This window comes from Neomonachus schauinslandi, chromosome 3, assembly GCF_002201575.2.
Source record: "Neomonachus schauinslandi chromosome 3, ASM220157v2, whole genome shotgun sequence".
Lineage (NCBI taxonomy): Eukaryota > Metazoa > Chordata > Mammalia > Carnivora > Phocidae > Neomonachus > Neomonachus schauinslandi.
Window position 1 is genome coordinate 12,369,303 of NC_058405.1, and position 144,179 is coordinate 12,513,481.

Sequence of the window (144,179 nt, forward strand, 5' to 3'; positions counted from 1 at the left end):
CTGTAACAAACACCAGAGACTGGACAGCTTATAAACAACAGAAATTTCTCATAGTTGTAGCAATTGGGAAGTCCGGGATAAAGCGCCGGCAGATTCTGTGCCTGGTGAGTTCTTCCTGGTTCACAGACGACCGTCTCCTTGCTGTGTCCTCACATGTGGATGGGGTGAGGGAGCTCTGTGGGGCCCCTATTATAAGGGCATGAATCCCATTCATGGAGGCTTCACCCTCATGACCTAATCACCTCCTGCCTGTCAATACCATCACATTGGAGGTTAAGATTTCACCCTGAGAATTTGGGGGGGACAGATGTTTAGTCCGTAGCAGCAGGCTTCTGAGAAGTGCTCTGACTCACTGGTTACTCCTCTCTGTGGGAACTTAAGACTAGAACTTCTGTTGTTACTGGGTGCTGTTTTCCTCAGAACTCTTCCTTGTCCTACCTGCATGGGAAAACAGTGTCTCTGCCAAGTTGGGTAGCACACCTCCATTCAAGCGCCTTCCAGAAATTCAGTAAACGCTCTCACCCACTGCTGTCTTCTCTCCTCTTTCCTTGGTCCTCACAGGTTAATTCTGTACTGCATTTTAACAGAGTTGCACAAAGGAAAAGGGATAAACACACACTGTTGGTCTGTTTTTAACCAGAAACCTCAACACGACCTTATGAAGACCTCCTTTTTTCTTAGACCAGACTACTCACATCTGATTGGCTGCTTTTCTCTGAAACCGAAACCTTTGTCCAGGTCAAGTTGTGGCTTTAACATTATAACCTCTTCTCGAGGCTCTCGTGCGATCTTCTGCCCCCAAACACCTATCCTCTGCTCCTCCTACTGATATGTACATACAACTTTGGAAATGAAGACTAGGGAAATACCCCTGAAGAAATAGGCAAGCACATGCATTTCCACTGCTTTTAAATTGTTTCTGCTAAGGAGAGTTACATTTCATAGGTTTGAGGACAGTTACAGTGATTGGCCAGATGGCTGTTTCTAAAACAGAAGTAATAACTCATGATATTTTGTATTTTCTTAAATTCCAAAGTTTTAGGCACATTCCATCTATTTTTCATTTTTCTTCACATACATCCCTGTTGAGAGGACAGTGGTGCCTGATAACTTGAGACCAGCTAAACCTTCTTGGCCTCATTTGCTGGCCCCAGTTCCAGAATTTTCTCCAAATTCTCTGCAGTCATTTCTGTCAGACCTCCTTTTATTGCTCTACAAGCTTAAATACAATTCATTTGTGCAAAATTGACTTGTCTCCCTAATAAATTAGCTATTGTGCTTGTGTGGGAAATGCCTGTGTTTCATGTTCTGGTACATCACAGATGTTAGCAATGCAGTTCTAAAAGCATTTATGTGCTGAGTCAATCAGGAGCTAAATTTCCGGTTAGATGAGTCTTAGTCTGTATCTGTATTAAATTAATTCATCCAGGTCTGTTTACATCTAATCTTTCTACAGATTAATTATAATTTGAGGTTCTAGGTGTTAAACATTATTACTAAAATAAACACTTTTCCCTCTAAGCCAAATATATAAAAACACAGTTCAGGAACCAGCAGAAAAATCCACACAGGACGTTATTCAGCAAGAAAACTAGTGTGATGTCTTAAAAAAAAAAATTCAATGTCATGAAAAAAAGGTGGAGAATTCTAGATTACATTTGATCATTGATTAGATTCTGGTTCAAACACAAATAGCCACATTTGAGAAACTTTAATGGACTGTGTACTGAGTGATAATTACGGAATTAAGTTAATTTTATTAAGTATAATATATTATCACGAAGGAGAATGTCCTCATGTTTAGGAGATGCTGGCTGAAGTGGCATGATGGATACCACTTTGAAATGGTTCAGCTTAAAAAAAATGTCTGTATGTATATGTCTAAGTATCCATCCACATATGTGTATATGCACGTGTGTATTTGAAACAAAGCATTAGCAATTGTTCTAAGTTGTGAGTATGTGACTGTTGTACTATTTCAACTTTTCTAAATTTTTCCAAATCTTTTATTTCTTTTTTTAAAAGATTTTATTTATGTATTTATTTGAGAGAGAGAGAGTGCGTCCGCACGTGTGAGTACAGGGAGGGGCAGAGGGAGAGGGACAAACAGACTCCCGGCTGAGTAGTGTGGAGTGGAGCTGACTGAGGGATGGGGTGGGGGGAGGGTGACGGGAGGGCTCGATCCCACAACCCTGAGATCATGACCTGAGCCAAAATCAAGAGTCGGACGCTTCACTGACTGAGCCACCCAGGCGCCCCTCCAAATCCTTTATTGATAAAAAGTGGAAAGACAAGCTTAGGGATGCTTGGAAAGAGTCCTTCAAATAGCACCAATCTCCCATTTTGTTAATTCATTTAAAGGTCAACCCTAAGGATCTGGATTCCAAGTATGCATACATCCAGGTGACTCATGTGGTTCCGTTCTTTGATGAGAAAGAATTGCAAGAAAGGAAGACGGAGTTTGAGAGGTCCCATAACATTCGCCGCTTCATGTTTGAGATGCCCTTCACTCAGACTGGGAAGAGGCAGGGCGGCGTTGAGGAGCAGTGCAAACGGCGCACCATACTGACAGGTACAGTTTCCCCGGCTTCTTCCTTGAAGAATCACGTCCAGACAGACGTTAGCCTGGACACCAAGATAAAGAGCTCTCCACAAGGGATCCAGAAACTTCTAGAATGAAAGGCCCTTCAAGCTTCATTAACTTTCCTCACATGTCCATTTCAGTTTAACGTTTATGTGATGCTTACTTTGGAATACTCCTGGCATTTTTGTACTTATCTGTTAGCACTTTCTTCTTCTACTAGACCATAAGTTCATATCCAAAATCAAGTCACTGACCCTTTTTAGAATCTGATGAAAATAGTGGGTCCTTATCTCCTCAGAGTGCATTTGCACACAATTTCAGGTGATTTACAGGCTCCTTCTGAAACCCATGTGGACCCCTCTCTAGGCCTCTCTAGGCCCAGGGCCCCAAGAGCCCCTGCACACAGTTCCATGTCTCCTTCACAGGAAGGGACCCCTTATGTATCTTTATCACATAGGTCCCAGCATGAACCTGCTCGGGGATTGTAGGCTGAGTGAATAAATGGGATATGAGGCTGGAGTCCTTCCACCTCATCTCTGAGAGTGGCTGGCCAACCTCAGTTTGAATACCTCCACTGCAAGGAAGCTCACTACATTCAGAGGCTATCCATTAGGCTGTGACTGAGTTTTAATAGATTCTTTGACACTGTAACCATCGATAACCCATTCTCAGAAATGTGTTTTGCATCATTTCCCGGTTCCTGACAGTGTAGAGTCATCTGGGAGTCATTTTTACCTTCTCTGGGGGAGCTGGATCATCCGCTCTTAGGTTAGAGTCAGTAGCATGACTGGGATAACCCAAAAGAGAACACTTTCTTGACTTAAAAAAAAAAAAAAAATCAGTGAGGAGGCCTGCTCAGAAAGCCAGGTGTGTCTACGTCCACTGTTTCAAAGAGTGATCATTAAGCTGAACCAGGAAGGTGCCCATTGCTTGTCCTGAAGTCGATGTTGCTGGGTGTTCTGCCTGGTCACTAATATGGAACCCTGTAATGACGAGTGGAAGGAACACCGTTAAGATGCCGCATTTCACATGCGGCTCTGCTCTCACCACTGAATTGGACACTTTAAATGGGTGAATTTGTATCTCAGTAAAGCTATTACCCAAGACTATGACTCATTGTAAAATAGCTCGGAACAGCGTATCACAGAATTTTTTACCCTTCCTAGGAAGGAACTGAGATAAAAGTTAAAATAAAAAATAAAAAGCCTGCATTCTTAAAGGGTCCCTACTCCTGCTTTTAGAGTAAAGATAACATGTAAAACACAAAGAGTATTGTCCTCGACAGTGGTGTCCCCTCCCCAGATGTGAGTGAGTTGTTTTTCTAATGGACACGTAGCAGATTCTTCTTACTAGACAAGACAACTCCATTTTTAGGTGGAGTCACTTTGCTAGCTTAGGATATGTATCTCTCTAGCTGTTATGACTTTAAATCAGTGCTTATCACACTGATCCTGGACCTGCAGCATCAGCATCACCTGGGAACTTAGCAGAAACAGATTCTTGGGCCCCACCCAGTCTCTTGAATCAGAAACTCTGGGTTTGGGGCTTGTGTTGAACAAGCCCCTGGGTGATTCTGGTGCCTCTTCTGTTTGAGCATTGCTGCTTCAGAATAAACCAAGTTCACTGATAAGTCAGGGTTAGGATTTTTTATTAGGATGAGTCTGCTCAGGTAGCATTACTGATCCATAAACAGTTATTACCATAGGGTGTTTTCTGGCCAGATTCTCTTCAGGGTTACAGTTTACCATTTGGTCACAGAAGTATTTTTGATTAGCTAAACAAGAGCCAAGCTCCCTGCCTGCCAGGAAAGAATAGAGAGTATCACCACTGCGAATAGCCCCCCGGGTCATTGGCTCGGCTGTGAGGATGAGAACCTGTGGGCGGAATAGAGCCTGGGCCTGGGTCCTGCAGAGCTGGGTCCGTACTCAACTGTGTGATCTTGGGCAAGTCACTTACCGTCTCCCTATGCCTTACTTTCCTCATCTATAAAATGAGGGTTACACTATCCATCTTGTGTTAAAGAACTTTGTAAATTATACCCAGGAGGGGAAAGAATGTACTTTATTTTGCTGGATTATGCTGGATCTTATCCACCATTGAGCCCCTTGCCTTTTAAGGCTGCTGATGAGCCAGAGGATATTACAGTACAACAAAACACCAAAAAAAAAAAAAAAAAAAAAAAAAATTTTTAAAAAAAAAAAAACCAAAAAAAAAAAAAAAAAAAAAGTACAGTTTTTACCCTGAACGATCTCAAAATATCAAAAGCATAGTTTTTGGGTAGCAAAAAGATTTAGAGAACGGTTGAAAAATGCTACTAAAAACACATAAGCTAGGGGCGCCTGGGTGGCTCAGTCAGGTGTTCAGCTCTTGATTTCGGCTCAGGTCATGATCGCAGGGTCATGAGATAGCGTTCACTGGGATCCACGCTTAGTTGGGGGGTCTGTTTGGGATTCTCCCGCTCTCTCTCCCCGCACTTGTGTGAGCTCTAAATACATAAATAAATTTAAAAAATAAATAAATAAGTAAATAAATAAATAAAATCTTTAAAAGCACATAAGTTCTATATCAACCTTCAGTTAAAGATACACAGACCAGGATATTCTGAAGACTTTGAACTTGAGAGTTTTCCCTTAGTTATTAATCCTTTAGGTTCTTCATTGCTTTGCTTCAAACCAGACCTTTGACCGTCCAAGTTGTGGGGGAGCCCTGGCTCTCCCTGCCCTCGGAACCCAGCAAGGGCTCACTTCCCTGGATGGGTCAGTCAGTGCACTGCAGTTGTGGGATCATTTGGAAAACCTAGTGATCACCCTGCAGGCCCCTTGCTGACCTCCTCCTCTCCTCCTGTTGTAGAACTCCTGCTGTAGAGGTTCTTTCCAGTCACTATTCCAGAGTCTTCCAAATCCTGCCAAGACTCCCACTAGGGGCAGAAATATTCTCCTGCTCTTCGCGTTCTGTTCAGGCTCACCAGACTGTACAGGCAGCCACACCTCTCAGCCACCTCTCCTCATCCTCCTTCTGGAAGGGCTGCCCAGCACAAGGGCCGGTCATTTTTTTAGTAACATGATGACTCGCTCAGTCAGTCATCTAATTCTCTACCTTCCAGGCCACTTTGCTCTTTCATTTAGCCACTTGGGCAGTAACACATTCATGAATTCAACAAAATGTGTGGAGCATTGGCCGTGTTCCAACCTGGCATAGTAACAAAACAGAGGTCTTCGCAGTTGACCTTCCAGCAGAAGGAGACAGATGGTAAGCAGTACACATAATGGTGAACATACCTGTGTTGGAAGTGAATGTGTGTTCTAGACAAAAGCAAAGGGAGAGCAAACATGTGAGGTTGACTGGGGAGGGTTGCAATTTAAATGGGCCAGCCCGGGGAGGCCTCACTGAGGAGGTGACACTTCAGTCCAGACTTGAAGGAGGTGAGGGGGTAGACCATGCAAACATCTGGAGGGAGAAGGGCTGTCAGGGCCAAGGTCAGTGGCGGGGCTGCTTGTACTCAGCACATTCAGGGGACGACCAGCAGGCTGGCGTGGCTGGAGCTGAGTAACTCTGAGGGAGAGGAGGAAAGATGGGGCCCGAAAGGAAGGCAGAGGGCATCCCAGCTCACATGGGCCTGGTGGGCTCAGGTACAGGCTCTGCATTTTCTGTATCATCGGACTCTCCTTTGCTCCTCCACGTCTCCAGTTACCATCACAAGACTCAGGACTTTCACACTGAGTGAAATCCGTATAGTCCATGGACACCTCACAAACATCCTTGGAATTAGTTTTTCTCTCTTAAACAATGCTGCTGTTGCAACACAGCACTCAAAAATACTGTGATTACACTAACCACATGTTTTTTGATATGGCTATTAGCCTCATGAAACACTTCCACAGTACTTCGTACAAATCCACTGCAAGGACACTCATCTCTGAAGTGCTTTCTGTCCACATCCAGCCACACCCAGTTCTTGTCTCACTATCAAAGAAGTGTTAGGTTCAAAGAGGACTTATCAATCCCGGTGCTGCTACTCAAAAGCTGTATCTACAAGGACTGCAGAAGAAATAGGAGACCTAGACCTTTGGCCTTAGATTGGTTTAAAAAAAAAAAAAAATTTAGGGACTAGAACAGGCCTATAAGGGTGTGACCGTTGAGGCTGCAGCAGGCTGAACACCTCCCGCTTTTCTAGACTCTGGATGGTCCATCTGAACTGTGTGCTAAATGGCACTGGCCCTGTTTTCTCATTTTATCCTAATTAAACTCTCCCCAGCCACTTACTAAATAGTGATCCAAAAACAACACGCCCACCTTACCTTTGCTAGTTAAAAAATAAAATAAGCTATTAAGCATATATATTCATGTCCATCCATAAATATATATATTAAACAAAGATATTATAGATATTTATACATCATGTAAAGCAACAAGTTAAAAAATGTGAAACAGACCCAAATTAGAACCATCTGTTTTTCTTCATTTTTAAACTAACTCTTTGGTGTTGATAGGTTCAGGTATCTTGTTATGATAAATGAAAAAAATACTGATTGGCTTTTTGTAGGAAAAAAAGCATAAGAAAAGTAAATATTTTTATTTCTTTTTTTTTTTTTTTAAGATTTTATTTATTTATTTGACAGAGAGAGACACAGCGAGAGAGGGAACACAAGCAGGGGGAGTGGGAGAGGGAGAAGCAGGCTTCCTTATTTCTGTTTTTTATTCATTTATGTTTCAAAATACCTTATTATTAGTGTGTGAATTTCTGGTTCATAAAATACTTTGCTGGGAAATATATTCTCACTTGTTATTTTTCATGGATTTCTCTGGTTTGTGCAGACTCAAGCATGTGATTCAAAGTTCTATAGAGAAATGAATTTTCTCAAGGATATGTTTATGGAACAATTTTCTGGACTTAAAATCTGTGATATCTCAGAACTGGGTACTGTTCTTTATATCTTCCAAGCCATCTTTTACCTACTAGCTCTTTCAGATCTCACAACTTCCAAGGAAGGTAAAGCATTCATGGTTAAGAAAATTGAGCAGGGAATGATAAAGTGATTTCTTCAAACACATGCTTATCACATTAAAGGTTAACAAGGACCCAGCTCTCTTGACTTCACATGATACAGCCTGTCATTAAACATACACAGTGATAAAGGAAGACAATAGTCTGGTTCCACAAAATACTGGCCTGTGCCTTTGGCAAGCTTTGGGTTCCTTATCTCTAAAATGAGAATATTAAGTACTTCTGCCTCAGTAACAGTAAAGATTGTGCAAGCTGCAGAATGATTCTGGGACTCCTTCCTCCACAGCAATACACTGCTTCCCTTATGTGAAGAAGCGGATCCCCGTCATGTACCAGCACCACACCGACCTCAACCCCATCGAAGTGGCCATTGACGAGATGAGCAAGAAGGTGGCCGAGCTCCGGCAGCTGTGCTCATCAGCTGAAGTGGACATGATCAAACTGCAGCTCAAACTGCAAGGCAGCGTGAGTGTTCAGGTGAGCGAGCACTGGACAGAGCAAACCAAGGTTAACAGGTGCAAAGGCTCATCTGGACCTTGGTAAATTTCAAGTCCAGCCTGGTCGAGTGTCGCTTACCTGGTGATCCCATTTACCTTCCAGTATCTGTGTGGTTTCTCCTGATACCGGGGTGGGGGTGGGGGGCAGTAGACTGAGGGCCCCCACCCAACCCCCCTTGTAAGAGTATCCACTGAGCTTTCTGCTAGGGGCTGGAGCCAGCTCTCCATATTAACCTGTTCTTTCAATTTGGGGAATTCCAGCGGCCTAACCAGAAGCATTAAGACTCTTTTAAATATAAGGAAGCTGTAGGTTTCCTTGTAAGATGTATGTTTCCTGGTTTCTATGAAAATTATTTCTGAAAAAGTACCTTAAGTTTCACTCTCTTAATGGTGTGTTTTGATTAGCAGAAATTCTTCATTTTAATATAACTCAATTAATTCATTTTTCCTTACTTGGTAGCATTTTTGTGTCCTCAGTAAGAACTTGGTTCTAAAATCTGTCTCAGAAATGTTCTATGTTTCCTTCCTTTGTTTGGCATTCCTGTATAGATCTGCAATCCACCTAGATTTGATTTTTGTATGTGGTAACAGATAAGAGCCAAGGTATATTTTTTTCTGAGTAGCTATCCAAGCAATGTGCACCATTTATGGAAAAGATCATTTTTGATCTAAGTACTGATTATATATATATGTTCAGTTGTGAAAATTCAATAAGCTATACACTCATATGTACCTTATGGTTTGTATATCATATTTCAAAATAACTGGTATTTTACTTATGTGATTTCCTAGGAAATTAGTAAATGTTAAATCACCTCCTTGCAGTGATTAGTATGCTTCTTGCTTTATTGATTTTTAAGTATATACAAATAACTCTAGCATATATTTTACATACACACATACACATATCCTTATATCTAATTCTTTTCTCTTTCAAAAGGGTGCATTTATGAAAGTTGCATTTGGATTGTAATATCTAAGTTTTAGGGGTTTTTTGGTTCATTTTTTGAAATCAGTTCTTGTCACCTTTTTATCAAATCCACACTGGGTTGTTGCCTAACGCTTTTGAAATGTCCTTCACCACAAAAGTACTTACAGATGTTTCAACCTCTTACCTCATGCCCTGAAAGACTTAAGTACCAAAATAAGTTATCAAGTGAATATGATAAATATTCCGGCAACATGATTACATAATGGGGTCAGAGGCCACAATTTTCTACAGCTAAAAAACAAAACCACTCAGTAACATAGCCTGGGAACATCCTCTATCAGAACGCGAGCAGAGGGGTGTGGGCGCCAGTAAAGGGTGTGGCTGGACAGGTTGAGCTTTCTAAAGGGCAAAATGTGCCCTTCCATTTGACAGTGGCCTTAGAGTTATAAATAGCCAATCATCAGGGCACCTGGGTGGCGCAGTCAATTGAGTGTCTGACTCTTGGTTTTGGCTCAGGTCTGATCTCAGGGTCTTGAGATCGAGCCCCGCATCAGGCTTTGCGCTCTATGGGGAGTCTGCTTGAGTTTCTCTCTCCCTCTTCCTCTGCCCCTCCCCCTGCATTCTCTTTCTCTCTCTCTCTCAAATAAATAAGTAAATCTTTAAAACATAAGTAAATACCCAATCATCTTAAAAAGCAAAGATCATCATTCCATGATGAGATTTTTATACATGTGTGCCCACTAAGGTAACACCAAAGTTGCGGCCAGAGGAAATTAACTTTACCATTTTATTTCTGTAATTCTTTCACCAAGGGCCTCGCTGGGACAGAGCCATCAGGGTGGCTGTGTGACTCTGTGCTCCAAGATCTGGCTTTGTTAGACCTTACGAAGTCTTATCAACTTTCCTCTTTGTATATCCTTAAAATTGAGTGGATTGTGTCATTTTGGATAATTAGTCATTTGGGTCATGTCCAGGTCATTAACATAGTTCCCCACACAACACCAGTGTGATGACACCTGCAGTCACCACCGAAGGTTAGCTAGCTGTTCGTCTCAAGAGGGCCCACTTCCCACCACTGTGGCCCTCTGTCTCCCCGCCTCTGGTTCTCCTGCCATTACCGCACAAGTCCTGCCCACCGTGGATCAGAACCACAGCCCAGTTCCGTCATCAACACTGACAGAGCAGACAGCCCTCCCTACTTACTTGCCTTCTGAGCCCACCAGACCTCGCAGGAAAAGTGATGCAGTAATCACGTGGTCTAGTTGTTTCTCACTGGGACTTTCTCCTTCCCACCCAGTGGGTCTTACCTTCCTGCTCTCCACATTCCCCTGTATCCTGACCTACCCAGCTTCAGAGAACTCTTCTTGGCGAATCTAGAGGTGCAGGGCTCTGGTTCACTCCCCCTGTTGCCAAATGCCCCTAATCTTTGGCGTTCCAGCACACTTCACGTGGTTACTTCATTTGAAGGTAGCAAGTCAGTTTGCTCATGGCTGTCTACGGAGTTCAAGGAGGCGAATGATTGATTTTTAAAAACTGGCCAATATACTATATTCTTCAGTTTTTCACTGAACCTCACTAGTGTAGAGTAGCACAAATACCAGTTGGAAGACTTGGGCTCTGATCTTAGGTGTTTTACTTATTGGAGGTTCAGCCTTGAACACATGGTTCCGTTTTCCAAACTTGGCTTCTTCCTTCATAAAATGAGCCATCACTCAAGTGCCCTGATGATGTCTAAGTGGATAAAAATCAAATGACATATAATAACATAAGCTTTGTTCGTGGTTTCCTCTTTTGGGCTGTCAGTTCCTTGAGGACGGGTTCATGACTAACTCATATGGCATTTTTAGAACCTGCCAACTGAAACCAAATCAGTGATAATGGTCATTTTTATTATAACGTAATTTAAAATCTTTGTTCTTTATCTAGGTCAACGCAGGCCCACTAGCATATGCCCGAGCTTTCTTAGATGACACAAACACAAAAAGATACCCTGACAACAAAGTGAAGTTGCTTAAAGAAGTTTTCAGGTAAAGCACACTGGAAATGTCTTTCTCTCTTCAAATATCAGTCATTTCTGTGCTCATGCAAGAAAGAGATACTACCAGTTGGACTCACTCTGTCCTCAACATGCCTTTATTTCCCTCTCTCACACCATTTTAGGCAATTTGTGGAGGCTTGTGGTCAAGCCTTAGCGGTAAATGAGCGGCTGATCAAAGAGGACCAGTTAGAGTACCAGGAAGAAATGAAGGCCAACTACAGGGAGATGGCGAAAGAGCTGTCTGAAATCATGCATGAGCAGGTAGGTGCCGTGCTGGGGTTCTCATTTTGAGCAAGCACACATTAGTTGGGGTCTCAAATATACCCTGCAGTGGCCTAAACCTTCTAGAATTTTGGTATCTGAAGAAGAATGTAGCATGCTACATGCTGCTCCTTTCTGAACACAGTTTACTTGGGGAATGGCTAACAACTCGCCCACCTGATACCAGCCAGTATGACCAGAGGAGAGCAGCGCCCACCTCCCTTTTGTCACTCTCAGAGGTGGCCGTGGTCCAAAGCTCTGTCCCTCCCCACCCTAATCTAGTTCAAAACAAAACAAAACTCACATAAGAAAGAAATACCCATGTTGTTTCTGGAAATTTTTTTCATTCACCCAATCCTTTGAAAGACCAGGATTTCCCAGCCTAGTTTAAGGAATTTTCTGTGGCATTAAATGTCTTTCGCCACTTAAAAAAATAGAGTTGTTCAGTTTTTGGCTATTTACCACTGACCTGGGTGCCCCGGTGGATTCTTCATGGCTACTCCCCGTCGTGATGGGCATCTTTCCCGGTTACACTGCCCTATCACCTTCCTGTAGGAGTTCCTTTCAGTGGGATTATGAATGTGGGCTCAGCAGTCAGAGGGGACAGTTGGCTGGGCAGCCAAGTGAATGTCAGAGAGCGGCTGATAAGAGTATTGCTTTCTCAGGGGTCCGTTCTCCATCAACCACAGTGACTTCTTCCGAGTCATGGTGCCAGTCTTCATAATTAATGTTAGCACCTCCATCGTATGTAACAATTTTTGTCTGTTCCCTACATAATGGTCTTTCAGTGTTGCAAATGGAAGCCAGGCCCACTTGTGTCAGTTAACGTGTCATGTGATGGTCTAATTTGGAAATTTCTGTCACAGGAAAGTAACTTAAATGTCTAAGCGCTCACGTGTTTGCTTTTTTCCCTCCTCCATGCTGACACAATCAGATGGGATGGTAATGTCATTTTTCAGTTTTATTTTTCTGAACCTCAATAGACTGCCTCACATAAAGTTAGGATTGTGTTTGAACAACTGCAGACGTTGGCATAAGGACAGTGTGTGTGCAAAGGGAGGCACCCTCTTCTGGACCTTTAGGAAAGTAGAAAAAAATGGAAATGATGAAAGAAATAAATGTGTGAATAATTAAGCAGAAAGGGATGGTCTTGTGGAAACAAGTTTCTGGAGAAAGCTCGAGGTCTTTTCCACACAGCTTGCAGATTCCTGTATAACAGTTTGAGCAGTGGGTGTCAGCGTTTGGCACGAGAAGAGATGAAAGTAGGAAAAACGTATGGACTGATAATGTTGAAGTAAACTCCCATGTTACTTGGACATTTAACACAGGGCTGTGCTCTACGAAACTGCACCTTGAACTTTCCATTATCTCAACAACTGGGAAGATTAAACTCTTTTTAACCCTCAAGCAAAAAAGGGTTGTGACCTGGAGTAGACTCGCTTTGGGCTTTTTCAGGGGAGCCTCCGAATGTGTATGTTCTTCTCAGTTGCCACCTGGCAGCAGGTCAAGTCTTGCCCTTAGAATTCTCCCCTGCATTCGTGAGTGTGAGGGGTCAGAGAGGCAGCTGCCATATCTCCTTCCCAGGATGGAAATCCGTAAGGCCCTGAGAAAAGGAGCCAATAGAGAAACAGATGCTCAGGATTCATTTTCTAAAAGACTTTTCCAAGGGGCGGGACTAGGTTGTGTCCCTGCCAAGTATGTGTAAGATAGACTTCACCGCCTTATAATCTGGTGAGTCTAGAAGGCTTTGTAAAGGAAACAAAACCTGTTGTGCTTGACTTTCTCCTTGCAGTCCTGATCTGAAAAAGGCCACTTGCTAGTTGAGCTGACACAGTCCCTCTGCAAACCGCCAAAGCCAAGCTCCCTGAGCATACCATCATTCAGGGGAACAGTGACCATTGGGGAATAGACGTTGTCATTGAGAAACATCATCAGGGGCATGACACTTGGGTAATGTTGTGTTTCTGTGCCTCAAGATTTGCCCGCTGGAGGAGAAGACGAGCGTTTTACCGAATTCCATTCACATCTTCAATGCCATCAGTGGGACTCCAACAAGCACCATGGTTCACGGGATGACCAGCTCGTCCTCAGTTGTGTGATTTTGCCTCATGGGCCGCCTGTGGGGACTTGTCATTTGCAAACTCAGGATGATTTCCAAAGCTAATCACTGGGCTCGTGCAAGACATGGGGAAGACCGAGCACAAGGAGAAGTGAAGGAGAATGGGAGAGAAAGGAAATAAAGAACTGTGCTATTTCGTAGCAGATTTTCTAGAGGAGTCATAAGAGGGTACACATATTTTTTTAAATCTTGCTGGCAATATTCAAAGTTTTCATTCTGTCTTAACAGAGGTGTGTAGTGGACTCTCTTAAGCCGGAGTGAAATTTTATTCTTCCTTACAGAGTAGTAGTAAAGTAAATGGCCTAGAGAAAACAAGTGTTCTGGAATGTACATAGCAGGGACAGTAGCACTGAAATTGAGGCTGGAGTAATCTCGGCCTCTAGGCTAAGCTGGAAAATCTTGAAAATATTTTTTTCCTGTGGCACATTCAGGTTGAATACAAGAACTATTTTTGTGACTAGTTTTTGATGACCTAAGGGAACTGACCATTGTAACTTTTGTACCAGTGAGCCAGGAGGTTTAGTGCTTTTATACTCATGTACTTGCATTTAAAAAAATATGAAAGCTTAAGAAACTATGTGAGCTTAAAACTAGTCAGGCAGTTTAGAACCAAAGGCCTCTATTAACAAACAAAACTATGCTAAAAATTTAAAAGTAGTACAGTATATTGTTATGTACATAGATTTTGTTAATACAGTCTCCGCATTCTGTACATACGTGTATTACATTTCTACATTTTTTAATACTCCTCACATCAGCTTCTGCATTAAGTTCAGTTGTGACAAACTTGTGCCGCTCTTAGTAATACAATACACTTGACCTTCCTGTTTTATCCTTGTACATAAAAAAGTGCAATATGGAGATGTACACAGTCTTTGCTATGTTAGGTTTGTAAACTGTTTTAAAAATTTCATCCTTTTGCCAAAGTGGTGGAGTGTGTAATTGGTAAATCATAAATCCTGTGGTGAATAGTGGTGTAATTTAAAGCTTTCACCATGTTATATTTTCTTTTGAGACATTAATTTAGTAATTTTATATTTGGAAAAAATAAAGGTTTTTAATTTTATTTAACTAGAATCTCTGCCCTGCTGTAATTAAACATTCTGTACCCCATCTGTATTAAAAATAACATTGCTCGTTTTCTGGTAGTGAATATTGGGTATTCATTATTTAATAGCCCTAGGAGGGACAGGATATTGGATTCCTTGGGGGTGAAATAACATGGTATATGAAATTTGCTTTAAAATACTGGAGGAAGGAGAAAGAAAGAGGGTAGGTAGACGAAACAAGATTGACAAGTGTTGGTAATTGTTGAAGTTGAGGTTGGGTACATGGGGAATCATTATAGCATTTTGTCTGCCCCTGTGTATGTTTCCATGATACAGATTTCAAGAGGCAGGTCTGTGCATCAGATCTGCCAGAGGATTTGCCTAAATGCACTATTGCACCATGGTCTGGCTCTGAATTCTACTAGTTGTTGCTAAATATGCATAGACACCCTGTTTTGCCTCTGGCTTTTCCTCTTCAACTCTATCAAGAGTTCCATCTTTATCAGCTTCCTTGCTTGCTTTTGAGATGAATACTGGAGACAAGGTGGTCATTGATCCCAGCAATGCATTGGCACCCATGTGTGCACACACTCTCCACGACCTGCGTCGTCACAAAGAGCTCTCGTGGCAGGTGCTGGTCCTGCCTCTGGGGTGCCCTGCGACTGGCAGGTGAGTTCATTGTCACCCAGCCCCATATAGTTGCAGTAATGAAAGGAAGAGGAGTCTTTCCACAAAAAAATAAAATAGCTGCTCTTCCTACTTGAAGAGTTTTAAAGGCTGCTTTTTACATAACCAGTTGAGGAAAGAAAATGTGATGCACATCTTGAACACCCAGATGCCAAGGATCTTTTGGCATCTTTGAAACATTCTCAGTCAGTGGTAAGGCTGTATTTTACGGGTGGAAACAAGGTCATGAAGAAGAGAGGGTGAAGCGTGATGGCAACGCACCAGAGTCTACAGCCCATCAATTAGTGGATCCAGATTTAGGGCTTAAGAAAATTCTCTACGTAAGTTTGCCTCGAGTCTCTGACCTCCCCAGTGCAGTGTAATAAACCTTGACTCTCACATCAGCAGGAATGGATATAACAGTTTGTCTCCTTGTCACTGAGCTGGATTTCCTGGTCATAAATGCCTTATTTAGAAACCATAAAATTCAAGTCACCGTGTAGTAAGATAAACATAAGTCTGGAAAGTGCTAACTTGCTATCTCTTCATTAAACTTGGAGAGTTATTTGTACAGATGCCATGTCAGATATGACTCAGCTTGGAAGGTGACCAGCCCTCATTTATTACAACAGTGGAGAGAGGAGCCATCTCCTTACTGTGGACATCTACTGTTGACCCTGCAGCCAAGCACATTCGTACCCAATTAAAAATCTCATTTAGTTTATGTATAAAAGTTTTATTTTGGTATAAAGGTACACAGTAAAGTAGCATTTTATTGAGGTGAAATATATGTACAAAATTTACCATTTTAATAATTTTTTAAGTCTGCGGTTGAGTGGCATTACGTGCAGTGTTGTGCAGCCATCATCACCATCCATACGCAGAACTTGACTTCATCATCCCAGACAGAAACTCTGTACCTGGTAAACAGGAACTCCTTACTCTCCCTCAGGAAAATTTTTTGAAGTAACTTTGGAATTAAAACTGTAGTTGGGGACGCCTGGGTGGCTCAGTCGGTTAAGCGTCTGACTTTGGCTCAGGTCATGATCCCAGGGTCCTGGGGTCAAGGCCTGCCGTCATCAGGCTCCCTGCTCAGTGGGAAGCCTGCTTCTCCCTCTCCCTCTGCTCCATCCCCGGCTTGTGCACACTTTGTCTCTCTCTCTCCCCACCACCAAATGAATAAATCTTAAAAAAAAAAAACCAAAAAACACCTCTAGTTAGTATCTCATCAGGAATATTTGCTACCTGGGAACTAACCAGCTCTAGGTACTGTACATACATAGAGCCAGCCCCTTGCCTGGAGAAGGCTGCTGAGAATAGGGATGTAACTTGAAAGGCCCCTCCATAGGGACTTGTTTAATCATGTGATGGAGTTACGCAGTATAGAAACTCCATTGATAAAAGCATTTAATTTCCATCAGTGGGACCATTTGCATAAAGTACAGTACATCCACACAATAGAGTACTATGTAGCTATAAAAAAGAACTAAGACTGTCTCTGTATGCTGCTATGGAATGATTTTCAAAATAAGTAAAAACAAGACAGGGAAAAGTGAATTGTATGTTACCCGTTTAAGAAGGGAATGATATATATACATAAGTAGATTTTGTTTCTGTTTTTTTAGATGGAAAGGAAAACCAAAAACTTGCAATTATTACCTGTAAGGTAAGAGACAGAATGATATATAGGGGATAGGGTTAGAACATTGACCTGTCCAAGTATAATTTGCTTTATAGATTTGGCTTTGAAGCCATGTGAGTATTTACATAATTATCAAAATAATTTTTTAATTCTTAAAAATTAAAAGCAAAATGGAATGAACATAACTATATCAAATTGGTGGCATAAACACAAAGGAATTAATTATTTCAAATGACTTTAAGATATAGGAATTTCACTATGCATTCCTAGTAGGATATACCCAAAGGACAAAAATAGTGGCAACTACATCAAAAACTAATGATATATATGTTGGCTAATAGAACATAATAAAGAAGAATAATAAAAAATCAGTCAAAAAAATAGAGGCAATAAGTAAATGAATGACTAGCTAATAAAAATCATTTTCAGTAATTGTTCTGTTTGTGGAAGTAGTGTATTGTTTTTGTGAGATTGTATTGTTATTCTGAGACTCTTGTATGTTTATTACTGGAGAAGGTAAGTGAGCAATTATGCTGATATCATTGGGAACCAAGTTTTTGGCATAAGAGGAAAAAAGTTGCATCTTTAAGACCAAAGAGGTTAAATTAAAACTCTTTCATTCTGCATTTGATGTGAAAATACAACTTGAATTCATGATATATTTATCTGAAATGCACACTTATTATACACTTATTTCCTAGCTTGGTTTACAGAAAAGGCCTAAAAACAATGACCAAGCCAGTAACAGGTGAGCACCCCTAAGTGCCCAAATTGTGGTCTCTAAATTCCTACCAGAAGGATCCAGAGCTCTCCGAAGAATGGCTGGCTCTAGATTTAGGGCAAAAATTGTCCCAGATAAGTCTGGAGCATCTTTTCATACCGGACATCCAAGGGACTGAAAAAAATACCTGGGTCTCTGTCAAAAGAATGTAAAGAAGCTCCTTCAAGCTAGTAGCTAGACATGGGGTGGACATCAACAAGAATAGTAATAGCAATGGATTGGAAATACATAAATTCATGAGCTCATGATGATACTAGAAAAATTTTAAAAAGGAAAACTAGTAACTGATGAAGGAGTAGTATCACCAAAGAAAGACAAAAAGGTATCATATGCCTGGTGATAGAAGTACACACCCCACCTATGATGGGGTCTTGCCAAAAACTAACCTGAATCTGATGAAGTCTGTAAGTCTAACCACCAACTCCCCCGGATACACCGGGCACAGAAGAACATGTTAAAAAAAGGAGATGGAGAGAAGACCTGTGTATTTAAAGAGATTCAGGGTTCCCTCGATATGGTATATCTACTATATAAAGTACATAGACTTTTCCTATTCCTTCCTCTAAATACAACTAAAAATCTTAGGTGTTAAATACATTTTAAAAAAGACCGTAAGACTCTGAAAGGTACAGTGAAGAAAGCAGCAGACCAACTAGGGACCTTGGAACCCAAAGAAGGATAGAGTGTTAAGTTCCCCAGTTTTGTTTTGCCTCCTACATCTCATACTTGGAGCCAAAGAAAACAGCAACATGGAAACACCTACAGGCAGAGACAAAAGAAAAAAAAGAAGACCAACACCGCTTCGCACCCATTATGATGGCTATTATTAAAAAAAAGAAAAATTGGTGAAGATGTGAAGAAATTGGAACCGTTTGCATTGCTGGTGGGAATGTGAAATTGTGCAGCTGTTGCAGAAAACAGTATGGTGGTTCCTCAAAAATTAAACCTAGAATTACCATATAATCCCACAATTCCACTTTTTGAGATATGCCCAAAAGAATTGAAAGTAGGGACTTGAACAGATGTTTGTACATCCATGGCCAGAGCAGCATTGTTCACAACAGGTGGAAGCAACTCAAGTATCCATTGATGGATGAATGAGTAAACAAAATGTGATATACATATACAACAGAATATTATTCAGCCTTAAAAAGGAAGGAAATTCTGACACATGCTACAGCATGGACGAACCTTGAGGACATTATGGTTGATGAAATAAGCCGACACAAAAGGACAAATACTGTATGATCCCACTTATATGAGCTATCTAGAGCAGTCAAATTCATAGAGACGGAAAGTAGACAGGGGGTTGCCAGGGGCTAGGGAGGGAGGAGAAAGGGGAGTAGTGTTTAACTGGTACTGAGTTTCAGTTGGGTAAGGTGAAGATGTGGAGATGGATGGTGGTGATGGCTACACAACAATGTGGATGTACTTAGTACCACAGAACTGTAGGATTTAAAATGGTAACTTCCATATTATGCATAATTAACCACAATTTCAGAAGAAAAAAAGAACAATAGAAGCCTGCCCTGTCTAGCCAAAGGAAGAAGGAAAGGGCAGCCTACCAAGACAAATGTTTTTTTTTTTTAAGATTTTATTTATTTACAGAGAGCATGTGTGTGCATGAGTGGGGGTAGGGGCAGAGGGAGAGAATCTCAAGCCAACTCTGCACTAAGCGTGGAGCTTGACGTGGGGCTCCATCTCAAGACCCTGAGATCATGACCTGAGCCGAAATCAAGAGTCAGATGCTTAACCGACTGAGCCACCCAGGCACCCCTACCAAGACATTTTTTAAGCAACGGTGGCTCTACACCAGCCAACACCATAGAAAACTGCAGCCCCACCCACACTCGACCAGCAATGGCTGAACGGGGAGTGAGGCTCAACAGCCCTGCTGGGGTGGTGGCAGCGAGCCCGAACTTTCTTCCGGGCTGGCCTAGCGACAGTCCCATCCCTGGAGTGCCTGGAGTCACCAATATGGGGAGCCTAGACTTGATGGCAAAACCATGATCCATAAAAGGACAAACAGAAAAATTGAAGCTCATCAAAAGTAAAAACTTTCACTCCGAGAGAATTCCGTTAAGAGGATGAAAATACAGACTGGGAGAAAATACTTGCAAACCAATATACCTGACAAAGGACTACATCCAGAACATATAAAGAACACTCAAAACTCAAAAGTAAAAAAAAAAAAAAAATCCAATGAGAACATGGGCAAGAGACTTTAAACATTTCCCTGGAAAGGATATGCAGGGGGCAAATAAGCCCATGAAAAAATGACCAACAGAATTAGCTGTTAGGGTAACTCAAATCAGAGCCACAATGAGAAATTACTGTGCACCTGTCAGAAAGACTAAACTCAAGCATAGTGACAACACCAGGTGCTGGTGAGCATGTGGAAAAACTGGATCACTCATAAATTGCTGGTGGGAAAGTAAAGCGGTGCAGCCACCCTGCAAAAACAGCTTGGCAGTTTCTTAAAAAGCCAAGTAGGTAGGTAACTACCGTTTGACCCACAAAGTGCACTCTTGGGCATTTGTCCCCGAGAAATGAAACCTCAAGATCCTTACACAAAAACCTGTGCACAGATGTTTATAGCAGCTTCATAGAATAGCCAAAACCTGGAAACAACCTGGATGCTCTTCAGGAGGTAGGCGGTAACTGGGTGGTGGTGCATCCGGGCAGGGAGTGCTACCCAGCAGGAACATGGAATGAGATCCTGACACACATGACTGACGACCTGTGAATCTCGGGAATTACGCTGAGTGAAAAGAGCCAGTTCTAAAGGTTGCATGTGATAGGATTCCATTTATGTAATATTCTGGAAATGACAAAATTACAGAAACAGAGAACAAGCAGGTTAGTAGTTGCCAGGGATTAAAGGGCAGTGTGGGGAGTACCCGAAGCGGCTTGCTGCCTGCCCTGTCCTGTCTCCAGCCAGCCAAGCACTCCCTCTGCCGGGATGGCCCCTGTTGCCTGTAGTGGGATCGTCTGAGCCAAGACCACAGCTGGCTATCAGCAGAGTGTGTATGGCACTCAAGCTCCGTGACCAGGCTCTGCTCAGAGTCGTGGACACAAATGCCCATCACATGTTGCAGTGAAGCTTAATCTCCCACTAAGCAAGCTGGTCTCACAGTGGTAGGAAAATAATGAAGTTAGCTTCTCCTGACTCAGTCTTTGGTGGTCTTCCTATATGCACGGGGACTGCATGCATGTCCCCGTTCGCGTGTCTGACTTAACCCCATGGAACAAGTCTGGAGGCACGGAGTTTGGAGAACACGTTTGTCATTCCCTTGGCACTGGTGTAGTTTGCAACTGTGTTGGTGCAACCTGACCTAGCAAGTTTCTGGGTATTGCCGGCCTTGAGACAGAGCCTGAGAACCTGCCCTGTGGTCAGCCACACAATCCCCCCCAGCCAGAGTGCCCGTCACTTCCCACTCCCAACTGATGGGATCAAAGGCTAGACTGTTGGTACGTTAATACTGTGCTTTGCTCAGTGTTCATGGGAAACCACAGCCTCTCTGTTACTTGGTGTGGGAGGCTGAAATGACAGCCCCCGAGGGGATACTGTCCTGGATTGTCCGGTGGGCCAATGTAGTCAGTTCACCCAATAAAAGCAGCCTTCTCTCCAGGTCTTTCTCTACACGTGCCCATGTAGATCGCCATATGTAATTCTGTGTTAATGAGACCTGCTCATTCATGTTAATTGCTCACCTGTTTTCATCTCCCATGTCTTGAAAAGCCTCCAAAGCAATCAATCTAAATCTAAATCTTTAGAAAAAAACATAAAAAACCTGTACCACCTAAATAATGTTCCAGTGAGCAGGTCCAACAACAATTTGTTTGATCGGTCCACTCCTGTGAAACTTCTGGGTTTATAAGCAATATTGAAAAAACAAATCCTTCATTTACTCAGCAAGTATGTGTGGAGCACCTACTTCGCCAGGTGCTGTTTTAAGCTCTAAGGATTCAGCCATGATCGAAACAAAAGTTCCACCTCACAGAGCTTGTGTTCTAGAGAAGGGAGACAAATGACAACCAGACAAACACTCACTGGGCTTGTTGGGGCCGTAGGTGTGAAATAAAGCAGGGGACAGGGAGAAGGGGGGTGCGGGGGCTGGGGGTGACTGTGCAGCCTATGGCGGCCAGCAGAGGCCTCTCTGACGAAGGGATAGTTGAGAGATCTGAGGGAGAGGCAAGCCTTGAGGGGACGGAGGGGCACCAGGCGTTTGGGACAGGAGGAACAGGAGTGTGTGCGCCTATTCATGGAGCAGCACAGAGACCCTGGGGCTGTGGTGGGGTGAGCCAAGGGGAAGGAGATGAGGCAGGAGGCAAGAGCTGGGTCCTGCAGGGCCCTGTTGGCCTCGGGAAGACTGCATTTTATGCTAAAATGGGAAGGCGTTGGGAGGCTTTGGACAGAGACTCGATATGACCAGACTTAGGTTTTCTGCAGCTCAGCACTGTGGAGAAGAGGCGGTTGAGAACAGGCAGACCCTTAGAAGGCCAGGGCTTCGACCTAGGGAGGCCTCACGGGGGCATGGCTGGGTGGGAGCAGGGCAGGAGATGAGAAGCAAGTGGATTCTGAGGGTACAGGGGAGAGGGTGCTGACGGCGCTTGCTGACAGAATTAGGGTCAAGAAAGAAGGAGAGGTGCCAAGGGGGACTCCAGAATGTTAGGCCTCAACTGTTGGGTGACTGGAGGGGCCGAGTCGGTAGACTGTGCAGACGCAGCAGGAGGGGTTCTGCTATGGGCATGTTACGTGTGAGAGGTCTTTATAAGTGATGTTCCCAGGGACGCAGTGGGCCACAGCATTAGAATTTAAGGGGAGAGTCCTGGCGGAGGAGATTCACTGTCTACACAATAGTTGACACCATCAAATTGGGTGGGTATAGACAGAGAAGCCCAAGGACTGAGCCTTTGGGCCCTCCATTGTTAAGAGGTAACAGGAATGAGGATGAGCTGACAACACAGACCGTGAAGGAACCGCCAGGGTCCTAGGAGGACCAAGAGAGTGGAATCCCAACAGCCAAGTGAACAAAGTGTTCCAGGAAGGAGGGTGCGATTGGCAGGGTCCAGTGAGAATCAAGTGAGGCCCGAGAATTGGCCATGGGATTTGGCAAAGTGGAGGTGATTGCCCCTTGGTGGAGGGGTACAGACGAACTGATTGGAGTAGAGTCAAGAAAGGGTGGAGGAGAGAAATGGGAGAGAGTATGTATGAGCACTTATCGCATGTTTTGCATGAAGGGAGGTGGAGAAATTGGATGATAGCTAGAAACACCCGATGTGGGGCCCAGGGAGGGCTTGGCGGGGGGGGGGGGGGGCTTTAATGGCACAAGAACAATTCGTTTATATGCTGTGAAAATAGTCCAGTATAGAGGAAAGTCGATAAAGATGGACATCTCGGAGAGACAAGAGAGAGGAGGTCCAGGCGTGGGGAGCAGGGCTGATGGCAGACACGGGATGGGACGGGAGGCCCAGGCTGGTAGGGGTGGAGGTGAGCCTCTGTGTCCTTTTGTGGTTTCTCCTGTTTCCTCAGGGCTGTCACCTGAGAGAGAGGAGGGAAAGGTGTTAAGGTTTTAGAGAAGACATGTCCATGATTTCATTTTTGCACGGGTGTCTCTATCTCTGAAGGATAAAATCTGAGGAAGGAATCGCTGGGTCAAAGGGAACACACATCTTAAATTCAGGCAGCATCACCAAAGTTCTCTCCAAAAAACACCACCAGGGCAAGGGCCGTCTCATTACTTTGTGTCCTTGAAACCCTAGCCTCTTATTCAAATTGGTGGTGGCATTTCAAAGTTTTCTGACAAATGCTCCAATTACAGTTCACTTTGGACTTACAGCCTGGTATAGCTGGATGGTATTTTTGGGGGAGGCGGGACTTGAGCAAATAGGAAAAGACAAGGAAATGAAGCTGCTAGAGGTGAATTGTGTCTAAATTCAGCTCTTGGGGCTCGAGCAAGTGACTTAACTTTCCTTTGCCTCAATTTTCCTCATCTGTAAAATGGGGGTGGTAATAGTTCCCAACACGTTGGGTGGTCCTGAGGATTCATGAATTCAGTACTTACTACCAACTGGCTCCTGGAAAGCCCTCAGTAAATGTCCCTTTTAGAGTTAAGCAGATTCTTATTACAGTGCTTCTCAGAGACTTTTCCTATGGATTTTGCTTCCAAGATAGGTCTTGACTGAGGAGCATTTCCCCAAATTAATTGAGGCACTCCCAGGACCAGTGTCCCACGGAGCACACTCTGGGGACTGATCCTTTAGACCACACGAGATCTGTCCTCTGGCCTGCTTTCTGTCTGCTCTATACGGAGGAGCGGCTCTGAGAGGCTTGTGGTCACCTCCTTCACCAGGGCAGCCATCCACTGCTGCTCTTGGCCAGGTGTGTAGGGCAGGATACACAGTGACTGAAGAGGGGGAGGCCCTCCCAGATCAGCCAATCGCATGGACTCTTGATGTATGAGGCAACTGGACACAGACAGGTCTGATGTCCCACAATGGTCTGAGACTTGTCATGTGGCACAGACATTGAGCAAGAGGCTTGGCACTGAAGTCTGGAGCTTGCTTTTCCTTGTCCGCGTGTGACTTGAGCAAATTCATTTTTCACTCTCTCTACCTCCCTCTGCAGGGGCACGGTCCAGAGGTGAAGCCACATCACCGCTGCCCCAGGTGGAAGTGGTATGCACATTAGAGGGGGGCCCAGTATCCAGGCTGAGAAGAAACACCTTCCTCATGTTTGGAGGCAGTAAGAACAATGGTTCCAATAGTTCCCTGAAGTCAGTGTCAATTAGAATTTGCTGGAATGTGAACCCACTGGTTAGGATGGGGTGGCGGTGCCTACAGGTACGCCGGTGGTAATCACTGGGAATTTACCTAGCGTGTTAGCCAGGGTTCTCTGGAGAAACAGAACTAATAGGATGTGTGTGTGTGATGGATGTATGTATATGTTTGTACATATATATACATAAACATATACGTATAGGTACAGTATAGGCATATAAAGATAAATATATATAAAGATTTATTTTAAGGAACTGGCTTGCACAATTATGGCAGCTGGGAAGTCCCAAGATCAGCAAAGTAAGCTGGCAAGCAAGAGGTCCAGGAGAGCTGATGGTGTAGTCCTACTCTAAAGGTCAGTAGGCTTGAGACCCAGAAAGAAGCAATGTTTCACTTTGAGTCCAAAGGCAGGAAAAAGCTGATGTCCCAGTTCAAAATCCTGTCAGGAAGGAAGAATTCTCTCTTATTCAGGGGAGGGTCAGTGTTTTGTACTGTTCAGACCTTCAACTGATTAGATGAGGCCCACCCAGATTAGGGAAAGCAAACTGCTTTACTAAGTCTATTGATTTCAATGTTTTTGTAAGGGGAGGTGTTGGGGGGATGGGGTAACTGGGTGATGGGCATTAAGAAGGGCACATGATGTGATGAGCACTGGGTGTTATATGCTACTGATGAAGTATTGAACACTACATCTGAAACTAATGATGTACTATATGTTGGCTAATTGAATTTCAATAAAATAATGTGGTCTGAATACATGAAAAAAGTTACATATCATTGTAGAAATGAACAAATATGGAATACTTTTTTCTTATATTTTGAGAACTCACTTTTATGAATTTGGGAGGATATTAATTAAAATTGTAAAAAGAAAATGTAGATGAAACAAAAAATAAATTTTTTTTAGGATTTTATTTATTTATTTATTTTAGAGAGAGAGAGAGAGCACAAGCGGGGATAGGGCAGAGGGAGAGGGAGAGAGAATCCCAGGCAGACTCCCCACTGAGCAGGTAGCCTGACACAGGGCTTGATCTTACCACCCTGAATCATGACCAGAACTGAAACCAAGAGTCAGACGCTTAACCAACTGAGCCACCCAGGTGCCCCGATTTAAATGTTAATCTTATTCAGAAACACCCTCACAGACACACCCAGGATAATGTTTAGCCAAATATCTGGGCACCCCATGGCCCAGTCAAGTTAACACATAAAATCATCCATCACACCTATGATTTGTAAAGGGAACCATGACAAAAAATAAAAAAATTAAAATAAAAAAAGAGGCTTAATTGTTAAACCTTAAAAAAGTTTAGAGCAACATCACCCTGAATCAAGACCTGAACCCACCATCAGGACATCAAAATTACCAGGTGCAAGAGAGGTTGAGGAAGAACTTCTTTCTTTCTTTGACATAAGACATGGAGCTGAGCTCTGAAAGACGCCCAGTGGAGGGGGATGTGTTACTCAGTGGGGAGGCCCAGAGATTGTCGCGGGCAGACTTTGTTCTCGGTGAGACTGACCCATCAGCTCAGGGGTGGAACAGGCCTTGTGTCTTGCATAAGCTGGCAATTCACTCAGTCATCAGCCTCTTTTCATTGAGCTCCTCCCACGGGGCAACACTGTCCAGACATTGTTATTCTTCATAATAACCCAATTAGGTAGGAGGTGGTTTCATAGGACGAAACTAAGCCTCAGAGAAATGGAGGAAATTTGCCAAAGGTCACAGGGTAAGTGGTGGCGCTGGGATTCTAATTGAGATGAGTGTGTTCCGGGAGCAGGGTCAGCTGCTGGCTTATGAAGGGTGGGGATGCCCGGGGCCACCCTCTGCAGAGGCCATTGCCCAAACCAGGAGATGGAGGGTAAGCATAGGAGCTAAATGGTACCCACCCCCCAAATTCATACGTTAAAGTCCTCACCTCCAGTACTTCAGAATGTGACCTTATTTGGAGATAGGGTCTTTACAGAGGAGATAAAGCCAAAATTAGGTCATTAGGGTGGGCCCTGATCCAATATTACGGGCATCCTTCAAAGAAGAGGTTAGGACACAGACATGCACAAAGAGAAGACAATGCACAGACAGGTGAAGAGGACGGCCATCTACAAGCCACGGAGGGAGGCCTCAGAAGAAACCACCCCTGCTGACATCTTGATCTCAGGCTTCCCACCTCCAGGAAATAAGTTTCTGTTGCTTAAGCCTCTGTGGTGCCTTGTTACGGAAATCCTAGGGGACTAACCCAGCAAGCTTCCCAGCAATGAGGTAAGAGAATAGAGGCCCCCTGCCCCCAGCCATGTGGAGAGACTCGGGACCCTCAGTAAAACAACAGTTTGAACAAAAATGTGACCAAACCAGGACAAACGAGGACAGCACGTCTTTGGAGGAACTAGCCCTTGCTTTGAAACCAAGATTGAGAAATATTAATTGTCATCATTGGCTTTGGCAGTCTTGTGTGACTGGTTCTTAACAACATGCTTCCTAGGAGCGGATGAACAGTGATGTGGGCATGTGGCCTGGCCACCAACTTCGCACCCTCCCAGATGGGGAGTGAGCAGGAATGGGAAGCAATATGCTTTTCCTGTCACCACCCCTGACAAGTGGTCACAAAGAGCCATCCTCAAGCCCCACTACTAAACTTGGCAGTGAAGGAAGCACTGAATACAGAGTCTGAAAATTTAGGTTCTAGTTCAAGTGGATCAAGCATGGAATCACATCACTATCTCTGAGAATCAGCCCCATCGTCTGTAAATGAGAAGAACTGCTGTTCTTGATGTCACAGAGGCTTTCTCTCAAATAAGATCATTCATTGTTATTTTACGCCTATCCACTCCCCAAAAGGATTGGAGTGGGCTTGTTATAAAGACAGATAAAATAGAATCATCTAAGCAGGCGTAAAGTAATTGAAGTTAAGAAATGGAGGGAGATGGGGTGCCTGGGTCGCTTAGTCGGTTGAGTGTCTGCCTTCAGCTTGGGTCATGGTCTCAGGGTCCTGAGATCAAGCCCCATGTTGGGCTCCCTGCTCAGTGGGGAGTCTGCTTCTCCCTCTCCCTCTGCAGCTACCCCAGCTTGTGGTCTCTCTCTCTCTCTCAAATAAATAATAAATAAAAATCTTTAAAAAATAAAATAAAAAAAAAGAAATGGAGGTAGGAAATGGTTATATATTATACTATGCGATCTGGAGTAAGCCCAAAATTTAGTTCTGAGCATCTTGGCAGCCAAGGCAAAAAGTGGCACCCTTTTCTTTTTTTTAACAGAAAACGGTAAAGTATAAGATGCTACTGTTTCACTTATACTCTTTTAAAGTAAACATTATATAATATTTAAAATGATTGTTTTATTTCAATGTGCAGATCCCAAACATGAACAGAATCCACCCAGGCTCTAAACTCGAATTCCCTGCATTTCTAAACATTTTAGGCTTTCTAGATTCATTGAGCTTAGAGCAGATTAATTTACCCTGTGGCCTCTTCCTCATCACAATCTCATATTCTAGACAAATCCAGTAATTTTTTTCCTCTCCTTCTCTCTTTATAAAAATAGCATCAATACTTTTTTCTACCTGTGAAAGCAAACGCTGCTCCTAGTAGAAATATATAAAATATTAAATGAGAATTAAAATATCTATTGTCCTCCCTGTCCCATCCCTTCCAGATAACTGCCACCAACATCTCAACGGACTTCATTCCAGTATTTTCTCTGTGTCTTTTGACTCTCTTAGTACTTCTTGACCCACGAATTTTGGCTTGCCTTTATTTTAGAAGTTTTTGCCCCAGATAAACACTGTGTAGGAGCCTCTAGAATTACCAGCTTGTCAACCTCTCCCGGACCTGGCGCTCATTTCCTTTAAAGGAAAAGGGAGCAGACTGTTCCTGGTACTGGCTTCGCTTCTTCCCACTGGGGAGCCTCAAGGCAGCACGGGGCTGAGGTGTGGACATCTCATCGTGGGCACCTGCTGTGACCAATTCCCACTCCGAAACACCTCTGTCCTGCAAATTGTCAGCAACCCCGGTCTCGTGGGAAACCTAGTTCAAAGCCACTATACAGTTCCTGGCCCAACATTCCTGTCTCCTTGGTGAAATTTCCCCGAAGGCAGAGTGGGCTTTGAGAAAGGGTTTCTCATCACCATCCCACTCTATTAAAAAAAAAAAGAAAAAAAATCCAGCTCACCATTCAGAATTTTCTTGCCCCTTCTTTTTTATATTACTTTATATTACAGTACTTCTATATTATATTATCTATAATATAATATTTTATATTATATTTTTTATAACTGACATAGAACATTGTATTTGTGTCAGGCACACAATACAAAGATCTGATAATCTGTATATATCGTGAAAGGATCACCACAGTAAGTCCAGTTACCATCTGTCCCCATTTGCCCCTTATTTTACTGGTTGAAATTCGGAATGCATACGAATTAATACACATCACTTGAAAATCCCACGCCAAGACGGTCTGATCAGCCAGTGTCTGTGAGAATTATGATGACCTGTGATTTTGCTCCTCACATGTGATTCTTTTTTTTTTTTAAAGATTTTATTTATTTTTATTTGAGAGAGAGAGAATGAGAGAGAGGGAGTATATGAGAGGGGGGAGGGTCAGAGGGAGAAGCAGACTCCCTGCCGAGCAGGGAGCCCGATGCGGGACTCGATCCAGGGACTCCAGGATCATGACCTGAGCCGAAGGCAGTCGCTTAACCAACTGAGCCACCCAGGCGCCCTCCTCACATGTGATTCTAACTCACCAAGGGGAGGAGGACTGATTGCAAGGAGCGAGAGAAGTCATTTGAGAACTGAGTCCAGGAGAGACTTGGTCTGTGGCTCTGCAGGGAGGCCTGTGTAGCCCGCTGTGGGAGCTCGGTCCCTGGGACATGGTGTGGGGAGCAGTGCCAGTGGTCCTGCCGGCTTTCGCCCTGGTGTCATGGAAGCTAGGGGTCCATCTCCCTCCCCTAGTCTCTGTTTAGAGCCACCTTCCTTTAGTTTCTGCTGGAAAGAGAGGGCCTGGGTGCCCATTCTTCCCGAGCTGTTCTCATGCAGTTGCCTGTCCTGGGTCACCATGCACTCCCCTGGGGTCCCTGCCTGGGCCTCTCAGAGACCATGGCACTGACAGGAAACCTCTCCCTCCGCCTGGTGGAGGGTGGGGGCGGCCATGGTGCAGGTCACTGGGCACCACCACGGCTGTACCTATTTAGGAAAGGAATGATGGTGTGGCAGGAAAAGGCCCTTAGACCTAACGAAAGCACCCAAGAATCTAGACCTGCCTTGTCCCGAGGGCCCTCTCGGGAAAGTACCCCACTTCTGACCATGCTCCTGGGAGCTTGGGTCTACTCTCCTCGAGCAGAAATAAGCCATTTTGCAAAGCTCCTCAGAGATGCTCCTAACCACTATGCCCATCTGCCAAGTCAGAGCTGCCATTTAGGGTTGCTTTGGGCTCGAGGCACAGGTTACCATAGCTCCACCAAACCTGCTCTAGTCAAGTCCTCCCGTACCTTTCATGTTGCCAAATCCCATGGCCGATCCTCAGTCCTCACCTTGCCTGACCACCAGCAGCTTTGGATGCAATGGCCACTCCTTGACTCACCATCTTCACTGGGCTTCCAGGATACAACCCTCTGTTGCCTCATACTCAGGTGCTTCTGCCGTTCCCCAGCTTCTTCTCAGGGTGCCCTAGGGCTCAGCACATCACTTCTTCTGTTTGCCTTCGCTTGCCCCCTTGGTGATCCTGACCGATCTCCTCTGTGCTCACTATGTGAAGATTTACCTCATTTACATGATGACTTCCACATTTATGTCTCCAATCTCCAGACCCTCTGTTCACCGGTCTGCTTGACAGCTCCACTTGGAAATGGATTCAAATCTGAAACTCAACATGTGTCAAGTCAGAGTGCTCCTCACCAGAAGTCTTTCTCAGCCCAGTGGATGGCACCGCCATATAAAATTGAGGTATGCATCAGGAAATGGGGCTTTCTACACATTACTATATTTTCACTTTCCCAAGGCTGGGGAGAGTCTCTTAAAAGCTAATCAACTTTCCAGAGGGCTTTGGAGCCATGCAGGTCTGTGGGTTCAAATACTCGCCCTGACACTACTAATGATGTGACTTTGGGCAGGAGACCCACGCTCTCTGGCCCTGCCAACCTCAAGGGCTGTTGCAAGGATCCAGTGACACATGCGCGCATAGTAGGCCCTTAGCAAAGGTCCCTTTCCGTCCTGTCCCTGCACTGCCCTGATATATCCTGGAAACCTATGGAGTTCCTCTTTGTTCCCACTGTGGCCCGGTGAGCTTTTCACCCGTGCTCAGCCCGCCCTGACCTCGCAGGGCTCTGCACCTTTGCTCATGGAGTAACATTGGCCTTGAATGCCCTGGCTCTGTCACAGCCCTCTGTGTGGGCCAGCCTTCCATAAGGAGGGTGCTGGTTAGCTGATGCCTCCTCTGGGGCACGGCCCACACCCTGCTAAGCAGAGGTAGCACCCACGTAGCGCTCTGGGCTTCTTGGTTGGCACTCACTGGTTCAACTCACCTAGCACCGAGCTGGAACAGATGAAATAGTCAGAGGACGAATGAAGCGGGGAAGCTGATGGGTATTTAGTGCTTCCTCGGCAGCAGGGGCTGCTCTCGTTCTTTCCTTGGCCTCACTTCGCAGACAAGGGAGCCGAGAGCAGGAGGGATGTCTGATGGGGGCAGGGTCACATGGCTAGGAAATGGCAGAGCCGGTATCTGAAGCTGTGCACTTGGCCCCGGAGTCCACGCTCGTCCCCATCATGCTGTGCGGCCAAAGCAGAGCCTCCCCTAGTGATCCTTTAGGCTCTAGGCCCACACTGCAGGTTAGGCAGCTGGAACAGGGAGGGAGCCTGAGAGAAATTCAGCATAAAGGCAAAGACGTCTATTTATTTGTTACTTTTTTATTATGGAGAATTTCAAACATAGACAAAGGAGACGAACTAGTACAATGCCCCCCCCTCCCCCGCCATGAACCCGGCCCCCGGCGTCAGCAATGGTCAACTCATGGCCAGTCTTCCCTTCTTATCCACTCCCCCACCTGTGTCATTTATTTGTACATTAAGTAGGCTCTACAACCCAACGTGGGGCTTGAACTCAGGACCCCGAGATCAACAGTTGTGTGCCCCACCCCTCCTGTGTCGTTTAGAAGCACATCCCAGACACTGTCTCATTGCATCCCAGACACTGCTGGATGTAGCTCCAAAAGATAAAGTTACCCTTATTATGCCTGAGCACTAACAAGTATCCCTTAATATTATCAAATATGATATTAAGTCATATCCGTCAGTGTTATTTCCAGTTGCCCCATTCATGTCATACTTAGAAAAAACGGTTTCTTTTGTCATTACACACATTTTGAGAATCAGATGCTTCTTTTGGGCCTTTTTCATCGATAGGTTTCTGCTCCACCTTTTAGTTCCCTGAATCTAGTTGCTGGTGAAGGTGGGCCATTTGTCCTGTGGAGTTTCCTGCTGGATCTTGCAGCATGTAGCCCATAGTCTCCCATAACATGTTCTTCTGTCCTCCGTACTGCCTGTCTTTGAGTCATCACATCTAGAGGCTTGATCAGACTCACATTTGGATTTTTTTTTTTTGGCAAGACTGTTTCATAGGTGGTTGTGTAGTGCTCTATCCAGAGGCAGGTAATGTCTGGTGGGGCTGTTATGATAGTCAATTCCATTCATTGGTTAGAGATTGCAAACAGTGATGTTCTGTCTTCATTGACTAACTGGGGTTCTTCTAAGAAAAACTTCCCCTCATCTGCCCTTTGGGTGGCACTCAGTACATTTGTGTAGGAAAAGAGGGATGAATACTGAACTCTCTTCCTTTGATTACCAGCTTTCAAAATCATGACTTCGTTCACTTGCATCCTCCTACAATGGCCAGTGTGTTTTTCTTTTCAGGGCTATTATGAATGCATGGAGTTAAACATATTTGATGTCTCATATTGCAATAATTTTTCTTATTGCTATTCATATGGGCTCATCTTGGCCAGTGGGGGTTTCTGCAGGCTGCTTCCTGAGCCCTGTTGTCATGACTCCCAAGTCTTTAATAACTTCCTCACTATTTGACATCATCAGATGTCTCAGAATCATCTGGGACATCCCAGAATCAGCCCATTCTCCAGGAACTCCTGGAGGTTTTTTTAGTTAGAAATTTACCAACCAAGAAAAAGAAAAGAAAAGAAATTTACAAACCATGGTCTGGACACTAGAGATGATTCTTGCTCTGGGTTCGTCATTGGTTTTAGTCCTTTACAGTGGGAGAGCTAGGATTACGCATCTATGAAATACCTCCTACCCTGGAACTCATAATGCTTCTCTCAACTCATATCGGGAACTTTAGATACTCACTTAACCTCTTCTGTTCCATTTCTATCCCCTTTCTTCCACACTGACAGTCCTGGTTTTCACATCAAGAATGGTAGAATCAGGGACGCCTGGCTGGCTCAGTCGGTAGAGCTTGGGACTCTTGATCTCGGGGTCATTAGTTCAAGCCCCGCATTGGGGGTAGAGTTTACGTTTAAAAAAATGGTAGAATTAGAATATCACTAATTATTTGCTTTATTCCACATTATTATATATCTGGCAACCTCAGAATAACAATACCAACACTATCGCAAAAAAAAAAAAAAAAAGACTGAATAATTCCAAGTGTTGAAAACCATGTAAAACCATTTCTGCAGTTATTTTGTCCTTAGGGTTTAACCAGCCTGGGATGTCCAGTCAAATTAGTGTGTGTTAAAGTCACTTAGAATAGTTAAGGTCATCTGTATCATTTTGTTTTCAGTTTGTAGAGATTGTTCCTTTCAAATTCAATTTTGTTTACGACTTGGCAAAAAATTCACATAACACAAAAAGGCATGGGAGGAACTCAAATGCATATTGAGAAGTGAAGAAGCCAGCCTGAAAAGTCAACGTATGGTGTCATTCCAACTCCATGGACATTCTGGAAAAGGCAAATCTATGCAGATAATAAAAAAAAAGATCAGTGGTTGCCATGGGGCTAAGAGGTGGAGGGATGAATAGATGGAGCACAGGATTTTTAGGGCGGGGAAACTTCTGGATGATATTATCATGGTGGATATAAATCATTATACATTTGTCAGAGCCCGTAGAACGTACATCACCAAGACTGAACCCTAATGTCACCTCTGGACTTTGGATGATAAGGACATGTCAGTGTTGATTCATGCAGTGTGACCAGTGGGCAGGATGCCCACAGCGGGGAAGGCTGTGCCTGTGGGGGGTGGGGAGGAGGTCTGGGCGAACTCTCTGTACTTTCCCCTCAATTTTGCTGTGAGCCTGAAACTACTCTATTTTTAGTTCTTCAGTTCAGATGTTTCCAGGATCAAATATATAAGGAAAAAAGGTACATATAAAGTAGTTCAGCCTCTATGCTTCTACCTTCTGTTTTTTCCTATTCCTTAAAGAAAATCAATTTTAAGTGTTTTGGATTATCCTTCTGTTTTTTTCCATATCTCACACACACACACACACACACACACACACACACACGCCCCTCTCCTCTACCTCCTTAGGTAATGGCAGCACTCTCTCTGGAGATTTCCTGAGAGTGGTTGTCTATGTAACTTTCTGTCCCAAGAGTTGTTTCTGTTGCTTGTGAAGCATAGTCATTTATCCGACTGCTGAAATACCCTCTTGTTTTTCTTTCAGAGCAATAAAAGCTAATAGTGCATTTTCAAATCCATGGGCATCCCATTATGCAGTGGCCTTTCACAGATGGACCTTTCTGCTTGCTCTGTCCTTGGCTTCCCCATCTCACTGGCTCCTCATCCCAGGGCAGGGGCTGAAATGCTGTTCTTGAGTTAGCGTTGGACTTCTGCCATTGTCCCGATGTGCACTGAGTCATTGGCTGCTCATCCAATCCCGTTTAAAGCCCTCACACACTCCTAGGACCTGCCGATAATGGGAGCAAAGTCCCCTTGTAAAGAAAGTGATGCATTCTGCTGATTTAGATGAATTTTCACCCCCTTACCTCTCGGGGAAGGCTCTGGTGCTTGTCTCATCAGGCTGGCTCACGCTCATCCGTGCCGTGGAACACCTGGGGTCCCCTCCCTGTCAACCCCACGGCAGTCATGCCACACACCAGCGTCCCTTTCAGGGTGCAGATGCCACTGCACCCCACCTTTTGGGGGAACAGGTGCTGTAGCATGTGCCTGTTGTGGATCTGTGAATTTATATCTTCAAAAGGACAGAGAGAGGCCAGCTTTGGGGCCATCTTTGCTGGGCTTGGTGGCATGCATGTGTTCAGACTGAGAGGTTTTGATATGGGCTTTTGAGCCAAGATACCTGGACTCGAGAGGGCCTTTGAAAATCATCTAATCCAGTAGTTCTCAACTGGGAATGATTTTGCCCCTCGGGACGTTTGGCAATGTTTGGAGATATTTTTTGGGGTGGTCACAACAGTGGAGAGGGAACTACTGGAATCTAGTGGGTAGAGGCCAGGGATGTTGCTAAGGGCCTACGATACACAGGACAACCCCACAACAAAGAGTTACCTGGCCCAGAATATCGGTCATGCCACGGTCAGAGGCCTTGATCTAAGTTCCTGTTGGTGACGATGTGGTCTGCAGACCAGCTTGGAGCAGAGGAGTCCATGGAGCTTGCTAGAGGGTCTTGGCCCCCATCCCAGACCTACTGAGCCAGAATCTGCATTTCAACAAGACCCCAGGGGATTCTTCACCCATTAAGGTTGAAGAATCACTTCTTCAAGTGATTCCCAATCTCTAACTCAGTGTCAAGAGGGCCTGATAGCAAAAGTCATATTTCCCACCAAAATGTAGTACTCAACAGAAGCTCTGTCTAAATTAGCTAGCTCTTTTAATATCTTTAAGATGCTTATTTTAAGGAATGGTTTAGCCTAATCGTTTTTATTTTTAATCTGAAGATAAGAAGACCCCTCATACCCTTCAGTGGCATGTTCCAGTGTTTTAAAGCGCCCTTAAAGCTCTTGATCGGAGCATTTGCCGCTCACTTACAGGGGGTGCAGCTTTGAAACCTTCCACCCACCCCCAGCCTTAGTTATTTCCTGAGTATCAGAATAACCTGCCCAGAAATCAAGCTTCACAAGAGCAGACACGAGGGCTCCTTCTCATTCAGTTTCTCCTCATGCTGAGCACAGTGCCTGGCAACTCAGAAATGCTCCATGTATTGGATTAATGGAATTGAGAGAAGTGGGGAATGAGGGGGAGTAAAGAGAGGAAGGGAGGGAGGGAGGGAGGAAGGAGGAAAGATGGAAGGAAGGAAGGAGGGAGGGAGGAAGGAAGGGAGGGAGGGATGGAGGGAGGGAGGAAGGGGGGGATGGGGGAGGAAGCCGGCCAGCCAGCCCCTCCACAAGGCATTCAGGACACAGAATTTGGAGTCCAGGAGAAGGAAGGCAGGACGGCTCTCACGCCATCTCCAGCTGTCTGAGGCCAGAGAGGGAAGCGCAGAGATGGGACGAGCTGACAGCTCCCCCCAGCCCCCTCTCAGGCCTCAGCATTGCTTCTGAATGTTCTTCTATCTGCAAGTCATCAGCCTGGAGCCTTTGCCTTCTCCCTGTGCACCCACAACACCACACCACTTCCAGAATGATCATCTCCGTGAGTGGCCAAGAAGCCAAGGGCCGGCCATAGTTCGGCCCCGACCCTGAGCTGCCTGCCCAGTCTCGGTTGCCCCTCGGTGGCAGAACGCATGGGGCTGGCGGCGCATTGCAGCAAGTGAACAGTCGCCGTGATTGGGCCACTGTGCTGATGAAGCATCTGCCCCCAGTGTCTCGTGCTTATCTTGTTATTCTTCCCCACTTCACTGTGAGCTGCATAACAGGAAGGGAGGCTCAAAGGGTACAGTGATTTGCTGGCAGAGTCAGGACCAAACTCCAAGTCCCCTGTGCCAATGTTCCCCGAGCCAGTCCGGGCAACTAACAGTGGCTCGTGGGCGACCTGAGAGTTAGGGCAAGAAGAGATGGGCCTTTTCGTCTTCAGATTAAGCCTCCAGTGTGTTTAACCAATTGCTTTATGTTTCACATTGTCCCGTAAATAATTTCAGGAAGATTGTGAGGTCGAAAGTGGAAGAGTGGGGAGAACATAAACCAGGGGCAAGAGAGGGGCTAAGACAAAAGCATCTATAATCAAAGATCTGGATGATCGCCCACCTTTGCTTGTTAGTTGCCCGTGGAAAAGAAACTCAGTTTTCAATCGCTGAGTCAAACAATTGCTGAAGGAAAACACGAGTGATCCTGAAACCACGGAAGGACATGAGCTTCTCCTTTGGGCCCCTGGACAAAGGCTGTCTCGGCCACAAGCTTCCAGGGGACCATGTGCATCAGAAGGCCAAGGGCAGCAGGTGAAAGGGCAATTGGGTAGAGCAGGTGTACGAGGGACATCGGCCTGTGGTCTGGCCCCAGTCCCTGCAGGGCTGCTTCATTCCGGGGGTACACCTCAACCACCAAATCCACCTCCAGACGTGGCCGCCACCTGCCTCCCAGCACCCGACTCCTGAGCCTAATGGCCAAGAGTCTGAATCTCCCAACTACCGAGAACAGCTCTTCCATAACTGCCCATCTTCCCAGGGGCAGTACCCTCCTTACTGGGAGCCCGGTAAAAACTTCGGCAGGACTACGGGCATCAGACATTGACTTTGTGACTCCGGTTATGAGCTCCTTTTACTTTAAGTCATTCTATTCGGGTGACACGGTGGCCAGGGAAGCTATGGGACACACCTTAGCACTAGTGCGTGGTAACTAATGGGACAAGTTTGCGCCATTTTGGGTAATTTGGGGAAGCATGATGCTCTGATCGAGGCCAGAGGAAGCACTTCTGGAGCCAATCCATTCCCTTCTGGCATGTCTTCCTTCTTATCAGCCTCTCACAAAGCAATCAAGGAAACTAGGAGAAGCAAACAACCCGGGTCATCGTGAGACAGAGCGACCCACCCTGGAGCAGTCACAGGTTGACCGCACAATTACATCAGAAATTAACCCAAGTCCTCTTACTCGTTACACTGACGCATCCCGGCCACCTGCCACGTGCCACACCCTGTGCTGTGTTTTGGGGACCCTCTTGTGGCAATACTGTGTTGTCAGTGCCTGAACCAGAACTGTGTCCACAGCACCAGGGACAGTCGGGCCAACTTAACAAAGACAGACATTGCAAAGTAGGGGAGCGTATTTCAGGCAGAGGGAGCAGCCCATGCAGTTATAAGGATCTAGAAAACATGGTTGTGTGTGGGAAACTTCTCACGTGGAATCTGAGGTGACAAGAACCAGTGTTGGACACAAAGCTGGCCCTGGAGAGGGAGAACTCTTATGTGCCACACTGGAGTTTGGAATTTGTCCTGTGGCTAGTGAGAAGCCCAAGAAGGTTTTGTTAGGGTGGTGGGTGGCGAAGAGAGAGATGTGACCAGCTCTGAGGTCTGAAAAATAACTTGAGTAGCCCGGCAGAGGCAGGACCTTAGAGAAGCTGGATCTATCGTGATATTTAAATCATCTTTTCTGAGTCATTTTGTGGAATGGCTTAGTTGTTTTAATAAATAGCCAAAAAGATACTGTGGTCATTCAAAAAGTAAAACACTTTCTATTCCAGAGTGTTTAGTTATTTTCAGACTAACTAATCCCTCCATGTGCCTTTTAGGTTTCTAGAGATCACTCACCCTGTAAACTCAGTATCAGGTGAAGAAATACTCCTGCTTTGTGCTTGAAATTGAAATCTAGGGGTGCCTGGCTGGTTCAGATGGTGGAAGGTGTGACTCTTGATCTCAGGCTTGTGGGCTCGAGCCCCACATTGGGTGTAGAGATTGCTTAAAGTCTTAAAAAAAAAAAAAAGAAATTGAAATCTAAAGCCTAAGTTTTCCATTTGAAATACTTTATGTCACTCAAACATTAGAAGGTCTTGAACCGAGCCACCAAAATGCCACAGCAAGTGGAGCAAATCTGTAAGTATCAGGACAGAAGTTTCGAAGGTCAGCAAAATGGAATGGAAGGCCACCCTGGACCAGGTGATTCTGTCTTAAAAGCAAGAGAACTCTAGTTCAACAATCTTAAGAGCACCTCAAGAAAACTTCATGCTTCAAGCATTGCATCTAAAGAGTCTCTACTCTCCCAAGATCAGTTGTTCATTCAAGATGTAAGTGCTAAACTCCTCTGTGCTAAGAAATGACTAAAACAGACATCCATGCAGTGCACGTTTCTTTGGTATGGTTATTCGGGAAGCCTAGGCCAGAATTTCCTAAAAACTATTCACCATATTATGTGTAAATTTTGCCTCAATAAGGGTGGATGGGGGAGGGCAGTGTGATCTTTAGAGGAGTCTTGACTGACCGTTCTAACAGTTGTTTCCCCTGTGTGCACCTTGGGGCAGAGATGCTGGCTCCTGCCCCACAGGCAGCTGGTGTGGGCGTGTCTGTGAAACCACCTGCCACGGCACCCGGCCCACGGTGGCCTCTCAGAAACTGGCGACTGTGCACAAAGACATTGGAAAGACACATTTCCTCCCTAAGAAATTTTCAAAGACTGTTTAGACCAGTGCACATTTATAAACGTTGCTTCTCTAAGGATGAATCTGCCTTTATTCACATCTGTTTGGGGTATGACATATTCTATCCTGGTCTCCATCTGATAGGCCAAGAACAGGGCAGAGACATGGCACCCATGGGACTTCTTCATTGTACAATATCACCACTGCATAATTCCAGAATATTTCTGTGACTCCAAAAAGGAACCCTGTAGCCCTTAACAGTAACTCCCCATGCCTCCATTCCCTGCTCCTGGCAGCTATTCATCTGTTTTCTATCTCTGTGGATTTGACTCTTCTGGACGTTTCTATGAATGGATTCATACAATACATAGTCTTCTGTGTTGTCTTCATTCGCTTAGCATAATGCTTTCAAGTCTCATCCATATAGCATGGATCAGTACTTCATTCCTTTTTGTGGCTGAATAATAGACCACATTTTGTTTATCCATTTATCAGGCAATGGACATTGGAGTTGTTTCACTTGTTGGCTATTATCAATAATGCTGTTATAAATATCCCTGTTCAAGTTTTTGTGTTTTCAGTTCTCTTGTGATATGTCTAGTAGTGGAATTGCTGGATACAATGTTGAATAGAAGTGGCAAGAGCAGACATTGTTTCTGATCTTAGGGGGAAGTGGCCTTGATCAAGTTGAAGAAGTTCCCTTCTGTCCCTAGTTTGTTTCGTGTTTTTACCATGAGAAGGTATTGGATTTTGTTGAATGCTTTTTCTGTGTCTCTTGAAATGATAATGTGATTTTGTCCTTTATGAATCTGAGGTGTTCCATTGATTTTTGGTATGTTAAATCTTGCATTCTTGGGGTAAATCCCACTTAGTCATGATGTATAATCTTTTTCATATGTTGTTAGATTCAGTTTGTTAGTACTTTGTGGAAAAAATTGCTTCCATTTCTGTAAGGGATATTGGCCTTTTTCTGTGATGTCTATCCAGTTTTGGTGTTTGGGAAATGCTGGCCTCCTAGAATGAGCTGGGAAGTGCATCCTCCTCTTCTGTATTTTTCCAAGAGTTGGTAAAGGTTTGGGATCTTTTTCCTCTTTAAATGTTTGGCAGAATTCACCCATGAGATCCCCTGGGCCTAGGCTTTCCATCAGGGGAAGTTTTCGTTTACTAGTTCAATCTCTGTATCTGTTATAGGTCTATTCAGACTTTCTACTTCTTCCTGAATCAGTTTCAGTAGTTTGTGTCTTTCTAGGAATTTGTCCTTTTCATTTAAGTTATCGATTATTAATTTAGATTCTCAAATAATTGATGTATACCTGCTCATATTATTTCCTTGTAATCCTGTTAATTTCTGCAAGGTCAGCAGTGGTGCTCTCTCTTTTATTCTTGATGTTAGTGCTTTGAATTTCTCTTTCTCCCTTTCTTCCTCTCTCCCTCCATCAGCTAAATATTTGTCCATTTTGTTGCTCTTTTCAAAGAACCAACTTTTGGTTTCATTGATTTTCTCTATTGTTTTTCTATTCTCTTTCATTTTCCCCCCACTCTAGTCTTTTTTTTTTTTTTTTTTTGAGAGAGAGAGGGAGAAAGAGAGAGAACATGAGAGGGGTGAGGGTCAGAGGGAGAAGCAGACTCCCTGATGAGCAGGGAGCCCGATGTGGGCCTCGATCCTGGGACTCCAGGATCATGACCTGAGCCGAAGGCAGTTGCTTAACTGACTGAGCCACCCAGCCACCCTCCCTCACTCTAGTCTTTATTAATTCCTTCTTTCTCCTTGCTTTGGATTCAGGTTGCTCTTCTATTTCTAGTTTCTTAAGGTAGAAGTTTAAGTTATTGATTTGAGATATTTTCACTTTTTTAATACAGAAATTCACAGCTTTAGGTGCATCCCATGGAGTTTAGCTGCATCCCATGAAGTTTAGTACACTGTGTTTCCATGTGCTCTTGAGTATTCTGCTTTTGTTAGATGGAGTGTTATTTAGATATCAACTAGGTCCAGTTGGTTGATAGTGTTGTTCCAGTCTTCTATATCTTATATATATATAGCCACTCCAGCTTATATATTTTTTTCATTTTCCATGGCATATACTTTTCCATTCTTTTCCTTTGAACCTATTTGTGTCTGACTCTTGATTTCGGCTCAGATCATGATCGCAGGGTTGTGGGATCAAGCCCCGTGTCAGGCTCCATGCTCAGCATGGAGTCTGCTTGGGATTCTCTCTTTCTCCCTCTCCCTTTGCCCCTCTCCCTGCTCACACTGTCTCTCTCTCAAAAAAATTAAATAAATAAATAAATAAATAAATAGGCAGAATATACTGATAAAGAAAAAATAGCAAAAGCAGCAAGACAAAAGAAGATAGTAACATACAAGGGAAAACCCATAGGGGTAGCAGGGTTATTTTTCAGTAGAAACTTTCCAAGCCAGAAGAGAGTGGCATGATATTTTCAAAGTGCTGAATGGAAAAAATCTGCAGCCAAGAATACTCTTTCCAGCAAGGTTATCATTCATAATAGAAAGGGAGATAAGGAGTTTCTCAGAAAACAAAAACTAAAGGAGTTCATTACCACTAAACCAGCCCTGCAAGAAATAATGAGAACTCTTTGAATGGAAAAAAGAGACCAGAAGTGACAGTATAAAGGTAGAAAACACAAAAGCAGTAAAAATGAATATTTCTGTAAAAAGTAAGTCAAGAAACTCACAATATAAAAGGATTTAAAATATGACATTTACCTAAAATGTGGGGAATAGAGGAGTAAAGAATAAGTTCAAATTTAAAAGACCATCAAATTAATATAGACTGCTGTATGCAGGAGAGGTTATATACAAAGCTAATGGTAACCATATATCAAGAACCACTCATAAATTTGCAAAGAATAAAGAGAAAGAAATCAAAAGATATCACTAAAGAAAATTAGCAAACCATGAAAGAGAGAAAGACAAGAAAGGATCAGAGAGAATCTTTGGAAACAACCACAAAACAAGTAATAAAATGACAATAAATACATATGTATTAATAATTATTTTGAATGTAAATGGTCTAAATGGTCCAATCAAGAGCCAGAGGATAACAGAATGGATAAAAACAAGACCCACCTATATGCTGCCTACAAGAAACTCATTTCAGACCTAAAGACACCTGCAGATTGAAAGTGAGGGGATGGAGAAATATCTGTCATAGAAATGGATGTCAAAAGAAAGCCAGAGTAGCAATACTTATATTGGACAAAATAAACTTTAAAACAAAGACTGTAATAAGACACAAAGACGGACACTATGTAATAATAAAGAGGACAATCCAACAAGAAGATAGAACAATTGTAAATATTTATGCACCCAACATGGGAGTACCCAAATACATAAAATGGTTAATAACAAACATAAAAGAACTAATCAATATTAATACAGTAATAGTAGGGGACTTTAACACGCCACTTACATCAATGTACAGGTCATCCAAACAGAAACTCAAAAAGGAAATAATGGCTTTTAATGACACACTGGACCAGGTGGATTTAACAGATATATTCAGGACATTCCATCCTAAGACACAGAATACACATTCTTTTGAAGTGCACAAGGAACATTCTCCAGAATAGATCACATATTAGGCCACAAAAAAAGTCTCAACAAATTCAAAACGATTGAAGTCATACCATGCATCTTTTCTGACCGCAACACTATGAAACTAGAAGTCAACCACAAGAAAAATTCTGGAAAGACCACAAATACACAGAGATTAAATAACATGCTACTAAACAATGGATGGGTCACCCAGGAAATTAAAAAAAAAAATTAAAAAGTACATAGAAACAAATGAAAATGAAAACATATGATTCAAAACCTTTGGGATGCAGCAGAAGGTTCTAAGAGGGAAATTTATAGCAATATAGGCCTACCTCAAGAAGCAAGAAAAATTTCAAATAACCTAATTTTATACCTAAAGGAGCTAGAAAAAGAACAACAAACAAAACCTAAAACCAGCAGAAGGAAGGAAATAATAAAGATTAGAATAGAAATAAATGATATAGAAACCAAAAAAACACTATAGAACAGATCAGTGAAACCAGGAGCTTGTTTTTTTGAAAAAAATCAATAAAATTGATAAACCATTAGCCATATTTATCAAGAAAAAAAGAGAAAGGACCTGAATAAAATCACAAATGACAGAAGAGAAATGACAACAAATACCACAGTAATACAAACAATTATAAGAGAATATTAGAAAAAACAAACAGGGACAACCTAGAAGAAATGGATAAATTCCTAGAAACATATTACCTACTAAAACTGAAACAGGAAAAAATAGAAAATTTGAACAGATGGATTACCAGCAAAGAAATTGAATCAGTAATCAAAAACTCCCAACAAAAAAAAGTCCAATATAGATGGCTTCACAGGTGAATTCTACCAAACATTTGAAGAAGAGTTAATACCTATTCTCAAACTATTCCAAAAATTAGAATTAGAATGAAACTGGACCACTTTCTTACACCATACACAAAAATAAATTCAAGATGGATTAAAGATCTAAATGTGAGACCTGAAACCATAAAAATCCTAGAAGAGAACACAAGCACTAATTTCTTTGATATCAGTTGTAGCAAGTTTTTTCTACGTATGTCTCCCAAGGCAAGGGAAACAAAGGCAAAATTAAACTGTTGGGACTACATCAAATGGGAGACGATATTTGCAAGTGACATATCCCATAGAGGGTTAGTATCCAAAATATATAAAGAACTTATACAGCTCAACACCAAAAAAAAAAAGCAAATAATCCAATTAAAAACTGGGCAGAAGATATGAACAGACATTTCTCCAAAGAAGACATCCAGATGGCCAACAGATAGATGAAAAGATGCTCATCATCACTTACCATCAGGGAAATGCAAATCAAAACTGTCAGAATGGCTAAAATAAAAAACACAAGAAACAACAGGTGTTGGGAAGGATGTGGAGAGAAAGGAACCTTTGTGCACTGTTGGTGGGAATGCACACTTGTGCATCCACTGTGGAAAACAGTATGGAGTTTCCACAAAAAGTTAAAAATAGAACTACCTTATGATCCAGCAATCATACTACTGGGTATTTACCCAAAGAATACAAAAACATGAATTCAAAGGGATACCTGCAACCCTATGTTCATAGCAGCATTATCTACAATAGCCAAGAAGTGGAAGCAGCCCAAGTGCCCATCGACAGATGAATGGATAAAGAAGATGTGGTATATATACAATGGAATATTATTCAGCCATAAAAAAGAATGAAATTTTGACCATTTTTGACAATATGGATTGACCTTGAGGGTATTATGTGAAGAAAAGTATGTCAGACAGAGAAAGACAACTATTGTATGATCTCACTCATATGTGGAATCTTAAAAAAAATCCAAAACACGTGAACAAACAAAAGAAAACAAGGTCATAAATACAGAGAACAGACCGGTGGTTACCAGAGGGGAAGGGGGTGAGGGGTGGGCACAATGAAGGAAGGGGGTCAACGGTATGGTGATGGATGGTCACTAGACTTGTGGTGGTGATCCCTTTGTAGTGTTTGCAGAGGTCCAGTTATAAAGCTGTACACCTGAAACTTATATAGATATAGTTATGAATATAGATCAGAGAGAAAAGTAGCTATACAGCCCTTGTTGTATGCCACACACTGAACAGAGACTACCTCTCCTCTGTACAATAAGCAGGAAAGATAATTTTCTGTGTGTATCGACAGAAAACACAGGGTTAGAGACACCAAGTAACCAGGCCTGGCTTCCTTGCTCCCCTTTGCAGCGCAGTGTGGTCCGTCTGCCCTTTCCTTATGCAAAAACATGCTCCTGAGCCTGAAGGGTCCGCATGGATTCCTGCTGAAGCCCTCCCGTCCATGGACTCCCTTCCTCAACTGGACTCACATATTACTTTTACATTCAGAAAAATAAAGCTATCTAAAAAACAATTGCCCACTTGATTTTGATGATAATGTGGGAGTGACTTTCTTATCTTCAGGAAGGATGTCAGCTTTTCTCGGTTACTAGGTTTAGAGAAACATCGATGTGATTCAAAAGAGAGTTTCCCAGTGCACTTACTGTGGAGAGCAAACATGCCTCACTAATACGCTGGCGTAGAGAGAGTTAATGCATATCTAATCTCTGCAGACCCACTCCATTCTCACTGATGGTAACACGCTAGGATCTTAGGACACGGTCTCCCAGATGATGAGAAATTATTTGGTCTGTTTTACAGATAAGAAAACTTCCGTACAGAGAACTGTTTTTTTTTTTCTCTGGACATACCAGTTCAATAAAGTCAAGAGTAAAATGTATTCTTTGAGTTTCTGGCCTACTATGTTGGCCTTGTTGCTTGTGTGTAGGATATTCAGAGAGTAGAATCCCTAAAGTAATATAATACTCTGATGTTTGTTCCAGAAAACCTTGTTTTCAGAGATCGGGAACACATTAAGTTAATGGAAGCTGTTTTTCTTGTCTAGTCACAGACTCCTGAATTGAAGGGAAAGTATGCTGTGTGGTTTTATATTTTCCCACTGAAGCGACACAGTTATCTTTCCAGAAGAGTATTTGGGGGGGAACATTGTTCCCATGAACCTTTCGGGAACTATACGTGAATGGCATGGAATACATGCCAAAAGATAACTGGGCCATGATGGCAGAAGAACCAGTGGTGAGCACTGAATATATTGGAAAATAAAATCAAGTCTAAAACCAATGTGAGAAAGAAAAGCGACAGATCAGAATGTAAACGTTTTGAGCCTTGAGAAGCTAGACAGGACACAACTGATAAAACTCATCAGGGACCGAGGGCAAGGTTGTGGAGAGTAAGGAAACTTCTCTTTAATGATCCCCACCTATGGCAACTCAGCAAATGGGGCAGTCTGCTGAGTAGTGACTGACATTCGATGGCATTTTACAGAGTGCTTCCATATGTAATATCTCAAGAAACTTCTCTGTGACTTGATGAGGTAGGTAATATCACAGTCATACAGATAAGGAATCATACGTGAAGAGTGACATGACTTACCAAGTTCATGAGGCTGTTGCTTGGGGAAGCTGGAACCAGACCTAGGTTTGTGGGTCTGCTTGTTCCATCTCTTAAACACTGAGGGAGCAGATCATAGGCATGTTTATGCAAACCATTCTCTCTCTTTGTAACAGAAGCTTCTCCCATTTTTTAACCCTCCCTTGTTCTCTGGGACTCCTAGGACTAGACCCTTTATGTATTATGCCTTTCATCCCCACAACATCACCCTGACTTAAGTGTCACTATCTGCATCTTCTCACTTGTGGCTGCCCACCTACACACAAAATAAGCACCAAAATTGAGATGCTGGGGCACCTGGGTGGCTCAGGGGGTTAAGTGTCCGACTCTTGATTTCGGCTCAGGTCATGATCTCAGGGTCCTGGGATCGAGCCTTGGTTGAGCTCCACACTCAGTGGGGAGGGAATCTGCTTCAGGATTCTCTCTCTCCCTCTGCTGGCTCCCCCACCCCACCCCCCGTGCTCTCTCTCGTTCTCTCTCAAATAATAAATCTTAAAAAAAAAAAAAACTGAGATGCCAAATCAGGTGTGTCTGACTCCAGAGCTTGAAGGATTTTCAGTGTGTCACTCACAGTGAGGTTAGTAGAGGTAGGGACCAGGAGAGTATGAAAGAACTTCAACTGAACCATCGGCCTTAAACATTAGTTAATACTTCATGAGAGCAAATAAAACCAGAGCTGGCTTGACGGACGCACGACCTGGGCGGTCACCGAGGGCCCTGAGCAGTCACTGAGGGCCCTGAGCTCAGAAGGACCCCTGTACTTCATTTAATGCTCTGCTGTCACCATCTTGAAATTCTGAATAATTTTGTCTTTGCACTTGTGTTTTCTGAGTGAAGTTCGTTGGGATGCAGGAGCACGTGCACGCGCAGTGGAGATACACCCATACGCACCATCTGCCGCCATCCCTTGCTGCCTCTTGGCCTAGAGAATTCCTGATGCCCCAAGAGCCCAGAATTGCGGCCGACCCTCGATGTGTGGGAGTCCAGTGAGACCCACAGTGAGCACAGGTAAGGAGTTACGTCCATGAACTAAGTAAGCAGGGCTGCTGAGAGCCCCAAGAGGCCACACTTCCCACTCCAAGCAGAAGGAAGGCGATGGTGTTCTAAGAAACACAACCAAGGAACCCTACCACATCCTTTCTCAGACATGTGCTAATTCCCTGAGTTAGCCAGTGACTTACACTGAAGATAGAGCTACCCACAGTTCCTCATCCTTCCAGACCTCCTTCCTCATCAGGAAGCAAAAGCTGAGAGTGTTGGCAGAACGTGCATGTCAAGAGGTAAAGCGAAAAGAGTCGAGTTAGTGTCACGCAGTGTTTCCACTGCTCTGGTGAGAACATAACAGATACACATTTATGAGCTATGAAATACAAGTTTTGTGATTTTGATGACTAGGCGTATGAGTTAAATGTGCTTATATTTGCTGACCTCACATAATATAAAGATGAACAGTAAAATTCAGAAAAAAATAATTACCTTTTTCTTTACTTAAAATCACATTAAATAGCAAACGAACAGTATGATGAGTCAAGAGAGACCCTGTGGAAAAAGGAAAAGGCTGTATGGCTCAGTACCTTCAATAGCACTTTAGTCCTGCTTTTTGAACAAGGGACACTGTCTTTTTATTTTGCACCAAGCCCTGCAAATTATGGAGTCGGCCTGAGTATCATAGGCACACACCTATGCACACACACAAATGTGCAAATACATTTTCTGAGGAACAACTCTCTGATGTACTTACAGTATAAATATTTTGAGGTCTGGAAATTTCAGTCACTTCTCCAACTTCAGAGAACCACCAGGCCCCAGTCCTCACCAGTTCAGCTCAAGTCCACACAATCTTGTACCTAGAGTGACGTTTCCTTGCCACTGACAGAGTCTGAGACCATATCCATCATACCAAATGTGGCAACCCCTGTCACCTTCACTGAGGTGACATCTAAGCTGCTGTGTGTTCTACCAATGACTTTGCCCCAAGGAAGTGGGGAAATGAGAGGCTGACCAGCAATAGTAAAAAAAAAAAAAAATGGATATGTAGGTGTGATAGGTAGAGTAATGGCTTCCCCAAAGGTAGGTCCTAATCCCTGGAGTTTGTAAATGCTAACTGTATGGAAACAAGGTCTTGGCAGATGTGATTAAGTTAATGTGGACCTGGTTTACCAGGAGAAGTCCTCAGAGCAATCACATGTATCCTTATAAAAGGGAGGCAAAGGGAGATTGAGAACCTACAGAAAAAGAGGAGGCTCTGTGAAGACAGAGACAGGGATTGGAGTGCTGTGCTCCCGAGCCAAGGAATGCTGGCAGCCACCAGAGCTAGAAGAGAAAAGGGAGGATCCTCCCTGTGAGCCTCCAGGAGGGAGGAATCCGCTGACACTGTGACTTCGGACTTCTGGTCTCCAGACCTGCGGGAGATTACATTTCTATTCTTTTAAGTCACCAAGTTTGCAATCATTAACTTACTCCTTCAAAACAGAAACAGAGAAAAACAAAGAAAACAAAACCTTGCTCTTAAAGGTAGAAAATTCCGACTTTCCCAGCAGTTTCTCACATATAGAAGAGTTAAAGGAAGTTATTTAAAGGCCTGAAGGATACTGAAGAATCCAGTTCACGAAGGCCTTGTCTCCTCCCTTCCAAAGCCCACAGACCACATGTACCAGAACGTGAGAACCGAAACTGTTTCATGTTGTCATATTGAGCTGTCCTGGATAGCTTGTCATCACAAAGAAAAGCTTCAGTCATTCACTGAAATACACTGGTCTTTTGGAAAGACATCGTTTTTATAAAGAACCCGTTTTTGTAAATGTGTTTCATATATAATTTTGTTGAATATGTAATCACACATATAATTTTGTGACTTCTGTAATCAGCAGAAAGAAACGTGTATCATGAACCTTGTAACAAAATAACACTTCCTATCACATTACTCATTTATAACCTTACTTCTGCTAAACTTGCTTACTTCTGTGCATATACCATTTTCTCCCTGCCTGGTACAGAGATCTGCACCTTAGGGGAGCTGATTCATCCCGCAATTGTGACAGCTTTGTATGGTTGTTAGGCTCATACCATTCACCCTCTGTTTTCCTTTTTCAAAAAATAAATTTATACAGTATAGTCTGAGCAAATATTAGAGAAACATGTTGAGTATAGTAGGTTTTGATAGATATTTGCAGAATTTAATATGCCCTCAGTTCTCCTTCAGGAAGAATCGCTCTATAAATAGAGGTAGATTTGGTATGTCAGTAGAGGAGATGAGTTCAGGGTCTTCCTATGTTACCATCTTGGGCCAGAAACCAGCTGTAGAATTTAATATGAATAATCAATATTATATCATTTGAAACACAAAACAGAAAAGGATACAGAAAACATACAGTCTGGGGCGCCTGGGTGGCTCAGTCGTTAAGCGTCTGCCTTCGGCTCAGGTCATGGTCCCAGCGTCCTGGGATCGAGCCCCGCATCGGGCTCCCTGCTCGGCGGGAAGCCTGCTCCTCCCTCTCCCACTCCCCCTGCTTGTGTTCCCTCTCTCGCTGTGTCTTTCTCTGTCAAATAAATAAAATCTTTAAAAAAAAAAAAGAAAAGAAAAGAAAACATACGGTCTGAAGATAATCTGATAATGTAAAAAATACGTTATTAGTATTACTAATTAGTATTACTAATGATATGCTTGCCAATTAGTTCCCTTCCTCACCCCTCTCCCCTCTCTGTTTTAGCTGACCCTAAAATTTATATGTAAATACAGAAGGCCTAGGATAGTCAAAATAATCTTAGAAATGAAGGACAAAGTTGGAGGACTTGCACTACCAGATTTTGAAACTTATTGTAAGGCTACAATAATCAAGGGAGTGTGGCATTAGTATTAAGAATAGAAATATAAATCAATGGGACCGAAGAGAAAGTCCAGAAATAACCCCTTATACTGATGAGCAACCACTTTTGGACAAAGGTTGCAAGGCAGTTCAGTGGGGGAAAGAATCTTTTCAACATATGGTATTGGGACAATTGGATATCCACATGCAAAAAATAAACTTTGACTTTTACCTCACACCATACACTAAAATTAACTAAAATATGGATCATGGACTTAAATATAAGAACTATATAAAACTTTTATAAGAAAACATGATTGCAAACTTTGTGATCTTGGGAAAGGATGACTATGAATAGCTATGACAACAAAAGCATGATCCATAAAAAAATTGATAAATTAATTTTATCAATACTTAAAACTTTCACATATCAAAAGACACCATTAAGAGAATTAAAAGGTAAACAACAGCCCTGAGTGGCTCAGTCGATTAAGTGTCTGCCTTCGGCTCAGGTCATGATCTCAGGGTCCTGGGATTGAGTCCTGAGTCTATTGAGTCCTGAGTCCCACTCCCTGCTCAGTGGGGAGTCTGCTTCTCCCTCTCCCTCTGCTGCTCCCCCTGCTTTTATTCTCTCTCTCTCTGTCAAATAAATAAATAAATTTTTGAAAAAAAAAAGACAACATATTGGGGAGAAATATTTACAAATCATATTTCTAATTAAGGACTTGTATTCAGAATATATAAAGAATCTTTACAGCCAACATCCAATTTAAAAATGGGTAGAGGTTGGGATAGATATTTTCCCTAAGAAGATATACAAATGGCTATTAGACACATAGAAGAGTGTACAATACTATTGGTCATTGGGAAAATGCAGATTAAACCCCACCCACATACTCCTAAAGTGAAACCTATCTAGGAACCCTCCTTACCAGTGATGTGTTGGCAAATATTTAACAATTGGCTTTCTGCAGGGCGGGGGGTGGGGGGTGGAGGGAGGGGGACAGCCCTGATTAGTAGCATTGGCCAATTTCATCAGTGTAAAGACTCCCACTTTGGCTGACATCAGGCCACTCACCTGAAGTGTGAAGGTGGGATCAGGAAGAGATGTGCACACTTGGCTCTCATGAGTCAGGGTGAGCCCCCACCCCCAGTCCACCACTGCTTCTTACTCACACACCAGAACTGCCACCACCAGCCTCTCATTCAGAGGAAAGGCCCACTGAGGACATTGATTTTCTGGCCCCATTGCAGGGGAAACGCTGGCCGGCCACCTAGAAAACTCTACATATTCCTTCCTTCTTTAAAAGAACAAATAAAGAAGGCTCACTGAATTTAGGAAGAATCCAGCAACTTAGAAGACCCTGGATGAGCAAATGGGACCCTGATAGGGAACTGAGATGATTTAGGGACGAGAAGGGGGTTTTATTTTGAAATTTCAGTTTCAACTTGTACCCTCAGGGAGATTCAAGGAGATAGTCCATCTTTCAATAAATCAAGAAAGAGCTCTTATTTTGCTAAATAAAAATTCAAATGATGAAAAATAAAGAAATCTCCCATGATGCCAAGAGTCAGAAAACATGATAGAAAAGATAGGATCAAGAGGCCAACATCTGACTAACAGTTTTTGAGAAAAGGAGAACCAAGCAAATGGAGGAGAATAAATAACATAAGACAAAGTAAAAGAAAGTTTCCCAGAGCTCAAGATGGCTCCCAATTAAAAATACTCCAGAAAATGAAAGATAAAAGACCCACATCTTTATACATGCTCATGAGCAGAGGAAAAAAAACCCGAAAGTTTCCACAGAGCGGGGGAAAAAAAGCCTACAGTGGAAAAACAGAGACTGGAATCAAACTCTCCAGCAGGACTGATGCCAGGACACGAGATGCAATGTCTTCATAATCCTGAGAGCAATTCAATTCCAACGGAGAAGCTTATTCAGATATAAGAACAAAATAAAGGTATTTTCAGGCACACAGAAAATGTGTTTGCCAAGCACCCTTTCTGCTGATGTGTTCCAGGGGAAAGAGCGAAGGAAGGAGGGAGGGGGGACGGAATGAAGTCGGTGTGTCCTGGGGTCCAACAGCAGAAGTCCGAGCACTAAAAGGAAGTCCCAGGATCATGGTTGTGCCCCAACCCTGTGGAGCAATCAACCTTAAGGGGAACAAGCTGTAAGAATGAGTCTAGAAGAAAGTGCATTCCATAACATGATTGAAGGGTTGGATAATTTCAGAATAAGGTAAAGGTGTATATTTATTCTGTCAGGCAGAAAAAAAAATAAATGCAATTATTTTTTTTAAACGATAACAACAGTTATGTCCCGCAAACTAAATGTTCCTCAAATGGAACAATTGGGGGAGCATTAGAAAAGAAATCCATTTGAGCATTTTTTTAAAAGATTTTATTCATTTTATTTGTCAGAGAGAAAGAGCACAAGCAGGGGGAGCGGCAGGCAGAGGGAGAAGCAGGTTTCCCGCTGAGCAGGGAGCCCAATGCTGGACTCGATCCCAGGACCTTTGGATCATGACCTGAGCCGAAGGCAGATGCTTAACCCACTGAGCCACCGAGGCATCCCAAAAAGAAATCCATTTGACACTGACATTTGGAACGTTCTCCTTGGCCTGGCACAGGAGTGGAACCCTGGAACCACTGAGTGAATGAAATCAGAAAACCTACCAAGAAGATGGAATCAGATCCTATTATTTGTCTCTGCAGTGAACATGTATGATTCTAATAGGGTAATGCTGTTTATTGTTTACTGGATTTTGATTTATATAATCAACCAATAGGCCATTCACAGAAGACTATTACAGAACAGAATGTATATGTTATCAGGCTGGACTACATAAAAGTAAAATCACAGCAATCAGATCTTGGGAGATTAAAGAGGAGAGATCAGGTTTAAAAAAAAAAAAAGAAGAAAGGTGGTGTGCCCGGGTGGCTCAGTCGGTTAAGCATCCATCCGACTCTTGGTTTGGTCTCAGGTCATGATCTCAGGGTCCTGGGTTGGAGGCCCCACGTGGGGCTCCATGCTCAGATGGGGCAGTCTGCTCCTCCCTGCCCACTCCTCCCCCAACTCAAACTCTCTCTCTCAAATAAATAAATAAAATCTTTTTTAAAAAAAGAGAGAAAGGAGTACAAAGGCCTAATATCCTATCCTGTAAGTAAGGAAATACTATCTAAGACAAATAAGTAATTACAGATGTACTTAAAGATGTTGAGGTAACCAATTAAAGAACTAAAAGAAAGTTTTTATTTTATTTTTTTTAAAGATTTTATTTATTTATTTGACAGAGAGAGACATAGCGAGAGAGGGAACACAAGCAGGGAGAGTGGGAGAGAGAGAAGCAGGCTTCACGCCGAGCAGGGAGCCCAATGTGGGGCTCGATCCCAGGACCCTGGGATCATGACCTGAGCCGAAGGCAGACACTTAGCGACTGAACCACCCAGGCACCCCTAAAAGAGTTTTTAAAGCTACCTGAAATTGAGAAGAGGAGGAAGAGGGAGCTATGATAAGAGGGGTGTTATAAATGAGCTAAATTCTCATTTTTCATGCTGGGAGTCTATACATATAATTTAGAGTTAATACATCATGAAATAGACATATAATCATTTTATTTAGAATTATGGAGGTTAATTTCCAAAAAAAAACCAAAAACATAAATGACTACAAATGGCTACTGTTAGAAGCCAGTTACAAAGGCCCACACCTTGTATGATTCTGTTTAGATGGAATGTCTAGAATAAGCAAATTCATAGCGACAGAAAGCAGACTGGTGGTTGCCCAGGGATGGGGGGAGGATAGGAGAATCGAAGAATGACTGCTCACGTGTACAGGATTTCTTTTGGGGCTGATGAAAATGTTCTCAGATTGATTGTGGTAATAGTCGCACAACTCTGAATATGCTAAAAACTAATGAAGTGCACACTTTAGAATTGTATGGTATGTAAATTACATCTCAGTAAAACTGTTATTAAACAAAAGTCTGCGATGCATGGAAAACAGTATGGCCGTTCTTCAAAAAGTTCAAAATAGAATTACCACATAATCCAGCATTCCCACTTCTGGGTATAGTTCCAAAGGAATTGAAAACCATGTATTGGCACACCTATGTTCATTACAGCATTATTCACGATAGCTAAGAAGTGGAAGCAACCTAAATGTCCAATGACGGATGAATGGAGAAAGAAAATGTGGTACATCCTTGCAACAGAATATTATTCAGCCTTAAGAAGAATCAAGTCCTGACATATGCTAAGACATGGATGAAACCTGAGGATATGATGCTAAGTGAAATAAGCAAGTCACAAAAACACAAATATTGTATGAATCCACTTATTTGAAGTGCTTAGCATAATCAGACCCATAGAAACAGGAAGCAGAATAGAATGAGGGTTACCAGGGCCTGGGGAGGGGAGAAAAGGAGAGTCGTTCAATGAGTGTAGTGTTTCAGTCTTACAAGATGAAAAAGATCTGAAGATCTGTGACACAGTAAGGTGCATATAGTTAACACTACTGTACTGTACACTTAAAAATGATTAGGATGGTAAATTTTATGTTATGTATTTTTTAACACAATAAAGAAAAGTCTGGGGAATGGACTGGAGTTAGGAGCCGCAGACTTTGCCTTTTCATTGTAAGCCTTTCTGTACTGTTGGGTGGGTTTTGCTTTTTTTTATTTCTAAAACTTAATTTTTAATTAAAACTAACAATATTACCAAAAAGGTTGGACATAGATTTTGTCAAGTATCTCCTGCAGTATTTCAATTATTGTACTTGAGTCTATAACAACTATAGGTGCTGGTTTCATATCATGAAGTACACTACTACCAAGCTCACGTATCTTGGGGGTTATCTATCCTACATGGCAGAGCAAGCAGTGAGATCATAGTCTCACCAATTATTTGCTAATAAATTTTATATACATTTTAATATAAATTTCAGTCACACAGATGAAACCTTTGGATATACATTTTATTTATTGAAATCATTTACAAATGCTGAGTTAAATTTTATGTTGATGGCGCACAAATTATTCCATATAAGCTTGTATAATTTTATATCCAATATAAAATTATTGTTTCTATATGAGATAATTTTTTACAGACCTTTTTTTGACCTAATTTGATTTTCACTGATTTTTTCCCACGAACACCCTTTTTTTCTTTTCCAGGATCCCACATTGCAGTTAGTTGTCATATGTCTTCAGTCTCCTCCAGTCTGTGACGGTTCCTCCATCTTCCTTGTTTTTCACAAACTTCACATTTTTTAAGCATTCAGGTCAGTTATTGTGTAGCATTTTGCTCAGTTTGGGTTTGTCTGATGTTTTCTCGTGATATAGTTACGTATTTTTGACAAGAAATCTATGGAAGGGATGTTGTACCCTTCTCAGTGCATTATCCAGGGTACATGATGTTGACGTATCTTATTCTTGGTGATATTGACCTTGATCTCTTGATCAAGGTGGTATCTGTTGTGTTTCTCCACTATGAAGTTACTATTTTTCCCTTTGTAATAAATATCTTGGGGAGATGTTTCAAGACTAGATGCAATATCTTTTGATTGCTCATCCCTATTGGTGTTAATTTCTTAACATTTCCAAGTGGTTTGTTAGGTGGCTAGGTATTGACTCCAAATAACAAAGGATCTAATTTATAAATATCCATATCCATATCATAATATTTAAATATTCTCCAGTTTCCCCCTTACTTCTAGTGAGATTTCATACTCTTTCTAAGCACCCAAAGGTTAATGAAGTGCATTGGTCCTCCCCATTTGAAGGCTTATATACATTTAGGACTTTTATACATATAGGACAGTCAATGCTCAGGATTTTTTACATATTTGCTTGCTTTTTCTTTTGTTTGTTTCATACATTAATTATGAATGTGAGGAATGGATTTGATGCTATCCAAATATGCTTCTTTATCTTGTTTGCCATACTGATTCCCTCTAAGAAAACATTAGCTCATGCTAGCAGGATTCAGTTAAATGTGTTACCCCCTTTAACTAATATTAAGAAACGATCTGGGCTTGTCAGTCACCATGGTATAAGGCAATATTCTAGCCTTTTTACTGCCCATGGTGGATAGCAAAATGCCCTCCACCTGCACAAAGATGTCCATGTCCAAATCCCCAGAATCTCAGTGAATATGTTTTTTGTTTTTTGGGTTTTTTTTTAAGATTTTATTTATTTATTTAACAGAGAGAGATAGTGAGAGCAGGAACACAAGCAGGGCGAGTGGGAGAGGGAGAAGCAGGCTTCCCGCTGAGCGGGGAGCCCGATGCGGGGCTCGATCCCAGGATCCTGGGATCATGACCTGAGCCGAAGGCAGACGCTTAACGACTGAGCCACCCAGGCGCCCCTTGTTGATTATTTTTAAAGTCTGCCTTACCCATCAGCATCTCCACCTTGGTTCTAGATGCTTGAGAGATAAGAAAACTTCTACTCAATTTTCCTCTGAGACAGAATTAATTAAAAGGTCTCTACAGCCAAGCAACCTGAGGGATGGAGCTGGAGAAAATGACACTTTATTTCTCCATAAAATTCACAAGCTGCCTTTTCAAGGCAGAGTTCTTACTAGAATAGAGTACTGCAGAACTTTGTACCATTTAAGTGCTTTGGTCAATAGAAAATAAGGAAGGGTCTGGGTGTGGATGACTCTCGCTGCCGCCATCTTGGGCTGATCTCATCGTTACCACTAACATCCACTTCTCCCCTAGAAGTTTTCATAAGGCCTGTCCTCTGAGGCCAAGCCACAGTTCTGTTTATCCAGGACAAGTTTGCCAATTCTGCATATTCCAAGTCTAGACTTGGAGCCCTTTGGGGAATGTCGCGGGTTCAGTGGTGTTCCCTCCCCACCCCCCAAAACATACGTCCACCTGGAACCGATGAATGGACCCTATTTGGAAAAAAGATCTTTGCAGATGGAATAAAGAATATTGAGATGAGATCATCTTGCTTTAGGGTGGGCCCTGAATCCAGTGACAAGTGCCCTAATAAGAGGAGAGAAGACTCAAAGGAGCAGGCCATGTGAACCCAGAAGCAGACTGGAGCAATACCTCCACGAGCCAAGGAACACCTGGAGCCACCAGAAGTTGGAAGAGGTGAGGACAGATCCTCCCCGAGAGCCTTCGGAGGGAGCACACTGCCAACACCTTGATTTCAGACCCCTTTGCCTCCAGAACAGTGAGAGAATAAATCTGTTATTTATCAAATGTGAGGTAATGGGTTATGGGAGCCTTGAGAAACCAAGCCATGGAGGGCTGAGGGGAAGAGAGAGGTACAGAGAGGCTGGTGCAGTGTTACTGTCTCTTGAGACAGGGTGGAGGAGTGAGGGAGGCTCCCAGGGCAGTTATTCCATTAAATACACAAATGCCAAGGAGTGTCAGGTGAGAAATGTCTGGCCTCCAAGTCCAGCCCATCCCAGAAATTCTAGGGATTTGCCGATCTGATCTACTCAGGATCGGTAGAGCTTGTCTCTTGTATCCCCTCAGTTTTTGTCCTTCATTCATGCTTCTCCATCTTGAGTAACTTGCCCCTTCACACCACGCCGAGAAGATAAAAAACGCAGGCTCTGCGAGTGCAGGGCTGTTTGCCCAGTGCCTGTGGCTACCACAGTAGTCTGTACTTAGCGGTGGTGAGTAAACAATGACCGAATGAAGGATTTGGTACACAGGTGGAAGAAATAGCATTTGCCTCACAGCTACTAAAAGTCACCTGCACCCCACGCCCAGAGTTCCTGATTCAGTAGATCAGGGATGGGGACTGGGAATTTGCATTTGTCACAAGTTCCAGGTGATGCTGACGCTGCATCTCCGGACCCCACTTTGAGAATCACTAGCCCAGAACAAGAGTGGCTTTACAGTGGCTCAGGATTCCAGGCTTCACGAGCTCAACAGAAATAACACCCCACAGAGACAACTGTGGTCAAAACCAGCTATCACAAGCTTCACCTTTCCACCTGTGGCTTCTCTGGTGGCAGGCTAACAACTATGAACAACACGCTTCTGACTCTCGCCGGGCGAGCGTTCTCCTCTCAGTCTAGGCTGCATTGCTCTCCTTGATGCAGTCCCTTTACCTGCAGCCCCCAGGCCTCCAGGTAACCTCATTGGCTGCCCCGTGTGTATCCATTAAGCCATCACCTGAAGAGGTTTCTCCTCCGCCAGCCCTGGGAAGAAAGCCCGAGAAGGGTGGTGTCCAGCTGCCTCTGGGGAAGCTGCCTGGCTAGAGGGCTTCTCCCCGCACACCAGTCTTCCAGCGAGCGTGTGGGGGGCGAGGGGGCATTGCTAAGATCCAGAAGGCCACAGAGGCAGAGGGATGCGTGAACAAGATGCGGTGTGCACACAGCCGGGTGTCAATCCGCCTCCGAGGGGCAGGACGTTCTGACGTCTGCGCCAACGTGGATGGATCTTGCAGACATTAGAACAGGAGAAAGGAGCACTGCGTGATTGCACCCATCTGAGGTCCTGGAGCCCTAAAATTCGTGGAGACACTGTAGGATGGTGGTGGCCGGGGGGCCAGGGGAGGGAGAACAGAGAGGAAGTGTTCCCTGGGCACAGAGGTGTGGCGGCTGCACGGCGATGGGAAGGCACCCAGTGCCATTCACTGTACACTTAGCAGTGACAGTGTACGTTTTACGTGTACTTGACCATGATTTTAAAAAATAGAAACTCCCTCCATTTTCCATTGTCATGTTCCCTCTCAGTATTTGCAAAGCGCAACCCCTCGAGTCAGGGGAACAGAAGAATGATCAGGAGATAATGACTGTATTATTATTTTTGTTCTCGTTATTCGTAAAGCAAGGTGAGGTAGAGTCTTCCAGAAACGCTCTGGCTGGTTCACACCCTAGGGAAGGCCCCCCCACGCACGCGCGGGCACACATACAGCTGACCAGCTTCCACCCAGTTTCGCTTCCTCAGCACAGAAGTGATGCTTTCCCAGCCCAGTGGTTTCCAACGTGGGGTCCCTGGAGCTGCTGCAGCATCGCCTTAGAACCGGTTAGAAATGCAGATTCTCGGGCCCCGCCCTGACCTGCCGAGCCAGCAAATCTGGGGGGAGGCCGGGGAACCTGCATTTTAACAACCCCCTCCCTCCCACCACCACCAGCGGCCAGGTGGGCGCTCACGTTGGGGTGTCTCTAGCCCAGGTCCCTGGCCGCTGTTCCTGCCCCCGGCGCTGTGCCCGCCCCCAAGGGCCTGGGGCGGGACGGGGGAGTCCCCGGGCTGACCCCAGACGGCTGTCCCCCAGCTGGGGCTCAAGGGGCACTCACCTCTGCTCCCTGCTGGGCCCCCGCCTCCGAGGGTGGAGCCGGGCCGCCCCGCCTGCACACCTCCAGCTGCACAGGTGGCTGGGCAGGGCCTGGAAACAAAATTATAAGAGCAACACCTTAAAAAAAAAAAGTCCCCTCTCCTGGACTCCCCGCTCGCCAGTCGCCGGGAGCCCTCGGAGCCGCCACCATGGGTAGGTCGCGCGGCCGGGCTGGCGCGGGGTCGCCGGGGAGCAGGGGGGTAGGGGGGCGGGGACCGCGCGCTGGGGTCCCTGCCAAGGGCGCGCCGCGGGGCTCGACCGGGCTGCGACGCTGGTCCCCGCTGTCCCTGGCGGCCCGCGGACTTGCGCGCGGAGCCGGAAGGGCTGGAGCCGCGGACAGGCGCACGTCGCCGGGACGGGAAGCGACCAGGAGTCAGGAGAACGGGGTCCCGCGGGCTCCGGGGAAGTCACCGGCTCCGATCTCGGTCTCCGCTGGGGGGGCGGAGAGCCCGACGCGGCCAGACTGAGAGGTGGCAGGAATCAATGGCGTCAACTTGACCTGGCCTCCTGTTGGGAATCCTCGGTCCTCGTGTTCCCAGCCTGTGGGCTGGGAGTGGGCTTGAAACTGGCCGGGGTCGCACACGTGATGGCAGGGCCCCAAAACCTCCATCATCTGGTGGGCGCTCAGTGGCTGCCTTGGCACCTCCCTTGCCGGTGGCCTGGCCAGGTGACCCCGCAGCTCCGGTGGGAGCCCTGCCTGGCCCCCAGGAATTGGAGGCCCTCGGTGGCCCTTATCACCCTGCCACTGTCCTCAAGCTTCAAGACAAGGCACCCAAGGAGAGTAGCTGGTCCTCCACGGCATGGAGCGTCCGCAGAACCTCTAGGAAAGAACTTAATCCTGCCTGCTTCAGAATAGACCACGGGGGAGCGAATGCAGAAGCAGAGAGCAGAGCCCATCATCCCAGCCCTCTTTTCCCTTAAAGATGGGGAAGGCAAGTCAAGTGCCTCCCCCAAAGTCACGCCCTGGAGGAGCCAGGCAGGCACAAGATGGCCCCATGGCGGAGAGAACCAGGTCTGACTTTGGCCTGCTTGCACTTCTGTTCCCGGCTACCCTGTACTACCTCTAGGATTTTGCGTCAGTAAATTAAACTCTTTGGGCTTCGACTTCCTCAGCCGTTAGAGAAGTATCCGTACCAGCCTCCGTGGTTGTGTCAGGGTGTGTACGCGTGTAGAACCTGGTGTGCCCCACTGTGACAACCTTGAATGTCTCACTGTACTGCGATACGTCATGGTTCACACTCGGGACTTCTAGCTGTGGCCCCCTGTGCCTTTTCCAGAAAGATGCAACAGCCTCCCTCGGAGATGGAAGTTGTCAGCAGTGTGTGCTTTACAGGCAGGCAAACTCCTGGGCTGGAGTTCTGCATCCTTACCTCACACATCATTTGCTTGTCACTCCGTGTGACTTCTCTGGGAGGGGCTCGGAGTATTTATTTGATCTTTAGATACTAAATACCTGAGGAGCATCTGTGCTAGGTTTGGACTTTCCTAAAGTATTTCCAATCAGGCTAGCTGTCAACAGCCTGATTATTGATGAGTGAACACAGTTTCTGAAGTGTAGTCCTAAATGAATTGATTCTTTCCAGTTTGCAAATTGGTCCTTCAGTGGTTGCTTTTTTTTTTTTTTTTTTAGGATTTTATTTATTTATTTGTCAGAGAGAGAGAGCACAAGCAGGGAGAGCGGCAGGCAGAGCAGGCAGAGGGAGAAATAGGATCCCTGCTGAGCAAGGAGCCTGATGCGGGACTAGATCCCAGGCCCCTGGGATCATGACCTGAGCCAAAGGCAGACACTTAACCAACTGAGCCACCCAGGTGTCCCTTTTTTTTTTCAACTGAGATTGGCATAGCATGTGAGTAGCAATATATCCACAGACCAGTTTTATGTTACTTAAGTCCTACAGTTTCAATATCTAAGTTTAGGTAGAAAATAAAACAAATTATTTTTTAAAGAATTTTTTTTAAGGTTTTATTTATTTATTTGACAGAGAGAGGGACACAGCGATAGAGGGAACACAAGCAGAAGGAGTAGGAGAGGGAGAAGCAGGCTTCCTGCTGAGCAGGGAGCCCGATGCAGGGCTCGATCTCAGGACCCTGGGATCATGACCTGAGCCGAAGGCAGACCCTTAACAACTGAGCCACCCAGGTGCCCCTAAAAGGTTTTTTAAATAAAAGGTAGCAGTAACTTCTCCTCTTGAGAACAGAACAGATCTTTGGCACTCAGATGGTGCCAAAATTGCTTTGGATCCCCTCATGACTGAAGAAGGAACACGTGGGATGCTCAGTGAACATGTCAGGGGGGAAGGAAGCCAGGCAAGGGGTCTTAGAGACATGTTTGCTTTGAGCTGATTTTATCACATGTGAAGCTGGAACTAATTTTTCACACCGGGTTCTTTTGCTGGCCCTGGGAATGGGGAGCAGAAGTTGGGATGGAATAGGAAAGTGAGAGATGCAGTAAGAGTCAGAATTATACCATTTATTAGACTCAGTAACACAGCAACAAGAGTCCACAAGAATAAACTGAATGAAAAGTTGCTTTGGGCATTTCGATGCATAGCTAAACCTGGCTGCAGTGTCCAGTTAGAATCATGAACTGCAAACCCTTTGCTTTAAAGAGGGCTTGGCAAGCTTTTCCTGTAAAGGGCCAGATAGTAAATATTTCCAGCTTTGGGAGGTAGCATAGTCTCTGGCAACACTCAACTCTGCCCTTGTAGTGCAAAATATATAAACACATGGGCAGAACTGTGTTCCAATAAGACTTTATGTACGGGCATAGAAATTTGAATTCTATGTAATTTTCATGTGTCACGAAATAGTTTTTAAAAATTGTTCTTCAGTCATTGAAAAACATGGAAACCAGTCTTAGCTCATGAGCCATAGAAAAGCAGGTGGTGAGCTGGACTTGGCTCGTGAACCATCGTTCGCCTAGTCTTGCTTTAAAGTCTGGGTGTGCTTATCAGAGTCAGGGATGGAGAGGACGCTGCCTTCCCAAGAGCTGTCTTGTGGAATTAGGTTTCCGAATGGCAGAGAACCTCTCAGGTGAGGCTTTTGTGGGGCTAGGGATGCTTTTGCTGAAGATTTCAAATATCCACTCTTTCTCCCTTCACCCCATTTCCCTCCCTTACCCAGAGCTGAGCAAGAGTCTGCACTAAAGTTGCTGCTCTTGGAAATTACTTCCCGTATTTCACTTTGAAAATGAAGTATGAAGAGGCTTCAGGTTCTATGAAACGAGCTCCTGCCTCCTTCTGCCAGAGCCTCCAGGCTGTTTTGAGGAATTCATTCACTTAATGAAGGATAGTTGATTATATTCCTGTCCCCCCACCTCTCAGCCTCCTGCTGGCCTTGTGGGATTCTGATGGGTTTTTCCAGTCAGCTTCCTGCTTGAGCATAAAATGATGGGCTGGTTTTGAAGATGCCACAAACCTGGTCGCTTAAAAGTTCTTCCACCTTCTTGCTTCTTTCTAGAAGTTCTTGGGTAAACCAAAGACTGGCGCTGAAGTCCCAGGGGAGCTAGCAACCTGCTATAGGCTGTAAGTGTATAACTAGAAGCTGGAGCCGCTCAGAAGGGGGCCTTGGGCAGCTGACCCTTGGGGGAATCGTGGGCCCCTCAGACAGCAGGAGGAGAGAACTTCTGACCCGGGGATCTTTCAGGCTGACATGTCTGTAGGTCAGTGGTCTTCAGTCTTTAGTGTACATCAGGATCACCAAAGTGAGGGCTAATTCCAACACAGTGCTGGGCCCCACCCCTCGAGTCTCTGCTTCAGTGGGTCTGGGGCAGCACTCAAGGATCAGCATCTACACAAGTTCCCAGGTCCTGCTGCTGCTGGTCCCAAGACGCCACGTGGAGAACCACTGCTGTGAATGACTCTGAATGACAAGCTCTGTTTTTCTCAACCTGCACCCATGCCCAAATATTGCTGCTGTGCCCCCCCCAGATGAGATCGTGGCAGTAAGATCTAGTGCAACCTGGCCCCTGGCTGGTCCGTGATGATCAACTTTGCAGTAAATTAGTAGCTAGAATTTGAAAATTAGCTTGTGCAGGCTAAGAATGTAGGGTAGGAAAGAGCAGGAGTGATGAACCCATGTGGTCCAGCTATGGCGGCGGGGGGGGGGGGGGGGGGGGGTAAGCCTAAATCACTGATTGACACAGGTATTTATTTACCATCCATCTTGAAGAAACTCATATCCTCAGGGAGCAGGACCACAAACCCATAAACAACACTTTTCCACACTGAGGGATAGTCGAGGTAAATAAAGTACCATTGGCTTTATGGTGTCTTGTCAAAGCTGGAGGATGTGCCGTCTTCATGCTGAATTTTTACCTCGTCCTTCACACCTGTACAAAATGTCCTGGGTGGAATTATTCCAGGTTTGATTTATTTGGATTTTTTTGATTAATACTTTTCCTGCTGCCCTTTGAGTTACTGAAGAACAGGGAGCACATGAGGAATCTCTCAGCTGGCTAGTTCACCAGTGAGAGGGACAGCAGTCTTTTCCAGGGTAGAGCTGCATACAACGGGGGGGTGGAGGGGGGGGGGTGGGGACAGACCACCCAGCCAGCCGCGCTCATACCTCTCCGGGCTATGGCAGGTCTCGGACACAACTGCATCTCGATCCTATCCCTGGCAGGAGAGTAAGTGGGTTGGTGTCCCAGGTGAGCTGATGAAGGATATAAAAACAAGGGTGGACTCTGAGGAACATTTCACATTCTTCCGTGATGATAGTAAAAGAATAAGAGCAGTGTTATCTGCAAACAAATGCGAACCACTGACTCAGAATCCTGGGGTTGCAACATAAAGAACCCAGGAACCTCTGTTTTGTAACTTCGTCTCTTGGTTTCAGAGCCCAGGAATGTATCACTGAGGAACCTGGACAGTGGGGTCATCTCATGGGGTTGCTGTGAAGGGGGCCGGGTCAGACAGGCCATGCGGTGCCTCTGCTTGCCGCCGAGCCTCAGAACAAGGGCAGCTACCCTCTGCAGGTGGCACAGAGTTAAAGGACAGTCTCAGCAGCTAGAAAGTGGCCCCAAAGGGAAGGGATAGCATCTTCTACAAACTTCCTGGAGAATGAGGAAGACCTAGTTCCTCTGAGCCTGGACACCAGCCAGGGCCCCCCACGGGGCTCCTGAAAGGAGTCTGTCACTGAAGAGGGTGTAGAGCCATCCAGTTGTTGTGTGGGGAGCGTGTGAAACTGAGCACGTACCCAAAGGAAACTTTGGTTCAAGAATCAGACTTAAGACTGGAAAATTCACAAAATGTACTCACATAAGAAGACCCATTGAAAAGCTCACAGACTAAGCATTTGAACTTCTACAGTCTGCCTCAAGAGGCAAGATTTTATTGTAAGCTCTATCAGGACATATTAGAAGGTACACTTGAGATGTTTTTGGAAGAACAAACCTTTTTTCCCAACACGTCAAAACACGTCAGCTCACGTGGTGTACGAGTTTCCTATGGTTGCTGTAACAAAAGTATCACAAACTGATCGTTTAAAACAGCAGAAATGTAGTCTCACAGTTCTGGAGGCTGGAAGTCCAAAATCAAGGTGTCTGCAAGGCCATGCACTTCCTGAAGGCTGTAGAAAATCTCCATCTCTTAGCTTTGGTGTTGCCAGCAGACCTTGGCATTCTTTGGCTTAGAGATGGGTCACTTCAGTCTCTGTCTTCATCATCAGGTGATCATTTCCCCCACCACGTGTCTTCACACCACCTCCTCTCTGTGCAGCTCTGTCTTCACATGGCTGTCTTCTCATAAGAACACTAGGCGTGTGGGGTTAGGGACCCACCCTTCTCCAACATGACCTCATCCCAACTCATTACATCTGCAAAGACCCCGTTTTCCAAGAAGGTCACAATCTGAGATTCTAGGAAGGACATGAGTTTTGGGGGCCACTATTCAACCCAGTACACGTGGTAATAGAAAATGTTCTTCTGAAAGATGTATGTCACTTATATATGACTTCAGGCAGGAAGTATTCTTAGTGTGTAAAGAGGACGCCACTGTGGCTTGCATCTTCAGCTGAGGTGCTACAGGTCATGACTAGTATCTTCCCCCAGAGAGACGGATGGATTTTTGGGTATAGGACTAGTCAGTTCTAAACAGCCATCTATTGGGGTGCCTGGGTGGCTCAGTCAGTTAAGTGTCTCTTAATTTCAGCTCCAGTTATGATCTCAGGGTCATGAGATTGAGCCCCACTTCGGGCTCCACATTCAGTGGGGAGTCTGCTTCCCTCTCTCTCTCTCTCCCTCTGCCCCTCCCCTCACTCCTCTCTCTCTCTCTAATAAATGAATAAATCTTTAAAATACACATATTTTACCATTCCAGAAATTTCTTAGAGATAGTCTTGTGATAGGAATAAAGCCATGTACAGCCTAAATATCAACTGGGGGGAAAAATGTGCTGTAGATCCTAACTTTACACTTACTGTGATCATAGGCATTTTTTTCCAGTCATGATCTAACATCTAAGAGCAAAAAAAAAAAACAAAAACAAAAAAACTTTGTGTCTAAAATTTAGGATCTCGAATTAATAAATAATAGAATTTAGGATCTCTAACTTAATGGCCTCCAAAACAAACCCCCAAAAGACCGGAAGGTTGGTTCCTTTCGATTTGGTGACACTTGTTTGCCTTTGACATCGTTCTCACCTATGACGACACAGTATTTCAGGGCTGATGCGATGGACTTGTTTCTGTTGCCTGTTCGGGGTGCACAGTTTGCTGCTGTTTCCCATGCTCCCCCCCCCCCCCCGCCCCGCCTTGCTTCCGTCTAGAGCCTGCTGGGGGCGGGGGTGTAGGTCTGACTTACCGCTAGCTTGCGAATAGATCCATTTACTGACTCTCAGCAGGAGAGCACTGAAAGCAAGACTCCCTCTAAGTTCAGAACAAAGGCTGTTCTTCCAGAAGAAAAGAACGCCCAGGTGTAGATAAAGGACGTCACTGGGGGAACAAGGGTCACCTTCCTGATACACAGGAAATGCTCTCAGCTGAGTGACCGACCCTGCCCATACCTGAGGCAGAACTTAGGCTTGGCCCTGGGCCCATTCTGTTTTGCATAAGAGCTTACTACATATTAACTCTGCGGCACCCTCTGGCCTAGCCCACTTTCCCTGCAATTGAGAAGTAAACAATCTCTGAGCATATCCAAAGGCAGGTGGCTCCTGGGACCTGGAGGGATCATTTCTTACTGAAGGAGAATGGGAATGGCCCTCAGCGATGCATGTCTGTAATTCTGGAAACAAGATGCTAAAAGTCACGGGTTATTTATAAACCCATCAGAGGTGGCCACTCTGGGCCTCTGAAGCCTCGGATTTTAGACAGTCCCGTGTAGAAATCTTTTTTAAAAGATAGGAGGCTGGGCGCCTGGATGGCTCAGTTGGTTAAGCGACTGCCTTCGGCTCGGGTCATGATCCCGGGGTCCTGGGATCGGGTCCCGCGTCGGGCTCCCGGCTCGGCGGGGAGCCCGCCTCTCCCTCTGATTCTCTCCTCTCTCATGCTGTTTCTCGCTCGCTCTCTGATAAATAAATAAAAACTTTAAAAAAAAAAAAAAAAAAAAAAAAAAAAATAAAAGATAGGAGGCTATCTGTAACCTACAGCAATGGGCCGGGCACCACAAATGCTCTCTGACTATCATGGGTTTAATTGTGTCCCCCTCCCAAATTCATAAGCTGAAGTCCTAACCCCTGGAACCTCGGAATGTGACCTTATTTGGAGATAGGGCCTTCACAGATGTAATTCGTTCAGATGAGGTCATGCTGGAGTAGGGGGGCCCCCAGTCCAATACGACCAGTGTCCTTATACCAAGGGGACATTTGGACGCAGGCGCACACGCAGGGAGAAGACTGTGTGAGGATGGAAACAGAGGTCTGGGTAATGCTATCAAGAGCCAGAGAACGGCTAGGGTGGCCAGTAACCCCCAGAAGCTGGGGAGTGGCTGGAACAGATTCTCCCTCGCAGCCTCAGAAGGAGCCCTCCCGGCTGACACATTGGTCTTGGCCCCCGGCCTCCTGACCTTGGGAGGATACATCTCCGTCGTTTAAAGCTACTCTGTACCGTAAGCTAGCGCCCAGACCCAGGGCTGCCTCCCTCAGTCCTGACCGCGGGGTCCCCAGGCTGAGGGAGGAGGTGTCGGAGGCCTGGCCGCTGGCTGGTTAAAGATACGAGGCTGGGTGTCACTCACTCAGCGAAGGCAGACCGGCCGGGGGAGCCACCTCCCAGCGGTCCTGGTCCCACAACAAGGGGGTGACACAGTTGTGATCCAGATACAGCTAAGTGATTTTATACTCTGTGTCTGTCTGCTCAGCAGCTGGGCTCACGCCTCTGGCCGGTGTGGCCTATATGGATACGGGGTCACCAGCGCCCCCAGAATGATCTGGTCCCCGCGGTGGCACAATGCCAAAGTCATTTAATAAGACCTACACGGTCCCATTAGCCCTGGTTTCCCTGTGTTGTTAAAGTAGCTTCATGCAATTAGGGTTCAGTTGACGTTCCTAGTTCTCAAAGGACCGATAACTCATTTGCTTTCCGCAGGGGTAACTTGGTTAAACCCCTTGACATTCTGAAAACCTTACACAGTGTGTTCTGGTGATGGAGCTGTTTGCTGGTGGGTCAGTGGAAAAGTAGACTGTCCCTTAGTGGGGAAGACAGTATTTGTGGAAAAGTGGCTATTTCTATTAAAAAAAAACAACAGCAAAACACCCAATAGAAGGATGGGCAGAGCACTGGCCACAGACACGCAGGAGGTACCCGGCGTGAGGGCCCGTGGGGCTGGAATGTGGCCCATGCCTCGTTGCCAAGAAGGGCGTCCAGCCAGGGACACCTTTTCTTGTCGGACGCACGCCCCTGTCCGCCGGTCAAGCCATACCTCCCGGGGCAGCATCCGGCTTAAATGATCACAGTCCTCCACGCGCAGAGAAGGGCCATACAGGCCAGCAGGGGCCCTGAGGGTGGGAAACGTGGCGACAGAGCCAAGTAAGAAAAATAACGATCAGGTCGGCCAAGAAACAGCCTCAAGACGGACCACTCCAGAAACAGGGGCCTGGATGACAGGTGCAACACGTGTCCCAAAGCTGACCTGACGACTGTCCAGGACCAGCCCATTTAAGGAAAGAAGAGTGCTCCTCACTTCCTAATCAAAGCTAATCGGTTTTTGGAAAAAACCAATCAAACCAAGTGTGCCACACAAGGCACTCAGCCCCTGCCTGTCCCCCCCCCCCCCCATGCCTCCTGTCACCTCACCTCAGGTCAACCACAGTTAGCTGGGTGCGTATCCTGCTGGGCTCTTTTTGAGGTGGCGCACACTCGATTTCCTCGCCGAAAAGCGGGGAGGGATTCTATGCTATGTGAGGCTCTGTGACATTGGCTCAGAAGTCAGAAGAATGGCCCTCTGTCAGGGCAGTTATAAAAAGACTAAAGAAATCTAAAAGGGGGCGCCTGGGTGGCTCAGTCAGTTAAGCGTCCACCTTTGGCTCAGGTCATGGGATCGAGTCCTGCATTGGGCTCCCTGCTCAGTGGGGCATCTGCTTCTCCCTCTCCCTCTACCCCTCCCCCTGCTCTCTCTCTCACTCGCTCACTCTCTCTCAAATAAATAAATAAAATCTTAAAAAGAGAGAGAGAAATATAAAAGGAGGAGAGAGTATCTGGGAGGCCAAGGGGAGGGGTGAAGTGCTAAATCCTAATGGTGCTGGGATGCTCTGAAGGAGCCTGTTGCCGAGAGAGAATTAGGAGTCGTGGGGCTTGACCGCTGGGGTGGAGGAAGATGGAAGTCAGATCCTGGAGGGCTTATTACGCTGTGCTGAGCAGGAGGTCTGACCTTACAGGTAGCAGAGAGCCAGGCAGGTTCGCGAGCCATCCTGAATGGCTCCATCTGGGGAAGCTCGGGTCCGCTGCGGTGAATGGGAGACGGGAAAGGTGGAGACAAGGCATCTGCTTGTCTCGGTCATCCCGGTGCACAATGAACGGAGTCAGAGTCATATCACTTAGGAGCCACCTAAGCGGAGCCACCACTTAGGGTGCACACCTTCACACCAGACCCTTTCCTTGACTGCTCCCCTGCATCGCTCTGGAGCGACAAGGGGCTCCCAGACTGTAGAGCATCAGCACTAGGCGGGCTTGATCACATGCAGACGGCCGGGCCTTCCACGGGGAGTTTCTGATTCGGTGATGGACCTGAGAGGGCACATTTCTGACGGTTCCCAGGAGCTGCTGCTGCTGGGCCAGAGACCACACTTTGAGAACCACTGCAGTGGGGAATTAAACACGATCGTGAAACCCCTACAACCTCATGCATGCAGCACGCTGGAGTGCTGCCCATTCAAAAAGTAGCTTAATTGAAAATGAGTGCTTGCCCCCGTGGCTTGTGTTTAAGAAGATTGGCTTTCTTCTGTCCACAACTTGCTAATCCCCGTGGCCTAATTTCCCAGGACGATGTCATAAGGACCTTCTTGTTTTGAGTGTGAGCAACCCTAGAGGGGACTGCCTCTACTTTGAGAGCCCCTCTCAGCCCTGCCAGGGATCCCCCATCACAAATTCTTGCCCATATTTTCATCTTAAATCAGCCCGTTCCATACATCCGTCTGCACTCCCCAGCCGTCTTCATGGAATGCAGCGAAGAGCAAAGTTCATTTCATTCCTGCAGATCTGATCTTACTAACCAACTTGCAAAGATGGTGTCAGCATCTCTAGGTGAAGGAATGGCGGGCCAGAGGTTAAGTGCTTTGAATCTTTAAAGCCACATGATTAGGAAGGGTGTCCCAAGCAAAGGCTCAACCTCCTGCTCTCCACGGCCCATGCCCTCCCACCTAAAAGAATCCAGGGTTGATCAACTTAACTCATTTTCCTCCTGATTTATGAAACCATTTTCAGACCGCCTCATTCCTTGTAGCGGCCCGGGGAGGCATCATCGGCACTTTACAGGTGGCTCATGGAGAGTAACCTGCAGAAGTTAGCAGAGCAAGTAAAGATTCTGCCAGATCCCATTTAACAGGCATGGGATTGGACTCCTGAACCCACAGGTAGAAAATGTAGCTAAGGGAAAAAATTATTTAAAAAAGAGCACTTGGCGAGCAAATTAAAGTTGCTGGAGGTTTGAGTCTTAGTTGATGTGAACAGTGAGTGAGCGATAAAGACCTACATGTACAGAGCTTGAGGCAAATCCTTGTTTACTTCCTATGGCCCTTCTTGCACACTACCACAAACTTAGGGACTTAAAATGACACAAATTTATTATCTCGCGGTTCTGGAGGTCAAAAGTCTGCATGGGTCTCACTGAGCTAAAATCCAGGTGTTGGCAGGGCTGTGTTCCTTCTGGAGGCTGTAGGAGACAATCTGGTTCCATGTCTTTTCCAGCTTCGGGAGGCTGCCATTCCTTGGCTCATGTTGGCCTCCTAGAAATCACCATCACTCCAACCTCTGTTTCCTTCTTCACATCTCCTCCTTTGACTCTTTTAAGGACCCATGTGATTACACTGGGGCCACCACGTAGTCCAGGATAAACTCCCCATCTCACGGTCTTTAACTTAATCACATCTGCAGAGTCCCCTGGCCATGGAAGGTAACACATCCAGAAGTTCCAGGTGTTAGGACGCGGACATCTTGGAGACCACTGTTTCTGCCTGCCATGCCATACAGTCCTAAATGCAAAACATAGCTCACTCCCTCAATTTCACTCTTGGTGATGATGGGGAGGAGTTTCCTCTCTGCCTAAAGGTAAGAGCTGCTCAGACAGCAGCAGATTCTTCATTCCTTCCAACTTCCCAAGTCCAAGTCCTAGAAATGCACTCTTCACGCCCATCATGATGCTGAGAGAATTCTTAATTTCTAGGTCATGAACCATTACAGTTAGAATTTCCACCCCTAAATGGTTCAAAATATGGAATATGCTTTGTTAGATAGTAGGAAATACCTTAATGAAGAGATTTCATTAAGTAGTGGGAAATTATTAATAGACTGTCTTTCTTGGTTTTGCCTGCTCTCCCTCCAAGTCAGTAATCACAGAAATGTATAATGTATGCTTACTTTATTAAATTCTTTAGCCAAAAGAAAGACAAAAGGGCCTGCTAGGCCTAGAGTAACAACAGGAGCCAAGGTTGACTCTGTACCCAACACTGGCACGCCTGATTCTGAGCTGCTTTATTTACTCTGATCAGTAGTTATATCCAAGTGACCCATGGCTGGTGCTAGGACCGAGGACCACTCAACTGTGCTGATTAGATTTACTGTCAGGATACGGACGTATAAGGCTCAACATGCACGCCCCTTGAGCTTTCTCAGAGAGCGATCCTGTTGACACAGATGTGAGATAAGAAATGCTGACTGCAATATGCATCCACCAAATAGCTCTGAATTCTGCAGCAGAAGAGGTTAGCAACCTCTGCCCCGCCATAATCAAAGTTGCTCTTTGGAATGCGCACCTTTCTGAAAATAACAAGCTTCCTGGGTGATGGCCGGGTACTAAATCTCGGATTTTCTCCTGGGTGAGCGTAGGGATTTCATTTTCCATTACGTAGTTCTGAGTGTGATGGTTGTTGTAACAAGACCGAAGCTCTCTTTTCTATAACCGTTTATGTTTGAAGTAAACAAAATCTTTACCATTATTATTTGGCAAACAATAGGTGCTAAACAGTATTTTTTTTTAAAAAAATGATAGGTGTGGGGCACCTGGGTGGCTCCGTCGGTTAAATGACCTACTCTTGGTTTCGGCTCGGGTCATGATCTCTGGGTCCTGGGATTGAGCCCCACATCGGACTCTGTGCTCAGTGGGGAGTTGGCTTGAGGATTCTCTCCCTCTGCCCCTCCCCTCACTATCACTCTCTCTTTCTCTCTCTCTCAAATAAATAAATAAATCTTTAAAAAATATTATAGGTGCTACCCTGGCCGGATGAAATCTTTTCTGAGAAACCACGTGGAAGGAACAGTTGCAGTGAAGCTCTGGGCTGTCTCTGTTGGGTTTGGGTCTTTGGCCCGCCCTCCTGCTTTTCTGCCACGGCCAATGGCAAGGACCGGTCTGAACCCAGTGCAGGCGGTGCTCAGCTTGCTTTGTCTGGTCTTTGGGAGACAGTGGTGAGACCACATTATCTGAAGCGAAAGCTGGCAGCGCATCATGCGGCCCTGCTGTTTCCTCTAGAAGACAGGGCATCTCTGCAGTGAAACGGGCTGCAGATATCACCCCCAGGCTCGTTTGGGGGCAGTTCTTCAGAAGTAGGTGTTCCTGGCTGGGTCTTTTATTCCACTGGAGAGTAGCAGGCCCCAGTCTGCCGATGAAAGCTGGCTTGTGAGCTGCACCGGGCATGGGCCCATCTGGACACAGAAGGCACCCTCAGGGTAGGAGTGGTTATTCACACACACACACACACACACACACAATTTAGAAAAGGCTGGGGGAGGGGTGCAGGAAGTCACAAATGTCAGTGCAGCTGCCCAGAGTAGTGGCCATCACAGGAAGTGGTTCAAAACTGACCAAAACCAGGAAGGAGAGTTGTGTGAGGAGGGCCTACTTCAGAGGAGCCGCGACTGTCCCTTGGATGCAGCAGTTTGAGGGGACCCTTGGGGAAGGAGGCAGGGAAAGGAATACCCTGACCCTCTGGTGTCCCACCAGGGCTCCCCACTGGCCAAACTCGGTGGGGGGGATCGGGAGGACAGGGAGACAGTGAGGAGATGCACGCGGGGCAGCCTCATGGGCAGAAGGAGGCTAGAGCCAGGATCCGAACGTTGGACTCGACGACGGATACGACCCGTCCTTTGGAATACTTGTTCGTTCAACGAACCTTTCGTTTCCACCCTGTGAAAAGCCCCGTGTGAGGTGCTGAGGACTCTGAGGTAGCGGCTTCTTCCCTGAGTGAGGCACCAGGCCTGGGCTGGGGCCTTCGCCCTCGGAACTGTTACAACAGTCCTGTGAGGGGCACGGCGTTGTCCCCCTCTGACAGGTGGGCTGTCCGGAGGGAAGCTGGGCCCACCCCTGGCCACAGCCGGAAAGCAACACGTCTGCCCCCAGGCCCACATGCTTCACCTGTTGCCTCTCAGAGCAGCCCCTTCCCACAAGGAAGTCTGACTGGGGAGAAAACCAGGCTATTCATGTGGAGGAATCTCCTTCCAGAACTTTATAGATGGCAAGAGTGGGGCCTGGAGCCCCGGGAGGCCAGGACAGGTTATTTCCCACCGTAGGACAAGGACTGAAATAGCACCATTGCTCTGGAGAGGGCAAAAGTGAGTGTGTGGTGTGAGGCCGGGGGCCATGCTGAGCTGGGGAAGTGCCCATGCCCACAGCACAGCGTGACCAGAATCAGGAAGCGAGGCCCTGGCCCACGAGGGGGCTGGCTGGGGCCTCGACCACCACAGGGGTCTGGGCCAAGCGCTGAGTTCCTCAGGCACACTTGCGGTTTTGTTTCATGTGGGCTGGGGCTCAGGGCCAGCACATAATGAGAATATGAGGTGACAGGCCAGCTTCTGTGTTTGCTCCCTGCTCTGGACGGCGGGCACAGAGTGTCTCTGCAGTGCTCGGGGGCCGGGGAAGTAATAAAACCTACTTACAGAGATCAGTCAGGCAACTGGACATCACAGCCTGTGGGTGGTTCTCGGGGGCAGGGGGCCCCTGAACCAGCGGGGACATCACTGTGAGAAATGCAGACTCAAGGGGCCACCCTGAGAGGCAGCAGCTATGGGTGTGGGGTTCGGCAACCTGCTCTCTCAAGCCCTCCAGTGATTCTGAGGCACACTGAAGCTTGAGGACCATTCTCTGGGGTCACTGATTCATAATAGAGGCAGGGAGTGCTCAAGGGTTCCCCCAAAATAAAGGACTCTAAGATCTGGTCAGTGGGGGGTGGGCGCAGCATGTGACAGGCACTGGTAACTACAGGGCAGCCCTTTGGGGCAGGGAGCTGTGCCTCGAGACAGGGTATGGGTCAGCTCTTGTCAAAATTCAGGCGAAACCAGAGCAGGGGCTGGGCCGGGGGGCATGAAGAGTATGCCTAGGATCCAGAAGGTCGAGTCAACGGCCCTTGGTTTGCATTGGCTCACGTGGATGCTCACCTTTTTTCTTCTTGCTCTTCTAATTCCCTCTTCTGACCATAAGGCCCTGCTCTGCGGTAGGTACTGGAAAAGATGTTGGGGATGGGGAGATGCATACTCCTAGAGGGGAGGCAAAAATACGGAGCATTGCACTCCGGGAGCTCAGGGAGGCAGACAGGGCTCTGGGAAGGTCATGCCGTGGCAAGGTTGACAACGGTGTAGGAAGGGGCTGGGGCATTCCTGACACAGGAGTTACGTACGGTCGCGTGCATTAAGGACTCCAGATGGGCGCCCAGAATAGCTGGGAATCGCGGGAGCCCTCTGTGCGTGGGGAAGGGGCTGGAAGGAAGGCCGTCACAGGTAAGGGGAAAGGTGGGTGAATCCTGTGGTAGGCATCCTGCAGCATTTCATATTTCCCTCACCGAATCCTCACCAAACACCACTGACCTCGTGAGATCGTAAAGGGCATGCAAAAATGTTTGGATTTCCTCCTGTGGGCAATGAGCAGCCTTTGAAGTGTTTTAAGGAGGAAATGGTTTTGCCACCATTCTCGGAGCCTCTGACTCTCAATTCTGACCGCAGTGAGAATGGCCTGAGGAGCTAATTAAAAGAAAATCTGATGCCAGGCCCCACTCACCAGAGTGGGCTAAAAGTTTCTGGACAGCACATCTGTCTGCCCTGAGAAGGCAGAGGGTCTGAGTGTGGGCTCAGCAAAAAGTATTTTAATTACTTGACTTTAATAGTGGCGTTTTGGTTTTCTTTCAGGAATGTCCAAGTCATGGGTGAGTATCCTTTTTTCTTCTCTACATAGCTTCATTTCGCAAACTTCAGGCTGTTCTGCTCCTAAACGTTCACAGCTGTGCTTCCTTCACTTACCAGATGTCTGTCATACACGTCAATCAGTGCAGGGACAGTCCTGAGCTTCTGTGGGAAATTTTTTCTCTTGAGGAAATGCTAGTGTCCAGCCCTTCTCGAACAAACGAGAAAACTGGATGCTTTATTTCATTGTTGTCTCTGTGTGGCGTGTAAGGGAATAAAAAACTTTGAACTCTAGATTCCATGTCTGGATAGTCAGTGACAAGTTACTAAATATACACCAGCTACTTTTCATGCCATTAACATTCATTTGTGAACGTGGGCCAGCGAGGAGCATGTTTCACTCCTACACTGTTTCCTTTTGTCAGAATTGCTTTGGCTATCCCTTGAGCATCTTCTTCATCGTGGTCAATGAATTCTGTGAAAGATTTTCCTACTATGGAATGAGAGGTAATGATTTTCACCCTCCTCCCCTTGAGTGAAGAGCCTGAGTTACCACAGCTCCTAACTTTGTCTCCCTTCCCTCCCCCCCTTGCCCCCTGCAAAAAGCACTCCTGATTCTGTACTTCAGCCGGTTCATTGGATGGGACGATAATCTGTCCACGGCCATCTACCACACGTTTGTGGCTCTCTGCTACCTGACGCCAATTCTGGGCGCATTGATTGCTGACTCCTGGCTGGGAAAGTTCAAGTGAGTGTTTACAGCTTCCTTGTGAAGAAATAAGCCCAAAAGTAATGATAAGCTTTGTGGTTTGGAATGATGGACGGTGGGAACAAGGAATCAAGGCCCATCAAACTCTTAGGAGAGCCTGCTAGGCCCTGTTTTGGCTCAGATCCTATCCCCAGAGTCTAGCACAGTGCCTGGCATTGAGCAGTGAGAATGCAGGTAGCACTGGTAAGTTTTTTCCTTCCTCCAAACAGTGATAACATCTTTGTCTCTTCTTGAAATAGTAGCAGGGATACTGTCCATCATTAATCATGTGTGAAGCACAGAGTTAAAGTCTAGAGAACACAAAAGCTCCCTGATGTATGTGCCCACTGCTGGTAGGCTCGTACTGCTCGCTGGACAGAGAGGACATGGGCCGCTCACCCAGTTCCATAGGAACAGCTTCAAGAGTGTTACCCAGTAGACAGTCATCCAGAAGTCCCTAGGACTTAATGAGCAAGGAAGTGGAGGCTCTTCTGGGGCCAAATTCGTGAACTATCTCAAAAGAATTCAGTTCAATACAAAAATAACCAATGGCCCACTGCTGGCCAAATATTGTTACCGGGCACAAGATAAGTCTCTCTTACTGTTTAATCATAGGTGTTCTCACTTCGATAGTCAGGTAGAAGAAAACATTGAGTTTTTCAAATAGTTCAAAGGTGAAAGAGACCTTTCCTCCTTCCCCTGGCTCTAGCCAATTTGCTCTACACTCGCTGGCCGGGCGACAAATCCTCCAACAGGCTGCCTTTCTGAGAGTTACCAACCTGACTCAAGTTTGAGGAACAAGTATACGCATGACTGGGCTGTTGCATTTTGAAGCAGGAGGCCTTTCTGTGGGAGAGGAGGAAGTGGACGGCTCTCGTGCAATTAACTTGGACTCTCTTAACCCCTTTCAACACAGGACAATTGTGTCGCTCTCCATTGTCTACACCATTGGACAGGCAGTCACTGCAGTGAGCTCAATTACTGACCTCACAGACTTCAACCATGATGGAACCCCCGACAACCTTTCCGTGCATGTGTGAGTTAACCCTACCTGCTGCCCTACCCCACCCAGCCACTGGTTGCTTCCGTGGTGCTCAAATGTTTCATCTTTTTCCTTGAACTTCACCATAAGGGTAAGGAGGCCTTTCCTTCCTCATCAGTAGAGAGAAAGCTGTTTAGTTGACTAAGAGTTGGGTCTTCGTATGCCGCCATCCTCGTAGTTGTCCAGAGTCACTGCTCTTGCTGTCTTGGGCACATCTCAACCTGAGGCACAGTCAGCGCACGGAATACTTGTGTTAATCTTGATCTTCCCTAGAGGGACATAACTCCCACGGACCTTGATCCCTAATTGTGCCAGGTTTCCTCAAGACTCGGTACCTTTGGTTGTCTTCTGGTACCATACTTCCACTTATTTCTCAGTAATTCGGTTTTGTAAGTATTTGGTCCAGCCCTATTGTTCTGGGTTCTTGATAGAAAGTGCTACAGACAAGTCCTCCTCTGTGAGATTAATTTCCCATCACTACAGGGCCCAATAGACAACTTACAAAGATTTATTTTGTTTCCTGTGCTGGTGCCTCAGTTTCTTGATCTATGAGTAAACCATCTTATGGGTTGGGAAAATAGTCACTGAAATTCAAATTAGTCTCTGCAGTTCCTGCATTTCTGGTTTGTTAGTCAGTCCGATTGCTGTTTAGACCAGGTCCCTTGTGGCAGCACGTATGGTGCCCATAGGGCACTGTGTTGGTGGAAGGGAATGGCTCTATGCCCAGGTCAGCAGCTCAGATCCAAAGTCTGATGCCCAACTACCCACAGAGGAGCCCTAAGACGCGGGCCGCTCACCTTCCCCATGCCTCCGGTTTCTCTTCTACAATATCAGTTAAGAACAGGGACTTTGGAGCCAGGCTAAGTGGGTTCAAATGCTGACTGTGCTAGCTGTGTGACCTTGAGCAAGTTTCTTAACCTCCATGCTCAGGTCTTCTCATTTTTACTACTGCCTACCTCGGGTGGGACTGTTGTAGTCCGGGTACGGCGCCTACAACGTGGCCTGGCAAGTGAGAAGTGCTCAAGAAAGCTTAGCTACTTAGTTTATTTCATGGAGTTCATATTACAGCATGCCTACAACTCTCACAAGAGTGCAGGGAGTATCATCCAACTGGCCGTGTTCAGGTGTCGTTTAAAATGCTTAGAGTGAAAAACAAAACAAAACATAACGAAACAAAAAAAAAATGCTTGGAGTGACAGCACTAAGCACAAGTTCTATTAAGAGGCAAAGTGAAAAGAAGGGCCATATGCACCCCAATGTTCATAGCAGCAATGTCCGCAATAGCCAAACTGTGGAAGGAGCTGAGATGTCCATCAACAGATGAATAGATAAAGAAGATGTGGTCCATATATACAATGGAATATTACGCAGCCATCAGAAAGGATGAATACCCAACTTTTACATCAACATGGGTGGGACTGGAGGAGATTATGCTAAGTAAAATAAGTCAAGCAGAGAAAGTCAATTATCATATGGTTTCACTTATTTGTGGAACATAAGGAATAGCATGGAGGACATTAGGAGAAGGAAGGGAAAAATGAAGGGGGGGAATCAGAGGGAGAGACGAACCATGAGAGACGATGGACTCTGAGAAACAAACTGAGGGTTCTAGAGGGGAGGGGGGTGGGGGGATGGGTTAGCCTGGTGATGGGTATTGAGGAGGGCACGTACTGCATGGAGCACTGGGTGTTATACGAAAACAATGGATCATGGGATCACCACATCAAAAACTAATGATGTATGGTGACTAACATACATAATAAAATAAAAAATTTTAAAAATTTTAAAAAAAGAGGCAAAGGAAAGAGGCTTCAGCCAGTTAATCCAAGAAAGACGAGCATGATATTTTCAAGGATCCTTTCTGTGTGCAGTATCTTCCTTGACTTTATCTGTTTCATAAAATATTTTTTAGCATTTTAAAGCCATATTTACAAACAGGAAGATATGGAATAAACACATATATAACCTGGAATTTGCAGTGCCTTCTATAAATCTAACAAAATGATAAAATGAAAGTTGGTAAATTCTATGAGTGATTTTTTTATTCAATTCAGGAGGTAAAATACTTACAGATAGCTTAGAAAATACAAATTAAAGCATCTAACCCTTGGGACACCTGGGTGCCTCAGTCAGTTAAGCATCTGCTTTCGGCTCAGGTCATGATCCCAGGGTCCTGGGATCGAGCCCCACGTCATGCTCCCTGCTCAGTGGGGAGTCTGCTTCTCCCTCTTCCTCTGCTGCCCCCCCTGCTTGACTCTCTCTCTCTCTCAAAGAAATAAAATCTTAAAAAAAAAATTAAAGTAACTAACCCTTAATCCCTTCCATTATTATAAATAATGCCTTTTATCATTGTAAAAAATATAGTAATAAATCTTATGCTCTACTTCCTTCCAGTCTTCTGTATTTGTAAACAAGTTAAGCTCATACTACATTACCTGATATTCTGCTTTGCAATTAAATCATGTTTTCCAATGTCTTTTAACGACTATTATGATTCTATTATGATTGGACCAGAGACAGTGCTTAAATATTTCACTTACCTATTCTTTGACTGAAAATGATAAGGCTACAGAAGAATCCCATACACAAATCCTCACTGAGTATTCAAGCTATTGCTTTGTATTTTCTAAATAGTAGATACTGGTATTAATGTGAAGGCCTATGAATTCAAGTTTCACTCAGCTGTCAAGACTGCATTCCCGTGAATCATCTTCTCAAACAGGCTGAGCCCCTTGTTTGTCTAACTACTGTGGGACTGTGATTTATAGTAAGAAGTATATATTTGGTCTTCTCTGTTTGGGGCACAGAGCTCCTAAGACCCTTGGAATTCGCTAAGTGAGGAGAGGGAAAGTATCTCTTGTTATGTTAAAGAGGTAACTTTTGGCCCCCACCTAAGGATGGGGGCTGGTTGCCAAAAGAACCAATCTTGTGAGGGGCGCCTGGGTGGCTCAGTCGGTTAAGAGGCTGGCTCCTGGTTTCCATTCAGGTCATGATCTCAGGGATCTGGGATCAAGCCCCGCATTGGCTCAGCGCTTAGTATGGAGTCTGCTTGAGATCCTCTCTCTCTTTCCCTCTATCCCTCCCCCATTTGTACTCTCTCTCTCTCAAATAAATAAATAAATCTTAAAAAAAAAAAAAAGAACAAATCATGTGATTAGAGGATTGGACCTTTCATTCACACCCCCCTGACCTCGAGGGAGGGAAGAGGGGCTGGACATTGAATTAATATCCAGTGACCAATGATTTACTCAATCATGCCTATGTAATGAAGCCTCCATAAAAACCTGAAAGCACGGGGTTGGAAGAGCTTTCAGGTTGGTGAGCACGTGCAGGTGCAGGGCAGGGGCGCCCTGGAGAGGGCATGGTAGCCCCGCGCCCCTTCCTACCTACTCTGCTCTGCGCATCTCTTCCATCTGGGTGTTCCCGAGTTCTATCCTTTCATAGTAAACCGGGGATCTAGTAAGTAAAGCATTTCCTGAGTCCTGTGAGCAGCTCCAGCAAATTCCTTGGACCCTCGGAGGAGGTCGTGTGAAACACTGATCTGTAGCCAGTAGGTCAGAAGCACAGGTAACAACCTGGACTTATGAGTGGCATCTGAAGTTCAAGGAGAGGGTCTCTGGAAGCTCCAAGCTGTAGCGAGTCAGTCAGAAGCACAGGTAACAACCAGGCTTGCATCTTGACAGGGCAGGGAGGGGGGCAGTCTTAGAGGACCAAGCCCTTCCCCTGGGGAACCCGATGCTCTCTCTGGGTAGATAATGTCAGAATGGAGTTGAATTGTAGGACACCCAGCGGGTGTGTGAGAATTGCTTGTTGGTGGTGTGGGGAACTCCCTCCCTACCTTGGAAATTGGGGGCAAGAACCCAAAAAGAACCACTGTGCCTGGTCTTCTGAGGGACATTAGAGGAGAGAGAGGCTCCTGCTTTTAAGAATCTCACATTTCTGGGGTGCCTGGTGGGGGCTCAGTCAGTTAAGCGTCCGACTCTTGATCTCAGCTCAGGTCTTGCTCTCAAGCCCCACATTGGGCTCCACACTGGGCATGGAGCCTACTTAAAAAAAGAAAGAAAGAAAGAATCTCACATTTCTGCAATAAACCCTCTCCTTTCCCTAGGGCACTGTCCATGATTGGCCTGGCCCTGATAGCTCTGGGAACTGGAGGGATAAAGCCCTGTGTGTCTGCATTTGGTGGAGATCAGTTTGAAGAGGGCCAGGTAAGATCATGCACCTTCACAGAAATTACATAAATGAATTATAAACATCTGGAGTCACATTCCCCTGATACAAAGTCTGCTCTCCATTTGATTCTTTTCCAGGACAGTTGAAAGTAGGACACTGACCAAAACTAAGTTAGAATGAAGACAGATCATCAGCTACATTTTATCCCTTGATATATAACCAAAGTCATATTGTTAACTTGTTCCTTTTTATTACAGGAAAAACAAAGAAACAGATTCTTTTCCATCTTTTATTTGGCCATTAATGCTGGAAGCTTGCTTTCTACTATCATCACTCCAATACTCAGAGGTAAAAAATATCTGAAGGGGACTTCTGTTTTTCTTTTTAATTATGGAGAGAAGTCAGGTGGAAAGTTTAAGTCCTTGTTTGTGTGTTCGTTTTTGTCCCTCTTTTCTCCTATTATACTTCCGCTGTTAGATACATACTGTACACTTGGAAATCCAGAAGATGAGCTTCTTGTCTTTTCTAATCTTTTTGACCCCCTGATCCCAAGGATCACTGAAGAATCTAAACCATCCCGAGTATAGCAATGAATTTTTCTAAATGATTATTAATGCAAAGTCTTTGTTCACAGTAAAGGATAAGACAGGAGGTCCTATTTGGAAACCACACCTGGATGGGGCATAGTTGATATTTTTGCTTTCAAGCTCTGCTCCCCAGTGATGTTCAGTGAGCTAGGAAGAATTTAATGGGCACAGTTTTATTCTTTCTAAAAGAAATTCTCATCTCATCTCAGCTATTTCTAAAAGAACTGCCCAGGAAAGAGAATGAGACAGCAGCCATGTGCTGGCAGATACTCCACTGAGAGTTTGTGAATTTCCCACATGGAAAGGAATATTTGGGGACAGATTAGACCAAAACAACACCCTGGTGGCCACACTGCAAAGCATTAAATGATGAAAGAAAATATTTTGTGGGGATTTATATATTTCTGCATGGAGTAGTTATTTGAAGATGACACTTAAACCCCATTTCAACTTGTTTTGTATAAACATTTAATAGCTTGTATTCTTGCATTATGTTCCCCCGTCCCCTCCCCCGCCTCCACTTTCTACTAGAATATGTACTATGCATGTTTGAATTGCAGAATGTGTGAAAGGGTAATTTCAAAGATAAAATCGTGGCTCTCATACAAATATGAAATGAGCATGTGCCGAGATTATATATGACTTACTAATTAAGGAGGAAACTGGAATACTGCCACACAATCAGCTCAAATAAGGATTTGAGCAACAGAGACTGGTATTCTTCACAGAGGGAAGAGTCCTTTTGTGTTGCCACGAACTGGAATCATTTGTACAGCTATGAACGAGAAACATTTTAACTATCAATTTTCTACGAGTTAACTTCTTTCTCTACAGAACTGTGAACCAGCTAGTCAAAGACAAAATCAGACCCCTTTCGGATCAGATTATTCCTGGAGGCACCATTCCACTGAAAGAATCCACAATAATCTCTGTTGCTCCTTCCAAAGTCTGAATTTTCCTCCTTACCAATCCTAGGATTTCAGAGCTAAAATAGATCTGCAGTCAGGGGTTAGCGAACTATGGCCAATGGGCCAGATCCAGAAATCTGGACAAGACCATCCATTTGTCTACTGTCTATGGCTGCTTTCATCTTTACAAAGTCAGGGTTAGGTAGTTGAGACAGAGCCCGAATTGTCCACAAAGCCTAAAATATTTACTATCTGGCTCTTCACAGAAACATTTGTTGACTCCTGCCCTGGGCCATCTAATTGCTTTCTAATTAGCATGAATTCAGGAACACACAATCTTGATTTCCCAGGGTACTTTTGATTTTATTTACTGAGTCCCCTGTCTTAAGTTACTGTATCCAGATCACTTCTATCTCCCCCACTAAGAAAATCCACGTAAGGGGTGCCCACTGATTTTGGCTTGGCCAGTGTCAGCCTCTCTTTAGGGGCTAAGATTAGAAACTGTTCAGCTCCTGCACTTTCTACTCCAAAGCTGCTTGGCTCAGCTGCCAATGAAATCAGTAAGGCACATGCATAAGTCATTCAGTGAAAACAATATGTAATAACCAGTTAGGGGTTTTTAAAAATGGTAACCATATGAGCGTTACCAACGCCACAATGAATTTTAATCTCATAATTTCTCCTCAGTTCAACAGTGTGGAATTCACAGTAAACAAGCTTGTTACCCACTGGCGTTTGGGGTTCCTGCAGCTCTCATGGCTGTATCTCTGAGTAAGTAGAAATCAGTTGAATTAATACAATCCTATGGTCAGCTCAGACCCTCACATTAATTATTGCAATCAATTTTTAGAGGTTCATGGAACAAATTGTAATAATAATTCCCATGCTCTGAGAATCAAAGCAGAGTTGGCATATTGTTTCAGAGGAAATAAGGTGAAAAAAGGGTTTACAGGAAAAGGGATCCATTGAGCTGGACATTGAAAGGTTTGATACTGGGCGCCTGGGTGGCTCAGTTGGTTAAGCGACTGCCTTCAGCTCAGGTCATGATCCTGGAGTCCCGGGATCGAGTCCCGCGTCGGGCTCCCTGCTCAGCGGGGAGTCTGCTTCTCCCTCTGACCCTCCCCCCTCTCATGTGCTCTCTCTCTCTCATTCTCTCTCTCAAATAAATAAAAAATAAAATCTTTAAAAAAAAGAAAAAAAAAAGAAAGGTTTGATACTATTTAGGCAGACGAAGATGAAAGTGACAGAATCTGTTAGACTAGGTGATCCCATGGCCGAAAGCTTTTGTTCTTATCAACATGCGCTCATCTCCAGCTTGCCTGAGACCAGGCAACCTGGTCCAGTTGCTGTTTAAATATTTCCAATGAGTATCTAGATTTCCATAATGTATCATCTCAAAATGTTTCTACTAGACGGGATGCCTGGGTGGATCGGACGGTTGAGCGTCTGCCTTCAGCTCAGGTCATGATCCCAGGGTCCTGGGATCGAGTCCCGCATTGAGCTCCTGGCTCAGCAGGGAGCCTGCTTCTCCCTCTCCCTCTGCCCCTCCACCCCTGCTTATGCTCACTTGTGCACGCTCTATCTCTCTCAAATAAATAAATAAAATCGTTTAAAAAAATGTTGCTACTAGAATATCTTCTTTTTGGGAGGAATCTATGTATCTGTTAGATACATTCATTCACACATTAGTTTCTTGGCTCTGGCTTTTTAGGAAGTGTGACAGTTTTCTCATAGGATAATCTATATTGAATGATGGTAGGTGTCTTCGTTACTTAGGTCTGTCATGACAAAATACCACACACTGGGTAGCTTCAACACAAATGTATTTATCGTCTGACAGCTCTGGAGGTGCGGAGTCCAAAATCAACATGGCAGGAGGGCTGTGCTCTCTGTGAAGTTACTGAGAAGGATCTCTTCCAGGCCTCTTTCCTACCCATGGTAGTTCCCTGGCCTGGGGCAGCGTAACGCCAATCTGCCCATGGCCTGCCCCTGTGGGCACGTCTGTGTCCAAATTTGCCCTTTTTTGGAAGGACACCAGTCCTATTGGAGGAGGGCCACCCCAATGATCTCATCTTTTTTTTTTTTTTAAGATTTTATTTATTTATTTGACAGAGAGATAGAGAGCACGAGTAGGTAGAGAGAAAGGCAGAGAGAGAGAGGGAGAAGCAGGCTCTCTGCCGAGCAGGGAGCCCGATGCGGGGCTCGATCCCAGGACCCTGGGATCATGACCTGAGCCAAAGGCAGCCGCTTAACCGACTGAGCCACCCAGGCGCCCCTCAATGATCTCATCTTAATTCGATCTACCGCAAAGACTGTATTTTCAAATAAGGTCACATTCTGAGATATTGGGGGTAGGGACTTCAGCATCTTTTGCGGGTGGGGCATGATTCCACCTGTAACAGTAGTACAAGAAGGAAACCGAGCCCAGTAACCATCTCAAGCCTTTACAGCCTCCCACTCAAATCACGTAGAGCTGGCACTGTTACTTTCTCTGATTTTTGTCAGTTTTTAAGAGCGCTCAGTATGCCCCCTTTAACCCTGTGCTCAGCTTGTAGCAATTTCGCTTTATCCATACACCTGTGCCAGAGTTCAATATTTTCCCCTTTTTTCTGTCCCCATTTTCTTCCATAATTCTTTAAACACTGCCACACTCCCCTAAAAGACTCGTGTGTATGTGTATATATATATATATATATATATATATATATATATACACACACCTTCTTCTCTCTAATTCTGGGTAAGGAGATAGAGAGGATTTCAAAAACTACTTATCTAGGCCAAACACTGTATTCAATTGGCATTAGGTAAATTTTCATTTAATCTGTATGTGTCATTCTTACGTCAAAGATTGTGTTCTGGTAGTAATAGGCTTCAGTGTTTGTGTGTGAGAACACAAATATACCATCACTCAGAAGCTCCGGTGATTGTTAGGATCCAAAGCACTTTCTAAACGGGGAGATAGGTAAGCAAGGCCATTCTGTGAGTCATCCCAGTGTTTCCAAAACAAGGTTATAACTCAAATAAAAGCACATCTTATAGGTCACAGGCAGTTCTGTCAAATGCCTTGTTAACACGTCTTCTTTGCCTTCCCAGTTGTGTTCATCGTTGGCAGTGGAATGTACAAGAAGTTTCAGCCCCAGGGTAATGTCATGGCTAAAGTTGTCAAGTGCATTGGCGTAAGTATTTCGGTTGCTTTCTCTCGAAGACATTTAGTCACCCCAGAACCTTCTACTTCCTTTAAAGTAAAATGCAATGGAGCATTGACTTTTCTTTAAACATTCTATTATTGTTCTTAGCTGTTTTGATAAATTGAAGTTTCTTATAAAACTCACCAAATGGAAAAGGACACAACAGAACTCAAACAGGGAGGATAGAAAGGGCTCCTGAACTGTTAAATTAGATCAGAGGTCAGAGAAAGGCAAAGCAGAGCAACTCTTCAGCTACCAAACTGGCAATCCCCGGCTGATGTTGGGAAGGCATGAAGCCGAAGGGGAGAGGCGTGGTTTGGTGCTGTGTATCAACATTCTGAAGTGTGGAAAGTGTCAGCCATGCTACTTTCAGGAATTAAGGCGAAGAAAATACTGTATGACAACTAAGATAACATAATTTAAAAAAGAAAAGAACTTTTTAAAGTGAACACACAAAATGGGGGCGCCTGGGTGGCTCAGTCATTAAGCATCTGCCTTCCGGCTCAGGTCAAGGTCCCAGGGTCCTGGGATCGAGCCCCGCATCGGGCTCCCTGCTCAGCGGGAAGCCTGCTTCTCCCTCTCCCACTCCCCCTGCTTGTGTTCCCTCTCTCACTGTGTCTCTCACAAATAAATAAATAAAATCTTAAAAAATAAATGAAATGAAATGAACGCACAAAATGAACAGAGATTCACATACAAAGATTATCAATGTAATATTTATAACAGCGAAACTTCATAACACCAAGTTGCTGGAAACAGAGGAATAGTGCGGAACTCATAGTACATCTAGCCATGTTACGCAGCCATTGGAAGCCTTGTTTTCGAAGACTATTTGGTGACAGGAACATGCAGGATATGGTTCTTCTGTATGCGTCTATGTGGTATACATAACGTGCATATGGACATATGTAAAGGCAGGAATTAAATGTTGAGCATAGGGAATCTTTCAAACAAGGAATCAAATAACTTTCCCCCCCCTAAATAGTCCCCATTTTTTAAATATACAGATACATTGTGTAGTCGGAGGAAATGTATCATTTATTTAAAAAAACGCCTGTGTGGATAGTCTTTTGGATGAAAAGACAGGCTTAAAATAATTTTAGTCTTTTACTTGCCCTTTACCTGGCTTTATTGCATTAAATTATACACGTGTACGTCACTTCGTGAAATAAACACGTCCTCTCACAGTCTAAAAACCTCCCTCTTCTTGCCAATATTCCTCCTGTACTTTCCGCTCACATGAGATCAACTCCCACTACGAATGTTTTTGTGTAAGCTAAAAGGGGTCTGACCAGTTAGCTCTCCAAGTCCTTCCTTAACAGGGACTTGACAACTTAAACTCCAAAAGAACAATGCGAAGCTATTTAGAGTCGCAAGAGTCGTACTTCCTGGTATCCTGAAATCGGCCTGTCACTTTGAGTCCCTGCCTGGTGGTCACACACATGTCCCCCCCCAGCCACCTGTGTCATCTCCTTCTCTTGCTGCCCATATGGTGGACCCGCGCCCTCAGCCTGGCAGCCACCAGCCACGTGTGGCTGTGGAACGTTTGAAATGTGGCAGGTGCAACTGGGAACCGAGTTTTAAATTGGATTTCATTCATATTAATCTAAATTACGTAACGTCTTATAAATGTATTTCTGGATACTGGGTTCTCAGTCTTAAATTTTAAAACTGATGCTCCGCCCAGTGAGTGGAAAACTTTAAGTATCTTTGGAACAGCTTAGGTATATAAATTGACATTTCCCAACATAAATTTTATAAGTAAACACAAATCCATCATTTCTGATAAAAACTGAGCATCCACACTGAGATGTTCCATAAGTGTAAAATATACCCTGGATTTTGAAGACTTGGCATGAAAAACAGAATATAGAAATTCTCATTAATTTTAGTATTTGGTATTATTGATAATTGTTTACATAATTATTTCATTATTGATTTACCATTACTGTTAATTTATTACATATTAAGATCATATTTGGGGACGCCTGGGTGGCTCAGTTGGTTAAGCGGCTGCCTTCGGCCCAGGTCATGATCCCAGGGTCCTGGGATCGAGTCCCACATCAGGCTCCTTGCTCAGCAGGGAGCCTGCTTCTCCCTCTCTCTCCCTCTGCTTGTGCTCTCTCTGTCAAATAAATAAAATCTAAAAAAAAAAAAAAAAAAGATCATATTTGGGGTTTATTGGGTTAAATAACATACAACATATTTAAAATTAATTTCACCTGTTTCCCTGTTACTTTTTACACTTATATATATTTTTATTTTAATTATTTTAATTCTGGCATAGTTTTTTTTTTAAGGTTTTATTTATTCAAGGGTGCATAGGTGGCTCAGTTGGTTAAGTGACTGCCTTCGGCTCAGGTCATGATCCTGGAGTCCCGGGATCGAGTCCCTCATCGGGCTCCTTGCTCAGTGGGGAGTCTGCTTCTCCCTCTGACCCTACCCCCTCTCGTGCACTCTCTCTTAAATGAGAGAGATTTTATTTATTTATTTATTTGAGAGAGAGAGATTGAGATCTTAGGACCCTTAGATCATGACCTGAGCCAAAGGCAGACGCTTAACCCACTGAGCCACCTAGGCGCCCCTAATTCTGGTATAGTTGATGTACATATTATATCAGTTTCAGGTGTCTCCATACATCTTTTTAGTATGGCTACCAGAAAACTTAAATCACAAATGGCACACATTATATTTCCATTGAACGCTCCTCTCCAGGGGTTCTGGAGAGACAGTAGCAACAGTATGACTTTGTTTACTCCACTCAGAGGCTCATAGTTAGAAAGAGATTAGAAATAAATGCAGGTTATGCCTTTTCACCTCATCATTACACTAGTGTGTATACAATTTTATATCCGTCTTTTCTCACAAACACAATTTTCCTTGAAAGCCAGTTTTATTGAAATGTGTTTCCCTGATAAAGTAGTAAGTTCTGTTTTGAAATCTGATTTTTCTTCCTTCTTTCAGTTTGCCCTCAAAAATAGGTTTAGGCACCGGAGTAAGGCGTTTCCCAAGAGGGAGCACTGGCTGGACTGGGCTAGAGAGAAATACGACGTAAGTGGTCGTTCCCGCTGCGGTGGTCCCGGGTCTTCCTCCAGGAGGCGAGCAGCCTGGGCGCAATTCATACGACTCAGGCCACATGGAAAAATTATCCACTGTAGCCTTGTAAACTCGATTAGGGTTTTAAATAAGACCAGGCAAGAGTGTTTTTTAATATGGAGCAGAGCTTGATAAACAATGGGTAGAATTTATCTGGAAACCATATTATCTTTTCATAAGTTTTTCATTTGGCAAAATCTGTCATTAATTATATGTGATTGTGATCACATAACTAGTTTGAAAACAGAAGAGTCAGTTGGTGATGGGGTTTCCATTTATTGGAAGTACATTGAAATTCTAGCAAAATGCCTTCTAAGCATTTTTAAATAGCTGAAGAGTTTGGGGTTTTCTTTAAAAAAAAATCTGGGGTAAGATTCTTTGGAGCAATTAGTTACCTCCCAGCTTGGCTCTGGATGCAAGTATGTCTACACTAAAACCACACTGCTCATAGCTGTGAGTGACAGGTCGTGGCTGATTTGTCCTTTCCCCACTTCATCCACAGGAGCGGCTCATCTCTCAAATTAAGATGGTTATGAGGGTGATGTTCCTGTACATTCCACTCCCAATGTTCTGGGCCCTGTTTGACCAGCAGGTAGTGTGAAGCTGTGTTTCTGTACAAATTTCTGGATTTAGCAGACATTCTATGGGCGCTACCACGGACGGGGAGGTACCTAGTATTTAGCTCCTAAAAACATTCTCTTTGGTTCCTTTTTTATACTTCTTTTATTTACTAAGTATTAGATCACACTGAGTTTCCTTTTTTTTTTTTTTTAAGATTTATTTGAGAGAGAGAGTGTGTGTGCCTGCACGTGAGCGAGTTGGGGGGAGGGGTAGAGGGAGAGAGAGAGTTGAAAACAGACTCCCTGCTGAGCACGGAGCCCGACCTGGGGCTCGATCCCACGACCCATGAGATCATGACCTTAGCCAAAATCATGAGTCGGACGTTTAACCGACTGAGCCACCCAGGCACCCCACACTGAATTTCTTTAAAAAAAAAAAAAAATTCTAGATGGTTCTATCCACATTTCTGTTGCAAAACAATGAAGAAAATTAGGTGTGGTCAAATAAAGGAGACTTGGGAAAGATTTGATCAAAGTATCTAGGACTCTTACCCGTCAAACTGAGAATAAAGAGTTAGTTTTTCTGATACAGTATGCTCAGAGGATGTACAATATTGCCTTTTATGGGATCCATAGAATATTTAAGCTGAGAGGGGCTTGATACCTCTCGCTCTGAAATGGAACACTTAAGCTAGAAGTACCATCCAGGGATGTGAAATGACTGCCCAAGTCATTCTGACCAAAGCAAGGAACTAGAACCCAGCTCACTGCCTTGTTGCCCTGCTCTTGTTCCCACAGATATAGGAATTTTCAGATTTGGGTTAAACAACTCAATGCATGACACTCAGTAGCCAAAGTTATAAAGATACTGTTTTTTCTAGAAACTGGAGCTTCAAAAAAATTTACAAGGTTTTATTGTGCAGGAAGGATTATTTTTTTAAAGATTATATTTTTATATTTGAGAGAGAGAGCGCGTGCGCGCACGCGTACCTCAGCAGGGGGGAAGGGCAGAGGGAGAAGCAGGCTCCCCGCCGAGCAGAGAGCCTGACTCAGGGTTCCATCCCAGGACCTTGGAATCGCGACCTGAGCCAAGGCATTCGCTTAGCCAACTGAGCCACCCAGGCGCCCCCAGGAGGGATTACTATAAGGGCAAAACATCTCTTGGAAAAAATTTGAGCAAACACATCAATCTCCTTATATGTAAGTATGGGATTTAGACCAGCATCTTACTCACAGGGAGGCAGTTTTGCATGTTGAATAGAAACCAGCTCTTGGAATCAGACCTGTGCTAGAAATACACTCATCAGCTTTTAGCTGTGTGACTGGGGGGATCCCATAACGCTCCTGGCAGGGTAATCACCCATGGCAAGGCTGTGGGGATCAAATTAGAGACTGTGTATAAAGTGACCCATGACTGGCATCTATTAAGAACTCAGGCACCTGGCTGGCTCAGTGGGTAGAGCATGTGACTCTTGATCTTGGGGTCATGAGTTCAAGGCCCACGTTGGGTATAGAGATTACTTTAAAAAAAAAAAAAGAATTCAAGCAGTGGCTTATTTCCTGCCTTTCCATGATGCCTTCTAAATGGAGTTGACAGATTATGTTGAAACCTTTATGCGTTCAGTCCTCCATAGAAACAATCACGTGTATTTGTACAGTCCTGAGTCTTCTTTTTTTTTTTTTGAGAGAGAGAATGAGAGAGAGAGAGCACGAGAGAGGGAGAGGCAGACTCCCCACTGAGCAGGGAGCCCGACGCGGGACTCGATCCCGGGGCTCCAGGATCATGACCTGAGCCAAAGGCAGTCGCTTAACCAACTGAGCCAACCAGGCGCCCCAGTCCTGAGTCTTCTTTAAGCAAAATAGGTTGAACGTAACTAGGCTGCCCAGGTTGAAATCTGGCTTGATGGATTTCCACCTCGGGACAGCCTAGACTGTCAGAAATGGCCCTTAAGCAGTAATGATGTTCTTGAAGCTGTGATGCCAGTGAACGTAGACTAGCCTCTGTGGGCGTGGCCTCCTCCCCCTTGCAGGTGACGTCATGCTTTCCAACAGGTCTCAGACGTGCATCTTTGTATTTCCCGAGGACAGCTGCATCTCACACTAGTGCTTTGCAGATTCTTCGTGGGCCGGGGTGGGCGGGGGGGAGAACTAGATGTCATGTTAATTTGTACAGCAGAAATGCAAGGTATTTTGTTTTACCCAGTGTTACAGTGGAGCTGGGAGATAAACTTGATGTTGAAAAAGCATTTAAATCCCGTAACACTCCAGACTTCGTTCTTGATCTGGAAGAGACTCAACCTTGACTTGTAAAATGTTTAAAACTCACGTTCCCAAATGATGCAGCAAACGTATTTGTTTTTCAGGGCTCCAGGTGGACGCTGCAAGCAACAACTATGAATGGGAAAATTGTAAGTTTGGGGTATGGAGCTTCTCTGCCTCCCCTGGTCACTGTTCGTTTGCTCTAATCCCTTTCAGTAACCTATCAGTAAGACTTTTCCCCCCTCTTTTTAGGGACTTATTGAAATTCAGCCGGATCAGATGCAGGTAGGAAAAAAAAATACTGAAGTTGCTTTCTGAGTTCAAAGTCACCTTTGAGACCACGGCTAATGGTTCATTTCCACTTCACCCGCAGACCGTGAACGCCATCTTGATCGTGATCATGGTCCCCATCATGGATGCCGTGGTGTATCCCCTGATTGCAAAATGTGGCTTCAATTTCACGTAGGTAACCAGCAGGTTGGAGTTGGGGTCAGGAAAGAATATCTCCCCTCCCACCACACCACCTATATGACAGGGTTTTTAAAGAATTATATTTGAATTAGAGGCCTGTGTGCTGATGTTTCTAGAAATTTGCCCTTAAAATAAAAGTGCTAGTCATGGCAGCCAGAAAAGCTTCTAATTAAAACTTTGCATATATGTAGACAATAGAAATGTTAACTATCATCCGACATATCGCCTGAGCTATAGCTTCTAGAAATTAAATGTAAAAATGCAAATAAGAAGCTACATTACATTTATCCCTCTTAGTCTTGATCATAAATAAGAGAGCAAGAGACATTTTCCTTCGGTGTTTTGTAGGGAAGCTAGTTTTGCTCGGGCGGATGGTGAGATAGGAGTGTGATCGCTGGTAGGAGGCAGGCAGAGAGTCACTCTTACACTTGTCTCCCAGCTCCTTGAAGAAGATGACAGTTGGAATGTTCCTGGCTTCCATGGCTTTTGTGCTGGCGGCAGTTGTGCAGGTGGAAATTGATGTGAGTGGCCCTCTGACTCCCCAGGGGCCTTTCGTGCGGGTCAGGTGGGGCGTTCGGAAGGCGTCTTTCTCTGCGACCGCGGAGAGGCCGGGATCTCTGCCAACAGACGGTCCTGGAGCTAGGGACGGGACAATGTGGAGATGCCACAGGGGCAGAATTGTCCCTTCCAGGCAGCGTGCACCGCGGGTGCTCTTCACTGCGAAGGGGGTGGCCAGGAGGAGGGTGGGATGGGTGTGCTTTAGCGGGGCCAAGGGGGATGGCGGTTACACAGGGGGTTTCTGTGGACATGGTTTTTATAATGCGAGTGGGAGTTTATAGAACTTCTTCTTTCACAATCAGAACTCCTAGAAAGTCTGTTTGGAAATGTATCAACGGTCTTCGGGAAGATGCCTTTTGTATTCTGATGTTTCTAGCGATGTTAGTTCTCACGCCAGTCCTCAGTCTGCTGGACCCACGGTGGCCCTAAACCAGGTTCCTGGTGCCCTCAATGTGAAAGCAGGCTAGCGACGGGTGTTGTGTAGTGTGTGAGCCTGGAGGCAAACGCTCTCCTCCCGCCTCTGTCCCCTCCTCCTTTCTCTGTCTCTGTCGCCTCCCCTCTGTCTCTGTGTGTATCCCTCTCTCTGTCTCTCTGTTTCTGTCTTCCTCCCTCCCTCCTTGCTTCTCTCTCTCTCTAATTTTTCTTTTTAAATGTTTAAGTGTGATAAAATACATAACAAAAATTTACCATCTTATCCATTTCAAAGTGTACACTTCAGGAGTGTTTAACGTGTTCACATTATTGTGCAACTCATCTCCAGAACACTTTTCATCTTGCAAAACGAAAAGTCTGTGCCCATTGAAAAACAACTCCCCACTTACCCTCCCCACACCGCCTCCCACCTCCCCCCCGCCCCCCGCCAGCCCCTGGCACTCACCATTCTACTTTCTGTCTCTATGAGTTTGTCTACTCTTGGTACTTCATGTAAGTGGATTCGTACAATATTGGTCCCTTGTGATTGGCTGATTTCACTGAGCATAATGTCCTCGAGGCTCATCTGTATCAGAGCAGGTGTCAGAATCTCCTTCTTTTTTACAGTGGAATCATAGTTTACTGTGGAATGAACCACATTTGGTTGATCCATCTGTCAGTGGGCATTTGGGCTGTTTTCAGTGTTGGCTACTGTGAATAGTGCTCCGCACATGTGGGTGTACTCACTGACTCCTGAACACGGCTTTGTGCAAAATGAATTGTGAAACGAGAAGGGACTTCTAGAATAGCATAGAAAGGGTTACTTGCCTGGGATTGGAAAGAGAGCACTGTTGGGAAAAGGCAGGACCCCTGAACAAATGTGTGGAGGCAAGAGGCATAGATTAGTTGTGAAAGGCTGTTTAGGGCACCGTCAGGGCTGTGGCTGAGGCTCCCAGAGTTAGGACGATGTTGGCCTCCCAGGAGAGCAGATCCGAGGTGCCACAGCAAGATACACATTCATTTGGGTTGTGTTTACTCTGGTCCCCGCAGATAGGAGGCTTCATAACCTGGCATTCTTCGGCCTGGAGGTGTTAAGACCAAGTGCAGCCTCTTTGTGATTACTTCCCTGTTCTGTACAAACATCATTTCCTCTGGGTGCCGTGAGGCGAGCAATTGGAGGCCTCCTGGGGGTGTTTGGTCTCTCAGCCGAGACAGCTTTCCACGGCTGGAGGGCGGGGTTGTTGGTGACGGGGCCAAGCTTATCTTCAATCTGCATGGAAGGCATCACTGCCAATTTTCTTTTATTTTGCTCAGAAAACTCTCCCAGTCTTTCCCAAGCAAAACGAAGTCCAAGTTAAAGTATTGAATATAGGAAACGGTAACATGACTGTATTTTTTCCTGGAAAGGAGGTGATACATCCCCAAATGACTCAAGTAAGTAGAAGGAAATGCGACTTTCCTTTTTATCTTCTGACCTGAGTTATAATAGGCTTGGGAGAAACTGATCTTCTCGATCCTTATATAATTCCTACAACAAGCGTGGAAGTGAAATGCCTTAGTATCTCGGTCTCCTTTGGGCTTCACTCTAGACCAGTGTGCCTCGAACTTCAATGGGCATGTGCGAACTTCAATGGGCATGTGAATCGCCTGGGGAGTTTGTAAAATTTTGCATTTTTAATATGCTCTCAGGGGACAGTTGCTGCGGTTGGTTCGTGGAACCACCCTTTAAATAGCAAGGCTCTGTCCGTGTTTCTCTACCAGAGGTTATTTTGCCGTCTCAGGGACATCTGGCAATTTCTGGAGACATTTTTCATTGTCACAACTGAGAGCATGCTATTGGCATTTCAGAGAGAGGAAGCCAGGGAGACTGACACATGGTCCCACAACAGAGACTTATCTGGTCCCAAACGTCAGCAGAGCCCAGGTTGGAAAACCTTCATCTGGATGGTCGCTGGTCTGAATTAGAGGTTCTCAACCTTGACTCTACATTAGAATCACCTGGAGAGCTTTGAAAATCCCCATACCTCAGAGATTTTGATTTAACTGGTCTCATTCCTGTTCAGCCACGGTTGAGAGCCACTCCCTTAGAGCTTACCAAACTGATGATCTTGAAGAAAAAAGAAAATTTGACTTCTGGTGCTTGGAGCAGCCCAGGACTGATTTTTCACCAGAGTTATTCCTTTATCCCTAATGTTATTCTCTGCCCAATGGTAGAAATGATTTCCAGAACATGTATTTTCAGAAGAAGAAATAAAAAGTAAAATGCTGGGCACCTGGGTGGCTCAGTCGTTAAGCGCCTGCCTTCGGCTCAGGTCATGATCCCAGGGTCCTGGGATCGAGTCCCACATCGGGCTCCCTGCTCCGCGGGAAGCCTGCTTCTCCCTCTCCCACTCCCCCTGCTTGTGTTCCTACTCTCGCTATGTCTCTCTCTGTCAAATAAATAAATAAATAAATAATCTTTAAAAAAAAAAAAAAGAGAGAACTGAAAAAAAAAAAGTAAAATGCTGGGCAAAAAGTATAATTCTTGCATAACACTAGACAACTTCATGACAGAGGTGGGTGGGGGGCTGAGACAAACCGATGCTGGCTCCCGCAAGGCATTTTTTGATGTGTATGAAAGTGAACTGGGGATGTCAACTAATATGCCATGATAATGTTCAGTTACACAGTGCAGAACAAGACTCTGTGGTATTAACTGTGACTCCTTTTCTCCCATTATAGACAAATGAATCTATAACTTTTGATGGAGACAAACTGATAAATATAAACATTTCTTCTCCTGGATCACCAGTCACTCCAGTGATTTATAATTTTGAGCAGGGCCATCGCCATACCATTCTAGTGTGGGCCCCCAATCATTACCAAGTGGTAAGTCGCTGGACACTTACAGCTGATTCTTTACTATGTGTGATGTTGGAGACACAGCCTTTCAGTGGTGTGACTTTGTTTTACCGCATGTAGTATTATGTAAGTAAATCCTCAAGTTCTTCATTTTTCCAGGATACAAGTCATTTAACATTGAATAAAACTTTGGTGGATGGGAAGGGTTAATATTAATTAAAAATTTTAAAAAGAACTTTGGGGGGGTGCCGGGGTGGTTCAGTCAGTTAAAGAGTCTGACTCTTGATTTCAGCTCAGGTCATGATCTCAGGGTTGTGAGATCGAGCCCCATGTCAGGCTCCATGCTGGGTGTGGAGCCTGCTTAAGATTCTCCCTCTGCCTGCCCCCCCCACCAAAAAAAAGAACTTTTGGGCATGGCATGGGGTGTGTATGAGTATAACAAGTCACACAGAGTACATATGAGCATTCTTAGCAACTTTCTGAGATGTGTCTTTAATTGTATTGGTTAAAAAATTCGCACTGGGTAGCTGGAGAATTAAAACAGACTCTGAAAAAACATAGTGAACGTATCAGGAAAGAGCAATGAAAATACATACAAAATATTTCACGACAAAATATCATCATCTAGATAGGCCGTTCAGCATATTAGGAAACTATGAAGGTAGAGTTGAACTGAGTAGAGGAGTGGTGGGTGTTCTGTAAGGTGAATTTAGGTCACCTAGAAAACTGCAATATGCAATTAAGACATCTTGGCCATGTGCTTTATTAGGGAGCTCTTGAGTGACTCATTCTCAGTTCGTGGACAGTAGTGTTCTGTGGAACCACTGGAAAGCAAGCATTAAAAATTGTAGAGGCTCATTTAACCTCCAGGAGAACCAGGACTGAAGGCTGGAGCCCTGCAAATGTAATCATATGCCCTTAGCTCCTAGGATAAATGTCAACATCACTCTCCTTCTCAAAGGCTGAAATGGTAATCTAAATTTATTCTAAAGGATTAGATTTGAAAATGCTTTCTTTGTCAGGTAAAGGATGGCCTTAACCAGAAGCCAGAAAAAGGAGAAAATGGAATCAGGTATGTATTTTTCTTTAAAACTTAAGTTTAAGAAGCTGATAGCTTCTTATGGAAGTAATGCATTCCCATAGTAAAGTCCAACTGCAACAAGGCTATAAAATGAGAGTATAGGGAGAGATGAACCATGAGAGACGATGGACTCTGAGAAACAAACTGAGGGTTCTAGAGGGGAGGGGGGAGGGGGGATGGTGAGCCCGGTGATGGGTATTAAGGAGGGCACGTACTGCATGGAGCACTGGGTGTTATACGAAAACAATGGATCGTGGATCACCACGTCAAAAACCAATGATGTATTGTATGGTGACTAACATAACATAATAAAATTTTTTTAAAGATTTTATTTTTTTTATTTATTTATTAGAGAGCGAGCGAGAGGGAAACAGCATGAAAGAGGAGAGGGTCAGAGGGAGAAGCAGGCTCCCCGCCGAGCCGGGAGCCCGATGTGGGACTCGATCCCAGGACCCTGGGATCATGACCTGAGCTGAAGGCAGACGCTTAACCAACTGAGCCACCCAGGTGCCCCATAATAAAATTTTTTTAAAAAATGAGAGTATAGGGGCGCCTGGGTGGCTCAGTTGGTTAAGCGACTGCCTTCGGCTCAGGTCATGATCCTGGAGTCCCGGGATCGAGTCCCGCATCGGGCTGCCTGCTCGGCGGGGAGTCTGCTTCTCCCTCTCCCGCTCCCCCCTCTTGTGCTCGTTCTCTCTCTCACTCTCTCTCTCAAATAAATAAATAAAATCTTTAAAAAAAAAATGAGAGTATAGGGATTTGTCCCAAGAATGTAAAGCGGTTCAATATTTTTAAAAAATCAATATCATCTATCATCTTAATAAACTAAAGAGAAAAACCCATATCATCATATCCTGCATCCTGGATGCAGGAAGAGCATTTGATAAAATTCAGTGTCCATTCATGATTTTAAAAAAACCCTCGGCAAACTAGTAATTGAAGGGAACTTCCTTACTCTGAAAAAGGATATCTAAAAAACCCAAGCTACCATTATACTTAATGGTGAAAGTCTCATTGCTCTTCCCATAAGATTGTCCACACCCTCCACTCCTATTCAACATCCTTCTGAACACCAGTGCAGTGAGACTAGAAAAAAAAAGAAAAGCATCTTGATTGGAAAGGAAGAAATAAAAACTATTCCTACTTATGGATGACATAAGTACCTGCACAGAATGTCCCAAAGACTCTACCAAAAAAGTTCATAGAATCAATAAGTGAGTTTAGAAATGAGTGTAGAAATGTTACAAAATATCAGATCGACAACAAGCATCATATTTCTATATACTAGCAATGAATGATTGGAAACTGAAATTTTAAAACTATACAATAGCTCCAAAAAAAATAAAATACTAGGTACAAATCGAATAAAAACATATGTAAGATTTGAGAGCTAAAACTACCAAAGGCTTATGACAGAAATTAAGGATGAGTGAAATAAATGGAAAGATACGCTGGGTTCATTGATTAGAATACTTAATATAGTGACAATGTCAGATTGATCCATAGGCTTAGTGCAATTACTATCAAAATCATAGCATTATTTTTCTGTGATTTTTCCAGTTTTATTGAGGTACAAATGACAAAATCAATATATTTAAAGTATACAGTATGATTTGATATATGTATACGTTGTGAAATATTTACCACAGTCAAGTTAACGCGATCACCTTACAGTTACCTTTTATATGTGTGTGTGATAAGAATGCTTAAGATCAAAAAAAAAAAAAGAATGCTTAAGATCTAACCACTTAGGACGTTTGAAGTATATAATATAGTAGGAATTATAGTCACCATGTAGTACATTAGAACCTCAGAATTTATTCATCGTGGAACTGAAAGTTTGTACCTTTCATGCAACATCTCCCTGTTTCCTACCCCCCAGTCCCTGGCAACCACCATTCTACTGTTTTTTTCTTTTTTTTTTTTAAATGTTTTATTTATTTATTCATGAGAGTCAGAGAGAGAGATAGAGAGAGGCAGTGGCAGAGGGAGAAGCAGGCTTCCTGCCCAGCAGGGAGCCCGACGCGGGACTCGATCCCAGGACCCTGGGATCGTGACCTGAGCCGAAGGCAGATGCTTAACCATCTGAGCCACCCAGGCGCCCCTCTACTGTTTTTTTCTATGAGTTCAGCTGTTTTTTAGATTCCATATATATGTGATACCGTGCAGTATTTGTCTTTCTCTGTCTGGCTTGTTTCACTTAATGTTTCTCGGTTCATCTATGTTGTCACAATGGCAGGGTTGCCTTCTACTTAATGGCTAAATAATATTTCATTTTAATACATACATATAGATACATAGACATAGGTGAATTAAATTTCATTCAAACTAAAAACATTTGTTCTGTCAATCTCACTGTTAAGAGAATGAAAAGGTAAGCTACATACTGGTATAAAATATTTACAAATCACATATTGGACTAAGTATCTGTATCCAGAACATATAAAGTACTCTCACAACACAATAATAAGAAAATAACCTGGGGCGCCTGGGTGGCTCAGTCGTTAAGCGTCTGCCTTTGGCTCAGGTCATGATCCCAGGGTCCTGGGATCGAGCCCCGCATCGGGCTCCCTGCTACGTGGGAAGCCTGCTTCTCCCTCTCCCACTCCCCCTGCTTGTGTTCCCTTTCTCGCTGTGTCTCTCTCTGTCAAATGAATAAATCTTAAAAAAAAAAAGAAAAAAGAAAAAGAAAATAACCCAGTTTAAAAACAGCAACAGACTTTGACATTGCACCAAAGAAGATATACAGATGGCAAATAAGCACATGAAAATATGCTCAACATGATTGGCCATTAAAAAATATAAATTAAAATCACGGTGAGTTGCCTGACATACCTCTTAGATGGATATAATAATTTTTTAAAACTGACTATACTAACTGCTTGTGAGAAGATAGAGCAAGCAGAACTCCCGTGCTTTGCCTGGTGGGAGTGCAAAATGGTGCAGCCACTCTGAAAAACAGTGAGGCAGTCTCTTATAAAGTCAAATGTATATTTACCATACAACCCAACCGTCCCACTCTCAGATATTTATCCTAGAGAAATGCAAACTTATGTTCACATAAGAACCTAAACATAAATGTTCACAGAAACTCTATTTGTAATTACCAAAGATTGGAAGTCACCCAAATGACCTTCAGTGGGTGATGGATAAACAGACAATAGACTATAGTATATTCATACAACAGAATATCACTTAGGAAAAAAGGAACTATTGATACATACAGTAACATAAATGAATTTCAAATGCATTATGCCATGAAAGAAGCCAGTCTCAAAAAGTTACATACATACTGTGTAGTTCCATTTACATGGCACTCTGGAAATGGCCAATAAATAAATAAATAAATAAATAAATAAATAAATAAATAAATAAGGATGTGGGAACAGATTAGTGTTTGCCTTGGGTTAGGAGTGGAGGAGAGGTTTGGCTATGGGTCAGCGTGAGGGAGATGCGGGGGCCAATGGAACTGGTCTGTATCTTGGCCGCGATGGTGTTTCTCTGAATCCAGACGTGTTAAAATTCATAGAACTGTACACCAAAAAGCCAATTTACTGTAAATACACTTTTTAAAAGATTTTATTTATTTATTTGGGAGACAGAGAGCACCAGAGGGGGCAGAGAGAGAGGGAGAAGCAGACTCCCCGCTGAGCAGGGCGCCTGATGCGGGGCTTGATCCCAGGATCTTGGGACTCCAGGATCATGACCTGAGCCGAAGGCAGACACTTAACCGACTGAGCCACTCAGGCGCCCCTGTAAATACACTTTTTAAATAAGATGGGAAAATTAATTAATTAATTAATCATCTCTTTACCTCTGGCTTGTTTCACATTGTTAACCTTTGTAATATTTATCTCTGTGTGTACTCCATGTGCTAGGTCAATTCTAAAAATGATTAATAAACAGGATTTACAGGTTAACTATCAAAATATTCGTCACAATGTAATAAAAGTCTGAAAGGGAAAGAAATGTAACTTTATATCCTTGAAAATATAGCCTCAAGTGGAAATGTTCTGAATGTCAAGATTAATTAGAATATCCGATTACATACCCTGAATTGTTTGGTGGTACCACATCTTTAAACCAAGGTTTTCTTGCACAGCTTTTGTGTTTTCCTGTGACTCACTTGGCCTCTTTTTGGCAAAAGCATGAGCTTCTGTCTTCAGGGTGATCCAGAGAATGGATCCAGGGAATTCACCTTCCTCTTTGAGAACCAACTCCTCAGCATGCTCTTTGATGTAACAAGGCCATTTGCTCTGTAATCCTGTCCTCATAGAATTTTCACTGTCTGCCCAGGTTAGCACCTTTCTTTCTTGAATTCTGGGTCATCTTTCTTGTTTGGCTGCAGACTTGTGCTCAAATATCTGACCAAGAAAAGCTGTGAGGCAATTTGCCAAGTCCTTGCTTGCCTGAAAATGCTTTTCTGTTCTCCTACTTGGTCATAGGTTGGCCACCATTTTCTTCCCAGAAGTCTGGAGGCTTGTGTCTATTGGCATCCAGTGCCTAGTTGTGCTCACACACACACACACACACACACGCACGCACACAACATCTGCCACTCTCTGTAATGATTTAAGTTTCCTTTTACCAAGCTTTGGGGATCTTCTTTCTCCTTGGTGTTCTCACATCTCTCTGCAGTATAACTACATGTGGGTAGTAGCCAGCACTAGGTCTTTTTGATTTTTGGTTCCTTCTCATTTTCTTTGTTCTCTCCTGTATGAGTTTGCTAAGGCTGCCATCACAGAGTACCACAGGCTGGAAGCCTTAAACAACAAAAATTATTTCCTCATAGTTCTGGAGGCTAGAAGTCCAACATCAAAGCACTGGCTGGGTTAGTTTTCTCTGAGGCCTCTCCCCTTGGCTTAAAGATAGCCATCCTCTCTCTGTGTCTTCACATGGTCTTTCTTCTATGTGTCTGTGTGCTAATCTTATAAGAACACCAGTGATCTTGGATCTCTCATGACCTCATTTTACCTCTTTAAAGACCCTACCTCCAGGGGCACCTGGGTGCCTCAGTCAATTAAGCATCTGCCTTCAGCCCAGGTCATGATCTTGGGGTCCTGGGATCAAGCCCCACGTAGGGCTCTGTGCTCAGCAGGGAGCCTGCATCTCCCTCTCCCTTTGCCCCTCCCCCGACTCGTGCATGTGCGCACACACTCTCCCTCTCTCTGTCTCTCAAATAAATAAGATCTTAAAAAAAAAAAAGACCCTACCTCCAAATACAGTCACATTCTGAGGTCCTGAGAGTTAGGACTTCAGCATATGAATTGGGGTTGGGGTGGAGACACAATTCAGCCCATAACATCTTCTTTTGTGCCTTCTGGATTGTTCCTCTGTCCTGCATACATGCACATACATACAACTATCCTATCAGTTCTGGAAGGAAATCTTCTGTTGCTGGTCATCTGGCCCTTTCCTAATCTTTGTATCTGAGTCTGAGCTGGAAGTACCTCTGGGATGTCCATTGTGGCTCAGAACCATTGTTTTGATTTCTACAGAAATGTCTCCTAACTTTGGAAACTTTGAACAGTCTAAACTGTGGTATCCTTTCTTGTTCTGGTGCTATGCTAAAGCTTCATTCTTCTTTAAATGGTCTTTGTTGAGATCTTGGGAAAGAAGGACACCTAAAATCAGCAACATTTTACCCTGCCAACCCACCCATATGGTAGAAGATAAGCCAGAAACTTTTTTCTTGTAATTGGCAACATCAAATCTTTAATGCATCAAAGGATTTATTATTTCAGCAATGTCCAGGAGACAATCCATAAAAAAGGAAAGTTCTGAAAAACTAATGTCAGAAACTAACTGATAAATAGGACAACTTTGAGAAAGTCAGGAGGTTGGATTTTGGAGTAATATATGAATTTAAAAAAGAGTACACAGAGTTTTAAACAAAATGGAATTGTTTTAATTATGTGGTATCGTAAGTTGCAAGACTTACATGGACTACCTTCAACAGAGTCCTTTAAGTGAAGTGACTGGGGCATCTGGGTGGCTCAGTTGGTTAAGCATCCGACTCTTGATTTTAGCTCAGGTCACAGTCTCAGAGATGTGAGATCGAGCCCTGCATTGGGCTCCATGCTGAGCATGGAGCCTACTAAGGATTCTCTCTCCCCTTCTCCGTTTTCCCCTCCGTCCAATTACATGTGCTCGCTCGCTCTCTCTCTCTCAAAAAAAAGTGACAATACTGGGGTCAAAATTAGTTGAGAATTTGATATGATCTTTCTCATGAATCTTTTAACATTACATATTGCTACGTATGTATATATTCACAATGTTCTTGAGCATGTTTTTAAACGTAATGTATTGTCCTGTGTATGTTCTGCAATATCGTATATTATAAAATATCATTTTAATATTTACCCATATTACTATATGTATCCCTTATCTACTCACTTAAACCACTATATAATATTCCATTGCATGCATATACCACAATTTATTTATCCATTCTTTTCTTCAAGGAAATTTAGGTTATTGCCATTTTTCCAAACAGTGCCCCAATTCACATTCATATATGATTTTTTTTTTGTCCGCATGTACAAAGTTTCTCTAGAGAGGTGGCCTTAAAGCTTTTATCACATCCAATAAAAATATTTGAGCTTATACCCATAATGCATGAATATGGTATCTGTTAAAAATTATGCATATAATTATTATACCAAATTAATATGTACACTATAAATAATTTAAAAATATATTAAGAGAATGAGAAAAATAAAAAAATCAAATATCTTACAGGTATTTTTATTCATTAGTGTAGATGATGTGATTATATATGCTTCATTCGTTTCTAAAAAGCTCAATTTAAGATTTAGAAAAATCTGTGCATAGGCTTGGTTGTAAGTTCAGTTTATTTCAATCCTTGGTTTTCATGATTGTCATACTGAAAAAGATACTTCAAGGAGGGAGTATGGTCAGGGCAAAACTGGCCATAAGTAGATTAAAAAGAAATCTTCATTTAAAGATAGTTGTGGTTTTATTAAAATAATTTTGGTACTAGGACAACTGGGATACCCACATGCAAAGGACTGAAGTCAGACCCTACCTGATGCCACACACAAAAATGTATAAATTTTTGGATCATAAACCTAAATATAACTAAGACAATAAACTTTATAAAAGAAAAATAGGAGTAAATCTTTGTGACCTTGGGTTAGACAGTGTTTTCTTGGATATGAAGCCAAAAGGACAAGCAACAAAAGAAAAAAACAGTCACTTGGGATTCGTCATATTGGAAAGCTTTAGTGCTACAAGCGATATCAAGACAGAGAAAAGACAGCCCATAAAATAAGAGAAAATATTTGCAAATCATATATCTGATAAGAGGTTCCAAATACATAAAGAACTCTTACAGCTCAAGAGTAAAAGGACAACCCACTTTTTTAAATAGGCAAAGTATTTAAAGAGACATTTCTTGGGAGCCTGAGTGGCTCAGTCGTTAAGCGTCTGCCTTCAGCTTCAGTCATGATCCCAGGGTCCTGGGTTCGAGCCCCACGTCGGGCTTCCTGTTCGGCGGGGAGCCTGCTTCTCCCTCTCCTGCTCTCCCTTCTTGTGCTCTCTCTCTCTCTCTGACAAATAAATGAATGAAATCTTAAAAAAAAAAAAAAGACATTTCTCCAAGGAAAACATAAAAACGGTCAAAAAGCCTAGGAAAGATGCGCATTGTCTTTAATTATTAGGGAAATGCGAATCAAAACCACAAAGAGATACCACTTCACACTCACTAGGCTCCAACCAAAAACCAAAACAAAAACAACCAAAAAACAGGCAGTAACAACTGTGGGTGGGGATGTGGGCAAATCGGAAGGTTTTTACACTGCTGGTGGGAATGTAGAATGATAAAATGATACAGACACTTTGAAAAACTGTTCCTCAAATGTTAAACAGAGAGTCACCCTATGAGCCAGCCATTTCACTCCCAGGCGTCCGCCCAACTATGAGGCCCCTGTTGAACCCGGATCAGGGTTCCATTTTCTATGTTAAGCATCTGTCAAACTACACCAAGTGAAATGCCCAGGGACTTTAGGGCCTGAGCTTAATTCAGAGAAATGTTCTCCCAGGACCTAGAATTTCACCAGTATTACTTGTTGCCACAAAGCTGATGAAATTTGGCCACGTATTTTAGGAACGTACAGGTTAAATTGTTCTCTGCAATACTTGGGTATACGATCTTATTACTGCCCATTCTTTAAATTGGATAATCTGCTGAAAGCTTTCATTCAGCTGTCTGGTAAGAAAAATCAACTAGTCGTATTCAGGGCAGCACCCTTCTCTCTGATATACTATAAGACCGTCAGGGTCTTCTATAGCCTGGAACATTGAAGGAAGGGATCTAATCATCTGTCCACACTGTCACCATCTATATGGCCCTTTGAAGGCAAGCAACTCAACTGGCTCCATGTGAAGCTTAGGCATAGGAAACTTGGCAGCTCCTGGAAGCCTTGAGACCTAGCACCAGGGCCTGTGGGTGCTACACTCCCATCTGTATTCTAGCAGAGTGCCAGTCACCATCACTCCAGGTCCTACAGACTCAGTCTTCCCTCTCTGAGGGGAGTTCCCCAAAATTGTCTCTGGCTGCTGGACCGACCCTCTTCTTCCTGTCCACTCTTTGGGGCCCCTCCCTGCTCAGGCTCCGAGAGGTCAAGGACAGAAAATGGCCTTCTATCCTCAACCCCCAGAAAGAAGCCCGGATGGAGACTGTTAGGGTACTAAGCAACTTCAACTTTGGTCCTTTAGCTCTAAAGCTTCTGAGCAAGGAACACAAAGTGCTGCCTTCCTGAAGCGGGGACCAGCTCCTATTTCCATCCAGGCTAATATCCCACCTACCATTGAAATAGCTCCTAGTTACCAAGTACTTAGAAAAGCTCCAGGCAGAAGACTGCGGTCACTTCTTTTGGATGTGTTCTCATGAATGGGTGAACAAGGACAAACCTAGGGTGGCTTCCTTCTGCCTTTATAAGTCTAGAAATCTTCCATAAACATCTTAAATTCCTTCCAAAAGAGAGCACAGCCCAAGTTCAGGTGCACGTACTGTGACCTAAAGCAAAGTATCCCATAGTCCAGTCACAAAACCAATGGTTTTCTGTTTCAGATTTGTAAATAGTTTTAATGAGAGCTTCAACATCACAATGGGCGAGAAAGTTTATGTGAATGTGACCAGTCACAATGCCAGCGAGTATCAGTTTTTTTCTTCCGGCGTGTAAGTACCTGTCCTGGACACTGTGCTCCCAAGTTCAAGGATTTCAAGTCTTTTTCTTTAAACACTACATTGAAGCTGTTAATACCAGGAATTTTAAACTATATTATTCTTTCTTTCCATAGAAAACACTTTAAAATAAGCTCAACACAACAGATCCCACAAGACTGTGTAAATGATTTCCAATCCAGCCTTGAGTTTGGTAGTGCATTCACCTATGTAATCGGAAAGAAGGTCAGTAAGTCGTTCTGTTGAATCAGAAGTTCTACTAAACACTTAGAACCTGGTAATGATTGAACTGGAAGTAATATTAGCATCTGTGTTTTAAATGGGCTTAGAATTCATTCGGTTCACCACTAATTCTTTAACTTACTGTTGACTTAAGTTTGCTGTTATTTTTAGAATAAAAATAAACAGACTGACTGAGTCTGACTGAAAGTCCACGTTGACCGGTATTTGATGCCTCTTCATAGACTATTTACATGGACTTACGAACTTTGAGTTCAAAGAGATGGCAATGTTTTAAACAAACCTGACATCCAATCTACTCTCTGATTTAAGAGGAAAACACTAGTGGACAGATTTTCAAATCCCACCAAGGCCATTTCAGCATGAGGATAAAATGCACTGTTGCATATTGCCATTTAAAAAGTGTACTTACTTGGGATGCCTGGGTGGCTCAGTCATTAAGCGTCTGCCTTCGGCTCAGGTCATGATCCTAGGGTCCTGGGATCGAGCCCCACATCGGGCTCCCTGCTCAGTGGGGAGCCTCCTTCTCCCTCTCCCACTCCCCTTGCTGTGTTCCCTCTCTCGCTGTCTCTCTCTCTCTCAAATAAATAAATAAAATCTTTAAAAAAAATAAATAGTAACATAAAAAATAAAAAGTGTACTTACTTGACAAATCATAGGACGTGATTCTAGAAGTCCAAACTCCATTTGCCTGTTTGAGCAATTTTTATTCTAGAAGCGGTTCTCCATTTGAATTTCTTCTTGCTTTTGCCTTATTGGTTTAGGATACTGGCTGCCCTGAATTGCACACGTTTGAAGATATTCCACCGAACACAGTTAACATGGCTCTGCAGATCCCGCAGTATTTCCTCCTCACCTGCGGAGAGGTGGTTTTCTCTATCACGGGACTGGAGTTCTCATATTCTCAGGTCTCTTGGTCATTGTTTCTAGCACCCCTCCCCCACACCCCTGCCTTCAAAAAATGCTGTTGGGCCCTAACTTCAATAAGCAATGTATTTATAGTTTAAACAATTCGGGGGGGGGGGGGGAGATTCTAGAAAGCATTATGGTATCTTCCGCCAAACAAGTTTTTTGAGATCCCCGTCATGTTTTTATTGAATAATAATATGACTCTGTTTAGCTTCTTGGGCACATATGTCATATGACTCTGCATTCCCACATCATTTCCTAGAGATTTAGAGTCCTGAGTGGGAAAAACTATATTAATTACTGTGACCAGGATCATGATAGGCAGCAGATTCTATATTCTGAAACAACTAAACGATGTCAGCTGTTCATCATGGTGTTCATTTCTGGGTTGTGTACTCATAATCATTAAGGCTCAGGTGAGATCTCTCCAGAGCTACCAGTAAACACACTGATTAAGGCCTAGCTTTTAAAAGTTAAAAGATATTATTGCTTTCAACTGTTAAAGATGAGACTCATGAGGTAAATTTTGCCAATTAGAGCCTAGTTTCTCAACAATTTCATCAAAATACAGTTAAGGTCGTTGTGGCCCTACAACGCCTAGCACCTTTAAGTCTTGCAGTAAAAATCGTAAATATGAGTTGGACAATCCCTTTCTGTGATGACCTCACAATTGAACAAAATGACTATATCATAGGTGACAAGAGGGGTTCGGTGACATGGCAGCGAAGCTCACAGCAGAGCAAGCTTCTGGCCCAGAGAGCGGCTTCCATTTAGGGGAAAGAGAATGGGATGGATGGCTTTGCTTGGAAACTCTTCTATAGACATAGAATTGATTCATCTATAGATTTGCCCACTTAACTGAGGACAACAATTTTGCAAGGCTGTGGAGAGTGGGAAACAAGGGCTTCTTGTATGTTCGTGCCTGAGTGTTTGGGGTGTCATCCAAGTGATAATCCTTTTTATATGTGAACCAACCTGACTTTCGATGTGCATTTTTAGGGCGGACTGCCCAACTAAATGCATTGGTAAGTGGTGTTCTCCAGCTCCGTGGTTGCCATCTAGATAGGGGTTGACTGTGTGTTGTTTCCCCAGGCCCCCTCCAACATGAAGTCGGTGCTTCAAGCAGGATGGCTGTTGACGGTGGCCATTGGCAACATCATCGTGCTTATAATAGCAGGAGCAGGCCAGATCAGCGAACAGGTATGAGGTGGGGAAAGAGACTGTGTGTGTCCATGATCGTCGTGATGACTCTCCCTCACCCCCTGTGTATACACATGGTCATCTAAGCTAACGGCTGAATAAAACCAGCTGGAGAGGGTGATGACCAAATGGGCTTTTGGCCTAGTGTGTGCAGATTCTTCATATTTCTACTTGATGTTGTACAGCTGGAAAGTGACAACCAAAATACCCAGATTTGGGTTAACATGCCTATACCCTAATATGGTTTACTATTAAAGGAAAGATCTTTCCTAGCTTCAGTGAATGCAGCGTAATGGCCCCAAGACAAACATGTTTTCCAGAAAGTTTCATGACACCTAAAGTTAGAGCCATTCTGAAGGTGGTTGTAATTTTTCCAGCTAACATAAAGTGAGGGCTTTTCTGAAACTGAAACTCTCTCCTTCAGCATTTCAGCATATGACTCCTAAAGGGGTTGCCCCTTCCCCTACCTGTTTCTTCACTCCCCCCTTCAAGTCCCATCAGAGCATGGGCTTATGCTGTGTGCTCATAACCTCAAGATTCTGCCAAAGAATAATATGGAGGTCTTAAGTTAGAACAATTCAGCACATTATTTTTTGCTCAAGAGTACTGGGTGCTGTTCTCTTGGTCCCTATCCTTCTAGAGGCCAGCTCTGTCTCTTAACATGGGTTTTTCAGAAATTTTCTCTCATCTTCCCAGAGTCTTGGTTTCTGCCCTCCAGTGTGGTTACAAAAATGTTATCTTTATACTTGGGCATTCAAGAAAAGCTGGTCATTCTGTATCTATGGTAGTCGCCTACCAATTTTCCATCACAGTTTAATTGCAGAGCACCTTCTACCTAGACGTAGCAAGAAAATGCACTCACAATGCATACAGTACCATAACATGCATTGTTTTTGTTTTTTTCTTGCTCCAACTCCAATTCCTTCCAAGTGGGCTGAGTACATTCTATTTGCGGCATTGCTCCTGGCTGTCTGCGTAATATTTGCCATCATGGCCCGATTCTATACTTACATCAATCCAGCGGAGATTGAAGCTCAGTTTGATAATGAGGATGAGAAAAAGAACCTGGAAAAGATGCATATACATTCCACGACGGCTCCTGTCTCGCAGACCCAGATGTGAATGTCAGGAAGCAAGTGGAGGACGGACTGGGTCCAGAATGTGCCCTTACTTCTGTCCCCTGGTTGCAGGACATTCTGATGGGGAAGACTTCAGAATTGTGAACCAAGAAAGCTCTTTTCCAAGCAGCCAGCAATGAACCTAAAACTCTGGAAGAAGTCCTTTCCTTTTAAGAAAAGTCATATTTAAAGCATGGAGATACATACACACACATACACCCTTGTTTCTACAATGATGAATACACACCCTGCCTTTAACTCCTTTTCTGCCACATAAATGAAGTTATTTTGGACTAACTAGTCATTTTTTGAAGGGGTGGCAAAGTTCCATATTGTTTGCATTTTAACCCTCTTTGAAAACACCGTTAAATGAGGCAGGAGCCGATGTGAAAAGTGAATTTACATGCTTTAGAATGGCATGTAATAATAAGCACCAGCTCGTATTAACTGATAACATTACCTTTTGTTTTTTTGTTTTATTTTTTCCATTCCTTAGCTCTTTTTAAATTTTGTATGACTCAAAAGACCACTCAGGTAAAGGCCAGTAATGATTTTTGGAGTTTCAAGTATGAAATACATTCCTGTTCTTAAGAATAAGTGTCAGTGTGTTTTGGGGGTAGGATAAGAAATCCTTAACCTGTGTCCCGATTCTAAAAGTTGTGTATGCTCAATAAAATGTCATCAGGAGTTGATAAAAGTATGAACAAAAGCAATGGCCACATACAATAAATTCCAGGAACATGAAATATCAAGGTTTGTTTCTTCCTGGTCCTATTTTTCCTGGGGATATAGATACCTATGCTTCTCTTTTATTACTAAGAGCTTTGCAGGTGCATATTTATGTACCATCTTGAAGTGTTTTTCTCAATACAACCATTTTTTCTGCTTGAACAAAAATTCCTTTCTTTAAAAAACATTTATTTATTTTAGAGGGGGATGGGGGGGGGCAGAGAGAGAGAATCTCAAGCAGACTCCACACTGAGCGCAGAGCCCAACGTGAGGCTCGATCCCACAACCCCAAGATCACGACCTGAGCCGAAATTAAGAGTTGGACACTTAACCGACTGAGCCACCTAGGCGCTCCCTCGAACAAAAATTGTTGTAAAATGTTGTAAGTACTTCATGCTTGATTCGTCCTATAGGTATTTATCTCAGGTATGAGACCCAGAGTAGTTCTACTTTGTCACTCCTACAAAAACAAGCAGCTGTTCTCAAACTTGTGCACAGCTCTGAATGCTGGGACTTGCTCCCGTGACCCATCAGGAGAAAGGGCCCAGGGTGGGCTTCCAAGATGCTTCATGCACAAGCTCATCATCAAACTGTGGAGACTGAATGAAGGGGAGGCTCAAAACCCAGAGTGAGAAACACATTGTGAGTCTGAAACCTTGCTGAAGACCTTCCCTACCCTTAGGATCAAGCCCTCATTTCTTAATTGAGGCCTGCAAGGCTTTTTTTTTTCCTCACGACACATCTCCTTTCTCTCTGCTCACACCAATCCGACTAACAGTGACTTTCTTCTGGAATGCGTCAGGTTCTCATCTCCAGGTCAGAAGAAAAATCAGGTCCTGAGACACGCATTCTCTACCAACTTTGCCCACCCACTCTGCCTGGCTGAGTCCTCTTCATCTTTAGGATGCAGGCCACTTCCCCCAGGAGTTTTCCCATCCCCCCAGCCTGGCTGTCTCCCCCGTGTGCTGTCCCATACCCTACGCCCTGGTGGGTCCTCACTGTCCAGCTCTGCCTAGGCTGAAAGCTCTCTGTATGTGTCCTGTTCTCCAGATCTTGGTGGGCCTCGACATGTTATACAAACACTTTAAACCTCGGGCTGGGATGGGTGTGATGGAAGATGGGAATGATCCTAATGAACGAAGTCTGGCGTGCAAGGGTAGCAACAAGAACCTACTAATTTTGCCTCTGCGATCCTTCTGCCCTCCCGCTTACATAATGTGCTGCTGGTGGGGCAAACCAGTGGCTACAGTGATGAACACTCGGTGGGCATTATCTCTCTTGCCAACAACTGAAAGAGGGCTAATCCTAAATCCTCTAGAGATATTCTAGTCCCACCTGTGCTTACAGCTGCTGGGTAACAGTGGGCAAGTCTCACATTTTTGAACTCATTTCTCCTACAAAGCAAAGAATACCACACACTCTGAGGTTTTAAAAATCCTCTGTTTCAGGGCAGCTGGCACACAGTAGGCTCCCAAATATTTGAATGAACTCCCCGCTCGACTCCGATATTAACACTGTAGTATGCTTTGCATATGGATGGAAATGATGACTACGTGATCTTCGTTGGCCCTTGAATGATGTGAGGAGAGCACCAAGGGAAACAGGTGCACTGTGCTGATTGGGGCCAAGTTCCCAGAGTCATTCCAAACATCATCCAGACTGACAGGTGCCAGCATGGGTGTTCTAGGTGCAAGACATTGGACAGTAGCAAATGTCATGGGGAGGGGACAACTTGAGGGGACACATGCGGCTGAATCAATAACCCAGGGTCTTTTGGGCTCTCATGCTTTCCTGCTAGTTTTGCTTTTCACCTTTTTTTTTTTTTAAGCAAAAATCCTCTTTGGATTTCTTTCTGCTAGCAAAACAGGTACGAATGTAGGTCTTCTATAAAAGTCAAGTGTCATAATGTGAACTTTCAGAAAGCGGGGAAGACTGTACCTTCAGGCCAAACTATTTTGAGGAGTTTTTATAACATACATATGAATCGTTTTCATAGCGGCCTATTCTTGTTTTGTTTTCATATTTCTCTTGCTATTTTTTAAAAATTTGGCGGATTTTTTTTCTTTTGGGGTGCCAAAATATTTATCTTACTATTTTAGACCTTATAAAATTACTTGATTAAATGTATGTCCAGGTTGGGTTTTTGTTGACCATTTTGCATACATCTTGTCATACGTTATGGAGTTTTTTTGGCAGCCTCATTTTTTTTAAATGGCAAACAATAGTAGTCAACATTTCTTGGGCACTATGTGCAGACAGAGCATTACACACGCTATTGCATGAAGCTTACAGGCCTTAATCCTTCCAACAGTCCTATAATGTAGATTACTGTTGTTATTCCCATTCGACAGAGGAGACAACAGCCACAGAGAAACCAAGTAATCTGCCGAAGGTCACATCCACAGTCTGGCTCCAGAGCCCAGATGGCCAGCCACGCCACAAACCTGCCTCTCGCTGCCAACGTTTCATGGGCAGCCTGGATTAACTCAGTTTGATCCTTATAACAATACTAAAGAAGGTCTTATTTCCCCCATTTCTGGGATAAGAAAACTGAGGAATAACCAGCTTAAGTTACTATCTACCCAGCAGAGGGCCGAGCCGGGATTTGAACCCAAGCGAGTGGGAGCAAGGAGAAAGACCTGCCTCTTAACCCCCGGGCTATTCCGTCTCCTTCCACATAGCAAAATGCAAACAGGTGATGGGGGGGCAGGGCATGGTGAAGGGGGTCCCAGAAAGCTTCGGAGGGGCAGCAGTTCCCTCGAAGCCCAGGATGGACAGCCCCGGGCGGGGCTAGAAGGACAAGGAGGGCCATATGTGGGGAGGAGAGATTGGTAAACCCTGCACTCAGAGCAAGAAACAGACAAGATTAAACACGTTTACCATCTCAGAAGGAGCCAGGGCCTCCTCTAAGGACCTCGTGATGTTCTGAAAGCCCTGGAAGCCGCTCCCAGGGATCTGAGTTTTGTGCGCCCTGGTTGCCGGTGGGAGTCCCAGCGGTGGCTCCTCTGGGGGATCAGGGGTCGGTGGGATTAGCTCTGAAGATCGCCTGCTGGGGCCGGGGTCTCACCCGGAGGGGCAGTGGCCTGGGGGGGAGGGGAGAGGCCTGAGCCACAGGAGTGGTGGCCAGGGACGTGCTGGAGAGAAAAGGAGACAGGCATCTCACCGCAGGCAGAGGACGGCAGACAATGTGCCAGCTGTCCTGTGGCTTTTTTAATTGTGGTAAAATATACCTAACACCACTTGCCATGTGGCCATTTTTAAGTGTAGAGCCTAGTGGCATGAAGAGCGCTCCCATTGCTGAACTGTGTGTTCACATTCACTGAATGAGGACTCCCCATTTCGGGGCGTTCTCGCTGCAGAAAAGAGAGAGAAGGGAGGTTCAGGCCACCTGTCCCAGAACTCAGTTTGACAGCTTTCCCCGGCCTTGCCGTCACCACCAAAGATGCCAAGAACCCTTCCCGAAGCTGGACTTTGGGGCGGAGATGACACGCTCAGCTGCCCCCTGCTGTTCAGCCCGGATTTTAGTTCTTGGTCAGAATGAACTTCTGTAGGACTTACTTGAGTCCTTGATTTGGTTTACAAACCTGGAAGGAATTCTTAGTATCTCCCACTCAGCTACCCAAAGTCACCCATGTGTGTCCAATGAGCATGAAGGACCTACAGCAGGCATCCCAGGAGCCCGTGAGTGAGCCCGCATGAAGGAAGTCGTGTCCTCCTAAGAAGAGGAGGTGTGAGATTTCTCTCCCCCCTCCCTCCCTCTCTCCCTCCCTCTCTCTCTCTCCCTCCCTCTCTCTCTCTCCCTCCCTCTCTCTCTCTCTCTTTCCTCTCTTTCTCCATACCTCTCTCTCTCCCTCTCTCATTCCCTCTCTCCCCTTTCTCCCCTCCCTCTCTCCCCACACAGCAAAAGGGCAGCTGTGAGGACGCCTGGGGGCTCAGTCGGTTAAGGGTCTGCCTTGGGCTCAGGTCATGATTTCAGGGTCCTGGGATCGAGCCCCGAGTCGGGCTCCCTGCTCGGCGGGGAGTCTGCTTCTTCCTCTCCCTCTGCCCCTTCCTCCCCACCCCCCCCACTTGTGTTTGCAGCCCCCCTCTTGTTCTCTCAAATAAATAAAAAAAGGCAGCTGTCTGTAAGCCAGAAGGAGTGGACTCGCCAGAAGCCAGCCCTGACGGCATCTTGGTCTTGGACTTCCAGCCTCCAGAACTGTGAGAATATTAATTTCCGTTGTCTAAGCCACCAGGTCTGTGGTATTGGTTATGGCAGCCCACGCTGACTGATTTAGGGACCAACTGTCCCTGGGTGTCAGGCACTAAGGGAGTTCTGGGAAGAGCGCCACATGATTGATGAGATTATGTATGGAAAGTGCTTGGGCTTCACGCTGCACGGCATGCAGTGAGTGCTCTGTAAAGGCTGGCGATTGTTATTTCATCCCTCCAACAACTCCTTTGTAAGCACCTGCGCTGTGCTAAATGTGTTTTAATATATATATAATAATACAATATATATTATTTAATATATAACATATATAAATAATATATAATTTAATATATTTAATAAATAGATAAACTTGTGACGTTTCCAAGCCTTTATTTACCCAGACCAAATCATAGGGGTCTCGGTGTGACTGGGTTCATGTCAGAATAGGAGGACAAAGGTCAGGCAAGGTTGGGCTCTGGGGCAGGTGGCCGTCAGGCACTTCTCTGAGCTGTCCCCCAGCAAAAGCCGCCAAACCAAGCGGTCACCTCCATTGCTTCCTGTTTCTAAAAAATGGGAACCTAAGAAGATTGGTAGCACCGGGGCCTGGTCAAATGTCCCCAGGTGTTTTGCCAAATGGCTCTGGCCAAGCCCAGCTGCCGGAACTTCCCTTTTGACTAAGCCTGGTCATGACACACGGTTTGTCTGGAAGTGCCCCAGCTTGGCCACAAGATGGCGGACGAGAACATTCTTGGCAATATGTGGTGCCAACAAAAGGCTTTTGTAAATGTCAGAAATGCTTACTATAAATTTTTCATGCATACACATCAGAAGGCCTCATCAGATACCGAGTGTCTATTTCTAGAAGCTTCTTTCTTGGGAATGGCACTAGCGGACTTCCATTCTGTCTGGAACTCAGGTACAAATTCTAGTTGGGGTCGCTGTTCCTCAGGATGGCACCAGGCAGAGTGAGTAAGCAACTGGGGTTTTGTGAGTCGGGGAAAGAAACGTGGTTACGGAGCACTTCCTTCAAGCCCGAGTTTGCATGATTTTACATATATCCTTGTCCACTCTTTTATTCATTCAACAAATATTTATTAAGCTTCTACTGTTTTGCAGGCACTGATGTCAACCAGATAAGTAAATATATAACTAATGGCAGATGTTGACAAGTGCTATGAAGTAAAGGGAGAGAGACTGGGGAAGGCTGGTATTTTAAATGGAGTGGCCAAGGAGGGCCTCTCTGAGGAGGTGACATTTGAGCAGAGACCTGAATGGAATGAGGAAGCAAGATAGCCAAATGTCTAGGGAAAGAACATTCCAGAACGGGCCCTAACAAGGGCGTATGTCCTCCGATGGGAATACAGTCGGTGTGTTTGAGAACAGCAAAGAGGCCCCTGTGTCTGGAGTGTGGTGAGCAAGGGACGAGGGAGGGGTGACCCAGATTGATCATGTGGGCCTTGTGGGCCACACTGTGGACTTATGCATGTCTGTAGGAGGCTCTCAGAACAGTGGTTTCTCAACCCTGGCTGATTTTTAGAATCACCTGAGAATTAAACCATTCTTTAATACCAATGCCTGGGCCCCACTCTAACCCACTAGAATCGGAACTCTGGGGTTGCAGGCCGGGCATCCGTTTTTTTCTGAATGCTCCCAGGAATTCTCATAAGCAACCAAGGTTAAAAACCACCAGCATCTGGTATGGTGTAACAGCACAATAGAAAGTAAAAACAGGCCAACACTACGATTAATGATAATATGTGCCCTTCTGGAACAACAACTTTAGATCTAGCAAGTGCGTGGAGATGTAGCGTGGGTCATCAAGACAACTGTTTAAAACTATGAACTGCCTCCCATCGACCCGAAGGAATCTTTCCTGGGGAAACTGCAAGTTCTAAAGCATCATGAGTCACTAGAAACTGCGATGACGGGCATCAGAAGCATGGGGCCGGAGCTACAACATGGTCCTCTTTCTGTTCCTGTGGACTTCTCATGGGTACATCTCACCTTCTCCAGCCAAGGTTTGCGTTCCTCCATGCTGTTGTTACAACAAGGGTAATGAGATGTTGGGGGTCACACCTCTGTCAACCACAAAACACCCCCCACATCCTTGCCCTTCCTCTTGGCCCTTTGCTCTCTGGATCTGTTCAAATCAGCCTGTGACCCCTGAGAATCTATGGAAAGGAGAATGTTAATTTATTTGAGCCAACATGTGCTAATTTTCCTCTGGTGGGGGGAGTGGGGATGTGTTAAGGGGTCTCCTAAGGAACATCCTCAGTGGTGTTTGGAAGCCCTGGTGCAGATATTTCTCATTTGTAGATCATTTTCTCAAGCAAGGTATGCCAGCCTAGGTCACCACACCTTTTCTTCTTCTCCCGTGTATCGCATCTGCGCAGAGCGACTCTGAGTATTATATACAAATGCCCTGCTTGGCCCTTATTTTGTCACAAAACAAAATGGGATGTGATTCCCTCCGGGCCTGAGTTGGGCTCCCCATCTTTGCCCTGGGAAGATTACCAACAGGTTAAAATAGTCCCTCCATTTGCTGGAACTCCCTGCAGGCGTTCTCCTGTGCCCCTCGAGCCTCTCTTCTTGGCCATCCCCCTTCCTGACCCTCTCCTGTCACCGGGCCAACAACATCGGCCCAGGCCCACGAAGCCTTAGAGGTAGGTGGTGTTGACGTGTCCCATCTTCAGGCTGAAGGTTGAAATCCATGTGGATAAAAACCAAGTATCAGTTGGGTGTGGCATTTATCAGAGACTAAAGTGCACATGAAGCCTCCGGACTGGTCTCTGAAATTTCTGTCTCCTTGCAAATAAATAAACAAACCACGAAGAAGGGTGGACCCTAAAGCAATGTGGTTTGGGCAGCAGAAACAGAAAACAGCACCTAGGGAGGTGTGAAAAGCAGTCAGGTAATCAATAGTCTGGCAAGACTGTGCACAGAGAGGCCCGGCACCTGCTACCTCAGCGTTACGTTTACAAGGTGGCGGTGAAGGCGCCGGGTCGGCTTCTAGAGCTTTGCGTGCGTGAAATCTATCTACTGCCCACCTCAATCAAAATGTCTGTCCAAACCCAATCCACCACCCTGAATACTCTGTACGAATATAGCGCATTTAAAAAAACTAGTTTTTTGTCTTTTATCAAATCAGTACATGCAAAGTGTAAAAGGCAAAGATCTCTACAAGACTTGTTTTGAAAAATAGCAATCCTCCGGTTTTCCTGCCCCGCCCGGTTCCCACTCCCTAGGGGCAACCACTTTGAACTCTTGCAACTAATTGTTGACCTCCAAATAGCCTGCTTATACAGCCAGTGGTTGGCTTCTCGGTTTAAAGCTTTCTATGTTAACTTCCTACTGTAGAGAAGGAGAATTTGTTCTTGACGCACACCCTGCCGTTCACAGCAGCTACAAGTGTGCACTTGCATGAGGGGGAGGATGGGGTCCCCATCCTCTCAGCACAGCCACGTGGTGATTTTAGTTAGATCAATATTCACTGGTACATTGTTGTGCTCGCGTCAGTGTGATCTTCACATAAGCCACACCATACGCTGTGATTAGTTTTCCCCTTCGTGCACGATGATAACCCTGGCTTGTTGGCCCTGGAGTTAATCATTCCTTTTCAAGGTTGCTTATTTTTCTACAGATCCTCACAAATTCAACCTCCAGATCTCCCTCGGCTTAGTAAATCTCCTCTCGATGTGACCAAATACACGACACGTCCTAGCAATTTCATCATCTTCAAGAGGTTTCTTCTGGAACCTACTGAGGGATATGTTAAACAGAAAAACACAGGCCCAGGGTGGAGTCACTTGCCCCCAGGACAGCAAGCCAAGACTTAAAGGCAGTTTCAACCTCTGCAGGAGTAGAATCTTAAGCCAATTAATCTGGAATTTTCTGGTTAGCACCTATGAGGTGATCTGCGCCTGGACCCTCTCCATCCCCCAAAGGAAGATGGGGTCTTCCTCATCTGCATGATGAGACATCCCCCCCCAGCCCTTTCCACAAAGGAAGTCCACCTTGCCAAAAACAATCCTTTCCTTTCTTTTTTTTTTTTTTTAAGTCCGTCTTTTTTTTTTTTTTTAAGATTTTATTTATTTATTTGACAGAGACACAGCGAGAGAAAGGGAACACAAGCAGGGGGAGTGGGAGAGGGAGAAGCAGGCTTCCCGCTGAGCAGGGAGCCCGATGCGGGACTCGATCCCAGGATCCTGGGATCATGATCTGAGCCGAAGGCAGACGCTTAACGACTGAGCCACCCAGGCGCCCCAATCCTTTCCTTTCTTGAGCTAATAACTTCTTGCCGCCCTCCCCTTCCTGTAAAAACCTTCCATTTTGTATGCCCCCTTGGGGCACCCCACCCCTCCTGGCCAGGTGGGCTGCTGCCTGATTCTGAATCACTTAAAGCCAATTAGATCTTCAAATTTACTCAGTTGAATTTTGGGGTTGTTTTTGGGGGTTTTTTTTAGCAGATTACAATCTGGAGGCCAAAAAGATCCTTGTAAAATGATCTTCAAATCCCCATCACTTCTTGCCTTTGTGACCTCCCCTAGCCTGTATTTCATGCCCTTTTCTCCCTTAGTTACTCCTGGTTTTGGTCGGGCACGTTTCTATAGGTTGATTCCTGAGAAGTGGACATGGGGGTAAATTGTTCTTGGGTTTTGCATGTCTAGGTTTTTATCCTGTCTCCCATTTGCTTCACATTTGGCCGGGTGTAGAGTTCCAGTCGGGAGCTATTTTCCCTGGGAATTCTGAGACCATCCCCATTGTCTCTGAGCTTTTCAGTGTCACTATTGAAAAGCCCAAGCCATTCTGATTATTGATCTTTCCTAGGAAAACGTTCTCTCTAGAGGCTTGTAGGATCATCTCTTGGCTTCTGGGAATTTGAAACTTCATGGTGACGGATGTTGGTGTGAGTCCATTTTTTTTTTTTAATTTTAATTCCAGTTAACATACAGTGTTATATTAGTTTTGGGTGTACAATATAGTGATTCAACACTTCCATACATCACCCAGTGCTCATCTCAACAAATGCATTCCTTAATCCCCATCACCTATTTCAGCCATTGGCCCAGGCATGAGTCTATTTTTATCTGTTGAGCTGGATTCTCTGTGGCCCTTTCCATCTGGGAACTCCTCTCCTTTGATTCTGGGACATTTTCATGAATTTAAAAAAATCCTTGGGCCCTGGGTGGCTCAGTCGGTTAAGCGACTGCCTTTGGCTCAGGTATGATCTCGGGGTCTTGGGATGGAGCCCCGCATCAGGCCCCCTGCTCGGTGGGGTGTCTGTTTCTCTCTCTGCCGCTCCCCCTTCTTCCCCCATCAAACCCACCCCTGCTGGCACTCCCTCTCTCTCTCTTTCTCTCTCAAATAAAATCTTTTTAAAAAATTTTTAATTAAAAAATAAAAATTAAAAACTTAAAAAATCATCTTCCCTCCATTCTCTAGAACTCCTGGGTATTTAGATGTTCCTCCTCTTTGACCAGACTTGAATTGTTTTATTCTATCTCCCCTACTTTTTTTGTTGTTGTTGTTTGTTTTGTTTTTGAGAAATCCTCGATTTATTTTCCAAACTCTCTAATGTATTTTTTTTTAATTTCTGCCATCCTGTCTTTAATCCAAAGGGTATTTCTAATTACCTGACTCGTTATTTATGGTCACATCCAGCTATTTCAGGCTGATTGTTCTGCCCTCCTGACTTCTAGACCACCACTACGGGTATTCTGAAGTCTTCTTCCCCTGCGTTGTCTCCATTCCCTCTAAGCCGTTTTTTTCTGAGTCACTTGTTTCTTAGTCTGTTTTTCAAATGGCACATTTCCTCAGATAAATTATGATTCTTGTCTGTCTACTCCGATTTAAGAGGAGGGGTCTAAAGAGCTGGTTGGAAGCTCTGTGCACATGACTGTGGTCTACAGATAGGGAAATCTGGATGAACCATTTTATTGCAGAAACCCAGAAGGTGGCCTTTTTAGATCCAGACGGGAGTGGGGAAGCTCCAGGAGGAGGAGGAGGGGTGGGTGGGGGGAGGGGGGAGCTTACATTCATGCGGAAAACCTTCCTTTACGCCCACCTATTGTTTGTTAACCAGCACCTTAGCCCCAGTTGTGTCAGCTGTCTCCTGAACCTGTGACCCTTGGTTTTACCCTCTCCAGAGATGAAGCCGCCATTGAGATGGGGGGGTGGAAGCACCCAGCTGTGTGGGGGGCGGGGGGGTGCGGGGAGGTTAATGGTCGAATTCCTACCTGCTGCCCCACCTTCACGCCTGCTTCCTAAGGTGCTGGGGCTGCTGATTCCTCAGGTGTGCGTGCAAACGTGTGTATATGTATGCATGCAATTCGAGTTCTGTCGCTTCCCTACTACTGGCTTGGCATCCAGTTTTCTGAAGTCGGCTAAGTTACCATTCATCTATCTGCTGTTCAGCTTCCAAAACTGTCAATATTGTCTTCTCTCCAATTCTTGTGAGTTTATACAGTTAAAAATATATATTTCACCATCTTTACTGTCATTTAGTGAGTTTAAGGAGGGAGTAGATGTAAATATTTGTGCTCAGTCCTCATTTCTATCCAGAAGTCCTAATTGCAGCCTTCTTTTTAATGAATATGCTTTCTGTCTCTATTCTTTCCAGCAGTCTGTTCACAGTGCTTGGGAAAGCTGCCTCCTCCCCCAGGTGTGGTTCCCTGACCTGTTTTCCCCAAACCCAAAGCCGCCTGGCAGGTCAGCGTGCCATGCGCGCTCCTCCCACGGGACGTCCAGCCACGAGCCTGTTTGCGGCGTCCACTCAGGACAGACCTGATGGGGCTGAGACCCCAGGGGTCTGGGAAGAGTGGAAGTGTCCCCCATCGACATCCTGACACTGAGAACCAGTCAGCCTCAAGTTCTGATCTGGCCATCTTGCATCCAAGAAAGTGGTTTTCTGATTTGTTTTGTGTTTAGTTATTTTCCATCTGCTTAGTCGGTTAGAAACAAGAAACAAAAAACAAAAGGAAAACCTGGTGGTGCACTTGCCTTCGGCTGCAAGTCACAGAAATCCCAACCTAAACCTACTTAGGTAACATGGACTCGGTTGGGCCATGGGTTCAAGCCCCATGTGGGGCTCCACTTAAAAAATACAAAATAAAATATTAAAAAAAAATTGGATGGATGGCAATGGGACCAGAACAGAAAGAAGAGTTTGAGGTAATTGAGAAATCAAGAAAGAGAGCAACTTGAAGAAAGTGAACCCAGAAGGAGGACCAGTGGAGGAGACCAGGGGTCATGGGAATCTGGAGGGAGAGAAAAGCCCACTTGAGGCACCATATCAGTTGGGCCCTGTTGTGGGTTGAGCTCCAAACCCTCCAAAAACATATGTTGAAATCCTAACCCCTTATATCTGTGGATGTGACCTTATTGGACACAGGGTCTTTGCAGATGTCATTAAATTAAGATGAAGTCACACTGGAGTAGGGTGGGCCCTTAATCCAATATGACTGGTGTCCTTAGAAGAAGAGACAGAGACACAAGAGAGGTGCCAGCCCTGTGACGAGGGAGCAGAGATCGGAGCGATGCATCTGCAAGCCAAGGACTGCTGGTAACACCGGAAGCTGAGAGAAATGCCTGGAGGAGTCTCCCTAGAGCCTCCAGAGAGAGCATGGCCCTGTTGGCAGCCAACACCTTGATTCTAGAGTCCTAAACTCCAGATTGTAAGAGAACAAATTTCTGTCATTTTAAGCTGCTCCATCTTGGGTATTTGTCACAGCGGCCCTGGGCAACTAGAATAGGCCCCCAGCAGAAAAGAGATGGCCCACTCAAAGAGGGGACATGAGGAGGGGCTCTAGGAGCCATAGCAGGTGCGGGTAAAGCTGGAGGAACCAACATAGCACCATTAAGCACCTGGGTCTAATAAAGACCTCACCAGTGCCAGACTTCAGGGGCAAAAGGAGGGAGCCGTTACTGAAAGCCAGAAAGATCACCTCAGCTGTAGGGGATGCAGCCAACCAAAGCAATCCGGAAGGGGGACTTCTGGACTTCCTTCTCCTCCTGCCTTTCCTTGGCTGAATCCAACCAGAAGCCAGAGCGAGGGAGACGTTGATACCGTCCCTATAGACCAGCGTCCCGGGACAGAGAGCGGAGGGGAGATGGGTGGAGACCGGATCTGGAAGGGCCTGTGGAAACTATCCCTGGAAAAAACAGGAAATGTGGTTTCAGCTAGAATGTTCTTAGAGAACCAATCCATGCACTTGAAGCTTTTTTCAAAGGTAAGTTGTCAAAGAAAGCCAGTGAGCATGACAATAAGGGATGTTAGCCACATTTCCGTGTGTCTCTTTATGTAGAATTCTTCAGATTACAGCAGGTCTGGTTCTCTAAATTATCAAAAGACCTGGGGCGGGGGGGGGGGGGGGGAGGGATACTGAGGCAGAGGATTGAAACCAGAGCTCATCATCAGGGCTGACTTTGATGTTAGTGCCTTTCTCCCGCTTGTCTTCATAACTCCTCATGAGCCATAGTTCTTCCGGAGAAATGTGCTCATCCGGTTTTCTCATCCCTGCCAACCAGCTGATGGTAACTTGCTTCTTGGTTTCTCCAGCTGGAATGGGGCTTAAGGAGCCATAAGAATGGGGTGGGGGTGGTTTGGTGCTGGGAGACCATGCCTCAGATCCCACCTGGCTTTGCCTGGGTTTTGTTCCTGCCCCTGGAAAAGGTTATTATGCCACCAGTAGCTTGTTCTTAACAACTAACGACTACTTTACGTTTCAGATTTAGGCTAGCATGTTATCATGGAAATCATTTGGGCACTTTATTATGGCAGAAAAGGCAGGACTTTTAATATCTAAATGAATTAATGAGAATTGAAAAATATACCTTTGAATAAAGCAAATAACAAAATTCCAGTTAAAAACGGGATTGTTGTGCCTTCCATCAGTTTCAGTCTATGACCCAAACATTTCCAAGGACAGAGGACTCAGAATTATCTTAATGGTTCTGATAAGGAACAAAACCATCCATTACTATCTCTTCCTGCATGAGCAGGGCTTTCATCCTCATTAAATTGTAAAAATGATGAAGTAGTGGCCTCCATGAGAAATGTAAAATGTTTTCAATTAAAAGATACATTTAGGGAGAGGACTTTATTTATAGGTGATCATTACCATATTAGTCAAATTAATGTATCCATGTCAGATAGGCACCCAATAAATCGTATTTCCATATTATAAGAATTATTTAAGCGTCCTCACCATACATATTTGCACAGACGAAAATGGTTAGAACTGGGATTTTTCTGACCATATGAGATGAAAGATCACTGCTGCAAAAAAGAAATAGTTATAATCACAATCACTACCGTGTGTTGAGTTCTTACCATGCTTGACCCACATGCATGAATTCACTTACCTTTAGGAAAGCCCTATGGGGTGTGTTCTATTTTAATGACAGACCACGTTTTGGCCACTGTGCTTTTCATCCTAAGGTTTAAAAGGGTTTTCTTTTCATTTATTTAAAATAAAATCCAAGATTTGATTTTAAGAAGTCCCGTAGTTCAAGTGTAAATTGATAGAGACCTGGATTACAAGATTGACCATGAGAACATAGAAAAGGGAAACACTCACCAATGAAGCTGTAGACTCTCTTGAAATTGATATGTATAATTAACATGCTCCATATAAAATACAAGTTTTTGTTTGATTGGCTTTGAGAACTAGATAAATTCTAGAGGTTACTGGACAAATAAGCATGCAAGAGTACCAGGAAAACTCTAACCAAGAGGAGCATTGAGGAAGGACTCCCTTACAAAGTGATGTCAACAACTGGGAAGGGTCAGAGATTTTACCCTACCTGTAAGCTAACAAGTTAGCCTCCCACAGTTTCATGGGATGGTAGAAGACACAAGACTCTTGGCTAAAGCAGAGTGTCAGCATTATCAACCTTTTCCTGGGTGGGTTCCTAAGCCCTAGCTGCCACAGGTGACACAAAGAGAGCCAGGTGGGTTGCATGACAGGGAAGAAACCCTGAACTTAGGCAGCCCAGATCTTTTATAATGATGGAAGCATGCCTGCCCTTTGCTTCCAGGAGAAATGATCTCTGTCATCCACGGCTGTTTGCTATTCGTGTATCCTCGAAAGATAGCCCAGAACAAAGGCATCTTTAGCTCAAAAGATGTGCAAAACTGCAAGAAACCCAGAGACAATTGTCTCCCAACAGATAGCACAACATATTACACAAGCTTTATAATTAAAATAGGGACTATGGGCCATGAAAAGACAAACAGATGGAATAAAATATAAACACCAAAATGGACCCAAATTATGTGGGAATTTAGAATTTGATAAAGGTGTCATAGCGAATCGTTGGGAGAAAACATGGACTTTTAACAAATGGTGATAAGAAAATAAGGTCATTACTTGGGAAAAAAATTAAGTTGGCTCCATATGTCACAATGTACTCAGAACTAAGTTCCAGATGAAGCAAGCATTGAAATAATTAAAAAATGAAACTATGTGGAATCGATGGTGGAATATTGCATCCAAATAATAATTTTATACCCTACCTCTGGGAAACAGTGGAAGAACTTAGCTTTATCTGCAATTTTCTGGGTTGTTTTAAAGGACTAATAAATGTAGAAGGAATTATAAAACATTGCATTTTGAATCATCATTGTAATGATTGATTAAAGCTAAAATTATCAATAGATGGTCAAACCACTGGAAAAAAGTTTGAGGAGTGTGGTCAGATAATAGAATAGAATTATTATGAAATCCCCTGACTTGGACTAATTGTACCATAGGTAAGAGAATGTCTTTGCTCTTACGAGATACTATGAGTGAGAGAGAGGGACAGAGGAAGGAGAGTGAGGGAGAGAAAGAAAGGAGAGAATTAGAGCAAGAAAGCAATGTGTAAAAATGACTAATTCGGTGAACTCAGGTGAAGGGTATATGGAGTTTATGGTACTTTATTGTGGCCTTATAACTTTTCTGATGTCTGAGGTTTTTTTTCAGAATAAAAAGTTTAAATTTAAAAGAGAAAATGTAAGCATTGGAAATGTTTTTTTTTAAGATTTTATTGGGGCGCCTGGGTGGCTCAGTCGTTAAGCGTCTGCCTTCGGCTCAGGTCATGATCCCAGGGTCCTGGGATCGAGCCCCACGTCGGGCTCCCTGCTCCGCGGGGCGCCTGCTTCTCCCTCTCCCACTCCCCCTGCTTGTGTTCCCTCTCTCGCTGTGTCTCTCTCTGTCACATAAATAAATAAAATCTTTAAAAAAAAAAAAAGATTTTATTTATTTACTTATTTGAAGAGAGAGATAGAGTGGAGGGAAGGACAGGGGGAGAGAGAGAATCTCAAGCAGACTCCCAGCTGAGCATGGAGCCTGACATGGGGCTCAATCTCACGACCCTAAGATCATGATGACCTGAGCCAAAATCAAGAGTTGGATGCTGGGACGCCTGGGTGGCTCAGTCGGTTAAGCGGCTGCCTTCAGCCTGGGTCATGGTCCCAGGGCCCTGGGATCGAGTCCCACATCGGGCTTCTCGCTCAGCAGGGAGCCTGCTTCTCCCTCTCTCTCCCTCTGCTTGTGAATAAATAAAATCTTAACCAAAAAAAAAAGAGTTGGATGCTCAATCTTCTGAGTCACCCAGGAGCCCTAAGCACTGAAAATGTTTAAACCAAAATTTAACAAGCATGCTTTGGAAAGGCAGATGCGGAAGAATTTTCCAATTCATTTGATTATATGGCACATTTTTCTGGACATCTACTCCACTGTTCTAGACATAGAATCACGATGAAGTAAGATATTGTAGCAGTAAGCCATCCGCTTGCCCTCCCCCATGAACTGGTATGATTCCTCCTAGGGTCCTCACTCCCTGTTAACTCGTAAAATCAGTATCATTTCAAGGCCAGGTATTATGTGGCTTGGTACAAGAGCTATTTTCTTAAATGTCTGTACCTCTGATATGTTTTTCTTCCTTTACCTATTTATTCCAAAGATTTCTTAAATTCCAATTTATTTTGTCTGAAAGCTCCAATCAAGCACATTTCTCTATTTAATAGTATGGCGGCTGTGCCCCCTGTTAATGGGGCTTCAGTTCACATCGGGTCAGGAGCAGAACCAGCCCATGCTGGACAGTTGGTGCTCAGCTCAGGAGAGGGCATGCAGTGGAGTCGAGGGTAGGCTCTGGGAGATGGAACCTGGCCTTGGGCAGTAGGGACGCAGCTACAAGCTTGGGGTTTCAAGAGCAGGTTTTGGGGCCCTTCAAGACTTAGGGGACAAGGCAGGATCCCAGTCTTGGAAAAAGAAGGCCTGGGGACAAAAGAACTCAGGGTCAGAGTGGGGACAAGATGGGAGCTCAAGTGCTAAAATGCTCATACCAAACAAAAGGTTGGTCTCAAAAAAGAAACGCAGACACCCCTTCCTTGAGAAGGAAGTGGGGGTCAGTGTAGGGTGAGCTGCAAGATTCATGTTATCACACACAAGCTCTTGAGCTCACAACTCCTTCAGCTGTTTGGTTACCCTTGATCTTTGCCTTCACTGTCCTTCATTCACACCCACCCGCACCCCGACTTCCCCATAGGCCAGTCATTTAGAACTGTGTAGACTCAGTGTAAGGGTATCCTCTGTGACTACAGGTGCGTTGAATGATCATTTTGGCTGGATGGGAATGACTGACTGTTAAAATCAATACCCAGTTGATGTTGAAGCCAAATATCAAAGACTAAACTCAGCAAAGTCTGAACTCATGGGCTACAGGAATAAATCTGAAATATCGCCAAAAAGTATTTAATTATTATTGCAATGGTATCATGAAAAAACTTAGAAGTCAGTTTTTAAATTTAACGTTTTGATGTAGAGACAGTAATTTCTCTTGTGATCGCTAAACCACTGTAGGGTATTAGTCACTCGCTATCAACTGAACTCAGTGGGGATGTGAGATTTTTTTTGGCTTAGCTTTGCCAGGGCAAGGACTGATGTTGCAAATGTTGTCAATGTGGGGTCTCGGATGGGGGGGGCCACCAAATGTGGGGTGACCCTATCGGGTGGAGGCCAGGGGCAAGGGCAATGAAAGAATTCACCCAAGGCAGAACAGAGGAGATATAAGGTTGTTGACTATCGCTGTGCTGATCAGAGTTAATGATAACTTAGATGCTCGGGATGGGCGTGCCCGAAAAGACGAAGTTGGCTCCTTGACCTTGCACGGGCACACCTGACAGCACAGCTGAATCATGGATTGTGGCCCCAGGCCGAGACCACAGCTAAGCGTCCTAGCAGCCTTATCTGCCAGGTATTCTTCAAGAAAGCTTTCCTGGTCTTCCTGCTGAAGATTTGGGAAGGTTGAAGCTGCCACCTAGGCCCTTCAGCCAACTTTAGCAAGTGGCTTTAGCCTGAGTGATGAATTAACTAAACCTTTCTTTATCTATAGATCATGCATTGTTTCCTAGAAAGACTCAGAACCAACCAAGCCCTCTCGCCCAACCTCCCCGCCCCCCACTACCTCTGAACATCTGGCAACATCTGTAGCCGGCACCATTGGGTCTGCACATAATCAAGTGTTATAGACCACACTGCTTCCCTTTTACTGATTAACTGCCCTAAAATTCCTTTAAAAATCATTGGGCCAGGCAGAAACCTCGGAGTTGGTTTTTGGGCACGAGTCTGCCTTCTCAGGGCGCCTGGGTGGTTCATCATGACCCCAGAGTCCCGGGATCGAGTCCCACATGGGGTTCCCTGCTCAGCGGGGAGCCTGCTTCTCCCTCTCCTCCCCGTCCGCTCGTGCTTTCCCTTGCTATCTCTTGTCTCTCTCTCAAATAAATAAATAAAATCTTAAAAAAAAAAAAAAAAAAAAGAGTCTGCCTTCTCCCCCAGGTGGCCAGCCTCTGGAACAAAGCTCATACTCCTTTCTAATCAAAACTCGTCTCTTGAGTATTGGCTTTTCCAGGTACAGCAGCTGAACCTGGGTTTTTGGGTAGCCAGGTGAGGAACAACAGGATTCAGAGCACATGCCAAGGTGACCGCCAGGGCTCACCCCTGCGGGGGGCAGGGATGGATGGCTCAGACCCCACAGCTTGACGCGTTTGTTCTCTCTGTAGGGACCTGCAGAGGCGGAAGCTGTCCCTCGTCCACACCGTGGGAGCGATGCCCAACACGGAGCTGGCCATCAATCCATTTCTGTTGAAGAGGGGAATGAGCGAACAAAAGAGCAGGAATGAGCAGGAGACGGTAGCAAGGTCAGCATTTAATTTAAGGTAAGACCAGCAGTTATCCGCCCCAAGGACATCAGGTCATGACCCGTCTAGAGGCGGAGGCTTCGACCTTATGATGTAATCGAGATCTTTTTCACAACCTCTGACAGCTTTGCTAGAAACCCACTGTAGGGGCCTGGGCCGCGGAGGGCATGTTTCAGAAACCGCAGGACGCCCACTCCACCAGAGAGCCCTGGAAGGAGCAGCGGGACAGGGGCGGTGTTTCCAGAGCCTTCCTCGGAGGGAGGGGGAAGGCAGGCTTGTGATGCTCTGCCTCCCGCGGCAGCCCCAGCGGCAGCCCTTTCTGAAACTGCTGGCTGAATGGCTCTGACTCACCACCTGACTCGTTCTTGCTCTTATTTTCCATTATAGAAACCTTATCTTGTGCGTCAAGATCGGAGGTAAAAACGTGAGAATCGAAGAGGGTGGGGGCAGGGAGGGGGTTGGGCTGTGTGAGAGGAAGGAAAGGAGGACGGAAGCCCTCATAAATCCCGCCCCCCCAACCCCCCACCCCTGGGTGTCTCTAGCCAGGAACAGGGCTCTGTTCCCTCCCTGTGGCTGCTGGTGGCCCAGGGAGGAGAGAAACTCATCCCAAGGGGGAGCTGCTCCCACATCCCGGGGCCATCCCACAGGCTTAATGGCTACTGGGTTCTGGCTCAGTCCCCTAAACCAGCTCCCGAGTCCCTGACTCCTGACTCAGGGGTGGCTTTTGTAAGGGCAAATACAAATACAAAATAAGAAGTTTCATTCTCCCAGTGGAAAGGAAGGGGAAAAAAGACTCCCCACCTTTCCTTTTTCTTTCAGGATTCCTTTCTCCATCCTTCTCAAATGCTCATAAATCTTTTTTATGGGCCCCAGAAACCACTTGCCAGTCTCACGACTCAGGATTGTGTCCTCAGAGACCTGGGGGCCATCTCTTTGTCTGTAATCATCAAGGAAGGTAACACCCCGTTTCCCCAGGGGGGGATGCACCTAAGTTTCACCTGACTCCACCTTTCGAAACCTGCTTAATGTAAACGACTTATCCACTTAGCTATGAAGAGAGATGCTTTCTGTCTTTGCAACCCTTCTGGCTGCTGGCCTGTGATGCTCATCACATTCCGGTTTAATGTGGTTCCGTAATAAACCTGTTTTCTTTCTCTCCTACCTTCGTGGAGGGGTTTTGGGAGTCAGGAGTCAATTCTGTTTTTATTATATCCCCCATACGTTGTCCAGCATCAGCGACATGACTTTCGCATTAAAGACAAGTAGGGAGACACGAAATCCTATTGACCCAACAAAGGTGGTCCAGACCCAGCCTTCTGCAGCTTCTCTCCCAGATTCCTAACCATTGATATTCCCCTTGTGGGCTCTTATCTGAACAGAACGCACTCCATGAGCATCAGAATACTGAACCCAAAGCTATGGGGACAGAATTTTGGAAGTGACCTGAGAGAGCTAGTGAGAGCTAGTGATGGTCCATCTCCAACCTGAGAGGCCAGGGAACAACCCAGTGTGGTGACAGTCCTCTGAACTGCATCACTCCAGGGTGACTTCAAATCCCTTGTTCAGTCCTGGGTTTGTGCCCTGCCCTGGGGTGTGGCTGTCCTCTCAGCAATTAAGGAGTCCCTCCCACCACATAGGACATAATTATCCGCTTCAAGATACTCCCCTCCCGGAACTGCCGGGGATCCTTACCCTGAATCACACCCCGGAACTCGCATGAATTGGAGCTGCATAAGCTTTAACCAGCATCTTCTCTAGAGATGCAGAGTCATCTGGGAAGGCTCTGCAGGCATATCACACCTTAATCAGGTCGCCTTTTGCAGTTGGCCACCAAGACCTCGTACTTGGAGATGGAGTTTTAGAAGGAGAAGGGGAGGGCTGAAGAAAGATTGATTAAGGAAGAAGTTATTTTAGGGCTGGGCATGTAAGCAGGTGCATGGGCAGGGAGAGGCATCTCAGGACATTCATGGACAGCTCGGAAGCCAGCCTGCGGGGCAAGTCAGTCCTGTAGGCGGTCAGATCACTGCCTCTAGCAACCAGCCCAGGGAGCGAGACAACAACCACTTGAGCAGTTGGGCAAAAATGGCCAGGACTTGACAAAGAGCTGCAAGCTTCCCTTTTGGACCCTCTTCCAACTTAGCACCAATCCGAGAAAACCAAATGTGCACCCTAATCCATCATCCCGATGGATAGGACACCCCGATTCTAGTTAGCCCGCCTCCAGCCTCCCCAGGCCAGCAGCCTCCAATCAGGGCACCCCCGGAACCTTCCCTTTGAGCTTCCCGTCTCTGCCAAACCCAAGTGCTAGTGTCCAGCTCCCTTGCCCCAGCCAGTGCTGCATGAGTAGTCTCCACTGTTCTGGTTTGGTTGGTCTTCATTTATTTCCATAGAGGTAAGACCAACTTCTCTTGTCTCGGGAGAGAGAAGATGCCGTCCAGCCTGGCGGATGGGGGGCCTGGGGCGGGGGTGCGGAGTGACAGGGCAATGTCCTTCCTTCCTGCCAAGGTGAGTCTGTATGACACGTCCAGGGGGCCAGAGATGATTTTTAGGTTGGAGCAAAGTGAGTGGTCGCCACAGGCGGAGGCTTATGAAAGACGTCATGGCATGTGTCACGTGTCAGCTTCCAGAATCCCGACACTGCCTTACCTGACAGGCCTGCCAAGCGTCCCAGCCCGCCCTCCCCCGACGAGGAGAGGGTCTGACAGGAGCCCGGGGTGGCTTTCACATGTTCTGGAAGCACCTACCCCACAGGGATACTCCAGTTACTCCGGCCTCAGACCTGGGGGTGTCATTTTGGAGCCGCATGGGAAGGGACGCACTGGCCCGTCTCCTTTGGAAAGCAAACAGAGGTCCCACCAGAGGTCATCCTGGAAGCAGGAGGAAACCACGATGGACGACCCTCACAGCATCAGCAGGACTCTGCTTGGCAAGCCCTTGGGGGAATCTGATGCCTGGTGAGACGGATGACCAGATACAAACCACAGGCTGCCTCTTCTCTGCCACCCACCCTTCAGACGAAGGCTGAGTCAGCTTCCCAACAGAAACAGTGACTCAGACCCCGCGGGATAGAGCTGCAGACACTTTCTCCAGCTCTTCCTTCGTGAAATGGAATAACTTTCCATGAAAACATTCAGAGGAGGTGACCCTTGCCCTCATCCTTTATGCTAAAGCCTTTGGGAAGAGACTCCCATTTCCTTAAAAGTGATTCTTGCACATTATGAGAGAGTGTGAACTCAGCCATGCGGGATGTTCCGGGGATTAGAAAGACACACACCAGACCAGGCCCCCAAATGTCTGTACCTATCAGAGAGTAGATTGGACTAGACGTCCTGGCTAACACCAGTATTGTTCTTCTCTTGTTTGTTTTTGGTACTGCCCACAAAAGTCCTGGAGGTCTTACAGAATTAAGGCCCCGCATGAAAGGAAAGACATCCACAAAGCAGATGCCAACAAACATCTATGTGGCTGGAACCACTGCGTACCAGCGATGTTTCGATTTCATCTTGTCATCAAAATGTAGCCAAAAATGGATTGAGGGCCATCCCAGTTGGCTGGTGACAGCAGTGATGTCTGTTTGGTCTGAGAACGTTCTCGAAATGACACCCATGTGAATACTTAACCCGGCAAATGCCCTGGATGCCACTTTGCAGACCTTTCTTGACTTAGGAGAAATGTTTTCAAAAGTCCCTCCGAGGAGATGTGTGGAGCATTATTATCAAACTCGCTGTCTCTCTCATTCTGTTCCAAGCCCCTTTTAGTACAAGTACAATGTTGAAGCTATTATCAGCCCGGGAGACTTTCTCAGCCTGGCTCATTTGTCACTGTCTGTCACACGCTGGAATTCTTTCACTTCCTGTTCCATTCTTGTGCTTACGCATCTTAATGCTCCCTGTCTATCACTGAACCTTATTTTAGCCAATACGGGTTTGCGGTGGAATTAAAACTCCATCAGGAGGAGAGACAACACTGTCTCGAGCTTACCACCGGAGGCTGCTCAGCATTCAGATCCTGGGGTTCTCTTAGAGGCTCTCGGGCAAGGGGTGAGCCTCCTCTGACCTGGACACCAGTGCCCTTGGAGCCCACATCCGTCTAATGATACGAAGATGCTCTGATAAGAACAATTTACCAACCGAAGGGCAGTGAGTCGAGAATGGTTTTTTTTATTATAATGAGGCAGTGTACAGCTTTTTCTTAAGAACAAATGGTAACTCCCAGGCTAGGTCATATTCTTTCCTCATTTGGTCTGGAAATGTCAGAGAGCCTGAATGATTAATGGAAGATCTCGGGAGAGGCTCGGGGCTCAGCCAGCGCTTCACCATGTACTGCGGGGAGAGAGTTATAACCACTCTTGGCCTCAGCTTTGCCAGCTTGCTTGCTCTTAGTCATTTTGCAGAAGAATACAGTACAATTTCCAAAGTGAATGAAGGGGTTGCTTCCGGGGTTGGGACAGACCCAGCAGATACAAAGCAGTGGCCAGTTCTAGATCAACCCAAGAGAGGGCTGAGTGCTAACTGTCTACACTGTGCAAAAGCCATCGACGTCAGACTTTTCTACCAAAACGGTTTCTTGAGATCAATTTCTTGCATCACTAAGCATCATACAAAAAATTCTTTTTAGGCTTCCCCTGGCAACAAGCACGTGTCCATCACACGGATACTTGCACATGGCTCTGCCAGAGTTATTCATGGGACTCTGAGCCCCTCTGCCTCAGCCCCATCAGGAGCAGAGCACACCCACGGACTCCTGTCTCTGCCTTCAGTTTTACTCGCTCCCCTATGAGCACAGGGCAATGCTTTCCCTTTGCTGCCTTTGCACCCAGAGTGTAAAGCATACAGAATACCAAGTCCTTCTGGGGGCACCTGGGTGGCTCAGTCGGTTAAGCGTCTGCCTTTGGCTCAAGTCATGATCTCAGGGTCCTGAGATCGAGCCCCGCATCGGGCTCTCCACTCAGTGGTGAGTCTGCTTCTCCCTCTCCCACTCCCTCTGTGATCTCCCGCTTTCTCTCTTTCTCAAATAAATAAATAAAATCTTAAAAAAGAAAAAGAATATCAAGTCCTTCCACTCAAGGACCCGTTTTGGTGGTGGAATCCCCATTCATCAGTGTCGCAACTCCAAATTATGTAGTCCCCGGACCTCGCCTGCCATTATTTTTGAAGACTTTCTCAATGTTTGAGCCCTGCACTTCTCCCTGGACTTTGCTATCGCTGTGACGACTAGCGTGCAAGACTTCCTTAGCTGCACACTGTCCCCATCCAGCCTTGGGTATCACCCGACCCAATACACTGGAGCTCCTAGACCCCCGGTCCTCGTCTGCCCAACATCACCGCCTCCTGGCTTCTGGCCTCAGCGTGACCAAGGGGAGGAGGAGCTCCCGGGCCAGGCCAGGCATGAGGTTGCCTCAGAGCCATTGTCGGAATCTCCAAGAGGGGGCCTCACAAAGCCAGGCAATCATGACCGCTGTCTCCCAAGCTCAGTGGTTCTCCAAGTGTGGTCCCTGGATCAGCGGCAGCATCTGAGAACGAGTTAAAACGCACAGCTGGGAATTCTCCCAGGAGCCACTGCTCTTCCTCTTCCCCTAAGCGGCCTGAGGTGGCCTCTGAAAATGGTTCGCTATTCGCTTGACCCAGAAAACCCTACACAATCATGTAAATCAAGAGGCTCAGATCTTCGTGTTCACTTTAAGAACGCACGTGAAACTGCCCAGGCCATCAAGGGTATGCGTATCCGAAAAGCCACCAAGTACCTGAAAGACGTCACTTTACAGAAGCAGGGTGCGCCATTCCGTCGCTACAATGGTGGAGCTGGTTGGTGTGCCCAGGCCGAACAGTGGGGGTGGACACAGGGTCGGTGGCCCACGAAGAGTGCTGAATTTTTACTGCACATGCTTAAAAATGCAGAGTGATGCTGAACTTAAGGGTTTAGATGCTGATTCTCTGGTCACTGAGCACATCCAAGTGAACAAAGCCCCCAAAATGCAGCGTAGAATGTACAGGGCCCGTGGTCGGATTAACCCGTACATGAGCTCTCCCTGCCACACTGAGATGATCCTTACTGAAAGAGCAGATTGTTCCCAAACCAGAAGAGGAGGTTGCACAGAAGAAAAAGATAGCCCAGAAGAAACTGAAGAAACAAAAACTTAGGGCCAGGGAGTAAATTCTGCACAGAATAAATGCAAATGCAAATAAAAATTAAAAAAAATAAATAAATAAAACGCACAGCTGTACTCAATCAAACTCTGGGCATGAGGCCAGAAATGGGTGCTTTCACAAGCCCTGCAGGTGATTTTGATGCACACAGGTGAAGTGGGCTGGGGGCGGGGGAGGGGGTTTCAAGGAAGGCTCTGCCGACATATTGTGCCCTTTACACGCCCCCTTTTGATCCAGAAGGTCGCCTGGAGGGTTCAGAGCCCTCAGCTGGCCCACGGGGCTGCCAGGCCATGACCTTAGCCCTGGATTTCTGGACTGCATCAGGAAGTCATCCCAGATACCCAGACAACCAAGGACAACGGGCCAAGATTTCCTGAAACGAGACAAAGGGGATGCAGCGCACACAGCCTTGCGTCACCACCACCTCCCAGCACCCCCACCACCCTGGCTGGAAGGCCACCGTGCTGTTCTGCTCCAGGAAACGCACCGTGTCACAGTGGCCCCAAAGGACCACCCGAGGCCGACCGTGGCTGAGCAAAGCTGACCTGGGAAATCCAGGATTGGAGGTAAGTTCCCCAAATTTGAGTTTTATGCATCCAGTAATCACTGAAGAGGGGCATATTGCCTTGCCCCTAAAAAAACAAAACAAAACATAGCATGAGCACTCCAAGACACCTGGGAAGATGAAGGTTAGAATAAATCCCCGTGTCAAGTTAATAATGAGGTATTTTACATTTATTAGCTTTTTACGTACCAGGCATTATGCTGGGAGTTTCTTAGCTCGGAACAACTGCGTGTGAAAAATACATGTTGCTGGAGGGATGTCGGGCATGGAGGGGATTGTGCTGGTCTCTGAACACTCGGGTTTGGGTCTCGGTTCTGCCACTAACCGCAAACTCAGCGTGAAAGAGGAGATAAGGGGTGCTGGATCCCTGGGCTTTTTCAGATCGGTACATGAGAAAATGCCTAAGAGGTGCTCAAGAAGTAAGTTTGGATTATAAATGGCCACTCCCATTTTACACATAAGGAACGAGAAGTTTGGAGAGAGGCTCAATGCCAGCTGCACGGTAGAATCGCCCGCAGGGCTTTTTAAAAACCCAGTAATCCGCACGCCCAGCCCACAGAGCAAGCGGATTGAAGCCCGTGGGTTAAAGGAGTGGCCCCAGGTGCCACTGACGCCGGCAGGTGGCGGGGCCGGGCCGGGCGCCCAGGTGTGCTGATGCTGAAAGCCACACTCTGGCCCAAGAGCCGGTTCATGGAGGCTCAAGTGCAGGCGACACCTCGAGTCCCAGGGCAGATGTGGCGTGAGGATGCTGGTGTCTACTGGGCGTCCCTAGGACAACACTCACTTGTCCCGCTAGGGCTGGTATTTTGCCAGCAGAACCAGTTTGGAATCTGTCTTAGGGCTGATCTCAGAGAAAGCAACCCTTTGGGAACAGAGCAGACAATCACACAGAGAAGCTAAAGGTTTCCTTCTGATTAAAGGGAATTACTCTGCCACTAGGAAAAAAACCCAGTTGCCTCCGGACACATAAGCTTCACGAGGCATGTTCATACTTACTTCCCAGCTCCGTCACTTCCTAGCTGAGCATCTTTGGGCAAGTTACTTAACCTCTCTGTCTCTCACTTTCCTCCCTGGAAAACTGGGATGATAACTGTATCTATCCCAACGTGTTTCTGTGATGACTGGATGAGATCATCCAGGTAAAGCACTGAGAACCGGGACTGGCACGATGTCAGCAGGTATTAAATTCGGGGTTTCACAAAAACCTGAGGCTCAGCATCTTACCCCAAGTTAATGGCCAGTAGCGCCGAGCTGGCATCCAACCCAAGTTTTGTAAGTCTGGGTCTAACGTTCCTCTCCTTCTACCGCTGCCCCGGGCAGGTCCTGTCTTCATCAGGGCTGCCTGCCTACGCCCCTGTGTCCACCACGTCCTTCTCCATCCAATTCCTCGTTCCTCCTTTTGATTTCATATTTTAAAATTTTTATCCATTGTATTTGTTTTTGTTTTATTTATTTTTTCTTGTAAAAGTAAAATACTTCCCTTCTCACCGTAAAGGTAAAATAGCAGTAGCAAAAAGGGTGAGGTAAGAAGAATCCACCAGGGATGCCACAAATCGGACATAATTCCTTGCTGCAGGGTTATGTCCTAAGCTCACCATTCTTTCCACCGTGGCGCTCATTCTTTAGAGTCCATAAGAACCGCTAGGAAAACTTGGTTCAAGTCCAGGTTCCTGGGCTCTAGCCTCCAAGGTCGTGATTCGGCCGAACTAGGACTGGAGACCCAGGTACCTCTGACAGCGTGGACTCCGAGAAATCTCTTCACGGCACCGTGCCTATTCCTAGGCGATGTTGTGGAGACGATTCACGCGAGCACCCCTTCCTGGCCGTGACCCAGGCTTCACAGCCACCACGTGTCCACGGGGCTTCCAGGGACCTTAATGTGCACATGTCACGGCACAGCTGGGATCTTCCTCCCGACGCAGCTTGGACTCTCTCTCTGTTGCCTTGATCTCAGATTAAGCATGTGGGATCTGCTGGAAGGAACTCGACCTTCATTCACCTCTGGTGGAACCTGTACATTGACTCTGTCCGGGCAGGTCTGGGTGTGATGAAGCCAAGTGGGGAATCCAGACCAGAGAAGCAGACCCAGAATCTGAGCAGCCTCAATCCACTGGGCAATGGCAAAGTCTGGAGCAGAAGGTTTGAAACTGCAGAAATTCCAGAACCTGGCCATTGGAGCAGCTGGAAGAAGGCCTAAACCACCAGGGGAGGGACTAGAGTGAGCAGGGGCTGAGAGCTCGGAGTGCCAGGGGCATTTCCCCCCCGGCACAACCCTGAGAGAGAATGCCTCACCTGGCCCCTGCTCGGTTAACCCCTCTGGCCTTGACAACTGCTCTCAAGATTCTGCTGGGTTCTCTGCTAGAAAAACCTTTCATGCCTACCGACCGGCTCGGGTTCCTCCATGTGTCCCACTCCTCTGGATTTAAAAGCCTCTCCCTTTTCTTTACCCTTTATTGTCTTGGTTCATTAATAAGATTATGTACTCAGCAGGACTGATGGGAGAGCGAAATTCTTCCATGGGAGAGGAAGAGCCAAATGACCTGGTGGGACAGAGGCCTGATTTTCTATCTTCCCTCTACGATGCTGTCAACCACTAGGGACTGACAAGGGCCTTAGTGTCAGTGCCAATCTGCACAGAGAGCCACTCACGCTGAAAACCATTTTTAATACCTTGAGATGGAAAGACTTCCCCCGGAAGCAAGATGGCCCCTCATCTTGTCACCATGGGAGATGCCAAAGGCCTCCAGCTCTTTTCCCTGAACCTCAGCACCACCGGTCCTGCAGCTTAGACTCTCCCAAGAGGGAATGGGTGGGACTCAACAAAACCAAAATGCTCATTTATTAATTTGCGATTAAAGCAGTCAAGTCTTCGTTTTATCTGGTCAACAGAAAAGCATGACCTCAAAAACAAAACAAAACATTGAGGTCAGAGTTGTACGGTAAATACAAAACTAAAGTAAAAGGAGCCAGATGGTGGGGGCACCTGACTGGCTCAGTCGGTAGAGCACGTGACTCTTGATCTCAGGGTGGCAGAGTCTGAGCCCCATGTTGGGTGTAGAGTTTACGTGGAAAAAAAAAAGGAGCCAGATGGTGTAAGAAGTATTTTCCCCAAGCCGTGGTCAGGTAATTAGTTCCCTTTCTTGGTTCCCAAGGCATGGACATTATTTTATCCTTTCGGTGAACCCTTTTCTTCTCGGATCCCACGGTCTCTGCTTCCTCTTCATCTCTCCCTTCTCGGTGCGACAAGCCAACTCTCAGGACCGAGCTCATGGACCTGTCGTGTCCTCGAAGTCCCTTGGGTGGGGTTTCGGCCAGTGTTAGTTGCACTTCCTCATTCTGGCTTGATTGTTTTACGAGCATTTCTGCTAGCATCTCCTCTTGGCCAATTTCCCCTCCCCTTGGGCTAGGTCTGGCCTGCATGTCGCCTTGTGCCTGGCGTTCACACGATCAAGGAAGAGAGATTTGGAAGTGGCAGGGCTGGGCCATCCAGCTTGAGAAACTGGTTTTGCAGGAAGCTTACTGCGCTGAGAAACAGGTGTTCCAGAAAGGACGACTGGCACGAAGAAGCAGGAGTGGATGTCACAGGCACTTTTTCGGGGCAAGGTCCAGCTCCCCGCATCCGCTAGTGAGCAGACTCCAGTGAGATCAGTCTTTGTCTGGGTCAAGCTTCAGGCACTCGGTTTCTAGAAGCTGATGAGGTCACTGGGGTGGAGCTGCAGGGCTGGCTCATGACCCTTTGCTTACTTCCTGTGCCCTTTGCAAATGGCAGCCGGCCACAGGGGACCAGGGCCAGAAGCCCACATCCTAGCTTCACTTCTCCTATCCCTAAATCACAGTTTCTCAACCTCAGCACTGCCGCTCTGGGCTGGATCATTCTTTACTGTGGGGAGCTGTCCTGTGCATTGTTTGTGACAACCCCAAATTTCCCCAGACATTGGTAAATATCCCTTGCGGTGGGGGTGGATGGGGCCAACAGCCCCTGGCTGAGAACCACGGATGTGGAGGCCACCCTGTGCTTTCAGAATCACAGGGCAGGGGTGGGGCAGCGAGAGCAGTGGACACTGCCTCTAATTTAGTCAGGTGGCTGCAGAGAGAGAGTGAGACTGGGGTGAGGGAAATGTTGGGGTAGGTGGGTATCTCTGCAGAGGGCTCAGATGCTCCCTTGTTGCTACATCTCAAGAACCTGTTTATGTGACAATTTGTTAACTATGTATGGAAATCTTCCCATTTGTGGATTCTGGCCAATTTCAGAGACCCACCATGAAGGCTCTCACATCTACTATGTTTATCCACTCGGACGCAAACTAATCCGAATTTAAAAAATATTAAAAAAAAAAAAAAAAAAAGAATAGGACCTTACTTTTTTAAAATCCTCAAAGCAAAGTTCTCAAAGCCAGAATTTGCCACCAGCATCTCAGGAAGTATTATTGCTGTTGGCATTGTATCAACAACACTGAGGGTAATTGAAAGAAAAATTCTTCTCTTATGCCATGCCCCAAATCCCATGGCTTTCATATTTTCATTTTTCTCCTGATCCTTTTTTTTTTTTTTAAGATTTATTTATTTTAGAGACAGAGATAGAAAGCACAAGCAGGAAGGGCAGAGGGAGAGGGAGAGAGAATCTCAAGCAGACTTTGCACTGAGGGTGGAGCCCCATGTGGGCCTCAGCGTGGGGCTTGATCTCACAACCCTGAGATCGTGACCTGAGCCAAAACCAAGAGTCAGATGATTAACTGACTGTGCTACCTAGCCGCCTCTTTTCTAATCTTCAACCACACAAATACATGCTTTTCTTAAACTGAGTGGAAAGTTGAATAGACCCAACTTCAAATTCTCAATGCCCTCTTCTAATGAGCATTTATGGGATATGCATACATGAGTTGTTCTTTTGGTATCTGAAGATATTTTGAAAGAAAATGTGCACAAACGTACATACATTTGCAACCATTAATTCAGTTGTGGCATAATATTTAGTAAAAGGTATCTAGGAAGACCGTTTTGGTCTTGATGACCCAGATTTGTCCTTACCACTCTACTTAATGATAGGACTTTAAGCAAGAAGTGACCTTCTGGAATCATCCAGAGTTCTCATTTTACGGGTAAGTTAATTGTCACCCAGATATATTGACTGTTCTGCCAAGATAACATGAGGAGTGAATGACGAGGCTGGGAGGAATTCCTGATTCCCTGACCAATGCTGATGACTTTTTATCACATCTTCTCCCTTATCACGTGCCAGTAAAAGTTGACTGAGGGAAGGACAGGTCAGAATGAACAATGATATTGTAATGTCTAATGAGATGATACAGCTGATTTTCACAAAGAGTTTTATTTTTTTATTTTTTTTTTTAAGATTTTTATTTATTTGTTTATTTGAGAGAGAGAGAATGAGAGAGAGAGAGAGCATGAGAGGGGGGAGGGTCAGAGGGAGAAGCAGACTCCCTGCCGAGCAGGGAGCCCGATGCGGGACTCGATCCAGGGACTCCAGGATCACGACCTGAGCCGAAGGCAGTCGCTTAACCGACTGAGCCACCCAGGCGCCCCCACAAAGAGTTTTAATTCAGTTTCTCACCCTGCAAGGATTAGGGTTCTGGGTCTATGACATTTGGTAGAAATCACCCAAGACCAAAAGTAAGAAAATATGGGGGCGCCTGGGTGGCTCAGTTGGTTAAGCGACTGCCTTCGGCTCAGGTCATGATCCTGGAGTCCCGGGATCGAGTCCCACATCGGGCTCCCTGCTCAGCAGGGGGGTCTGCTTCCCCCTCTGCCCTCTTCCCTCTCATGCTCTCTGTCTCTCATTCTCTCTCTCTCTCAAATAAATAAATAAAATCTTTAAAAAAAAAAAAAAAAAAAAGTAAGAAAATATGGGCTTCATCTGGTCTCTGCCATTTGTGAAGGCTAAAACCCTAACTGCTTCACTTCTCTGAGCCTTGGCTTCTTAATTTGAAAAATGTCAGTAGTAAGTCCTACCAAGTACATATTAAGAATCTAAAAAACATTCTTTTTTTTAAAGATTTTATTTATTTATTTGAGAAAGAGAGGGCATGAGCGGGGGGAAGGGCAGGGGGAGAAGCCGGCTCCCTGCTGAGCAGGGAGCCCAATGCGGGGCTCGATCCCAGGACCCCGGGATCATGACCTGAGCCAAAGGCAGACACTTAACCAACAGAGCCACCCAGGCGCCGTCTAAAAACATTCTATCTTTTGAACCAATAATCCCCTCCACTTCAGGGTGGTTACCATTGGAGAAAAATTCTGGGACACAGAAATAGCATTCTGTACAGTAATGTACCATCACCATCCCATTGTAGCTACTGTATGTTGAACCTGCTATGTGAGTGCTGTCGTGATAGCTGATTCATGTAGTTGTCTTTGATCTTCAGGACAAATCAGAGAGATGGGTATTGTAGTGTTTGTTAAGCAAATGAGAAACCGAAGGCCAGCGAGGAGAAATGCCTCGCCCCAGATCACACAGGTGGGGAGTCACACGTGCCTCTCTTGCTGTGCATTTCCTTTCCACCATGCCTTGTTATTCTCTGTAATGCTAAACAGGATCCAATGACAGCATTCGATTTAAAAATTATAGAATGGTGGGGTGCCTGGGCGGCTCAGTCGGTTAAGCGGCTGGCTTCGGCTCAGGTCATGATCCCACGGTCCTGGGATCGAGCCCCGCGTCAGGCTCCCTGCTTGGTGGGAAGCCTGCTTCTCCCTCTCCCACTCACCCTGCTTGTGTTCCTGCTCTCGCTATGTCTCTCTGTCAAATAAATAAATAAAAAATCTTTAAAAAAAAATTATAGAATGGAATCTCTTCAGCCATTAAAGTATTGGTTTTTTAAAGGTTTTTAATCATTTTAAATAAAAATATTTAGTAGATTCCTCTGCCAAATAGAGTTAGGGAGGCACTAGGGTGGAAGGAAAGGATCTCCACGCCCAGTACCTGGATCAGGATGGGAGCAGGAAGGCAGGATGGAGGATGTGGCAGCAGGCTTGGGCATCAGCCTCCCTTGAATGATAAAGCATTCACAAAGACGCCAGGCCAGTGGATCAAAGACCAGAGTGAGCATAAAGCCCATGAGAACTGAGCATAAACTTGCCAGAAGATGTGTTGTTAGGATTTAGGTTTGGCTGCTCTAGCAGAGAAACTTTTCTTTAACTAGATGGAAGTCTAATTTTCTTGCAAAGAAACCCAGGCGGGTATCTGGAACTGGATTCCCAGAACCAGACACCCAGTTTCCTTCTATTCTGTGGCTCTGCATCTTAGACGTGGCTTCCATCTCCTCATAGTCCAAGATGTCTGTTCTAGTTCCCATATTCTAGTCAAGAAGGATGAGGGGAAGAAAAGGAAACACTCAGTTTAGGGCCACAGTCTGGAAGTTACAGGCATCAGTTTAACACACACCCTATTGACTAGAATGTGGTCTCATTGCCACATCAAATGCAAGGAGTTGGGGAAGCGTAGTCTTTAGAAGAACCGCCATATACAAACAGATAATCTCATTTGTATCAAATTAGGAGAGAATGGATGTTGAGGGACAGTTAACACAGAAAGACAAGGAAAGGCAAACAAGAGAAGGGTTGTTATCCTCTTACTACCTGTAGAGACTGTGAAAGAAACATTAATCATGAAAACACAACAAAACATCCAAAATCCATTTTACACTGCTCTATCTTTCCTTGAAGTTCTCATTGCAACTGCTTCCATTTTCCCCCATCACCATCTCCTTCAGAGACCTCGAGTAAAGTTCTACCTTATTTCTCTAGGCTATTTAGAGTCACATGTGTGTTTTTGTTGGAAAGCACCGCATTCTGAGACTGATCTGGACAGGATAAGTCATTTTTAATATATTCAGTTTAAGAACCAGGACACAAATTTGCATACAAAGTCCAATTATAACTTTGATTCTTAAAGTCACAGGAAAAAAAGATTTTGGGGTGGGCGCCTGGGTGGCTCAGTTGGTTAAGCGACTGCCTTTGGCTCAGGTCATGATCCCGCATCGGGCTCCCTGCTCAGTGGGGAGTCTGCTTCTCCCTCTGACCCTCCCCCCTCTCATGCTCTCTCTATCTCATTCTCTCTCTCAAATAAATAAATAAAATATTTAAAAAAATAAAATAAAAAATAAAAAAATAAAAAAAAAATAAAAGATTTTGGGGTAAACACCAATATGTGAGTGCTTGTTTTTTGGTGTTAGGATTCTAAGTTTTTTCACTTTTTTTTTTTTTTTAAGAGAGAGAGCAAGCATGAGTGGGGGAGGGACAGAGGGAGAGGCAGAGGGAGAGAATCTTTATTTAAATTCAATTAATTAACATTTAATGTATTATCAGTTTCAGAGGTGAGTGATTAGTCTTATATAATACCCAGTGCTCATTACATCACGCACCCTCCTTAATGTCCGTCACCCAGTTACCCCATCCCCCACCCCTCTCCCCTCCAGCAACCCTCACTTTGTTGCCTATGATTAAGAGTCCCTTATGGTTTGTCTCCTCTCTGATTTTATCTTGTTTTCCTCTCTTCCCCTATGATCCTCTGCCTTGTTTCTCAAATTCCTCATATCAGTGAGATCATATGATAATTGTCTTTCTCTGATTGACTTATTTCACTCAGCATAATACCCTCTAGTTCCATCCACACTGTTGCAAATGACAAGATTTCATTTTTTTGATGGCTGCGTAATAGTCCATTGTATATATATACCACACCTTCTTTATCCATTCATCTGTCGATGGACATCTGGGCTCTTTCCATAGTTTGGCTATTGTGGACATTGCTGCTATAAACATTGGGGTACACGTTCCCCTTCAGATCACTACATTTGTATCTTTGGGGTAAATACCCAGTAGTGCAGTTGCTGGGTCGTAGGGTAGCTCTGTTTTCAACTTTTTGAGGAACCTCCATGCTGTCTTCCTGAGTGGCTGCACCAGCTTGCACTCCCACCAAGAGTGTATGAGGGTTCCCCTTTCTCTGCATCCTCACCAATGAATGTCATTTCCTGACTTGTTAATTTTAGCCATTCTGACTGGTGTGAGGTGG

The 144,179-nt window shown here is 45.0% G+C and overlaps 2 protein-coding genes across 6 annotated transcripts in view; both read left to right on the top strand.

Annotated features, from left to right (window-relative positions):
- DOCK9 (dedicator of cytokinesis 9) overlaps positions 1 to 14,084 on the top strand; it is a 214,996-nt gene extending 200,912 nt beyond the window's left edge. For all 4 annotated transcript variants that reach the window (XM_044913528.1, XM_044913529.1, XM_044913526.1 and 1 more), the window contains 5 exons: positions 2,362 to 2,572; positions 7,876 to 8,066; positions 10,944 to 11,044; positions 11,178 to 11,316; positions 13,293 to 14,084. In XM_044913528.1, coding sequence (XP_044769463.1) covers positions 2,362 to 2,572; positions 7,876 to 8,066; positions 10,944 to 11,044; positions 11,178 to 11,316; positions 13,293 to 13,415 — 765 coding nt within the window. In that variant the 3' untranslated portion in view covers positions 13,416 to 14,084. The remainder of the gene's footprint in view (positions 1 to 2,361; positions 2,573 to 7,875; positions 8,067 to 10,943; positions 11,045 to 11,177; positions 11,317 to 13,292) is intronic.
- Positions 14,085 to 58,919: 44,835 nt separating this feature from the next.
- Positions 58,920 to 110,086, top strand: SLC15A1 (solute carrier family 15 member 1). Of its 2 annotated transcripts, XM_021695930.1 has the most exons (23): positions 58,920 to 59,139; positions 74,746 to 74,762; positions 75,165 to 75,246; positions 75,346 to 75,487; positions 76,404 to 76,523; positions 80,638 to 80,737; positions 80,960 to 81,050; positions 82,885 to 82,968; positions 85,294 to 85,376; positions 88,353 to 88,439; positions 88,987 to 89,076; positions 91,408 to 91,452; positions 91,556 to 91,588; positions 91,677 to 91,765; positions 92,214 to 92,295; positions 94,058 to 94,177; positions 95,465 to 95,611; positions 96,607 to 96,656; positions 105,760 to 105,867; positions 105,990 to 106,098; positions 106,878 to 107,021; positions 108,115 to 108,222; positions 109,153 to 110,086. In XM_021695930.1, exons 1-23 carry the CDS (start codon positions 59,136 to 59,138, stop codon positions 109,342 to 109,344), a joined length of 2,127 nt encoding a protein of 708 aa, XP_021551605.1. In that variant the 5' UTR covers positions 58,920 to 59,135; the 3' UTR covers positions 109,345 to 110,086. The 2 variants fall into 2 exon arrangements, with proteins under 2 accessions (XP_021551605.1, XP_021551604.1); XM_021695929.1 differs by lacking the exons at positions 58,920 to 59,139; positions 74,746 to 74,762 and having other exon boundaries at positions 75,092 to 75,246.
- The last annotated feature ends 34,093 nt before the right edge of the window (positions 110,087 to 144,179 follow it).

Excerpts from the sequence above, each read along its gene's own strand:
- SLC15A1 (XM_021695929.1), top strand. The coding sequence starts at position 75,132 with ATGTTTCACTCCTACACTGTTTCCTTTTGTCAGAATTGCTTTGGCTAT. Across the intron at positions 76,524-80,637 it reads GACAACCTTTCCGTGCATGT|GGCACTGTCCATGATTGGCC; the intron begins GTGAGTTAACCC and ends TCCTTTCCCTAG. Across the intron at positions 89,077-91,407 it reads GGGCCCTGTTTGACCAGCAG|GGCTCCAGGTGGACGCTGCA; the intron begins GTAGTGTGAAGC and ends TTTGTTTTTCAG.